The sequence below is a fragment of the Vigna umbellata genome, chromosome 1, assembly GCF_029865625.1.
Source record: "Vigna umbellata cultivar VRB3 chromosome 1, Vumbellata_1.0, whole genome shotgun sequence".
In the NCBI taxonomy this organism is placed as follows: domain Eukaryota; kingdom Viridiplantae; phylum Streptophyta; class Magnoliopsida; order Fabales; family Fabaceae; genus Vigna; species Vigna umbellata.
In genome coordinates this window covers 34,695,970-34,836,851 of record NC_142165.1, presented here as the reverse complement: position 1 = coordinate 34,836,851, position 140,882 = coordinate 34,695,970, and the positions used below count along the sequence as shown (strand labels likewise).

General features: G+C 34.7%; 4 protein-coding genes and 2 pseudogenes across 6 annotated transcripts; 3 read left to right on the top strand and 3 right to left on the bottom strand.

Moving 5' to 3' along the window:
• Positions 1-19,683: 19,683 nt before the first annotated feature.
• On the bottom strand, positions 19,684-27,148 carry LOC124828641 (zinc finger CCCH domain protein). Its single transcript, XM_047301997.2, has 2 exons — positions 26,974-27,148; positions 19,684-20,052 (listed from the first exon to the last, which is right to left on the bottom strand). The coding sequence occupies exons 1-2, from the start codon at positions 27,067-27,069 to the stop codon at positions 19,918-19,920; spliced, it is 231 nt and encodes a 76-aa protein (XP_047157953.1). The 5' UTR covers positions 27,070-27,148; the 3' UTR covers positions 19,684-19,917.
• A 791-nt stretch (positions 27,149-27,939) lies between these two features.
• Positions 27,940-29,105, top strand: LOC124828644 (3-ketoacyl-CoA synthase 4 pseudogene; annotated as a pseudogene).
• A 3,187-nt stretch (positions 29,106-32,292) lies between these two features.
• Positions 32,293-36,639, bottom strand: LOC124828640 (low affinity sulfate transporter 3-like). The gene is made up of 12 exons (XM_047301996.2): positions 35,971-36,639; positions 35,805-35,853; positions 35,440-35,647; positions 34,942-35,134; positions 34,718-34,783; positions 34,393-34,623; positions 34,184-34,310; positions 33,809-34,095; positions 33,296-33,489; positions 33,133-33,218; positions 32,948-33,024; positions 32,293-32,728 (listed from the first exon to the last, which is right to left on the bottom strand). The coding sequence occupies exons 1-12, from the start codon at positions 36,271-36,273 to the stop codon at positions 32,585-32,587; spliced, it is 1,965 nt and encodes a 654-aa protein (XP_047157952.2). The 5' UTR covers positions 36,274-36,639; the 3' UTR covers positions 32,293-32,584.
• Positions 36,640-59,292: 22,653 nt separating this feature from the next.
• On the bottom strand, positions 59,293-60,321 carry LOC148205228 (Ulp1 protease family protein). The gene has a single exon (XM_088103912.1). The coding sequence runs from the start codon at positions 60,319-60,321 to the stop codon at positions 59,293-59,295; it is 1,029 nt and encodes a 342-aa protein (XP_087960038.1).
• Positions 60,322-97,704: 37,383 nt separating this feature from the next.
• LOC124827106 (WEB family protein At2g38370-like) lies at positions 97,705-99,420 on the top strand (annotated as a pseudogene).
• Positions 99,421-116,502: 17,082 nt separating this feature from the next.
• SULTR1;3 (sulfate transporter 1;3) lies at positions 116,503-124,095 on the top strand. Of its 3 annotated transcripts, XM_047300089.2 has the most exons (16): positions 116,503-116,829; positions 116,934-116,989; positions 118,298-118,428; positions 118,708-119,067; positions 119,204-119,252; positions 119,352-119,559; positions 119,671-119,845; positions 119,954-120,019; positions 120,115-120,228; positions 120,419-120,535; positions 120,623-120,749; positions 122,039-122,325; positions 122,410-122,600; positions 122,978-123,063; positions 123,162-123,238; positions 123,326-124,095. In XM_047300089.2, exons 4-16 carry the CDS (start codon positions 118,732-118,734, stop codon positions 123,467-123,469), a joined length of 1,977 nt encoding a protein of 658 aa, XP_047156045.1. In that variant the 5' UTR covers positions 116,503-116,829; positions 116,934-116,989; positions 118,298-118,428; positions 118,708-118,731; the 3' UTR covers positions 123,470-124,095. The 3 variants fall into 3 exon arrangements, with proteins under 3 accessions (XP_047156045.1, XP_047156046.1, XP_087959033.1); XM_047300090.2 differs by lacking the exons at positions 116,503-116,829; positions 116,934-116,989 and adding an exon at positions 118,062-118,183; XM_088102907.1 differs by lacking the exons at positions 116,503-116,829; positions 116,934-116,989 and having other exon boundaries at positions 118,201-118,428.
• Positions 124,096-140,882: the final 16,787 nt, after the last annotated feature.

Genomic DNA, 140,882 nt, shown 5'->3' with positions numbered 1-140,882 from the left:
GAACAGGTGTCCTGTTTTGGTGAACATGTTTTATATGATAGAGTACAAAAAGACAATGTGTGTCTTCTGGATTTATTTGGTTGTGGTGTACTTAATTGAATATGTCATGTTAACAATATTATTTTGTTAACTAATAATTGATGTGTTGATGTTTTATTAGATGATGAATATGGTAGCTTACCCTTATTGTTTGTGTGTGAATGCGATGATCGTATAACTCATGTTGTTATACGGGAGCAGATGTTAATACAGATGTTCCAGTTGATGATTAGAGCGGAAAGAAGTCGGGAATGTGTCGCAACCAGATTCGCGACGGGACGACGATCCAAAAAGAAAACAGGTTTTGAAAAGAGATTTGGAGTCGCCACCATAGTTTATTATGGAAAACTACGGAAAAACCTCAAAACGATAAAGCACGGTCCACGAAAACCAAAGATTGGGTTCGGGAGTCGGTTACGCGTGGGGAAGGTGTTAGCACCCCACAACGCCTGCCCTAAGGCAGTACCTTTAACTAAATGCACGAATATGATGTGGTTTTCAAAATGTTTAATTATCCCCTAAAATAAAATTCTAAATAAACAAAACATATTTTTTTAGTTTTTTGGGCCCGACAAGGATTGACCTTGCTCCTACGTATTCTCATTCAAAATGAGAAATCAGGGTTACGTAGTTCTAGTTGAAAGACTGTTTGTTTGTTTGAAAATGTTGATGTTTTTAATTTTTGAAGATTTTATGTTTTTTATATTTTTGATAAAAAAAAGAAGGTAATGAGTACTAGGCCGACGCGGACGGTCGCACGAGTACTCATACCTTTAACATGATATTTAAATATTTTTAATCATCTTTTTTTTGTTAAAAGAGAAATAACGATATTAAGCACTAGGACGATGTGAACGATCACACGAGTACTCATACCGTTATCTACTTATTTAGGAAGACTTGAGAGTATTGAGTGCTAGGCTGATGCGGACGATCGCACGAGCACACATACCCTCGTTTAATATTACGTAAATAAGAGAGAAAAGTATTGAACACTAGGACGATGCGAACGATCACACGAGTATTCAACCTTTAAACGTATTTTTTGAAATTTTATTTAAGAAAAGAAAAGGTTTTTAGCACAAGGACGACGCGAGCGGTCACACGTGTGCTTAACCTTCAAAACGTATTTCTTTTGTAAATTTATTCAAAGAAGAAGAAAAGGTTTTTAGCACAAGGAAGACGCGAGCGGTCACACGTGCGCTTAAACCTTTAAATATTTTTGTAATAATTTTTATAAGAAAGAAGAAAAGGTTTTTAACACAAGGACGACGCGAGCGGTCACACGTGTGCTTAACCTTTAAAACAAATTTTTATAATTTTCTATTTTATATGTGTATATAAGTAAAATTATTATATATATATATTTTGAAATAAGTGGATATTTAAAAGAAATAAATAAAATAAAGTAATAAAATAAAAAATGAAATGAAATAAGATAAATAAAAAGGCAAATGAATAATTAAATAATAATAAAAAATGGGGGTACCAAAATAAAAATAAAATAATGTCGAACGGTCAGTCGAAAAGCTTGGATAACGAACGGTCCGTGGTAAAGGCCGAACGTATGTTGGGAAAGGATTCAGAGTCACGAGCGCTCGTTGGGGAGAATTTGACGAACGTACGTTGAGGAAAAAAAGACTGAGTGACGAGCGTTCGTTGGGTGATATGACGAACGTACGTTGAGTACAGGAAGGTAGATGACGAGCGTTCATTGGATGATGTGACGAACGGACGCTGAGAAGAGGAGGCTAGTCGACGAGCGCTCGTTCGGGACGAGCGTTCGTTGGGTAGATGAGGTGGGATGACGAACGCTCGTTATGGAAGAGCGTTCGTTAGGAAGATGTGGGAAGTGGAGGCCGAATGACGAGCGCTCGTTTGGGACGAGCGTTCGTTGGGAAGATGAGGCTGGATGACGAACGCTCGTTATGGACGAGCATTCGTTGGGAAGATGTGGCTGGTGGAGACCGAATGACGAGCGCTCGTTTGGGACGAGCGTTCGTTGGGAAGATGAGGCTGGATGACGAACGCTCATTGAAGAAATGACGAAGGGACGCTTGGAACGAACGCTGAATAACGAGCGCTCATTAAGGAAAGATGGCGAACGGACGCTAAATGACGAGCGTTCGTTGTGGGGAGATGGCTAACGGACGCTAAATAACGAGCGTTCGTTGTGGGGAGATGGCTAGCAGTCGCTAAATAACGAGCGTTCCAAAAGAGGCCAAAGATTCCCGGACGTACGCTCATTTCTGGGCCTGGCCCAGTTGAATGGTTTCTAACCTAGAATTTCCTAGGGGTTCAGGAGGTTCATCCTCATTCTCCACTCCCCAGCCCACGCCTTCTCTAGAGACCCAAGGTCTCTTGCTTGGCACCACAAACTCACTGCCGCCTCTGCCATAGCCGGCCACCGTCGCTTCAAATAGAATGCGCCTTGGCCTCGCCGGCGACACCTCGCGCCACCAGAACCACCGTCAGCCAAGACATCATCGTCTTCACTCTTCTCTCTTCGAAAACCAGCAATTCTCAGGGAGGGTTTTCCTCCACCTTCATCTCCGATCCGTTCGTGTCATCATCAACCATTAACATCAACTTTTACCATCCATGACGAACACAAACACTGCCACCATAAAGCTCCCCGTGCCTATCCTCGTCCTCCTCCTCGGCCACCTCCACGGCCACCTACACGGTCACCATCACACAGCGGACTATCACTTCCAAACCGCCAACCACAAAGCAACCAGCCACTCCTTTCCTCTCAAGCCTACCCAAAGTAGAGGCATTAAGCCATCGCCTCCAGCGTCCCATTCATCCTCACCGAAAGAGCGAATCCAGTGGAGGAGATTTCGAATTTCAGAGGGTCCATTTGAGTCTCGGGACGTAAGGGTTTCACGAAAAATGGTGCAATGAGTAAAGTGGATATTACTGGGTTAGCGTTTTTTGGCAGTGATTTTTACTGAGTTTCCAACGAGAGTATGATGTATGTATATGGTAACTATGGAATCAAGCTGACCGATGATGATAGCAAGCGGTCATGGAGAAGGATGATGACCACACACCATAGTGTTTTTGAACAGATTATAGGTAATCCTCGTATGCGTTATCATTCTAATTTTATCATACTTCATGAGAAAGAGAATAAAGGATAAGCTGCATACCTGAGAATGCCTCTGGTATTCGTCACTTCAGATCTCCTTTGCCTCCCTCCGATGATCTCCTCTCGTCACCCTCTAAAACCTTTCTTTTCCCCTCTGATCCCTCTCTCCGCTCTCTCCTTCCCCCTCTGGCCTTTGTCTTTCCTTTCCGGTGCCAATGGTGGATACCCTTCTGTGACTGGATGATCGCTCCAGATGAACGTCCCTCGTGTGCCTCCCTTTTCCTTTTTTTTCTCTCTCTGATCCAACCTCCTTTCTCTGCCCAAAATCCTGGAAAAAATCCCCTCTGTAACCACCTTGTCCCCTCCTTCCAGACACATCCCACATACCCCTTTCCCACGTTTCCTTTTTTTTTTTATTTCCCCTTTTTTTAATTTTTATTTTATTTTTTTAATTATTTTCAGTTTTAATTTTATTTTTCAATTTTTTAATTATTTTGATTAATTAACTCTATTAAAACAAATTGAAGATAAGAAAAATAGAAATTGAATTAAAAGCAAAAATCTAAATACATAAAAATAGAGTAAAACAAAAAGGTAAAATAATAAAAAGGAAAATAATAAATAACCAAAAAAAATAGAATTTTTTTACAAGCCGGACAAAATTGAGTGTTGACAGAATGGAACGGGGAAAGATTTCTTTTGGTTTTCGAACATTTTTAGTTAATTTGATTTATGTTATTTTATTTTAAGTTGACTTGGAAATTACAAGTTTGTAATAAATGTCCTTTTAATTTGTTTTTAATGGATTATTGTTATTTCCTCAGTCTAAGCTTTATATGAATGTTTTCTTTTGTTTTCACTTAAAAAAAAAATTCTTTTGTAATAATCTGAAATGGGCACAAATAGTGTGGGTCATCCAATACATTACATAGTATTTTCACTCATATGACCCACTATATATGTTACACTAATATATCATCACAGTTGTAAATAGTTAGTGAGAATCATTAAAACAAAACAACTATAAGAAAATATGACTTTAGCATATGTCAAACCTTGAGAGCAACTCATGCAAGCTTTCTACCATTAGCAGTTGATCTGCCAACCAACATCATATGTGCTGCAATGGAACTATAAAAAAAAGAGGCTTTAACATTCATTTATATAACAAAGAAACCATGCAGCATAGCTCTCCAGTACAGTAACAATAAGTAGCTGCCAATGGTGCCTGAAAGTGATAATAACTTAATTTTTATATATTAAAATCACATATGGAACTTTGAAAAGCTGTTGGTGAGATATGTTGTGGTGTCATTGATGCACAAATTTATGATCACCAAAATATGATGTCACAAACTTGATTAACAATCGGCAAGTATGACCGAGTCGTTTCAAGTAATAAACTCGGTAAGACCAAGTATCGTTCTCCCAAAGGACTCACGGCCTAGTTTAGTTATGTGATTTGTTGATTAGCTAAGACTTAAGAACAAAATAAGTGGAGTTTAATATGTAAAAGACGAAAATAAACATGTATGCATGAGGTTGATCAATGGCTAAAACAAAAGACAAGCACTTTCAATGAAATATATTGATGAATATGTTGTTGGGGGTCAATTTCATCTTATCCACTCTCATATATTTTAGGAATTCAACATTCAAGTCATCATTGTTAATGTCACTCTCTAAATTACCTTTCAAGAAGGCTTCTCCCTAATTACGAGTTCATACGATTCCTAGCATTCCTGATAATTAGTTTTTTTAGCACAGGAGCTTAAGGCAACCAATATACTATTGGGAGAAATTCCCCAGATCTAGACTTCCCCGTACGTTCCCGTTTCGACAAAACCAATAATCATGCATTGAATGAGTTAAACAAAGCAAGCATTGAGCAAAGAGGAAAAACCCTAACTAATGATGAAAGAAAGCATAAGTCTTAGATTAAGATGCAAGCACAAATTCCATATATGAGAGCTTCAAAAGATTACATTGATTTCCCAACAAACATACAAGGTTTAGTTCACCATATTCATGGTGAACCTAGATGAACAATAATGAAAGAATGAAAGATAAAACCCTAGAAAGGTGAAGAGGTAGCCTGAGCATCCAAGATCCTCCTTCAAAGGGGTGGAAGAGAGAGTGTTTGCTTCGTTTCTGCCAAAGATCAAACCCTAGGACGTCCTAAAGCTTATATACTATTCTAAAATTACAAAAAATCTAGGTCCAAGCCCATAAGTGTGCCGCTCAGCGGTAAAGTACCGCTCAGCGGTAAAGTACCGCTCAGCGGTAAGTGCGTGAGTAGTTTCTTCCCCTCAGCGGCCATTTTGCCCCTCAGCGGTTCCAACGTGAACTCCTGAGTGCCGCTCAGCGGCAGTTTACCGCTGAGCGGCAGTTGCGTCTTCTCCTTTTGCACTTTTTGATGTCTTTTCTGATTTCATCTCTCTCCTTCTTCACTTCTTTCACCAAATTCACCTTAAAACCTGCACAAAAACACTGAAATCAAGCATAAACCTGTCCATCTCTCTTATTTCTGAAAATATGAATAAAAGCATGATTTCAAGCTAGTTTCTAAGTGTTAAAGGTTGCTTTTAGTATCAATTTAAGCATGAAAATAACAATTTTTCAACTGTTATCAGTCATCAAAATTATTTCTTTCGTGAGTGAGTTGGGGATCAATGAACCCATAGACATCATTGTACCCCAAGTTGTTACTTACACCAAACATATACCTGAAATCAAAAATTACATTTGATATAAGTATACTTGATATATAAATCAATTTTATATAAATAATTGCTCATAGACTTACATCATCCATAGCTGAATTAATGTAATATTCAACTCTTCTCTTCCTGACGCAAGCACCCTGACATCTTGGCTATGCAAGTATAATTGGGACCTTAGATCCTCTCCCAAATACATTAGCATCATATTCAACCTTCATAGGCTCATTTGCAATTATGTCACAAAGTTGTTGGAATGCACCAAGAGGATCGTCCTCAGATAAATGAATCTTCTCCTATCCATGCATCTGTTGTTACATGGAAAACTAGGATAAGTTTCAACATCAATAACATGTAAACTTTAAAATTGAGAAGTATAAAGTAGAAGTCCATACCGAGGGGTCAGAAACCGAACCAACCAAGTGTTTAAGCCAAGCAATAAAAGACTGGAATGCCTGTGCCATAGTGAAAATCTCATCTGTGGGTAGAGGAACTAAGGCATCTGGTATGATAATGTCGTCTACTGAGACCTTCACCTCATCCTCTGATAGCTCCACACCATGAACAACAATCACTGCTTGAAACACTTTTGCACGAGCTACCAGCATCTTCTCAGTACCATCTAAAACGTATAGCATACATGAACTAGCATCGTCCATGTCATCCCTTGGGACGCATGGTGTTGAACAACTTCCTTTCCCACTTTGCCCTATCAGAGTAAATGTTAGATTATACAAATAATAAATTATTCAACCTAAATGTTTATTAGTTTTACCTGTGGGAGGCACAATAGGTTCTTGTACTAGAGATGGATGTGGACGCATCCCATAACTCTCAAATTGTTGTTGGAACTGGTGCATAACTTTGTCAGTCACTTCTGTAGTGACTTCATCATACAATTCTGCCCTAATCTCCTCCCTAAGCTTTGTCCTAAGCTCCGCCTTGAGCTTTTTTGAGATCTCTTGTGTCAGCCTTTGTTCTTGTTCTTCGTTGTATGCATATGAAGTCTGACGCGAAGAACTCCAAAATAATCTCTAATGCCTACTCCAGTATCAGCAACATGTACTCGTCCAGGGTGCTCAGGACGTCCAATTTTGTGGTAAGAACATCATGGCGACCCTCTAGAGTGAATTGACCTTGGGAGCTCTGCTCAACCAAGGAGTCCTGTAACATAAAAAAGTTCAATGTAGTATGTATAATGAAACTATTATTATTTTGGGAATAGGATAACTTACAATTCTTTCAGTATTTCTCATGCAGTCTCAGAAGAGTAGTCCCCCGATGATCTTAAATGAGTCAACTTCAACTTCTCATGCTGAGAAGGTGGAGAAGGAGGCTAAAGGTTATTACCCTTAGATGAGGGTCTACATTTTGTCTTTTGCTTGAGGATTTTCTCCTCATGCTTCCTATACCCACCACGATTGTTGTTGCCTGTCACATATAAATTTGTTAATGAGGAATTGAATAATATCAACTATATTAACCTGTCATTCCTCTTATGTCCAACTCTCTACAAATTGGCGCTAAGTCTCCTCATCAATGGTCTTATATTTTGCACATGGAGACTCATTTTTTTGGCTCCAAATACATATCTCGAGGTCAACTTAGTCTTAAAACCCTGAAATCTTTTAGCAATAGATGATAAACACTTATTTCTAAGTGTTGCGACATTTGGAATGTCAAATGTCATCTGCAATAATCATAATAAAGTTGTATCAATATAAAATTATCAATATAAACAAAGTGTAATTCAAATGATATTAATTAACTTACCAATAGATTGTTCCATATAATGTTTCGATCAACCTCGAACACATTGTCAAAAGATGGAGTAAGAATATCAATCCTATCACGTGCCAGTACTCCAAGGTATGATCTGAAGACATATGCATTTGGGCCAGATGTCACACTAGTGATCATATTAAAATCCACAGGTGTTCTTTCACCACTATTTCTTCTGACCATCAGTTGTCTCAACCTGGTGGCTCCTTTAGTAGGTCTAGATGAGGGAGCCTCATCCCCTGATGAATGTGGGTGGTCAGCCATAAATCTATCAAAATAAATAACATGAAATATTAATAAAAGACATCTGTAATATCATATAATTTAACAAAACATGTAATAACAGTCACATGAAAATTAATAAAAAGACTTATGTAATATTAATAAAAAACTTATACATAAATTTGAAATTCATACATAAATAAATGGATTGGTCATATGTATATTCCCTCATCATGATCTGACCGAATTTCATGTACATCGTCAAGTAGAGGGTGATCATCTTAATTTTGTCATTGTTTTCAATGAATGGTTGTCAACAATATGAATATTAATTAGATTGTCTTCGTTAACTTCAATTTGTTTTTTGCCTTGAAGAGCGACATACCAATGATCAAACACAAGATCTTTGACATAAAAAACCTGAGATGTTTGATGTACCATAATAAACGGTTTATCTCAATAACCCACCTTTCTAAAATCAACTAGTGTCTACCATTCCAATTATGTTACTTAACATTTTATAATTATGATGATATCTTGTAGTATAATAGACAAACCGAGTCACATGAGTGTGGTTACTATATCATGTATTGGATGATGACCACTATTCGTGCACACGTTACCAATGGATGGAAAACGGTAAAATTTTGGTTTGAATTTTATTTTCTCTATAGTTTATATTTCATATACACCAATTGAAATCATTGTGTTTTATGTAGAGATTCAATTCTACTACTTCAATTTCAGAGAAGTCACTTAAACTCATAAGGAAAGCACTGACTAAGTATATAATTCAATTGTATAATAGTATGTAGATAATAGGATATAGTAAGTTCTAAGTTTATGTTTCTAAGTTGATTTATGCTTTGTACATTATTATTAGTTTAACTTTGTACATTGGATTGATTTATGCTTCTAAGTTAATTTATGATTACATTGAATGAATTTATGTTTTAATATAATTTTTATTGAAAACATATGCTTTTGGATTGTTCTGGACTGTTTTGAGTTGTTTGTATAAATGCAGGTCTGTTTTTGTAGTTGGGAATGTTGCAAAAACAGATATGTTCTTAAAAAAATAGGGGAATACGTCTCGGTTGTGACCATAACCGAGGCAGAAAGCCCTCTATGGCATTTGTTCAGGTCACAACCGAGACAGAAAGGTTGGTGAAAAAGCAAAAAATAGAAGTAAAAAGCACTTTACTACCTCGGTTGAAGTCCCAACAGAGGTAGTACAGTCTGAGATACTACCTTGGTTCAGAAGGAACCGAGGCGAAAAGTCCTTCGACAAAAAGAAATTAAAAAAGGAAAAACCTTATTGCTTCGTTACCTGTGAACCGAGGCCAATCCTACCCATTTTTGCCTCGATTCACAACCGAAGCAAAAAGGGGTAAACCTTTTGCCTTGCCTGTATATGCCTCGGTTCATTAATCGCTGCCTATGGGCGAAAATAACCGATGTCGTTTCCCTTGACTACGCTAATGTCATTTCCTTCTCTTGAATTTCTCTCTCTCAATTCCTTCTCTTGAATTTTTTCTTCCTCAATTATTTTTCATTAATTTCTCTCTCTCAACTCCTTTTCTTTAGTTTCTCTATCTCTTATCTCATTTTTCTCTAATTTTTTCTCTCTCAACTACTTTTCTTTAATTTATTTCTTTGTTCTTCTTCATCTCTCTCTTCCATCATAATTTGAGCATACTTTTGCAATATCCATCAAACATTTTTTATTTATCTATATACCTCTTTCTTTGTTTTCCTTTTTCTCTTCTCAAAATTTTCTTTTAATTATCTATTCATATCTAAAACAAACTCATCAACAAACAATTTGTGATAAACATCAAGTTGAATGACACTTTTATCACAAGTAAATAAATTGTAAGTATATATATATATATATATATATATATATATATATATATATATATATATATATATAATCTAATTGAATATCAAGAATCAAAGTTATGGTATCAACTGAGAAACCATAGGGGGCAATGATATTCAGTTTCCTTTTCAGGAAGGATATTGACGTTACACAAAAAAAAGATGAGAAAGTAAGTGATAAGTCATGGGATTGCTCGCTACAAGTTATCTTGATAAGATAAAAATTGAGGTTCTTATAAAGTAGAACTCCAAAAAACTCTCACATAGAGAAAACTCAAAAGACTCTCCAAGATCATATAAGTAGATGTTAAAGGAGTGTTCATTGTAATTTAAGTTAAGACATGATTTTGAGTAGTAAATAAATACCTAAGAACAACCTTTTCATGCTGTAATTGGTGTTTGTGTCTAAGCATGTGTTTAGAATTATTGTCCTCATAGTAAAGAAGTTAAGCCTCTTTTGAAGAGAAAAGAAACACATGTTGAAGATCATTTTAGGTTTGGGAATATATGATAACTTTATTGCATAATACTAACATATGGTCTTTGGCTATGAATTTTGCAGGTATAAAAATCTACAACAATAATAATAGAAGGTCAGACTATTTCAAAACACTCTCTTTTGACACCATGAAAGCTAAAGGATTTTGATATGACTAACTCTTATATGTATGAATTAGTGGAGGAGGAAATTTGGTTTTGGAACTTTGAAGATGCCACCACTCACTACTACAAAAAATAGGTTTGACGTATGTTATTTTTAACATTCGAAAAAACACCGACGTCATATTAGGAGACATTAATTGATGTGAGAAAGTAAAAAAGACTTTAATTGACGTTGTAAAACAAACAATTTGACGTCATATAGCATTGTGCCACACACCCTTCCCGCTTAGCGAAGATCTCTTGGGTATTCACTTAATGTAATCAACTCAACTTATGACAATTAGGTGTTTTTAGAAGTAAAATAAAAGTATTCACTTAATGTTATTTATTTTTGTTATGTCATCGAAAGTATACCATATCCATTACCAACATGTACAAAGAATATATTGACAAATTTGAATGTAAGTTTTATATTAGAAAATGAATTATTAAATAAGTAGCAAGTAAATTTATTGTTTTAAGATTTTGAATGGAAAGCGGTGTTTTTGTTATATTTCTTTGTTGTCTCCCAATAAAATTATATATAGATAAACACAATAGGATAATGATGTGGTGAAAGGATAAAGGTTGACAAAGTTTGCTTAATTTGGTAAGTGAGCCCAATCCAATGTTGCTTAAGCTTAGCGGAGGTCAATTGGTGTTATATGTATTGGTAAAAGGGGGTATTTGACATCGGAAGGGTGCATTCTGATTTCCTTTTCACTAGGCCACACCCTTCCCGCTTAGCGAAGGTTTGTCTCTAGAGTGACAATGTAAGGTTTTTAGCGTCTAAAAGTGCACTTTTCAGTGTCAATTGACGTCGAAAAGTGCACTTTCCAACATCCCTTTTGTGGCTTTTTTATAAAAGCTTCATTTTTATAGTTTTACCAAACTTGAAAAGTAGAAAACCAGTTTTGGCATTTCATAAATCCAAAAATCATATGAACAAAGTTTGTACTAATCACAATTCAAAATATAAACTAAAGTTATGACAATTCAAACTAAAAACTAAAGTTATGAAAACAAAAAGAATTGAAAGTAAACTATTGTATGCCTAACTCCATCTCTCCAAAAGATATATTGTCTATTCCTATTGTATCTTCATCATTGTGGCCTCTGTTATTGGGAATGGATTGTTGAACCACTAAAAAAACATGACAACTTTACTATATTTCCATTCTAATGTTAAAAGTTGAATGTGATTTGTAAGATGTGAAAGATATATTATTACCTCAGTCTAATCATCTCTAATTCCTGCTCAGATAATGGTCTTGATCCAAGACATGATGTAGTACCCACATGTCCATGAGTTTGACTGCTTGTTACACTAAACATGGCAAAGAAAATAGTCAAATATGATGGTTTAAATTTCACATACGAAAATTAATAAGTTAAAGATCAATGAAGCCTAACCTTTGGATAGATTATTTGAATTTGTTGTGCTCGTCCGACCTACAACTCCAATTAAATTTTGAAACATAGGTTAATATATTAATATCATAATGAATTGATATGAATGTAATACTTATGTTTGTAACAAGGATTTCAAGTCAAGTTCCATCTTCTTATGCGGGGAACAAAACCATACAACTTGGCATTCTCTTGGTATATAACTAACTAAATTTAACCAACTTTGTTAAATATATTTTAAAACAAATTAATTAACAAGAATGGGAAATAAAGTTGGCTAATAGTACGAATCTATATACACTAAGTATGAACAAAAAGCAGGAAAAATTATATAAGGGGTGAGTTTGATTATTTATTATATCATTTCATATGTTTTCATTTATTTTTTAACTATTTAATTCTTAAGATTTCACATTTTGTCCGGACGCTGAGTGTGACACTTGCTGACATGACACTCTTGACTTATTTAAAGGCTTTTACGTGATAAGGAGGATATCTTTTAATGGCTGAAGCACAGAAACCCTAATTTCGACCTCTTTGAGCAATATTGGGCGCGTGGGAGCTCTCCCTTTCTCTTCCTTGGGTTTCCATCTCTTTCACATTCTTCCATTGTAAGCCAAGGTTCTCCATGACATTGGAGATCTAAATTCATTTGTTGTTGGGGAAAGATGTAACCTCTGAACTTCATGTAGTTGAACATGTTTTGAATATATTAAGCTTCTTTCATTGAATGTTAGTGATTTTCTCCTGTTCTTAATGCTTGTTATGTTTTTGGCCATTCATAACTTGATGTTTGGATTTATTTGTTATTAGGATATAGCTTATGAACCGTGATTTGGAGTAATCTACCTAAAGGAAATATTATCTAGAAATAGAGATAGTACCTTTAGTTTTCATAAACTTCTTTTCCTAATGCAAAATTGATTATTAAGATTTTTCAAGAGATTGATGTCTAATAATCAAGTCTAGGCTTTTTACATCAAGGAATTAGGTTTGAAGTAATCTAGAAAGTTGGCATTAGCATTTTAATGAAGAAGATGGGTTCTAATATGCATGAAAGTGAAGTAGGTGAAATCTAACCCCAACATCACCATCTCATATCATATTAATTTCATTCATTCACTCTTGCTTTAGCTACAAAAGATCAATTTACATTTAAAGTATCATGTTTAATTTCATTGCATTTAAATTTCATTCAATGGGATCATTCTTTAATCTTAATTAGTTAAGTCATTATATGATTGTTTAGTGTTACTCGAGTCTCTTGGGAAACGATACTTGGTCTTACCATTTTATATTACCTAAACGATTTGGTATACTTGCCAATGTCTATTACCTCGGTTGTTTAAAGAACTGAGGCATAAACGAGCTGAAATTTTTATTTTTTATTTTTTTGAGAGGGTTTAGGCATCGGTTCTTTATAGAACCAAGGCCATAGACCCTTATTGCCTCGGTTAAAACAATAACCGAGATAATAACATGTGTTTAGGGTTAAATTTCACGAACAGAGACAGAAGTTGCGCCGCTCCTCTCTTTTCTCCCATTTTCTTTCGTTGGCGAGAGGGAGGCTTCCTTCCTCTTCTCTGTCCCGATGGAGGCGCGGCGGAGGGATCATCAATGGCGCGACGGAGACGCGACGGACACGTGGCAGGAGCGCAAGGGCGCGGTAGTCGTTCTCGTTCTTCTTCTTCTTCTCTCCGTTCTGATTCGCAGTGAAGGAGGAAGCTTCCTTCCATCCCCTTTTTCTGATTTTGATTGGGTTGTTTTATGTTTGATTGATTCTCTACAGGAGTGGGGGTGTTTGATTGATTTTTTGCAGGTGGTGGTGGGAGCGCGCCGTTCTCGTTCTTTGTTCTTCATAGTTGGAAATCTTTGATAATGGTGGTGTGAGATGGAGCGGTGGGCATTGATGGATTGCGGCCAAGGGCTAACAACTCACCTAACGAATGGTGAAAACAAAAAAAAATAAAAAATAAAAATAAAAAACCCCTCTATTGCCTCTGTTGGATTTGAACCGAGGCAAAAGCACACACCTTTTTGTCTCAGTTCAGAAACGAGGCAAAAAGTCTATCCTTTTTGCCTCGCCTGTATATGTCTCGGTTGCAGAACCACTGCGTATAAGCTAAAATAACCGTTGTCGTATCCCTTTACTGTACTAGTGTTAACTTGTTTTTTTTATATATTTATTTTTATTAGTATCGTTATATTTTTATTTTTAACAATAATAAATATATCTTGTTGACATTTGATAAGGTTTTCAGAAAAAGAAAACGTGAAAGAAAAATATATCTAAGAATTGAAAGAAAAAAAAAAGTATTTTTTTAGTTACCTTAAAGATGTTTAAAACGATGCCACACAATCTAGATGTCATGCGTAGTAAAAACAAATATATGTGACTACATAATAGGAATATTGATGGAATTTGAGAAAAAAAAAAAAAGGATAATATAAACTTCATATTTGATTTAGTCCGTATTGGTATACGTTCATAGCAAGAAAAATACACATTTTTGTATTTACGTTATTACTATGTCATCTTAGAAAAAAATATGTTTTGTCAAATTTCAATTAATTTAAAAGTTTCAGCCCGCTATTCATTTAATATTTCTTGATGTGTAAATATCTAAAGGAAAAAATATATGAAATAAAATGTTATGATTGTTATGTATTTTTTATCGTTTTTTTCTCTCTTTCAATTCATGGTGTTCTTTAGGAAGTTTGTAGAACCCCTAATTCAACTAATTGCTTTCGGAAAGTTATGTTATAAAACAATAAGTTTAGGCACTTCACACTTGCTAGAAAAAAACCATAATTTTAACATACAGAAAATATTTTCTTCTTTTTTTCTTGACATAATGATCCATCTGCCCAGTCATTTAGTCGATAGAAAAAATATTGCTAGTCTAGCGTAATATCATTGGGTGTATCTTATTGAAAGGTACCTTTGTAGGCTTAAATGATATGTAAGAAAGAAGGATCATTCATAAAGATATATATAATTGAAGCTTATATTGGACAAGAGTGTGCACCTTTGTCTGAGATATTTAGATAATATTAAATAGATATGGAAGAAATTACAAAAATGATCTAGATGAGCTAAATAAATCAAATTTAAAAATTTTCTACAAGTTGAAAATTCATTGCATACCAAAGGTTGTGTTCATCTAAATTTATATCTAATTTTTTTAGACTAACTGAGGCCTATAAAAATATTAAATAGAAGTATACAGAAAACTACAATAAATTAGAAATACTTAAAATTAAGTGTACATAGTCTAATCTAACTTTATGTGAAAAGAAGAAACTTATTACTAAAACAAACTCTTTAAAATCGATAAATAAATATCTAACATATAATCTTAAGATAATCTTAATAAGCGAAGTTTTGAATATGAAAAACTTATAAAAGAAATAAATGACTGTTAAGATGTCGGCAAGTATACCGAATCATATCAAGTAATAATAAATGATAAGATCAAGTATTGTTTTCCAAGAGACTCACAACACTAAACAGTCATGTGATTACTCAACTAATTAAGACTTTTGAAGAACAATTTAAGATTTTGAATGCCAAAACAAGAAAATAAATATGAATGCACTTTTCATCAATTGAAGAAAAACACAAAGGTTAATGAATGATATTGAAATTAGGAGATGAGTATGTTGTTGGGGTTTAGATTTCACCTAGTTTACTCTGATGTATATAAGAATTCATCTTCTTCATTCAATTGTTAACATCACTTTCTAAATTACTTAAAACTCGATTCCTCGACGAAGAAAGCCTAACCTTAATTAATAGACCACAATCCCTTGTATCCCTAATAATTAATTATACATTACGATTAGAAGCTTAAGATGACCGAAACTCATACCCCCATCCCTGAGCAATACTGCTTTTGGGAGAAATTCTCCAGATCGTGATTTTTAGGTATTTCCCAATAACAAAAAAGACCATAAAGTCATGCCATGAGTGATCAAAACATAACAAGCATAGACCAAAGGAGAAAATCCCTAACAATTGATGAAAGAAGCATAAATAAAGTGGAATCAATTCAAATACATGAGAGTTCACGAGGTTACATCATCCCCCAACAATAAATTGAATTTAGTTCCCCCTTGTCATAGAGAACTAGATGAAAAATGGAATGAGAATGAAAGATAAACCCTAAACACTGAAGAGAAGAGCTTCTGCATCCACTTCTGCCTCTAGAGAGTTGGAGAAAATATGAGTTTGTGTCAATTCTGTCAAGATACCCTCTCTAGGTCGAGCAAATCCTTAAATAGGGCTTAATTGGGTCATGTGCCAACGTTGACACCACTCAACGCCCCTACTTAGGGCGCCCAAGCGAGCTTGCGAGAGGATGGCGCTCAACGCCCCAGGAAGGACGCTCAGGCATGAGATGTTACAGGAAGATTGGCGCTCAGCACCCCAAAAAGGGCGCCTAGGCGTGAATGCGAAGTTCCAACGTTGAGGGTCCAGAAAAGGGCGCCCAAGCGTGAGTGCGACCTTTTGCAGCCTTTTCTTTTGGTGCTCTTTCTGTCCTTTATGAGTTCCAACTTCTTGACAACTTAGCCCCTCTTCCAATTCAGCTCAATTCCTACAAAATCAAGGGAATTTAGTGATAAAATCTTCAAGTATAACCTCAACTATCTTATTTACCAAAACAAGCTAAAACCATGAGAACAAGCAAGTTTCTAAGTCAAAAAGAGTTCATTTGTTATCAAAATTTACTCTCAAATAACGGTGACTAAGAAATTAAGGATAATAGAAATATAAACGATTTAATTGTTGAGAATAACACATTAAGGAAACTTTTGTCATGACCTAATAATACACATTAAGAATTCTACGAACTCTTATGATAAAATTGGAATTAGATTTGAAAAGAAAAATGTCTCAAGAACAGAATTAACACACTATATACCATTTAGTTATCTCGTCTAATCACAAGAAAAGAGTACTCCAAAATACAAAATTGTATTCAATGCACACATACTAATGCAATGAAATGTCATGCACTACACATCAAGAGGTGTTTTTTTTCTTTCACATGATACGCTGATGAAAATGTGATGTAATTTTAACATCCGGTATAAATCATCATATATATTTATAACACATGGAATATAATAGTTTCACAACTTATTTAATCAAGCAAAGAACATTGATCAACATCATCAAAAACACTTATACAGTTATTATCAAACCATTTTGAGTTACTTGGTTTGAAGGGTTCCCCTTTCAACATCCACCACATCATCTCTCACTCTCTTTTTCAGTTTTTCTTTCATTCATCGTGTATAACACCTCATTCATTGAGTGTTAAGCTTCTTTGATTGATTCCAGTGTAATTTCCTAATGGATAATGAGGTTAGAATAAAATAATTTCTTTGTTCTTTTTACTATTGTTCTAATTGTTATTTATCTTTCTTTTGTCTCTAAATTAAGTAAAAAGTAATGATTTCTACATCTAATTAAGGTGTTTTAATCTATATGCATATTAATCATAAGTCTAATTAAAGTTAAGAGTTTTCATGTGATTGAACGAGTTTTTACCAATAATTGAAAATGTATTTTAATTAAAGTTAAAAACTTTAACAAGAGTTGATTAAGAATATACTTTAGTTAATTAACTTTTTACTTAAAAAGGAGACAAAAGAACATACAGATTAAGCATAGCATAATTTAATTAAAAATGTACTTTAATTAAATTTAGGCTTAATTACCTACTTAGTCCCCATGTTCGGAGGTAATTTGCTGTTTAGTACCCGGTTTTAAAAATGTAGGCATTTGATACCTATGTTTTGAAATTTGTATCAATTGAATCCTACCCACTTAACGCCGTTATAAATCTAACGTTTTTCTGACATCAACTTTGAATTGTGGACGAGCGGTTGTGGACGATCGTCCAAACAGAGGAGGACGCTCGTCCAACACTGGAGGACGCTCGTCCAAACAGAGGAGGACGCTCGTCCAAAAGTGGAGGACGCTCGCCAAACAGAGGAGGACGCTCGTCCAACAGTGGAGGACGCTCGTCCAACAGTGGAGGACGCTCGTCCAAACAGAGGAGGACGCTCGTCCAAACAGAGGAGGACGCTCATCCAACAGTGGAGGACGCTCGTCCAACAGTGGAGGACGCTCGTCCAAACAGAGGAGGACGCTCGTCCAACAGAAGAGGACGCTCGTCCAACGATGCTCGGACGCTCGTCCACTACCGCTCGTCCACAATTCAAAGTTGATGTCAGAAAAACGTTAGATTTATAACGGCGTTAAGTGGGTAGGATTCAATTGATACAAATTTCAAAACATAGGTATCAAATGCCTACATTTTTAAAACCGGGTACTAAACAGCAATTTACCTCCGAACATGGGGACTAAGTAGGTAATTAAGCCTTAAATTTACTATGAATTATCTAAAAAGGTTTTACTTTTAATTAAGAATCTACTTAACGTCAACAAATTAATTAAAAATTACTTCAATTAATTTGAAATAAAAACAATAATCATCTATATATAAGTTATAATGTAAAAACAATGGAATCAATTTGTTTTACTTGTTTAAAAGTATTTTATTAATTTGTTGTTTCATTTATTATTATGAAATTTGTTTTTATTTTTTTACATATCATTCTTAATTATTAATTTTAATTCCATTAGATTAGATTTTTATTTTTATCTTTTAATATTTGCATTGTGTTTTATGAAAAATGATTTTGTATTCATTGAAAATATTGAAAAATTGATTTAACGACTTAGTATTAACTTTACTCATCTAAATTGTTAAATACTGAGAATAATGAAGTTTCTATAGTTAAGTAAGGTTAATTTTATCACATACAAACACCAAAAGGTAAAAAACAAAAAACAAAAAACAAAAAACAAAAATAATTTTATTTTTAAATTTTTTATTTTTATACTTTTAATATTTTTTATTATTTTCTAGAAAAATGTGTATATATGAAATGTTGGATGTCAAGTAGTAAAAGAAAAGGTGGTAAGAATAGTGAAATAGGTGTTACAACAAAGGACTAAAAATAAAAAGTGGTGGGTAAATAAGAAATGATGTGTGTAAAGAGACAACAGTCCAACCCAAAAATGAAAAAAGTAGTTGTGCAAGTTAGTAAAGTGATGGCTTCAAATAGAAAATAAGCAGTTGAACCCAATGATTAAGGTGGTGGTTTGCATGGTATGTAAAAACAGGGTGTACAAAACAAAATTAAAACAGACCAACAAGAAATAAAAGCAAACAAGTGGTATGGAGTTAGTAAACACGAGGGTGCATGAAGTAGCAACCTAGAAATTAAACAAAATAAGCACAAGGGTGTTGAGAAGTAAAACAGGTGTTCATCCCCTTCTTCATGAGTTCATGCAAGGGGGAAGCACGGCAGTAGTCCGTGGTGTGTGCAGGCTTATGAATCTCTTTATTAAATCTCAAAAGTATAATATACAATTGAGATTACCTTGTAAGAAATATCTCTATCACACAAAAGTAGTTTTAAACTTGATGCATAGAGATGCATGTCTACTCTATCTCGCCCTGAAACTTAGTCATGGAAATTCTGAAACATGCCAAGGACCAATTAGCCAAAAGTCTCATGTTATAAGGTGGAAGTTCATGATGAATGTCTTTACTACATCTGTGTCAGATTCTACTTGCAAAACCAACCAAGAAATCAGCAAGTATAAAAATATCTGATGTTTGGTTAGATGCAGTGCAATTAAAGAGTTGTAATATTAATATCAGAAAAAGATATCTAAATTCTAAAATGCCCGCCTACTTTGAAATGCTATATCAGAGATGAAATTCAGATGAACAATAAATTTTAATGTTCCGGGGCTGCTTATAATTCATAAAGTATTTAATGTGAAATAAATCTAACATTCCCACGTATATAAATATCTTTTCATTCTCTCCTTAGCCAAAGGCACAAACTTCATATTTCCAAAATATATCGCTACAGAAAAAGATTTTGACCCTTACCAATAGAATACTTATATAAAAAGAAAATGAAATGTAATTGATGAGCCCCACCCATCCCAGAAAAAGCATAAATAAAAATACTTCACAAAAAAAGTCTTCAGAGCATGACCACAGATCTTATGAGCTAAATGAAAAAGAAAACTCAATATCGTGAGTTGTCAAACACCCATGGCTCATGTGCAAACAACTCCCGGCCATTCATTTGCACTGTTCCTGCTGCAATATCTTCTGCACGTTTCCTGGATACTTCAGCCCTGCTGGCTGATACAGCAGCATCCTGAAACAGTACACAATCAATTTTGAGACTACAACAGATTATAATGGTAATTCTCTACATTAGAATAAAGTCTCTCACAAAACTAGCTTGAAAGAACTTCCAATCTATTCAACTAAAACCTTCAGCAGGGCAGTTCAATATATTGCTTGAACATTATCCCAAGTGATAAATGACTAGACCTTCGATTAATCAAATTGAAGAAATATTTGCACTTCGTCAACAAAATTGTACATAAATATATATCCAGTCCCTTTTCCCGGTCTCGTGATAAAAAGTCAGAAAAATAAAATACCCAATCCCAATCTGTAGATTCAGAAAAGCATAAGTTGGAAAAGGTCAACCTTTTGTTTATCTATCGTGATTTGCATTCCAAGGATCTTCTTCATTGGTCCCAAATCTTTCATGTCAAATTCTTTTGATAACTGCTTCTTCAAGTTTTTGATCTCGATCATATCTGAACCTCCCACTAACATATCATCGACATAAAGTAGCAAATGATATAACTGGAGTTGTACCTCTTGAAGAAACAAGAATGGTCAGCATTGCACTTCTTAAACCCTTCCTTGTGCATGAAGCTCTCAAAATTCCTATACCACTGTATTGGAGCTTGTTTCAGGCCATACAAGCTCTTCTTTAATCTGCACACCATATTTTCCTTCCCCTTCTCTAAGAAACCTTTAAGTTGATGCATGTAGATCTCTTCATCCAAATCTCCGTGAAGAAACATCGTCTTCACATCCAATTGCTCTAGGTACAGCTCTTCACTGGCAACAAGACTTAACACAAACTTGATAGTATTCAGCTTCACTACTGGAGCAAATATCTCAGTGTAATCTACTCCTTCCTTTTGTTGGAATCCTTAAACAACTAGTCGGGCTTAAAGCCATTATGTTCCTCCTTCACGCGATACATCCATGTTTAATTGGAGATCAAAGACTTCATTTCATCTTTCATGGCAAGTTCCCACTTGCTCACATCTGCGGTTTGACATGCTTCTAAGTAGTCTTTAGGCTCTCCTTCATCTGTTAACAACATGAAGGAACTCGAGAAGACCTTCTCAATTCAAGAGTTAGTGTAAGTTGCTCTATTCTATCAAGTTGTTGCCCTCTGCCTGGTTCAATTAATTCCTCTGACTGACAACTCTCGACTACAGGACTTTCTAGAGCATCATCCACCTCTACATAAAATGGCCCAATCGGTTTTGAGTTGTTGGCACTTGTACTATGCTTGTCCTTATACATCACTCATTCATTGAAGATCACGTCTCTACTGCAAATCATCCTTTTTTTTTCATCATCCCAAAGACGGTAGTCAAACTCATCTTCACCATAACTAATGAAGGTGCACCTTTTTGATTTGGAGTCAAGTTTGTGCCTTCCTTGATCACTAATGTGCACATGAGTTGTACAACGCTGTCTCATTTTCTACCATGGCTTTCCACATCTTGAAAGCTTCAAATACTTCATACTTATGTTTTAGAAATTATACCCATACATTTCTGGAGTGATCTTCAATAAAATTCACAAAGCATTGCTTCCGACTAATAGATGAGACGGTTGTTGGTCCCTAAACATCAAAGTGAACAAGCTTGAGTCTCTCCTTCTTTGGGGTTCTTCCACTTTTCTGAAAGCTGACTCTCTTTTGCTTTCCAATATACAGTCTTCACACATGTCAATTTCTACCGACTAAAGACCTGGAAGTTTGCCCTTCGAGTGCATGAACTTCATCCCTTTCTCACTCATATGACCAAGTCTTTGGTCATAGATTGGGAATTTCATTTACTGCAACAACTATCAAATGGCATGCTCCTACTTCTTTTTGCCGCGAGCTATTGTCATTGCATCCTTTGAAATTTTCCACTAATCTCCAAGAAAGATTGTTGTTTAGCCATCACTGGCCAACTGAGATTAAGTTTTTTGTTAGGTCAGGAGTGTGTCTGACATTCTTCAATTCCCAAACAGATCTGTTCAATTTGATCTTCACTACACATTTTCCCACAATGTCACAAGATTGTTCATTACCAAGGTAAACTTTACCAAGATTTACTGGGACATATTCTCAAAGAGTTCTTTTTGTGAGGTTGCATGAAGGATGCTCTAGAGTCTAACACCCAAAACTCTTCCTTGTTTTCCAAAAGAACATATCAACGCATCACCTCCTCTTGAGGTCAAAGCAAGTTTGCCTCATTTTCACCTTTTGTTTCTTCGAGGAACTCTTGCATTGATTTTTGTAGTGACTGGTCTTCCCACAATTCCAGCATTCGATAGTGTTTTATTTGTTAGAACTATGATGATTTCTAGATTCGGAAAATCTGACCTTTGATTTACCACGTTCGCTTCCTCTGGTTGAACTCCTACCTCTTGACTCTGTATGCAATACTAAAGAGATTGATGATTAACCCATCTCTCTCCAGCAGATTTCTTCTCTAAGGACCAAGTCACGAACATCGTCAAATTTTAACTTGTTTTCTTGATAAACTACTCAGAGTTGTGATAATAGCATTCCAACTTTCTGGTAAGGGAGAAAGAAGTATTAAAGTTCGTACTCCTTCATCGAAATCGATTCCAACTGAACTCAACTGGATTGTAACTCTGTTGAGTTCGTTTAGATGTTGCGTTGTTGATGGGCCTTCTGTCATCCGTAAGTTGAACAACTACCTCATCAAATGAACTTTGTTTGAGGCCGATGGCTTTTCATACATGCTGGAAAGAGTTGTCATAAGACTAGTCGTAGTCTTTTCTTTTGTAATGTTGAAAGCAACATTACAAGATAGCGTCAATCGGATGACTCCAAGAGCTTTTCTATTTGGAAGACTCCACTCATCTTCCTTCATAGTCTCTAGTTTCTTGCCTATGAGAGGTTGTTGCATGCCTTAAAGCTACAAATAATCCTCTATTTGCCTCTTCCAGAATCTGAAGTCATTGCCATCGAACTTCTCAATCTTCACCTTTCCTTCTTCCAATACCATTGCTCCTTCTGCTTTGAAAAAAGCTCTCACTGCTTCTCTAAACTGAGATTCCCAAGAACAAGAGAAACATATTTTCTAATGTGGAAGATCAGACAAAGCTACAACCATAGAGAATACTAAGAAATTGACTCTGACCAAATCTTTTCTGGTGTGGAAGATCATACAAAGCTGCAACCACAGAACATACTAAGAAATTGGCTCTTGATACCAATTGTTAGGAACAAGACAATAAAGAGGAAGAGAGAAATAAACAACACAAGAGTTTGACGTAGTTCGACATATAGTGTGTATGCCTACGTCCACACTACATTAGGAAGTATGTTTATTTTGGAGCATTTGTAAACCTTACATAAGGTTTGCTTATATCGCAAAATGGAGAGCTCAATCTCACAATATTAAGCAATGTGAGACTAAATCAAACTACAAAAATAGTAACAATTCTCCTACTTAGAGTTTGATTTACATTATCACCTAGTATAGTTGCCTTAATCATCAATTATACTTGAAGGCCAATTGGACAATACAAAGCCTCAACTTATCTGTTGTAACACCCTTTGTCAATATATTTGTTGGGTTCTTACTTCCTAGAATCTTCTTCAACGTTAGTACCTCATCCTCAAGTAGAGATATAATGAAGTGATAACAGAGATCAATGTGCTTCGTTCTAGAGTGAAATTTTGAATTCTTAGCCAGATGTATTGCACTCTAACTATCATTGTGCAAACATGATAGGATCTAAGGTAAGAGGATAAAAGACGGGAAAATGAGAGAGCGGTTAGGAAAGGCGGGATGGGAGATCTTATATAAATATAGTTCTATTCATTGTTAGAAGGCAGCTAGCTAGTCATTTTCTTTCGTATAGACAGGTCTTGGACATTGTGAGGGAGGTTAGGCTTCCGTAAGATGAAGGGAGGTTATGCTCCCAGATACTGATTGTACGCTACTTCTGTTGATGAGAATACAGATAATTCATTCTTTTCCAATCGTTTTCTTGCTAAGATTGTGTGAGTGAGTTGTCATCGTTAGGTTTCATACGCAGAAACCTAACAAATTGGTCCGACCTGCCGGATCCGCTTGAGAGGGGATTGTCGGATCTTCATCGGAGGAGCGAACAGAGCGCGTGTGAAGAAGAAGAATGGAGGGAAGAAATGAGGGATGCCTGAACGTGGTAGAAAGCCGGCTAGACGCGGTGGAGGTTGCAATAGACGGATTGAAGGTCGAAATTGCGGTATTGAGACAAGATTCGGCGGCCATCCACCAAGATCTTCAAGAAGTGATCCGATTATTGGGGGGACGGCACCGTACTCAAGGGAAACAGTCCAACGACAGTCCGACGCCTGTAAACGCCAATAGGAGTACGAGACGCGAGGACGAAATTGGGGGCGAAGAAGGTGAGCGGTTCAATTGGAGGAAGAGGGTGGAGTTGCCTATGTTCGAAGGATTAGATTCATTGAATTGGACCAATTGGGCGGAGCGATTCTTCGAATTATATGGAGCAGCGAAAGAGGAAAAGGTACGATTGGCGTATGTGAGCATGGAAGGGAGCGCTAGCTACTGGGTCAGAGCTTGGAAGGAGAAAGCCAAGAATCGTTCATGGGATGGTTTGAAGGAAGCCCTGGTGATAAGGTTTGGAACCATTGTTGAGTGGTTGGAGACATTGAGACAGGCGACGACAGTGGACGAGTATGTACAATACTTCAAGATATTGGCGGGTCAAACGAAGAGTGTTGGACGAGCAACTGTTAAGATATTTTCTTGCGGGATTGAAAGAGGATATCCGGAATCAAGTCCGACAGCATGACCCGCAGGAATGGATGGTGGCGATGCGGATCGCAAGGGATGTTGAGGAGTTCCAGAGAGTCGTCGAACTATCCGAGGACAAGTGCTATAGCCCATGCCGATCGGGAGTGGCCGAGTGGTCCAAGGCCAATCAGCTAGGCCGATCGGTAACCGCCAAGAGTGAAGAATTCCAAGGAAGCAAAAAGGAGAGGACGGTCGGATCCGAACAGGAGAGGACTGTTGGACCCGAACGGGAGAGAACCGCCGAATCCGAACGGGAGAGAACCGCCGAATCCAAACGGGAGATGACGGTCGGAACCAAACGGTCTTACTGTTACAGTTATATTCCGCACAGTCTTACAGTCAAAACGGTCACCCAGTCATTGGCCGAGCAGTCCGAAGCCATAGAAGACCAGTCGTCTGGGGGACGAACGAGCAGTGAGGAGACAAGGTCTGAGGCTAAACGCTATAACCCAGGCCGATCGATTGTTGCCGAGCGATCCGAGGCCTTGTGCAACAGCCCAGGCCGATCGGGAGTTTCCGAGTGGTCCGAGGCTAATTACCCAGGCCGATCGGGAACCACCAAGAGTGTGGGGTCAATACGGAAGATGCACGGTGTGATAAGGGACCGAACAGTATTGGCCATTAAAGGACGAACGGTAGCAGAACGAAGAGGAGAAGTAACTCTAGACTGGGAAGATCTGGCAGCAACTCTGTTCAGGGTTGTTAACGCGAGTCGAACGGTTGAATGCAGGGGGAGGAGCCGAACGGCATAAAGATAGGGAGAAGAGATCCGAACGGCATAACGAAAGGGAGAAGAGAGCCGAACGGTATAAAGATAAGGAGAAGAGAGCCGAACGGTAGAGGAAGTTATTTTACAAGAAAAGATAAGAAGCTCCTCGCCTTCAAGGAAATAATACAGAGACGAAAATGGACCCCTAATTTTTATCTCTCAATTCGACCACCACCTAAGCCTCCAGACCAGAAGTTGCAGGTAGTAGCCAGCGGGTTCTCTTCCTGTGATAAGACCATATCAAAATGCCATGGGCTCAAACTTCATTGTTCCAACCTTGAGGACAAGGTTGTTTTCCAGCAGGGTGTAATGATAGGATCTAAGGTAAGAGGATAGAAGGCGGGAAAATGAGAGAGCGGTTAGGAAAGGCGGGATGGGAGATCTTATATAAATATAGTTCTATTCATTGTTAGAAGGCAGCTAGTCATTTCCTTTCGTATAGACAGGTCTTGGACCTTGTGAGGGAGGTTAGGCTTCCGTAAGATGGAGGGAGGTTATGCTCCCAGATACTGATTGTACGCTACTTCTGTTGATAAGAGTACAGATAATTCATTCTTTTCCATGTTTTCTTGCTGAGATTGTGAGTGAGTTGTCATCGTTAGGTTTCATACGTAGAAACCTAACAAAAAAACTCTTTTGTTAACAATTCTTGAAGTCATATCAATTCTATGCTAACTTCTGTTATAGTTACATACTTAGCCTCTATAGTAGATAGAGCAACGATCTTTTGTATCCGGGACATCCAACTAACAGTTGTAGTTTCAACCGTAAATATCTAGCAGTGGTACTTCTTCGATGATCAATTTATCCTCCAAAGTTTGCATCTATGTAGTCAAGTACTTTTAATTCACATTTAGTAAAGCAAAAAAACTTCTCCTTATAGGCTTGTAGATATCTCAAAATCCATTTCACAGCTTCCCAATGAGGTTTTCCTAGATTTGACATAAACATGCTTACAACACATGGCCTTGTGCAAACCATCACATACATCAAACTTCCAATGGCCGAAGGAGAAGAGCCTCCCTAAACTTGGTTCCTCCGTCTTTATATTTCTTCTAAGGCACTTTTTCAAATGCAACCATTTAGTTTAAAAACACTGTGTGCAACCTTCTACATTTGTACTCTTAAGGGATACAGGAACTACTCTACTAAAATAATCACATGTAATCAAGGAATCCATTAGGAACACAACATGGTCAATCATCCAATCAAGGAATCCACTACAGGATTAAATTATTGGATAGAAATTATAAAATACCCTAATTTCGAATTTCCTCGTGAAGTTTAAATAATTTTAAAATAAAATAACGGACACAATAATGAGAGAGAGAGAAAGAAAAACCCTAATTACGAAATTGGGAAAAGTGAAAAATGAAGAGACCTTTTGGCGTTTCCATGAAAGGAACTGTTCCTGTGTGAGAATAGTCTTTGGCCTCTCTTGTGTGAGTTTCTCCTGCGATTCAGTTTCAGCTCCCATCGTTGTTTTGCTGTTAAAGACCTTCAGATTCTTTTTTCAGAAAACTACGACAAGGTGCATCCCTTAACTAGTTGCTACAATTATAATAAATATATTACAAATTTACAATTTTCTTCTTCAAACTTTCATTTACTATTTCGGTTTTTAATATTAAAAAACTCATATTTTTAATTTAGTTTTCTTTCATTTTGTTGCATTCAATCGATAAATCTAACATATTCACTTTTTTAGAAAATATATTCACTTAAAATGTTTTTAAAATTTAATTTAATTAATTAAACTGAAAAATAAATATTTTTTTAAACTTAATCTAAATTGTTAACCTTTTAATAAACGCATATTAAATCACATAGAAAAATATTAAAACTGTAATTTAACTTAAAATATAGTATAAAAATATGTTTGACTTAATGTTTAGGGATATAAATTATGGTTATGATGATAATGGATAGGTAGGATAATGTACTATTAGTATCTTTTAAAAGAGACAAAACACTTTGGCATACTTAAAATATTTATATTCATTTTATACTCTTTTTTATTTTTTACTTTTTCTTTCTCGAAAAAATATAAAAATTTACTTCTCATATGACTATTTTATTTTTGTATTATGTCAAATAAATTTAAAAGTGTGTAATTTAATCATTATTTATTTTAGCGTTAAATATGTCTTTAGTCCCTAAACTATCCAGCGATTTTATTTTTATTCTCTCTTTGAAACGTTGGTACACTTTGATCTTTCTCCTGAAACCATAAATTTTCGTCCTCCAAAACCAACGGCGTTAAAAAGAAGTTAAGGTGGCTAACGTCTGACCACGTGTGATGACATCTTTCCTTTGTAACGTTTGCCACATGTGATGACACCTCTACATCATGACCCGCCCCACCTCCATCTACCTCCTCGACTTCTTCTGCTACCGTCCTTCAAATCACCTTACCGTCCACTTCCAAAAGTTCATCCATCACTCCACCCTCACCGGCAACTTCCTCTCATCCTCCCTCGATTTCCAGCGCAAGATTCTCCTCTGCTCTAGCCTTGGCGAGGAAACCTACCGTCAGGGAAGAGGCCGAGCAGGTCATGTTCGGCGCCCTCGACAACCGCTTCGCCAACACCCGTATAAAACCCAAGGACATCGGAATCCTCGTCGTCAACCCCACGCCCTTTCCGCCATGATCGTCAACAAGTACAAGCTTCATGGTAATGTCAAAAGCTTCAACCTTGGCGGCATGGGCTACAACGCCAGCGTCATCGCCATCGATCTCACCAAAGACATGCTTCAGGTTCACCGCAATACTTATGCCGTCGTCGTCAGCACCAAGAACATCACTCAGAATTGGTACTTTGGGAACAACAAGGCCATGTTGATACCCAATTGCCTCTTTCACGTCGGTGGGGCTTCCATTCTCCTCTCCAACAAAAGCTCTGATAAAAGGTGAGCCAAATACAAGCTTTTGCACGTGGTGAGGACTCATAAAGGGGCGGATGACAAGGACTTTCGGTTCACGTACTAGGAACAAGACGATGCTGGAAAAACCGACGTGTCTTTGTCGAAGGATCTCATGGCAATTGCTGGTGGGGCTCTTAAGACTAACATAATCACTCTAGGTCCCCTCGTGTTGCCTATAAGTGAGCAACTTCTTTTATTTCTCACACTCGTTGTGAAAAAGCTTTTCAATGCGAAGATGAAGCCTTACATCCCTGATTTCAAGCTCGCGTTTGACCATTTATGCATTCACATTGGTGGGAGGGTCGTTATCGATGAGTTGGAGAAGAATATGAAGCTTCTGCCTCTGTATATGGAGGCTTCGAGGATCTGCACAGGTTCGGGAACACCTCATCGAGTTCGATTTGGTATGAGTTGGCTTACACGGAGGCGAAGGGGCGGATGAGAAAGGGGAACAGAGTGTGGCAAATTGCGTTTGGGAGTGGATTCAAGTGTAACAGTGTGTTTGTGGCTAATCACACGTGGCAAACGCCACAAAGGAAAGATGTCATCACACGTGACCAGACGTTAGCCACCTCAGCTTCTTTTTAACGCCGTTGGTTTTGGAGGACGAAAATTTATGGTTTCCTTAAGGAGAAGGATCAAAGTGTACCAAAGTTTGAAAGAGTGACTAAAAACAAAATCGCTTGATAGTTTAGAGACTAAAAACATATTTAACCATTTTTTTTAAAAATGTTCTTAACGTTATATGCTCCATAAATGTTTATATATTTTAATTTTTAAAAGATGAAAATAATTTTTTTAAAAAATAAATCTTTAAAATTTAAACTTAGATAATAGAATTATTTCTTTAGTACAATTTAAATTAAATTTCTCAATAAAATATTAATGTAAATAAAATTAGTCTTTTTAAAAAGTAAATTCAAATAAGATGTGTTAAAATGTAAATTTAAAACAATTAATCACTTTTAAAAAATACTTAATATATATATATATATATATATATATATATATATATATATATATATATATATATATATATATATATATATATATATATATATACACACACACACGAAGTCATATTATAAACTATTTTCTCATAATTTATATATTGTTCACTAATAATTTTATATTGATTATTTGAATTTTAAAAAAATATTCAAATAAAAATCTCTAATAATTATCACCATGCGATAGGTATGGATGAGTCGAATATCATGATACTCATATCCCCATTAACAAATGAGTATTTAAATACTATAGATGACAATGTGGGACGAGATAAGCGGACTGCCTCACAAGTTTGCACGAAAAAAGTGCGGGAAATGACCCAATAGAGGTTGACATGCATAACTTGCATTAACTTAAATTTCTAAAATCTAGCGACACCAACATAACATGTATTTTAAGCAACTTGCTCATTGTTGTTTCTTCTTTAGTTCATCCAAAATTAGTTTTCTTGTTTATGTCTAGTCCATCCAAAAGTAATTGTCTCATTTAGGTTTCTTTCTTTCTTTCAGTTCAAAGTCTTTTCTATTGTCAATATACTTATACTTCAAAGTTATAAATTATATAATTATGAATATTACTTACTTTAATAAATTCTCTTATAGAAATTATTATTTCTATTATTTTAATTAAATATAAATAAAGTTATTAAAATCTTCTTGTGGATCGAGCTATAAACTCGCAAACCAAACCTTATGGGGTGTTGCTCCCTCCACCACCATCGTATACTTCCTCCACCTCCCCACATTATTTTAAATACAATTATAACAATTATATCCTTAAGCTAAAAAGTTTTTTACTTTTACCCTATTTTAAATAATTTGAAACCCTAATTTTACTTTTCTAGCACCCACCCACGAAACTCTCTTCCCCTTTCCCATTTCCGTTTCATCTCCCCACCTCCCGCACTTCCATTCCTTTTTCTTCAGTTTTACGAAATTATTACGTTTAAAAACTAATTATATATCACATCCAAAATTTAAAATTTAAATATACACTAATATAAATATACATTATTAAAATACATTAAAAATATATTCAAAAATAATAAATCAAAACATTTAAATTAAATTATTAAAATATCTAATAAACTAATAAAACAAACCCTAAAAAAACGAAACCTTTAAACGGATGTGACATCCTTCAACGGATGTCAACATCCGTTTAAGTTAAAACGGATGTCACCTCCGTTTAAAGGTTTCATTTTTTATTTTAGGGTTTTATGTCATGGTTTATTCGAGTACATACCTGGAGGAAGCACCACACACGCACTGCACCACTCCACGCACTGTACCACGAGAGCGACACTACACCACCACGAGAGGGAGACTGTTTGATAATTCTTTCCACCACCACCAACCTTTGCAACTTGTAGTATCTCACAACAGACCAAAGAAAGAGAGGAACAAGTATAATGTTAAAATGAAAGAAAAATATTTTACTCATACACGGTACTACAATAGGTTATTAGTGAAATATGTTATGAAGGGGTAAAATTAAAAAATAATAATCCTAAAAATAAAATTTTACTGAGGGGCAAAATAGTAAAGGAAAGGTGGAGGGAGAAAGGTGTGGTGGTGGAGGGAGCAACACCCAATGTGGAGAGTACCAAAGCAATTAGTTTGCATTTCTTTTGTAGGACGGGCTAACTTAATTTGCTTTTTGCAAACCAAAATAGGATGAACCACCCCGCATTGTCATTCTTGTAAAATACTCATAGTCATTACCCATGAGTATTATATCTATTTAGTATTCCTAACAAATATTGGTAGGTAGGAATTATTTTATAATTCTTATATGGAATTTAAATGAAGGAACATAGAATTGTTTTTTTTTTTTCATTTAAATGAGTAAGGTTAACTGATTTTTAATAAGGTTAATTATCTTTAAAGTCTCTAAACTTATATACAAAATTAGAATTTATCCTTATCTCAAACTTTTTAATACATTTTGATTTTCAAACTTTATAAATGGATAAATATAATCCTTTTAACATAATAAAGTTAACTCTTTTTTTAACGTTTTAAATGATCTTCCAACTATTTGACATATTCCAACTTTACTGTGTAGAACACTATTTAACACATAGTTGTGTTAAAATGTATAAGTTTAAGGAGTAGAAAGATGCTGGACCCTTTTCAATATAAGTCTTACAGTAAGAATTTTTTTTTATTCTAAATCCTATCAACTAATTATTTTTAAGAGAGTTTATTAACGAGTACGATAAAATTAAAATTTTTACAACATTTTATTTATAACTTTCTGCAGCTTAAAATTAAATTATTTTGTTTTGTTAGGACTCGATTTTTTTTTAGAATTCTTTTCATTTCACATTAGCATGTTCTAATAGAAATATGTTTATAAAACTAAAAATTTTAATTTAAGAACGAATAACTATCAGGCCACATTGATGACGCTTCTGGTTTACCATAACATTACTTTATATGAACATGAATAATTTGTAATGTATGGTGACAACTCAATGAAGTTAAACAGCCATTTCTCGATTTGAACAGTCTTTTCTGTCTTGCACACCAAGTGTTTCAAAAAATTCCTCAAGTAATTTCTTTTAAATCTTTTATTCTCTATAATTGTGTTTACTTTCCCTTTTCATAGCATACATAATTTCCTGTGATTATTCAATTAAGGTATGATAGAGACTATACTTACTCATTATTCTGTTATTTGAACAAGTTGGTAATCTTATCAAAATCCCAACATGGAACTCAAATAGCAAAACGATTGGTCACAGCAAATAAAAGTAGGATGCACTTTAATTACATCTATATCTTTATTTGAATTATATTTGAGTGGTCATTCAAAAGAAACATCATTCCCTGTCCAAAATTGAGATGTTATAACAAGGTGGTTTAGAAACCCCATCCAGTATAGGATGGCATGATCCCTTTTTCGGTATAGATGTTCAGTTTGTGTTATACAAAATATATCACCCAAATTTATGTGCATTGATATCGAATTATGCACTAACATTTTAAACAAAAACCAAACCCTGTGCAATAGATGAAATTCAGAATGGGTGCACAGACACATGATAAGAATCAAGCTCTTGCAATTTTGGCAGAAAGGCATGCATCTACGGCTTCTCCGACAGTAAGGAAAACCCATTCTTTTCCAATCTTGTCTACAAAGTGTGCCAGCTTAAGCTTGTGGATTACTAGCCACCTTGGATTCACCATAGCTAACTGTAAAAACAACATAACACCAAGTGTTAGAACATAAAGGTTTGGCCAACCCTGTGTGCAAAAATATTAACATTACAATGTAATACAATACCATGTCACTTCAACACTTTTACTAAATATTGGATGAGTAAAACTATACAATAAAAATGGTGAAATCAAGCTAGAATAAAATGGAGACACTAAATTCAAAGAATGTAATTAAATCCTTGGTGGCCTCACTTCTACTCCACGGGAAAGCAATCTCTTGTGCAGTTCCTCAAGTGCTAGAATTCCAGAAGTGTCAACATTCATCAGGTCTGTTAAACAGAATATCAAAGGGTCAATGGCGTAATATCATCAAATTTTGTTGTGCATTTTCTGTCACTGAAGTTCTTTAGATCTGAAAAATGTTTACAGAAACTCACTAGTCATGTCCAGAATTACTGCTTGGACTCGACCCTTGGTGGCTTCTTTAGGGTCATCTTCATCTTGCGAAACCCACTTGAGTATTCTGGAACAAGTGAAAAAATTCATACATGGTTCTAATTTGGGCTAAAGCCCTCTGAAAATCATTTGTAAATTGCTTGCCTTTCTCTGACAAAATTAGCATTTGCAAAGCAGAGTGAGCCAGAACTTATGCGAATCACTGTGATGCCTGGAGTGCTTATGGCCATGGGATATTGAGTAACATCACAGAAGGCTTCTGTTCTTGGAACTCTACCCAGAACTTCTATTCCTGGTCGAATTGATTGAATCAGTATCTTTGCAAACGAAATTATCACCTGCACAGTAACAGGAAATTGTCACATAATTAGAATACATTGTGTAAAGTTTATTGCATTTGAAAATCATCATCTTTGGTAACAACAACTACTTTAAAAGTCACATTTTCATTTTTTTTTTGTTTCTCTCTACAATAACAATGAAGTCTTTTCTGACTGAGGTCTATTTTATGTCTCTAATCAAAGAAATAACAGCACATAAAGTACAATAAAATAAGGGAGAGAAAATTTATTTTATTTTTCAGCAGGATCATGAATGGAGAGTGGTGATTTCCATTGGTGCAGCAATTGAAAGAAGTTTAAATGGTCAATGACTTACTGCAACAAGAAGGCCAATCTCTACTGTTGCAAACAAGACCCCAAGAAATGCACCAATACAGGCAAGAAAGTCCAATTTGTCAACCTTCCAAATATAGCAAGCCTCACTTAGGTCAATTAATCCAGGAAGAGCAGAGAGAATGATAGAGGCAAGGATAGCCACAGGGGTGTAGTATAAGAGCCTTGTAAACAATTCCAGGGACAAAAACACTGTAACAGCCATCACAATATTTGACACTGCTGTTTGACATCCAGCACTAAAATTCACTGCAGTTCTTGAGAAAGAACCTGAAATTGTTCACCAAGAAACTATAAACAACTTGGTGCACCAGAAACATAAGTGGAGCTTTACAAATTAATTGGCAAAAGAAATCACCCGTTGCTACATAGCATGAAGTCAAAGATCCTGCAATGTTCATGAAGCCCATTGATAACATTTCCTTGTTTCCATCAAGATGGTATCCCTTAATGGAAGCAAAAGATCGACCAACCGCTATAGCTTCCTGAATCAGAACATGAAGTTACTCAACTGGGGAAAAAGTAATAATAAAAATTTGGAGAAAAGAAGAAAATGAATTGACTTACAGTCAGTGCTATAACTGCACAAATCAAACCAATTTTAGCTGCTTGTCCAACATGTGGACCATGGAGTTGCAACTGGTGCAGTGAACTTGGATTCAGACCTCCTTTAACATGCTTTATTATATTAACACCATGTTTATCAGCTCTAGACATATATACGATCAAAGTTGATAGTATAACTGATAGAAGGGGAGCAACGGCAGGCAACCAGAAAAACTTTCTGTTTCTTCTGCCCTGATATCAGCAGTTACATCACATACATCAATAAAACTTAAAATTTATCAAAAAGGTAGTGAGGTGGGTAAATAGCAGAAATTTAAGTACTTACAATAAAACGGGTAATTAGAATGAAAATCAAGAATGAACATCCGAGGACAAAATTCAGAGGATTCCACTGTGAAATAAATAAAGAATGATGTCAGATATTAGCTAGAAGTTCAGCTAAATATAAGTTACAAGGATTCAAGTTTATGGATAAGAAACTTCGTAACTTTTATATGATTGTAAGTGAAATTTATCAGAACATGAAAAGCGAAAGTAAATCCAACTCACTTTTTCTCCCGAGGCAATTTGATGATGTAGTGACTTATAAACAGATGCCAAAACTGATACTACATCTGTTTTGGAGGTAAAGTGACTAATCCCCAGCAAACCTTTGAGCTGCTGAAGACCTATAATGACGGCAGCGCCTGCCATGAATCCAACTAAGGCAGCATGCGAAAGAAAATCCACAAGAAAACCCAACCTGCAAGTGTTGAAACATAATGAAAAGTGAGAACTACTAACTAGGGGAATGCTTGATTTCTTTCTCATGTTTTTACTTTAAAAAACTGTTTTATAACACAATTCCATGTTATTCATAAATGATTTGTTATTCAAAATCTATTATGTTTTGAGAATTGTTTCATAAATGATGTTTTCTCGTTTTCTTCTGTTTTGTGGTCTTAGCTCAAGGGTGAGTTATCTGGTGTTACATGCCGTAAGTCATGGACTTTGGTGTGATAATAGTTTCTGGAAACAAAAACTTTCATAAACTGATGAGGAAACCACCTGAAAACACCAAATGCAGTTTGGAAAATTCCAGTGAAGAAAGTCACAGTAAAGACAAGATTTCTGTAGGCATGAGCATTGGCAACAGGATCTTCCACTTTTGGAACCAGAGAAGATAACAGCATTGACACCACAGCCACAGGTCCAATTGCAATTTCTCTTGAGCTCCCCATCACAGCATAAATAAGAGGAGGAATAACACTAGTATCTGAATGGAACAAAACAAAACAAAACCAACAATGAAATTTAAGAAAGTAGATGTTAATCCAAAAAACAAAAGCACATTTTTCTTTTTTTCTATTCTGGTTATGCCAGCTTCTGATGTGATATATCAGTAACAGAGTAGACTTAACCCAGGTACTTACACAGGCCATATTCAGGAGCAACTTTTGCTAACGTAGCATACCCTATGCTCTGCAATATTCAAATGAGAAATTAAAGAATGAAGGGAGAATATGTAGGGGAATGTATTCAATTTCCATTGCATGCATTGCACTGAGAAAAGGGAAATAACATCGGTGAACTAAGTACCTGAGGTATGCTGAGGCTGGCAAGAGTTAAACCAGCCAAGAGATCATCTTTGAACTCAGAGGCTTTGTAATCTCTTAACCAAGTAATGATAGGGAACAGATTCTGAAAGCATGAGAAAGCACGTCCACGGGAAGTTTTCCTCTTGGATGAGAAGCAGAATTTGTTCCCATGAGGCAGAATGGTTTCTTTGACAGAAGTAAATATTTTTTCCCAAAGAGGGGGTGGATTGGGAGAATCAAGCACCCATTGGGACCTCTCTGTCTGACCATGTTCCTCAAGATGAAAGACTGCTTGTTCTCTCATATTGGAACTTGGAAGCTTCAATGCATGGTTGGTTGAAGTGTTTGGGTGAACTTTGGTCAGCTGTACTTATTGTACAATCTTGTCAGTTAAATACAGCCAACACCACTCCTTCTTTTGACATACGGGGGTCAATTTACTTTGATGATTGCATGAAAGGGGTAGCAGAGAGGTGATAGAAGGCTATGCTGGAAGAGGCATTGTTGTGACACCACCTTCATTGGTTTGTGTCAAAAGTTGTGACTGGTTGGCTCGTAGTATATAGAGTATATAGAGTATATAGAGACCCCTTTAATGTGAATCCATCACAGAGCATCTATTCCTACTTATGGGTAAAATTTTCTCTCAGGATCTAGCTAAATTTCATTTCTAGCATCATTTCATTTTGCATGTAATGGAAGGGGAATATAGACAATTATATGTGGTTGGTACCTCAAGCTCTAGGATAATAAAGCTAATAGTTATCATTGTATGGACTGCAATAATTCAAATAAGAATTTCATGTGAATATCAACAAGTGGTCGATTTTAGTGTATGGATTTGGATTCTTTAATTAAATGGTTAGAACTTTGAATCCTAATTTATGCATCACCCAGATGATTATTTTTATGATATGTTTGATTAAGACGAAAGAAAATGCATAGAAAAGAAAATTCAGACGATTTTGTTTTTTTAGTTGAAAAAAATAAAAGGAAGAGAAAATTTAACTTGTAACTACTGCTTCAAGTTTCATAATTTTCTTCCTTTCTTCTCTTTCTTGCTGTTATTCCAATTATTAGCCAAGTGTCTTCATATTTGTAGGAAGAGATTAAAATGAAGAATGAAAAGAAAAATACCCCATAATGCGTAGAAATACAAAGGATTTCATGAGAACTGGAAAAGGAATAAAAATCGTGGCAGCCATTGTTGTCAGCAGTGAAAGAATCAGAATTTTCGATGTATTTTCAGATAAAAAATCAATGCCAGGTCGACAAGTATTCACAATCATTGCATCATATATTCATTGTAGTATTTGAAATTTTACAGTGGAACAGAATTTGTAATTTTAAGAACTTTTAAATATATTTAATTTAAATTTGTAACATCCCAAAAATACAGTACAAAACTATATAATAGAATAATCACATTAATTAATAATTCAGATCAGTCTTTACACTAAAATAAAACCGAACGTACGTTTACGGCCGAACGTCCTTACAAAAAAGTGATTGCAAACTATATAAGATAAGCAAACTTGACCAAACGGTTTACAAAATCTATACCGAATGGTCAAAATAACTCAAAAGGGGAAAGGTGATCGAACGACCACCTTACAATAAACTACACTAATAACCGAACGTCCTACTCTTCAGTCTTCACTTCTAACTCGACAAAATTTTCTTCTTCCAGCGCCTCTTCCAGCAGCTCATCTCCTTCTGCTCACATCCACACGGATGATCATTGCAATGACAAAGACGGACGTACCAAACAAGATAGGACAGGAAAACACAGGGTAAGCTTATATAATTTAATTCAAGTATAAACATATATTTCTCACATTCAAACACATAATATATTTTTCATCATACGTTTCAAGCAAGGCCTAATACTAGACTGACTGTCCGAACTGTATGAAATTTGTGTAGCTACGACGTTCGTGCACCCGGGTGATGTAGTAACTAAAATACCCTCATCAGCTGCCACCCGAGGTTAGTCCTATCTATCCAAAGTAACCCTAAGGACTAGGACCTCCTGCCGTTCCCACACATGACCTACTCCCCTCTACGTGAGGACGAGTACTCACGGAACATCAGGATGAATCGCCAGCTTAGCATAACCACATTCATACTTTACAATTTCAATATTCATTCATGAGTCGTTCCTCCCTGGAACGCTCATTCATAATCCACAACATTTCATCCATCTCATATTTTCTTCATCTTTCATTATCAATCGTTTAAATTCCATCTTTGTTCAAGGATTATCAAGGACATCAAATACCGTACGTTCCACCCTCACTCAGAACTAGGACGACACTTGGAACGAGTCAGAGAAGTCTCCCGTTCCAGAATAGAATAAGACCGAGAGGGTTACTGTCAGGTTGAGGAAGAAACCGAGCACCTCTATATGTCACAAGAACGAACGTTACTTATACCATGAGTCAGTTAAATGAACTGACTCTCGTGAGCTCAAACCAACACTTCAAAGAACATGTCAAGTACTAAAGCTCTAGACTAGAACCAATGAATGTAGACACGTCAAGACATTTAAAGAACCATACTTAGAATAATTCACATATAGAAACCTAATGCCAGTCAATTACCGAACAATGTAGAGGGAAATTCTATTGAAGTTGGACGAACGCTATTTTCCTCAAGATAGATTATAAAGAAACGAGCCCGAATGATTGGTGTAAGACCGAGCACTACTAACTTATAATAGAAAGCTTGATAAATATAATAAGATTTTATCATAATAGTGTTTAAAAATAACTAAAATATACAAATACATATATTTATAACATTTAAGTTTATCACAGAATACTCAGATGCAACTACGCTTGGCCGAATGCTCAAGCATAGTATTACCACACTAAGACGCTCGTCCTCAACTAGGATTCTTTCCAAATGAAAGAATCCAATTTCAACCTAGTTTACTAGAAACACCGAACGGTCAAGGACCGTTCAGTACCGAACGTACACTTTCATAGTGGAAATTCATACCAGAATCATTTATCTTCAGCTCATTTCTTAATACAAAACTTCGTAACTTTATAAATTCATATCATAATCAATTTTCATACTTCGTACAATCCATATCATACTAATTAATCATATTCCATATAAACAAGCATATCAGCATTCATACGTTATATACATTCAACCACTTAGCAACATGCATTCATTATCAACGAACGTGTAAACGAACATACAATTAAATTAGATAAGCTTCCCTTACCTCTGAGCGTGAACGATCGTCCTAGTGACAGAATACGGTTCGTCTGACTACAGATCCTTCTACCCTTACGTTCCACAACTCTTCAAACTAACCAAACAGCAAAAAAAAAAAAAAAACCAATAATGGTTCAGACAAGATAACAGCATGCAACCGGTACTTGGTTTGCATGTACCAGAGAACGAACGGCTAAGGAAAAGAAAAACTTACCAGTTCAGAACTCGAAACTGTTCAGTTCAAACTGAAGCTCTGGACGCTGGGAGTGTTTCTACGGTGCCTGAATGGAGATCGGAGTAGAGAAAGGGTGAGTTTTGGTAGAGAGAAGGGAGAGCTTTTTAGAGAGAAGGAGGAGAAATGAAAGATCAGAGTTTTGGAGAAGAAGGTGCATGCAGAGAGAGTGTGACGTAAACTTTCAAAAACTCAGTTTTGCCTAAAACGAACGTCCGCTCATCTGCTGACACCTGCATTCCACTATCTGATTTTCGGATCCTCGTTGCTTGACACCTGGCGTCCGTTCAGAGGGGTTTTGGGTGCGTTTTTAATGAGGTCTGACAAAATTATTTTTATTTTAAGTTATTTAATTTTTTAAATGTTCAGTTTTGATAAGATAATTTAAATATATTAAATTTTAATTTTTTTATTTGAAAAGAATATTTTGATTACCATTAAGCACAAAAATATCAAATATAAAAAATAATATTTCAACACTGCATACCACAATAAAAAAAATAAACATTATATACTTTAATCTAACATAACATAGTTGACGTTCATTAAACATTGTCCATTTTGTTTTCTTTTATAGTATACTTCGGTTAGAGAATTTAAACGCATTTATACATAGTATACATGATGGATTAGGTTTTGATTAACTGATGTGAACCACAGGGAGGATCTTTAGTGTTAGAAGTTTGAGAAAAAAATTTCAAAATTTAGTAAAAGAAATGGAGACAAAGATATAGTCAAGAAACGGTGTGCTTATAAAATGGTGTAAAACATCACGTTCTAAATTATAAATTAGGCTAAAAAACAATTAATTAGGATATCTAGAACGAAAGTTATGAATAAAAGATAAAACTAGACAAAAATTGAGATTCTATAAATCGAGAAAAAGAAAGAAAAACAAAGAGACAAATATAAACAGAAGGAAAAAATCACTCTTCTACAGGAGACAACACACAAGGATGGAAAGTCCTTTGATACAGTCAAAGATTCTTGAATCACTCAAGAACTTAGAAGAATCACTCTTACTAAGATAGAAGGGATAAATCCTAATTTATTTGCATAAAAACTTACTTGTCCGTTTGATGAAAATAGTTAAGCTTATAAGGACTGATGTCTAAGTTTCCAAATTGGACCCTTATTAAAACTTGAAAATAAAGGTAGCAAGAACAAAATATATATATTTGGTGTTTGAAACCTTTTTCACCTACTCAAGTGTTTACACTCAACAGATTGGCTTTTACTCTAATGAAACTCTCTTGCCTTTCACCACTCAAATTCTCCTTGGGTTCTTAGGAAATTCAAGAGATTATGGCCACACAAAAAAAACCACCAATATGTGCATGATAAGGCTAGGTCGACAAAGAAGAAGACAAGGCTAACATAACAATAAAGGACTAAACGAAAATTGGTAAACAAGAGAATTAACAACAATCCTTCAAGAACACCAATATATTACCTTATGACAAATTGCTCTCAAACATGAATCATTCAACCTAATATTTTTTTAAATGCTATAATACTTTTTTTTACAAGGGCCTAACTTCTACCATGATTCAGCATAAGCACAAATAATATGAAAATGAGGTAATGAATTGGTAAAAAGAGAGAGAATTGTTGATAAGGGAGCAATGTAAACCCAATCCCTGTGTTTTTTGTTTTTGATGATGATAACAACAAAAATGTTTTTATATGATTCTTGCACAACTTTGAAACGTTTTTTATATGCATAACTGCATTTATATGTTTGTGTGTGCTTTAACTGGTTGATTTGCATACTTACTATGGTTATACATGTGTTTACATCTATTGTATGCATACTCATGTTTTATATGACAAAAACCACTTGCACAAACCATATCTGTACGAAGTAATCAATTACAGTGTTTATGTAATCAATTAGTCTAATCAGATATCAGCAAAATGCTTGACTGTAGCAAACTGCAAGTTTTAATCATTACATTATATGCATAATCGATTAAAGCTCGTGCCTTTGCTAACATCTGTTTGCTGAGTGTTGTGATGAGTTTTGAGAAGAAAAAGTTTTCAAAATTTGCTTAAGTGCAATACTTAACCGATTACACAATTTACTTAATCGGTTAAATTTGGTACATATTGAAAATTGTTTGCAAATTAAGTCTTAACTATAATAACGGTCATATTTTCAAATGTTTTGACTTATCATAAATGTATTATCGATTACATTATATGCTTAATCAATTAAATCTATTTTAATATAAATTTGACATAGCACTGTTAAATACTTAACCGATTACATCAATTTCGTAATCGATTAAAATGCGTCAATATTGTGAAAATCTTTTAAATACATATCTTGTGCACTATTTCAAAATGAATATGAGAAAATACAATTTCATAATTGACTTTTGATTGAGTTTTGATTGCAAAAAGCGCCCAAGCTTCATCTTGAAGAATCAAGGATTAAATATGGGTTGATACATCAAGATTCTGTCAAGAAGTGTGCGCAAAGGTTTTTGATCATATATGCACTACTAGAGTGTCGATTGTGAAGATCAGGTTTATCTTTTTCAATCTATAAATTGAGTTTTTGTGCATTTTGTGCTAGAGGAGAGGATTGTATTTGTTCTCATTGAGAGTTGGGATTGCTCTCAAGGTTTCTTAGAGTTGGGATTGCTCTAAGGTTATAGGAAGTTGGTATTGCTTTCTGGGTTGTAAGAGTGTGAGGGTGTTCACCTCTTGTATGCTGTAATCGATTTTGAGTGGGAAAAGAGAGTGCATTGAGAGGTAATCTCTGTATTCTTGCTTGTAAACTCAATCATTATAGTGGTATCCTTCAACTAAGGTTGTTGAAGAAGATTGGATGTAGGCTTGGCCAAACCAGTATAAAAATTTGTGTTGGTTTTTCTATCCCTTAAACTCTTTCACTGCATTATTGTTTTATTGTCTTATGTGTTAAAGATCATTCTAAAGATTTCCAGAAAGATATTAAAGGAAAGTATTTTCATTAAAAACCAATTCATCCCCCCTCTTGGTAAGAGAAATAGGCCTAACATTTCTTACAAGAAGGATAAGATATTACCAATTTGACGTTTAAACCCTTAAACTGAAGCTCTGAATACCACATAATGTGAACCACATTTACAAAAGGATTGATTGATGATCTTTAGGGTTAGAACCTTGAAAAGAAATTTCAAAATTTAGTAAAAAAATGGGGAATAAAATTTTCAAAATGTCAATATATTGAGCTATAGAACTCCAACTGGGTGTTTCCAAAATGGGGTGAAAGATCACATTCTGAAATACAAATTAGGCTCAAGAAACACTCAATTTGGATGTATAGAACGAAAGTTGTGAATAAAATATAAAATTGACAAAAATTGAGATTTTATAAATCGAGAAGAAGAAAGAAGAACAAATAGACAAAGATAAACAGAAGGAAAAAATCACTCTTCTAGAGGAGGCAACACACAAAGGATAGAAAGTCCTTTGATACAACCAAGGATTCTTGAACCACTCAAGAACTTAAGAGAATCACTCTCACTGTGATAGAAGGGATAAAACCCTAATTTATCTGCATAAAAACCTGACTTATCCATTTGAGGTAAATAGTTAAGCTTATATGGGCTAATGTTTAAGTTTTCAAATTAAGCCCTTATTACAACTTAAAAATAAAGTCAAACTAAAGCCTGCTAATTGAATGACCCAAAGACATAATTTGGTCAACTAATTTAAAAAAAAAAAACTTATAAAACAAAACAGTAGCAAACAATTGATGGACAACACTTGTTTAAGAGTTTCCTTTGCTTTCTTTGCTCTGGCCCTTGTCATAGGTCTTTCAAGTCCTTTAAATGGATCATTTCCCTTACTCTTGGTCACGTCCTCATCATTTAAGGTTTAAAATGGGAGAGCTTAGGTTTTGATTCTTTACCAAAGTCTACACTTCATGAATAGGCTTTGGTTGTTAAGTCTACCGAAATTCAAAATAATCTAAAAATATTTTAAATCAGAAAATAAAGAAATGCTCACCAGTTATAGGATATAACGAAGGCTACACTTCAAGATTAAGTTTCAATTCTTTGTATAATCAAAACCTATTGTGACTATGTTTCAGTTTCCTAAATAACCAAAGCTTTTTGTTGTTTATTATTCAAAATAATTAAAAAGTATTTCAAATAAAAAAGCAAAGGAATAGACTTCAATTCTTCGTATAACTGAAGCCTATTGTGATTACATGCTTCGATTCTTTAAATAATCGAAACCTATTAACCATTAAACACAATAATTAAAAAATATTTAAAATTAGAAGGCAAGAGAATAAGCTTCAGTTCCTCGTATAACCAAAGCCTATTGTGACTATATGCTTCGATTAATGGAAGCTTATTCTTTACCATATGTTTCAATTTGTATTATAACTTAAGCCTATTATTATTATTTTAAAATAATTTAATGTTTTGGCTTCTATGTACAAAATAACAAATCTAGACAAAAACAAAAAAAAACACACCAAAAAGAATTTTAAAGAAAAAAATGTAAATATAAAAATGTGTAACAGAAAAAAAATTAAATTGTATTTCTTAGATAAAATTTAAAATTTCATAATTTGAATAATTAAATCACTTTAATAAATTTTGAATTTTTTAAAATTATAGTCGGTGTACATCCAACAATCAAATAAAGAAAAAAAAAGGAATATACTATGAGTTGTCGTTGGAACGAAAACATACTTTATGGTGATTCTTAACTCAAGGGTTTAACTCTATGGATATCTTTTTCTAATCTTTATTTTTCCAATATGATTCCGATTCCACTTTTTTTCTTTTTTTTTATGTAATATTAATCATTTAAGAAAAAAATGTTACATCTATAGAAAGTTTGTGAACTGGTTACAAGATATGATAATGCTTGTATAAAGATAAATCTAAAAGATATATTAGTTTCTTAAATGTATTTTAGTATATAAAAATTAAGATTAATTATAAAAGATAAATATCTAGATAATAAAGCAGTTGTTGATGGAGCGTGAATCATTATGGTGATAAAAGAAAAGAAAATAAATAGGTAAAGAATAGAAAATAATATGATATAAGTTGTTTGATTGAAAAAATGAAAGTAAAGTTATCTCTATTCTTTTCTTGGTTTAAAAATAGTGAACTAATGAATTATAAACATAATTGATTAAAAAGATAAACCAATAAAGAATAAAAATATATTTTTTTTACAAGAAAGAACGCCTTTCACCGATATGAATGTTGTTTATGTTTATGTTCTAAGAACCTAAAAAATTAAAGTATAGAGTGTTAAAGTTGACAGATGTTTTAAAACAATGAGATAAAATATTTTAAAGTTAAAATAATTCAATAATATTAATAGAATTTCATAAACTCGTCTCATTATCTAAAACACTAACTATCTCTCTATAACTCTTTGTCTGAGTTTCATTTTCCTTCTTTCTCTAAGATTTTTAACTCATTGATCATTTGTTTGACAATCAGGAAGTGCTTAGGAGATCACTGCAGTGTAATCTCCACTTTCCTTCGATCAGATTTCCTTCTAAATCAAGTAAGTTTCGATCAGATTTCCTTCTAAATCGTAAGACCATGCTTAGAAATTTCTTTGCATTTGTCATTTTTGTTCTTTTCCTGGTTCTTTGATAATCTGAGGTCCTAAGGGCTTACTTTGATCACAATTTGGTGATTTGTAGGCATTTCTAGAGTTCCTTATGCTTGAAACAACTAGTGTGCATGTTTAGAGCTTGGTAGCGTGTTTGTTTAAGGTAAGGGGAGCTAATGACCCTCTTGATGCTCTTTTAATTTGAGATTTCATTTGGAATATGTTGAATTTGGTTAAAATGTGAAAAGTTTGATTGCTTTAGTAGAAATTGTGATTTGAATTATTTTCTTTGTTAATTGGTGCTTGGTATTGATATGAATGTATTGATCCGTGATGAATCTGTTTATAATTAATCTTGATTGGTGAATTGGTTGTGATTGTGAAGTTAGTAATAATATGCGGTTGAGGTATTGGGAAAGAAAAACAAATTAAGCTAGGTTATGAGTTAATTTTGGTCTAAAATGGAGTTTTAATAGTTCAATTTAAGAAATGAGGGTCAAAATGAAGATATGGTGATTTAGGATCTGTTAGGTAGTTAATTGAAACTTGGTGGGGTGGTGAATTTACAAAAAATTGATCTATGAGTGTAAAGTAGACCATAGGTGGTGTCTTGAAATGAATTTGAAACATTTTAGGGGTTTTGGAGAGTGAGATTTTGATTTGAAAGGTTGTAGGTAAGTTTGAGTGTTTAAGGTCGGTCTTTGAGTCAATTGTGACTTCTTCATACCCCTAAGTGGCTTAGTTATAAGCCAAAACTAGTATAATTGACTTATGGTCTATAGAGTAGAGTTTTAGTTGTTTGTGAATTGAAAATTCTTGATATGATGAGTTAAACTTGGTTGTTGTTGAGGTACAAACTCATGGATAGGTCAATGAGGATTTAGAACATCAAATGGAAGTGATAGAAATTAGTAGGATGGATTAAAATAGATCATGATAGCTTGGAAGGAGGCACATTCTACAAAATTGGTGTTCTATAGAGGGTTCACTAAGCAAGTTTTAGAGGGTTTTGGTAGTGAGTTTCATAAGTTAGGCGAACCAACTTGTTGGGCTTGTAGAGCTCACTGCTTTTGCTCTTGCTGGACGAGTGGTTAAGCTTGCTGGGTGAGTCTTAGAGGTTTTGGGCAGTGAATTTCAAGGGCTGGGCGAGCTCCCTCGCTAGGCTTAAGAAACCCTCTGTTTGGGCTTTGCTGGGCGAGTGGTTTGTGCTCCCTAGGCGAGTGGGCTTGAGTTGCTTAGGTTGTTTTGTTTTTTGTTCCTCTTCTATGCTTGGATTTAAATAGTGGAATGTTTTGTTTAATGCTCAATGATGTGATTTTGAATGAATGATGGTATGGAAATTGTGATTGAACTCATGAATGGTTTGGAAAGAATTTCTGGTGAAATTCATAGTGATGGTTTCAAGTAAGTGATATATTGATGTAGTGACTTAGTCTTGGAAGTTATTTTGACGCTTCAATAGTTATACCATCTCAACTAGAAAAGGGGATTATGTGGTGAGGAGTAGCAAGAGATCCTAGTCTATGGTCTGGTGTTCTTTGTCTATAGGTGGTAAACGGATTAACCTTATGTGGTAGCTGCTTGGTGGGTGGTGACGGGGTAGTTGTTTCACCACTACAAGTGCAAAACTTGCCATAGTCTAACATCAATACATCTATCCGGATGGGTTTACTGTTAAGACTCCGGCAAGTGTACCGAATAATATCAAGTAATAAACATGGTAAGACCAAGTATTGTTTCCCTAGTGACTCATGGCCTATACAGTTATGTGATTTCTTGGTTAAATAAGACTTGAAAACAAACTCTTTTAGGTTTAGAATGTAAATACTAAAAAGTAAATATGCATGCAATTTGATCAATTGGACAAAAATGCAAAGATGAACGGGTTTGATATTATGGAATGAATATGTTGTTGGGGTTAGATTTCACCTAGTTTACTCTCATGTATATACGAATTCTACTACTTCATTAATGTCAATGTCACTATCTAGAATACTTAAAACTCGATTCCTCGACGAAGAAAGCCTATTCGTAATTATTAGTTCATACGATTCCTAACATTCCTAATAATTAATTATGAAGATCAGAATATTCATACCCCCATTCTTGAGCAATACTTCTTCTACAAATAATTCTCTAGAACATGAATTGTAAGATACCTTCCGGTACTCATGCAAATCATAAATCATGCTAATGAATGAGTTAAACAAAGCAAGTAGTACGAAAAGAAGAATTACCCTAACAATTAATGAAAGAAGCATATATAATCAAGAATCAATTCAATACATGAGAGTTTACAAAGGTTACATCATACCCCAACAACAAATAGAGTTTAGTTCACCATTGACATGGTGAAACTAGATGAATAATGGAAAAAGAATGAAAGATAAAACCCTAGAAATTGAAGATAGGAGCTTCTGCATCCAAATCCGCCTCCGAGGGATGAAAGAGTGTGTTTTTGTGCCTATTCTGTCCAAAGATGTGAACCCTAGGACATCCAAGTCCTTAAATAGAACATAAAAATAATAGAAAACGGGTCCAAGCCCATTAGAGTGGCGCTCAGCACCCCACTTAGGGCGCCCAAGCGGTGTACGGGTAAGAACTGGCGCTCAAGGTCAGCTCGGAAGGCAAGCAGACGTGATGCGACTCGAGGAAGTGGCGCTCAGCGCCTCTGAAAAGGGAGCCCAGGCGCGAGCCAGGGGTATCCTGCGCTAAGGGCTTTAGAAAAAGGGCAGCCAAGCGTGAGACAATGTACTCTGGCGCTGAGGGCCCCTAAAGTGGCGCTCAGCGCAGCTGCGATCCTCTTTTCTGATGCTTTTCCATCTATTCTTGAGTTCCAACTCCTTACTACTTCAACTCTTCTTCCAAATAATCTCAACTCCTATTGAAAACAAGGAAATCTAGCATAAAACCATTAAAATCACCTTCAACTCTCTTATTCATCAAAACTATGATTCCAAGCTAGTTTCTAAGTAAAAAAGGGTGTTTTTAGTATCAAAATTAAGTATTAAATAATGGTAAACTCAACCGTTATCATTTATTTAGGTCAATAACATAATTAGGATGATTGGTTTGACTTAATTGAAATGGAATGTGTAATGGAAATCTAAATGTGCAATAATTGTGTATTCTTTTTTATTATTAGTTCACCCTTCTTTTGTTTACTTTGTTATTTGTTTGTATATGTTGATTTTCTGTGGCGATGATCATCTGGTGGGTATGAGCAGAGGGAGATGATATCTCAGTAGAGCAGGCACTCAGTGGAGATAATGTAGACATGTAGATATTCTCTTGTATGTTTTTCTTTTAGTTGTTTTAGAGAACTAGATATGTATGTAGTTTTGAGTTAGTGGTTTGTATATAAAGTTTAATTGTAGTTATGTTTATATAACTCTTATAAGACTTTGTATTTCCTGTTTAATTAACTGTTATATCGTATTGAACTTGTGATGATTCTTGAATAGTATTTTAGACTATTTAATTTTTATGGATGTTATATATTTAGTTGGATTTTTTAATAAAAAATTATTGGTTATGATTTTCTAGTATGTCATGTACATTAATTTAAAAAAATAGAAAAGTTAGTTTTTTTTTTCTTATAAGCAATTTTTGGAATTATTTTTAAAAAAAATGCGATACAAGAAAGAAAATTCCAAAAAAAAAAACACAAATGTCTTTTTGAATTTTTGTTGCACAAAATTACTCTTGAGTAAAGTAGTATTTCACCGTATTTACTTAATCTCCTTCTATGTAAAAATTTTTGTTTTCAAATATCCTAAAATAGAAATTCCTCTTGTACCCACTCTAAAAATAACTCTTTCTTTTCTACGCTAGTTCTCTCAAACTTCTCCTTTGTTCATCTCATCTCACTCCTTTCTCTCTTTCTTTTGACTTTGGTTTGTAGTTCAAGGTAAGTGCTTTCTCTTCACTATCGTTACGTCGATTCATTCTCCCATTCTAAACATTCGATCTCTAATTCTTATTTTATTTCAATTTTGTAGAGCTTTTTTGGTTCTTTGACTTTTAGAGAGAGTAAAAATTTGTTCAACATTCCTAATGTGAAAGAAGTTAAGTTTTCTTATGAAATGTATGTTGATTTTTTGCCAAATTTTTAATTGGATGTGAAATTTGTGGGTTAGTATCACTACTGCAAAACAAAGCTTTTGAAATTGTTTAAAATGCTTTGATTTTAAGAAAAACGAAGTCACTAGTACAAAAATCGCATACAACGTCGAATATTTTGGGCTTTTAACGATGAATTCGCGGACGACGTCATATTAGAAGATGTCAGACCTCATTAAAAACGCACCCAAAACCCCTCTGAACGGACGCCAGGTGTCAAGCAACAAGGATCCAAAAATCAGATAGTGGAATGCAGGTGTCAGCAGATGAGCGGACGTTCGTTTTAGGCAAAACTGAGTTTTTGAAAGTTTACGTCACACTCTCTCTGCATGCACCTTTTTCTCCAAAACTTTGATCTTTCATTTCTCCTCCTTCTCTCTAAAAAGCTCTCCCTTCTCTCTACCAAAACTCACCCTTTCTCTACTCTGATCTCCATTCAGGCACCATAGAAACACTCCCGGCGTCCAGAGCTTCAGTTTGAACCGAACAGTTTCGAGTTCTGAACTGGTAAGTTTTTCTTTTCCTTAGTCGTTCGTTCTCTGGTACATGCAAACCAAGTACCGGTTGCATGCTGTTATCTTGTCTGAACCATTATTGGTTTTTTTTTGCTGTTTGGTTAGTTTGAAGAGTTGTGGAACGTAAGGGTAGAAGGATCTGTAGTCAGACGAACTGTATTTTGTCACTAGGATGATCGTTCACGCTTAGAGGTAAGGGAAGCTTATATAATTTAATTGTATGTTCGTTTGCACGTTCGTTGATAATGAATGCATGTTGCTGAGTGGTTGAATGTATATAACGTATGAATGCTGATATGCTTGTTTATATGGAATATGATTAATTAGTATGATATGGATTGTACGAAGTATGAAAATTGATTATGATATGAATTTATAAAGTTACAAAGTTTTGTATTAAGAAATGAGCTGAAGATAAATGATTTTGGTATGAATTTCCACTATGAAAGTGTACGTTCGGTACTGAACGGTCCTTGACCGTTCGATGTTTCTAGTAAACTTGGTTGAAATTTGATTCTTTCATTTGGAAAGAATCCTAGTTGAGGACGAGCGTCTTAGTGTGGTAATACTATGCTTGAGCGTTCGGCCAAGCGTAGTTGCATCTGAGTATTCTGTGATAAACTTAAATGTTATAAATATATGTATTTGTATATTTTAGTTATTCTTAAACACTATTCCGATAAAATCTTATTATATTTATCAAGCTTTCTATTATAGGTCAGTAGTGCTCGGTCTTACACCAATCGTTCGGGCTCGTTTCTTTATAATCTATCTTGAGGAAAATAGCGTTCGTCCAACTTCAGTAGAATTTCCCTCTATCGTGTTCGGTCATTGACTTGCATTAGGTTTCTATATGTGAATTATTCTAAGTATGGTTCTTTAAACGTCTTGACGTGTGTACATTCATTGGTTCTAGTCTAGAGCTTTAGTACTTGACATGTTCTTTGAAGTGTTGGTTTGAGCTTACGAGAGTCAGTTCATTTAACTGACTCATGGTATAAGTAACGTTCGTTCTTGTGACATATAGAGGTGCTCGGTTTCTTCCTCAACCTGACAGTAACCCTCTCGGTCTTATTCTATTATGGAACGGGAGACTTCTCTGACTCGTTCCAAGTGTCGTCCTAGTTTTGAGTGAGGATGGAATGTACGATATTTGATGTCCTTGATAATCCTTGAACAAAGATGGAATTTAAACGATTGATAATGAAAGATGAAGAAAATATGAGATGGATGAAATGTTTTGGATTATGAATGAGCTTTCCAGGGAGGAACGACTCAAAAAATGAATATTGAAATTGTAAAGTATGAATGTGGTTATGCTAAGCTGGCGGTTCATTCTGATGTTCCGTGAGTACTCGTCCTCACATAGAGGGGAGTAGGTCATGTGTGGGAATGGCAGGAGGTCCTAGTCCTTAGGGTTACTTTGGACAGATAGGACTAACCTCGGGTGGCAGCTAATGAGGGTATTCCAGTTACTAAATCACCCGGGTGCACGAACGTCGTAGCTACACAGATTTCATACAGTCCGGACAGTCAGTCTAGTATTAGGCCTTGCTTGAAACGTATGATGAAAAATATATTATGTGTTTGAATGTGAGAAATGTATGTTTATACTTGAATTAAATTATATAAGCTTACCCTGTGTTTTCCTGTCCTGTCTTGTTTGGTACGTCCGTCTTTGTCATTGCAATGATCATCTGTGTGGATGTGAGCATAAGGAGACGAGCTGTTGGAAGAGGCGCTGGAAGAAGAAAATTTGGTCGTGGTAGAAGTGAAGACTGAAGAGTAGGACGTTCGGTTATTAGTGTAGTTTATTGTAAGGTGGTCGTTCGATCACCTTTCCCCTTTTGAGTTATTTTGACCATTCGGTATAGATTTTGTAAACCGTTCAGTCAAGTTTGCTTATCTTATATAGTTTGCAATCACTCTTTTGTAAGGACGTTCGGCCGTAAACGTACGTTCGGTTTTATTTTAGTGTAAAGACGGATCTGAATTATTAATTAATTTTATTATTCTATTATATAGTTTTGGACTGTATTTTTGGGATGTTACAGAAGACGTTAAATTTACGTCGAATTTAAAAACTTCGAAGTTAAATTTACGTCGAATTTAAAAAATTTGACGTTAAATTTACGTCGAATTTTGTTAAGATATTACGTTAACTTAATGTCGAATTTTGTCAATATTCGACGTTAATCAATTTTTTTATTTTTTAAATTAATTGTGATCCTTTTTTACAACTCAAAGAGACCTGAAAAGCAAAAAAAACAACAAATTTCAGTTTTTGGTATGTTATAAAGCATGAACTATAAACATGTAGTCTAGTATCAACAACAAACAATTATAACCAAACAACAAACAAGTTCAATCAAACAACAACAACAAACAAGTTCAACAAAAAAAACAACAAACAAGTTCAACAAATAAGTTCTTCAAAACGAAAATGAAAACGAAAACTAACCTTCAAAAGGGTGATTCGTGTTGGGTACAAACAAAGTCCCACATCGGATAAAATAAGAAATAGACATGGGTTTATATACACATAAGATACCTCCCTTGGTAAGAAGCCTTTTGGAGTGGTACCAAAAGCAAATTCGTGAGGGCTTAGCCGAAAGCGGACAATATCTTACTAGTCTGGAGATCTATGGATATGTGTGTATATTGAACCTATACAACATATGGTATCAGAGCCAATGGTTCAGGTTTGGTGACCGGGAAAAAAAAACTTCCTCTATATGGGAGGTAGAAGAACCATAATCCTTTGTTTGAGGGGAGGATGTTGGGTACAAACAAAGTCTCACATCGGATAAAATAAGAAATAAACATGAGTTTATATACACATAAGATACCTCCCTTGGTAAAAGGCCTTTTGGAGTGGTACCAAAAGCAAATTCGTGAGGGCTTAGCCCAAAGCGGACAATATCTTACTAGTCTGGAGATCTATGGATATGTGTGTATATTGAACTTACACAACATATGGTATCAGAGCCAATGGTTCAGGTCTGGTGATCGGGAAAAAAAACCTTTCCCTATAGGGGAGGTAGATGAACCATAATCCTTTGTTTGAGGGGAGGATGTTGGGTACAAACAAAGTCCTACATCGGATAAAATAAGAAATAGACATGGGTTTATATACACATAAGATACCTCCCTTGGTAAGAGGCCTTTTGGAGTGGTACCAAAAGCAAATCCATGAGGGCTTAGTCCAAAGCAAACAATATCTTACCAGTGTGGAGATCTATGGATATGTGTGTATATTGAACCTACACAACAGTTCGTCAGAATAAAGTTTCGTCACAGTGAGAGAGAAAGCAGAATGCACGTATGAAGGATAAGAGCACGAAAATAATCGGTTAAAACAAACAAAAATCATACATAAAGTAATTAATTAACATGCATTTGTATCAAATGAAAGAAAGATTACATGTGATGCTCGTCAAACTTCGTTCGAGAAAAGTTTGAGAAGAGAAGAGGGTATCGCGCGCTAAGATAAAGTGAATGAATTTTCAATCTCCCGCTCAAATTTTTATTGAATTCACAACCTTTTGACATCGAATTTAAAAGTTATTCGACATTTTATATCCTTTTACGTAAAATTACAATTCTAAACGACATTTAATAATTGCATTTATTCAAAAAAATGCCACCACTCACTTTTAACGTTGGTTATTCAATGGTTGGACATTGAATGCGTGACGTTATATGCTGTTTTTGTACTAGTGAGTCTTTCAAAATACAGTGGCATTTTAAAAAAATTTGTACAACTATACTGGTATATGCTTCAGCTCTTTAAAGAATCGAGACATAAACCTTTTCAAATAATTTCAAAAATGCCACTGATGACATTTTTATAAATATTTGCATAACTATAGGTTTCGGTTCTTTACAGAACCGAGACCTATAGTTTTTGGCCCCAACACACATGGGCTATGGCCAAGTCCTATGAGATGTTCTAATTTGACAGGTATATTTGTCAATACTTAATAAGCTCAAAACATTCTTCAAATTCATAAATTGTTTTTCTCATTTTATTTTTTATTGAAACTTGAGTCATGAAAAGTATGTTATAACTAATGTGTTTTGAAGATACAAAAACTGTCGAATTCAAACTTTTGGAACATTCAATCAACTCAAGTTGTCTAATCTTAATTACTAACACTTGTATCCCCTTTGGCTTTGAATATATGCAATAATGTTTCCTTTCCTAATATGGTACTTCAATTAAAATTCATAGTGTTTCTTCAAAACTATATTGATCTTCTCTAAAAGAAATTGTACATCCTTTATTACTTAATCTATTATAATCTAGATTGTATTACGTGCTCCCAGTGGAAAAATAAGCCAATTACATAAGAATACAACCTCATTTCTACTTAGCCATGTCCAATTATTGTAACATTTTCCATAGTCTCAAATACTCGACTTTGACCTTTAACATTCTCCATGGCCTCAATGAGTTATTGACTTTTGCCTCCACTTCTTCTCAAGAACTAGAGCAACAATAAATTTTTTTTCTAGCTATTGACCTTACATGGACTTTATAATGATTATTCACATGTTCATGATCAGATTTTGGGTCCCCCGGTTGTACCTACCTTTACTTCTACTTGTTTCACCCCATTGCATGTGTCGATTAAGTCAATTGTTGAAATACCTTCTTTAGTCACTTTTGATGACTCTTAACCATTGGTATCTCATGTTGAAGTAGATAAGCCCTTCATGATAATAGAGTTTTGATGATAACAAAACACTTATACTACAAAATGAGGGAGTCTCTAGTTAGATGAGAAACTATTGATAAGGGAAGCCTTGTGAGTGTGTTAAGACTCCGACAACTATACCGAATCGTATCAAGTAATAAACATGGTAAGACCAAGTATCGTTTCCCTAGAAACAGTTATGTGATTTCTTGATTAAATAAGACTTGAAAATAAAATCTTTTGGTTTAAAATGCAAATACAGAAAAGTAAATATGCATGCAACTTGATCAATTAGACAAAAGTGCAAAGATGAACAAATGAATTTGATCTTATGGGATGCATATGTATTTGGGGGTTAGATTTCACCTAGTCTGCTCTCATGTATATACGAATTCTACTTCTTCATTAATGTCAATGTCACTTTCTAAATTACTTAAAACCTGATTCCTCAGTGAAGAAAGCCTATCCTTAATTATAGATCATAATGTCTTTCATCATCCCTAATAATTAATTCTTACGATAAGAAGCTTAAGACAACCAAAACTCATATCCCTATTCCTTGGCAATACTACTTTTGGGAATAATTCTCTAGAACCTGAATTGTAAGATACCTTCCGTTACTCATGCAAATAATACATCATGCTAATGAATGAGTTAAACAAAGAAAGCATTGAGCGAAGAAGAATTATCCTAACAATTAATGAAAGAAGCATATATAATTAAGAATCAATTCAATACATGAGAGTTTACAAAGGTTTACATCATTCCCCAACAAGAAATAGAGTTTAGTTCATCATTGGCATGGTGAAACTAGATGAATAATGGAAAAGAATGAAAGATAAAACCCTAGAAGTTGAAGATAAGATCTTCCACACCCAAATCCACCTTCGAGGGGTCAAAGGGTGTGTTTCTGCGCCTCTTCCGTCCAAAGATACAATCCCTAGGACGTCCAAGTCTTAAATAGAACATAAAAATAACAGAAAATAGGTCCAAGCCCACGAAACTGGCGCTCAACGCTCCACTTAGGGCGCCCGGACGGCGTGCCGAATCATATAACGCTCAGGGTCAGCTCAAAAGGCAAGTAGGCATGGTGTGACTCGAGGAAGTGGCGCTCAGCGCCCCAAAAAAGGCGCCCAGATGCGAGCCAGGGACTTCCTGCGCTGACAGCTTCAGAAAAAGGGTAGCCAAGCGTGAGACAGTGTACTCCGGTGCTGAGGGCCACTAAAATGGCGCTCAACGTTGCTGCGATTCTCCTTCTGATTCTTTTCCAGCTCTTCCTGAGTTCCAACTCCTTACTACTTCAACTCTTCTTCCAAATCATCTCAATTCCTATTGAAAATAAGGAAATCTAGCATAAAATCATTAAATTCACCTTTAACTGTCTTATTCACACAAAACTATGATTTCAAGCTAGTTTCTAAGTGAAAAATGGTGTTTTTAGTATCAAAATTAAGTATCAAATAACGGTAAGTTCAACCGTTATGAAAGTGCTAAACCTAAATCTTGTGTTTGTTTTTGATGATGACAACACATTGATTGTAACAACACAGATTGACACAACGAAAATGTGAATATATAAATGCTTATTGCTAATTAATGCATATGTTGAACATATTGTTGTTTCTGTATACTACTGTGATTATGATGTGAATATATCTCTGTATGCATACCGTATGTTTCTAAGTAATGAAAACCACAAGCACAAAAGCTTAAGTTTTGAACTGTGGCAAAAGCAACAAGTTAGAATCGATTTCGTTAATTGGTGAATCGATTAAAGCTCGTGTCTTTGCATATATCATTTTCAAATGTGTTGTGATGAGTTTTTCAAGAGAAAAAGTTTTCAAAATTTGTTGAAGTGTTAAGCTTAATCGATTACACATGTTATGTAATCAATTAAGTCTGCTATCTTTTGAAAACTATTTTTTCAGCTGAGTCAAATTGCTCTAACAGTCATATTTTTTAAATATGTTTTGACTTGCATTAAATGAGAATCGATTACATTTGTTTTGCATTCAATTAAGAGATGAGTTAGTTGTGATTCTGTCACATCTATTTTTTTATTATGTAACTGATTACATTACTAACATAATCGATTACTTTGCGTCTATTATGACAAAAACTATAAATTGATGCATTGCTTGTATTTCTGTAGACCACTTGATCATTTTACATTTTCATATCTGGCAGTTTTGATCTGAGAAAGTTTTACAAATTGCATTGATGCTCCAAGAATCAAGAAGAAAAGATCTTGAAGAAACTTGAAGGATTCTTGAGAGGAAATTTGAGATCTTGACTGATTGATTGTATCCGCACTGCTGAAGTGTATTTGCTGTGATCATAAAAGGATTCTACACTTGTTGATTGTGTTGTATCCCTGTTCGTGTGCAATAGGAAGAAGAGCGAGGAGCTCTTGGAGATCAAAAGCATATAACATGTAAATATGGAACATGTAACACATAATATACATGTGTTATCAATTATGTGTTGTCATCATCAAAAACTCAGATATTACTGAGATTGTGGGTTAAGCTAAACCTTTGTTCCCCTTATCAATAATCTCAATAATCTCCCCCTTTTATGATGCAGAACAATGATTAATAAACAACCATGTTGCACAAATCAATACAAATTATCAACCAAAGGGGGAGAATTATGATGATTGGTAATTAATTACCAATCATCATAATTCTCCCCCTTTGGGCATTAGCAAAAAAGGTAAGCAAACAATGATTGATATATAGATAATCAGTAACATAGAGATGCATCAGATATATCAAAAAGAGATTATGATGCTCCCCCTGACAATACTACTCACATGATTTAGGATTTTCTCCCGCTGAAATGAATACATGTGAAATAGATCAATGATATGTAATGCCCCCCTGTCATTATGCATGTTACAATCTGAAAACACATATGCACAATGCAATAATCAGATTATATTTCAGAGCATGTGAAAACATGTTTCAACATTGTATCAGAGTAAATGTAAAACAGTAATAACATATCATATTTGATACAATTTCAATCATTAAACACAATTTATTCTCTTATCATCTCAGAGCAAAGATACAACGAATAAACATTAAGATATAAGCTAAATAAACATTCACGGAATATAAAGCAAGGTTTAAAGATAACAGATATTCCAAAGTTTGGAATCTTTAACCCCTGTTGGTATTCAATCATTTCGATCTTAGTCGTAATCGACTTCTTGCTTTCTGTAAGTTGGTTTTCCATATCGCCTCTGTCAGCAATTGATTTGCGTGCAAAACCTTTCATGGTCTTTCTAGATCAAGCCCTTTAGAATCAATATAGTGCAGGAATTATCACAGATAATATATGAGTATGCAAATGTATGAATGTAACAGTAAGTAATACTTCATTTGCATACAATCATTGTGGAATCGATTTAAGTACTATTTGTTTTACTCAATCACAAGTATAAGTTTTCATTCACAAATTGAGCTAACCATAAACTCTAATTTCATTGATATTTAATCGGGAAGTACAATGAGATCAAACCAAAACAAAATTGGCATATAAAGCCAACAATACAAAAAAAAAAAACAGGAAACACTACAATAAGAACACAAAAAACTAAATGACTTAAAACATAAACACAAGACTCAAGATGTGTAATCTCAAAGCCCTATTTTGAATCAGACGAGTTCATAGAGTGTTTGTCAAAAGATACATCTTCTCTCTGATGTTGAGCATTGTCAAGTTTTCTCTCATGGTTTGTCACCCTTTCATTTAGATTTCTGAACTAGTCAGCTACAAACCTCTCAAAAATAGTTTCAGGAAGAAAATTGGTTCTGTCTTCATTTACAGTAGGTGTGCTACCTGAACTATAGACCATGTCTTCTTCCCCTTTGAAGCACCACCTTCTCATTGTCTTTGCTAACCCAAGAGACGCAATAGTGTTTCGGTTAATATAATTTTACAGTTACATGAGCATTTCTGTTCTCCATCAACATTTACACCTTGAAGAATTAATATTCTGCTGACCAGAACTGCATATGGCAGATAGTGTGATTGACTTAGGGCAGCTTCAGTCATGTGATCTTTTAAAACCTCAACCCAGTTGGTGGGAACATCATTCTTGATCGCATATAACAAATAAACATCTTCTGTGGTCATTCTATCCTGCAACAATCTTTCAGGTAGAATCACCCATGCAAGAAGATATGCTGTTATCTTTTCTTCCATGTTTAAACCTTCATGCACAAAGAGTCTTTCAATAGTGTATTTTTCCAGAAATTTCAGCCAGCTTCTGTCAAGATCTTTTTTCTTTAGCCAACGACTTGTTTATAAGTTTGGTAAATGAGATAGTATTCCTTCATCTCTTAGTCAACCAACTTGTTGCCATACATTATTATCAATGCATATACTCACACCCTTCACCTTTGACCGAATATCACCATTCAAAATTTCCAAATTGTGATAGAACACCCTAACTAGATCAGGGTACCAGTCACCCTTCATTTGAATCAATGTAGAGAGTTCTTGAGTTTCCAGCCATCCCAGAAATAGAAAGTTGTCCCTTTCGAACAAACTTAAGTTTAGATACTTGGGAGGAACAACAATCTTGTTTCTTCCATCCAGAAATCTTATTCTTGTCTCATCATCATTGATCCAGTCTGAGGGATCAAGATTTATTGTAATTGCCACTGCTTTTCCTCTCCTTTCTCCTGAGCGACGATTTGAGGATGCCATATGATATTGAACTCTTGAACACTCTTCTTCTATTCTAGGGTAGTGAAGATTACACAAATTGAACACACTAAATACTAACACAGTTTTACAAACTTCCAGTGTATGAGGGCGCGAACAACAAACACATTCAATCAAGCCCGCTTAAGTTTTTCAAAATAGAAAAGCCCAAAAATAGAGATTATTAATCAGTTTCATTAAAGACAACGTCGACTCGAGTATTACAGAGTGTTACCAAAATAGAGAAACACATTCACAGAGTATGCAGATCCTGCCATGAAACATAAATTTGACTCCTCTTCAACGCTACAATCATCATCTCTTGAATAATCTCCATCACTATTTTCCCAAGCAATATATGCTTTCCTTTGCTTTCTGTTCTTGTCCTGAGGATAGTTGGTGAATTCTTTCTGCTTGTTCTCCAAGTTTGGACAGTCAGGCTTGATATGACCATCCTTTCCACATTCATAACATTGTACAACATTGCTTCTTGAACTCTTCTTTCCTCCTCTTAAAAAGCCTGCATTGTTAGTTGTATAATTTTTATTCTTAATGAATCTGTTAAATTTTCTCACAATCATATTCATGATTTCTTTTTCTAGTACTTCTACATCTGATTCAACTTCAAATTCAGCCTTCTTGGAGGATTTCTTGGTTGTGGCTTTTAGAGAAATTGATTTCTTTTCTTCAATTTCTTCTTCCTCTTTCAGCCTTCTAAGTTCCAGTTCATGCTCCCTGAGCTTGCCAAACAAAGTAGTCATATTCATGTTAGTCAAATCTCTTGATTCAGATATGGATGTTACCTTTGGCTGGCAGCTCCTGTTGAGACTTTTCATAATCTTTATGTTTATCTCCCCTTTATCAAACACTTTGCCGAGAGCCATGAGATGATTTACTATGTGTGTGAATCTTTTATGTACTTCATAAATCATCTCACCAGCCTTCATTCTGAATAATTCATACTCTTGTACAAGGGAGGTTTTCCTGGCATGTTTTACTTCATTTGTGCCTTCATGCGTCACCTCAAGAACGTCCCACATTTTCTTTGCAATCTTGCATTGTGATATCCTAAAAAATTCATCCATTGTTAGCGTAGAAGCAATTACATTTCTAGCTTTAACATCATATTGTGCTCTACGGTTCTCATCCTGAGTCCACTCAGAAAAGTTTTTCAAAACAGTTTTTCCATTCACAATTTGAGTGGGTTCATATGGACCGTTTAGAGTTGCATCCCAAACTCCTTTATCCATGGATTCAAGAAAGATTTGCATCCTTATTTTCCAAAAAGCATAGTTTTCTCGAGCAAATAGTGGTGGTCTATTTGTGTATGCACCTTCACCAAAGGTCTGAGAATTGAAAGTCATTTTCCAGGATCAATCGATTAAACAGAAATAGTAATCGATTAGTTTTTCAAATATTTTATGAAAATAAGCTCTGGTGCCAATTGTTAAAATAGAATGGCTCAATTTCTCACACCAAGAGGGGGGGAGGGGGGTGAATTGTTGAAATGTAAAAAAATAAAATCTTTTAAAATCTTTTTCACAAAAATGATGCTTTAATATTTTTCTTGAATTGCAAGGTAAAAGATTTTTAATGCAGCGAAAATTTTATTGAATGAGTGCAGAACGTAATCGATTGAATAAAGAGAGTAGGGATGAGAAAATTCTAACACTATGTCTTTATACTGGTTCGGCCAAGCCTACATCTAGTGTCCTTCCAACCACAGGAATTCAATGCACCATAATGATCAAGGGTTTTACAAAAAGGCTTTTATAACGACCTCACGTCAAAAATATGAAACACCTCTCTAACCCTCTAATCAAAATATATAGGCAATACACAACAAGACCAGCAGCAAGAATCCCCTCTTATGCTGTCTAAACCCTTTGAGACACTCTCAAAGTCAAGAACGCCAACAGGGAACTTCAAACCAATCTTCAAAAGATTGTAGAATCTGATCTCTCAATGACGCCCAAATGTGCAAGTTGATCAGCCTTTGAAAAACACAGCAATCTTGCTCTTCAAGAAATCGCAAGTAGATGATCACCATGGTCACTCTTGTTTCTTGGAGCTTTTCTTCACTTTATGTAAGATCAACACTTTCTACAAAAGATATGAAAATGTTAGAATCACGCATGCAATCGATTATGCAACAATGTTAAGCATAGTTTTGAAAAACTTTCTCTTTGAAAATTCTCACAACACACTTGAAAAACGTTTGTGCAAAGACACGAGTTTTAATCGATTCACCCTACAATGAAGTCGACTTTAAACTGTTGTTTTGCCACACATTTAAAGTTCAACATAACTGCTTGTGAGTTTTCTTTTCGACATCATATGTCATGCATTCACACATAAAAACACATATGTAACATAGTGAAATGCAATGAACAACACAAACTTGCTCTCATATATGCTTAAACAGATTTAACACAATGATCAAAAGCATATAACATGTAAATATGGAACATGTAACACAGAATATACATGTGTTATTAATTATGTGTTGTCATCATCAAAAACTCAGATATTACTGAGATTGTGGGTTAAGCTAAACCTTTGCTCCCTGTCGCAACCGGAATCGCGACGGGACGACGATCCAAAAAAAGGAAACGGGTTTTGAAAAAGAGATTTGGAGTCGCCACCATAGTTTATTCTGGGAAACTACGGAAAAACCATAAAAAGGATAAGGCATGGTCTACCAGAACCAGATTCTGGGTTCGGGAGTCGGTTACGTGTAGGGAAGGTGTTAGCACCCTACAACGCCTGCCCTAAGGCAGTACCTTTAACTAAATGCACCAATGTGATGTGGTTTTCAAAATGTTTAACTATCCCCTAAAACAAAATATATTTTTTTAGTTTTTTGGGCCCGACAAGGATTGACCTTGCTCCTACGTTTTCTCATTCAAAATGAGAAATCAGGGTTACGTAGTTCTTTTTGAAAATGCTTGAGAGATTTGTTTGAGAAATTGATTGAAAGATTTGTTTGAGAAATTGATTGAAAGATTTGTTTGAGAAATTGATTGAAAATTCGTTTTGAAATGATTTTGGGATTTTTGGGAAGTGAACCTGACAAGGACTAGCCTTGCTCCTACGTATCTCCAATCTTGATGGAGAATCAAGGATCACGTAGTTCTGGGTAGCAATTTGTTTGTTGTTTGAAAATGTGAATGTTTTATATTTTGGTATTTCTTTTATGTGAGAAGGAGAAAAGTTTTTGGCACAAGGACGATGCGAACGATCACCCATGAAACCTTTTAAAATATTTTTGTTATTATTTGAGAAAAGAAGAAGAAAAGGTTTTAGCACAAGGACGATGCGTGCGATCGCACATGTGCCTAAACCTTTAGAATTTTTATTATTATATGAGAAAAGAAGAAGAAAAGGTTTTAGCACAAGGACGATGCGTGCGATCACACATGTGCCTAAACCTTTTAATGTATTTTTGTTATTATTTGAGAAAAGAAGAAGAAAAGGTTTTAGCACAAGGACGATGCGTGCGATCACACATGTGCCTAAACCTTTTAATGTATTTTTGTTATTATTTGAGAAAAGAAGAAGAAAAGGTTTTAGCACAAGGACGATGCGTGCGATCACACATGTGCCTAAACCTTTTAAAATATTTTTATTATTATTTGAGAAAAGAAGAAGAAAAGGTTTTAGCACAAGGACGATGCGTGCGATCACACATGTGCCTAAACCTTTAAATGTACTTCTGTAAATTCTTTTATTTAGGCTATAAATATTGTATTATTAAACATATATTTTAGGATATGTAGATATCTAGAATAAATAGATAAAAAAAATAAAAATAAAATAAAATAAGACAAAAAAATACAATGAAAATAAAATAAATAAATTAAAAATAAAATAAAACAAAAAAACAAATGAAATAAGATAAAGAAAATAAATGAAATAAAAAGAGAAATAAAAAAAACAAATAAGTAAATAAAGCAAATAATGGGGGCCCAAATGAGAAAGGGAGTGCCGAACGGCCCGACGAACGGACGTTGGTAAAGGATTCAGAATGACGAGCGTTCGTTGGGTGAGGTGACGAACGTACGATGAGAATGAGGCGGAATAACGAGCGTTCATTGGGGGAGATAACGAACGTTCAAAAATGTGGCTGAAAGACGAGCGCTCGTTGGGGAGATTATGAACGGACGTTAAAAAATGTTGCTGAATGACGAGCGCTCGTTGGGTGAGATGACGTACGGACGTTGAGAAATGGAGGCTGAATGACGAACGCTTGTTTGGGAGATGACGAGCGGACACTGGGAAAGAAAGCTGAATGACGAGCGCTCGTTGGGGAGATGACGAGCGGACACTGGGAAAGAAGGCTGAATGACGAGCGTTCGTTTGGGAGGTGACGAGCGGACACTCAAAAGTGTTGCTGAATGACGAGCGCTCGTTGGGTGAGATGACGTACGGACGTTGAGAAATGGAGGCTGAGTGACGAGCGCTCGTTGGGGAGATGACGAGCGGACACTGGAAAAGAAGGCTGAATGACGAGCGTTCATTGTTGGAGCTGGTCACCAAACGGTCCGTCCAAGAAGTGGCCGGACGGACGTTTGGAGAGGAGGCCGGTGACGAACATTCAAAAAAGGCTTAATAACATGCGTTTATTTCTGGGCTTGGCCCACCCGGGTGGTTTCTAACCTAGAATCCCCTAGGGGTTTGGCATCTTCCCTTCCATTCCTCACCCACTCAGATCCAACACTCTCCCGTAAGCTCGCTCCCTCAACTCACACACTCTCCAGAGACCCAAGGTCTCTTACTCTCTCCGCAGGCTCACTGCTGCCTATGCCAGCGCCGGCGACCGTCGCCTCAACCAGAACGCGCCTTGGCCTCGCCGGCGACAACTCGCGCCACCAGACCCACTGCCGACCGCGGCGTCACTACCTTCTCTCCCTCGCTTCTCTCGCACCAGCCTAGGGTTGAGGCTTTTCCACCTTGGGCACCGCCTGCCGCCGCCTCTGCCAGAGCCGGCCACCGTCGCCTCTAGCTGGAGCGCGCTTCTTCACCGGCGCCACCAGCGTCACTCTCCTCCCTCTCCCTTCGAAGATTTTCTCACCTGCTAATCGTCCCCGCAACACCACCTTTCCCTCTCTTCTTCCCTTAATTTTTATCGTTTTTTATTGATTTACTGATTAATTTGGCATTGATTGATTTGACGTTTTACCGGGATTGAAAATTACGAGTGTGTTGTATACATCTGAATGTGAGGGGTGAATGCTGGATTTGTTCTGCCTTGTGTGTTGATTGGGTTATGCTTGTTGGAGGTGGTTACGGGTGTGAACACGATGACCAGAGGAGTAGAGGATCAAAGGGGTTGACGGAGGCTTGCGAGGGAGGGAGACAAAGGTTGGAGTCGGGAAATGGGTAAAGATGGTTAAGGGTAGGATGAGGCTGGAATGGAATCTGTTTTAGTGCTCTCTGTTCGTGACCTTGGGTGCTTCAGGGGCTGAAATATGATAATGATGATGGTGGTTGTTTGCTAGCGATGCAGATGCGAAGTGGAAGCTGGAGCAAGAGCCCTACGTGAATGACAGCTTATTCGGTCTAGCAACCGAAGGAAGACAGTATAATGGGGATCACAACTCGGATTAAGGTGATGCGAGCATGAATATTGAATGTAAATGAATGGAATAGTGGACGAAACAGCAGGATAATCGAAAATTCATACCAGTATGACTATGAACGAATGCGGATAACATAAATTAGGGATACTTACCTTCAATGAAACGATTAGCCCTCTCCTTCCTCTACTGTGGACTCGCTTTCGCTTTTCCTCTGCTCTTCCCACCCCTTGCACACTCCTCTCTTTGCTCTCCCATCTCCAGCAATGGATCTCTTTTCCTCTTTTCCAGGCCCCCGAAACTCTCCCCCATATCCCCTTTCTCTATGCTTTTCTGTGCTTTTTCTGCCACTCTGCAATTCCGTATACCAAATCGTGTATGTGCCAATTCTGTAGACTCCAAAACGTCTCTGCCACACCCGCGCACTCTGCAGAAACGGTTTCCTGCCCCCCTTCCCGCACACACACTGTTTCCCTTTTCTTTTTTCACTAAAGACAAAAACGCCCCCTTTTCTTAATTCTTTTCTTTTCTTTTTTTAATAAACTAAAAAGGTAAAAACTAAAAAAACAAAAACTAAAGACACAAAAAAACTAATAAGAAAATAAATAAATAAATAAATAGAAATAAAAAAATGAAAATAATAAAATAAAAATAAAAATAAAAATAAAAATAAAAATAAAAATAAAAAAAAGGGTAAATAATAAAACAAAGGAGAACAGTCTACGGTAAAGCTAAAAAACCAATCCGGACGAAATTCGATATTGACACTCCCCTATCAACAATCTCAACAGGGTTGATATGAGGGGAAGACACAATCTAAGCATGGAGAAACTACCAAGAACCTCGAGAGAGGGCTTGCATCTTCTCTTTTGGTTTCCATTTCTTCCTTATCTCTTTAATTTGTAGAACCTTAAATTCTCAACCATGGTGAGCCATCCCTACTTGTAAAACATGGAACTCTTGTGTTGTTAATAACATATGCTTTTCTAATGCATGTTAGTATTCAATTTCCATGCTTAATGCTTGATGTGTATTGGTCATGCTTTATTTCTAGTTTTTGATCTATTGGGAAATATGACTTGAACATAGAACTGAATTTGAATACCTAATGAAGCTTGTATCTAGGGATAAAACATGATTCATTAGTTATCTTAAGTCTCTTGGATTTAATGCATTATTGCTTGTTGAGGATTCAAGAGATTAGAACTTTGATAACAATTGATTTTACCGTTATTTGTGATTCAACTTTGATACTAAATGAGCCCTTTTTGACTTAGAAACTTGCTTGAACTCTTGTTTTTAGTTAAGTTGTGAATAAAGAGAGTTGAAGTTAGAACTTATGATTTTTATCACTAAATTCCTTTGATTGTGTAGGAAATTGGAATGATTTGGAAGAGGAGTTAAAGTACCAAGGATTTGGAATCCAGAAAAGACAGAAAAAGCACCAGAAAAGAAGGCTACAAAAGGTCGCAGGACGCCTGGTTGCCCCTTTCTAGGGCCCTCAGCGCAGGATGTGTCGTATGGGCGTTTGGTTGCCCTTTTTTGGAGCCCTCAACGCAGGATGTCTCATAGAGCGCCATCCTCCTTGTATCGTACACCGCCTGGTTTCCTTTTTCAGGGCCCTTAGCGCCACTCCTCTTGTTACAGCGCTTGACTGCCCTAATTAGGCGCGCTAAGCGCTAGCATGTGGGCTTGGACTCTGTTTTCTACTCTATTTAAGGATTTTTTTCATCTTGGGGTTTGTATCTTTGGGCAGTAGAAATGTAAAAATACGCTTTTTCACTCTCTAAGGCATAATTGGATGCGGGAGCTCTCCTCTTCAGTTTCTAGGGTTTTTCTATCACTTTCATTCCATTGTACATCTAGTTTTTCCATGATTATGGAGAACTAAACTCATTTGTTGTTGGGGAAGATGTAACATCTAAACTCTCATGTATTTGAATTTGTTTTGAATTATTATATTCTTCTTTCATTAATTGTTAGGGATTTTCTCCTTTGCTCTATGTGTCTTATGTTTTGATCATTCATGGCATGATTTTATGGTCTTCTTTGTTATTGGAAAATACCTAAAAACCACAATATGGAGAATTTTTCCTAAATGCAATATTGCCCAGGGATGGGGATAGGAGGTTTGGTTGTCTTAAGCTTTTGTTTGTAATGCAAAATTAATTATTAGGGATGCAAGGGATTGTGGTCTAATAATTAAGGATAGACTTTCTTCACCGAGGGATTGAGTTTTAAGTAATTTGGATAGTGACGTTAACAATAAAATGAAGAAGATGAATTCTTATATGCATGAGAGTAAAGATGGTGAAGACTAAACCCCAACAACATACTCATCTTATATTATTAAAATCATCCATTCACTTTTGTGTTTTGCCCCAATTGATCAAATTGCATTCATATTTACTTATTCTGCATTTTGCATTCTAAACAATTGAAATTGTTCTTAAGTCTTAATTAGTTAAGGTATTACATGACTGTTTAGTGTCGTGAGTCTTCTAGGATACGGTACTTAGTCTTACCATTTTATATTACTTGATACGATTCGGTATACTTGTCGCTGTGTTAACAAACTTGATGAGTTATCGTAGGCTCAAAGCAATTAGGAATAGGATTTTAGTATATTGGTGAGTTGATTTTGATATGAATATGGAATTGGGGTGTTTGTTAGTGCATGAGAATGAAGTGGACTAACTCTAGTCTTAACAAATTTTAAATACTCTATGTTACATTTCCCTAAATACCAACTGTTTGATAAAAATACAAAAATAGTTTCTTGTATTTTTGTTATTTTTATGTCTAGTTTAGTTGTGAATTATGAGAGTTGTCAAATGTTGCACAAGTCCCTTAGGGGAGAATGACATTTATCATTTGCTACATTACGATCGGTGCATCTGTCGTTGGTTTTGCAGCCATCATATACAATTTAATTCAACACACTTTTTAAGATAATTAAGTGATTTAGAAATATAGCATGACTTTGATTCTATCTTATAATATATAAAAAAGAAGTATAGTGTAAACTTAATATAATCATATTAAGTTGATTTGTAAAATGAGGTTTGTATCAATTATAATTATAATGTAATATTATTTTTAGTAGACGTATAATATCTGATATAGTATAGAAAGAAATTATTAAAAAATATAATTCAACTTTAATAATTTTGTATAGTAAAAGAAAAACAAAAAACAAAATTACCAATGGACAAAATTCATTAGTAATCTCAAAAATTTGTCAATAAATCAAATATCGATGAATTATTCTTTGATAAAATGCTCATCGATAAATTTAACCAATGGATAAGAAAAATTTGTTGCTAAATCGAGGACTAAAATTTATCAGTAAAAAATTACTAGTAGTTAGCCATCATTGTCTCCTCCGCTACCATCACCACTACCACCTTTGGCTCCTTTTTTTTCCTTCTTCTCCTACTTCTTCTTGTTCTCCTCCGTCACTACCACTACCATTGTTGTCGTTGTTATCGCTATTGCTTTCAACTCCTTTTCCTCTTCCTTCTTCCCCTTTTCTTCTTCTTATATATCTCGAATTAATTTATGACCAATTTTTATTGTCAAATTTGGTGACCATTTTACTAACAAATTTAGCAATGAATTTTGAAAAAATCAATGACCAACAAATTTTAAAAAAGTTCAATTATCAACAAATTTATCAACAAACTTTTAAAAATTCAATTACTAACAAATTTACTCACACCTTTTTAAAAATCCATTAATAACAAATTTATTAATGAATATTAAAATAAATTAATTATCGATGAAGTTTTCAAAAAATGTCATGAAGTCCAAAGCGAAAACTTTGACATCCATTTTATTGATAAAAATATTTGTTGGTAATAAAATTTCTAAATTATTAATATATAGATCCACGGTCGAAAAATACTTTTGTTGATAATAAAAATTCTAATTTACTAACAAATTTTACCGATAAATTCATTACTTATTATAGATATTTTTGTCAATAGTTAAAATTCTAAAATTTGTTGATAAAGTTTTAATAACTAGTTTTTATATTGATACTTTAATAATGTTTTATAATGCTATATATGGGAAGATTAATCTTAGTGTTGTTGTGCGTAAGTATCGTATTGTTTATGATTAAATGTAAAGAATAATTTAAATATTTTTTTTCCATAATTCTCTAATATGAGAAATAAAATCATGATATAGTTTTGATATCGAAAACATACAATATTTTAGATATGATGATTAATTCTAATAATGTTATTTGAGTATTTTTTCCGTGAATATAATTTTACGTCGTTTAAAAGTTGACATGACAGACAATTTAAATACGTTTTTTTTCTTATATTTTCTCATTACTATCTTATTTGGAAATCAAGACACTCATTATTTTTATTTTAACTAATACAAATACAATTAAACCGGATACGCAATGACAGACCGTAGTTATGATTTAGGAAAACTTGACTTTCCCAATAAATATATATATATATATATATATATATATATATTTGAAAATAATTTTTTTAGAGTTAATATATTTTATATATTTGACACTAACTAATTTTTTTTCTTATAAATTATTGAAAATACACTGATAATGTACTAAGTTTTTGACTTCATAGAAATGACAATTTTGGAGTTTGGAAGGCTATACGTGGATGCCCCCAAATTTCAAAGATGCGCTTCTTTATGTATGATTATAGCTTTAGTGGAAGTCACCTTCTTACTCATCAATTTGGTTGTGTTATATTCTCCTTTTGCTGAAAAACATTCGTAACTAGTCAACTGAAGTGGGCATTGATTCTGGACGCAATACGGAGCACATTCAATTATAGGGATAAGTGAAAAAGTGTACCAAATTATCAATTTTTTTCTTTAAAGCATTGCACCTCTTTCTTAAAAAGGACAAAGCTTATCCACATGTTTTTAGTAGACAATAGACTCCATTTCTTTTAAGTAAATTTTGAATTTCAATATTGTAATTAAGAAAAGGTTACCATTAAAATAAAACAATTACTAAAAATGTAAGTTTTTCTACGATTAAAATTTAAAAAAGTGGTTATAAAAAAATAAAAAGCTTTCAAGTGTCAAAATATGTTCCTAAAGAAAAGAAAACTCCTTTAACTTTAACACGATTATTTTATCTTTGGAACGTGTATTTCAAAAAGCAACTCAGGTTTTATTTTATAATAACAGTGATTTCAAGTAAAATTTTAACGTGGGAATGCTATTTAAAGGAAAATTGTATTATATAAACCATTTGAACCTTCCTCATTTGTTATTATTATTTTTGGACCAAGTGTATGAATATTTGTGAAATAACAATATATAACTTGCAAAATAATAATATATAATTATATATGTAAATAAATAACGAAAATTTTAATTGAGATTCTTGTAATTTATTTACATTGTAGATACTCGTATTTCTTTATTTTATTTAAGCAAGTAAAATTTTAGAAATTATAAAATAACCCACCTTAACATAATTTCAAGAAAAAAATTTAAGAAATTTAAAAATAGAATATTAAGTTTTAGTTTATAGTTTTAGTGTTGCGCTACCTAGCTTGTATTGTGTATAAAAGATTATAATATATAAAACAAATTTTTGAAGAAAAGTCATTCAATTCAAAAAGTTAAATCTTCCACCCATCTTTTTTTATTGGATTAATTTCAAAATTAAAAAAAAAAATCAAGATCTACTACTCAATCACTATACAAAGTAATTTTATTTTTTAAAAGAATAAAATAAAAAATAAAAAATAAAAAATAAATTACATATAATTAAAAAAATTAATTTAAATTTTATAAGCAAAGATAATTTTCTTATTTACGTACATTAATTCTCATATAAATCATTTTAAATCGTTTTACATCTTCCTTTATAAAAATAAAAAGCATCGAATGTAGAAATATGATTATACTGTTTTTAAAAAGATAAATTAATAAAACAATTCATTAGTTGGTGATTCTACAGTATTGTCTTTTCAATTCCACGTATTTATTTTTTCAAATTGATAACTCAATGTAAAAAAATTATTTTTTATTAAATTAAAATGGTTGGAATTACATTAACTTTAATTAAATTCAAATAAAATAAATTAAGTATTTTATATATGATTTCTTTTGGTTAAATGTGTTTTTAGTCTTTAAACTACCAAGCGAATTTGTTTTTAGTTCCTCTTTCAATCTTTCAAAGTAAGCTATATTTTGATCTTCTCCTTAAGGAAACCATAATTTTTCGTCCTCCAAAACCAACAACGTTAAAAAGAAGCTGAGCTGGCTAACAGTAGAGTGTCACATCAATTTTTTTTTTCTATCACTCCTACCATGTCAACATCTCCTTCAACCCTTCTCCACAAAACCCTAATTTCCCTCAGAAACCCTAGTCGCCGTAATGCCGCAAGCCGCTGTCAATGCCACACTGCCAACACAATGTCGCATCGGCCAGCCACCATGCCACTGTGAAGTCGTCGCTGCAGAAATCCTAGTCGTAGCCGCCATCCTTAAATTCAAGATCGTACAGTACTGCGATGAATCAGAAGTGGGAGAATAAAACTGAGAAGATATCATTACTCAAAACAACTAGGTCTAGAGGGACTACTGATTCGGTGGCATCAGAGAGCATGTGGACGAATCCCGTGGCCAGAATCACCCCGGCGGCAAAGGCCTTGGCACCCATAAGGGCTATTGTCGCGAAGGAGAAACGGGCTGGAATTTCTTCCCTGTAGTAGCACGTTGGAGGTTTTGATTTAGGGTCTGCTTACACGTTTGATGGCGTCGCAAACGGAGGTGGTGAAGCACTGTGGGGGTTGCGCGAGCTCATGGCATGCGTTAGGTTTCTGTTTTGGGTTTGATTTGTGGTTTTTCGGGCTGCTGCATTTTCTGGGTTTTGTCTTGCAGGTTAGGAGGAGAAAGTCGCGATGAGCTTCGTCGCTTGGATGTTCGACAGCATTGCTTGCGGCGTAGAGAAAAGTCTCACAATGCAGGTTTCCTAGAGAATTGAGGGGTTTTGTGATTCTGATGGTTACGACTGTGGAGGCTCACGACGACGACGAATGGTTGCTCATGGTGGTGGTCCGATGCGAGCTTGGAGGATGACAAGGTTTTGATGGCGGCCTCGCGATGATGAAGGGAAAGTGGTGGCGCGATGAGGTTGTTCGCGTCTGAGAGTTGATGGTGGAGGGCGTGATGGAGGATGGCGGAAGCTAGGGTTTCTGCGGCTGCGGCTTCACGGCGACATGGTGGCTAGTCGACGCGACATTGTGTTGGCAGTGCAACATTGACGGCGGCTTGCGGCATTATGGCGAATAGGTGTTTCTAAGGGAAATTAGGGTTCTGTGGAGAAGGGTTGAAGGAGATGCTGACACAGTAAGAGTGACAGAAAAAAATTGACGTGACACTCCACTGTTAGCCAGCTCAGCTTCTTTTTAACATCGTTGGTTTTGGAAGACAAAAATTATGGTTTCCTAAGGAGAAGGATCAAAATGTAGCTTACTTTGAAAAAGGGACTAAAAATAAATTCGCTTGATAGTTTAAGGACTAAAAACATATTTAACCCTTTTTTTTCAAACATTAAATCAATTTAACCTTTGCAAAGGCCAAAATTAACTTTATATTATGTGTGTTGTTAAAAAAACAACTAAACACAAACAAAAAGGTGGATTGGTCTTAAAACAAAATAATATTTCAAAAGCATATTTTGAAAGTTTTTATGAATCTTTTGACAATTGAATTGAGATGTCATACTATACCCTAGTGACCGATCGACGAAGGAGAGATCTGTAGCCAAAATAGTCAACCGACCGACTGTCTGACAAGCGCAAACCAGGAAAGGTAGATATCATTAATGACCAATTAATACGTTTAATGGCCATATTAAGAACGAATATACGGTATTTATGAGTGATTGACAGATTATATTGTCCTAAAATATATTGCACTAATGATTAATCAATGGACTTGGTATCCAAGTACAAATATTTTTTACTATCCCAATAAAATAGTGACCTCTTTATGAAACATATCTGACTTGAGCGTCGAGTGTCTTCTACAGGTCAACAACCCATCGGAGTGGATTGCATTCTCGGAGAGGATTGGATGATCGAAAGAGAGCAGAGCAAGAAAGGACGACTGACCCTCGGACAATTTCAACCGAAACAAAAGACAATAAAAGTACAAGATACTCAAGATTTTTAGACTGGTACGACTTTTTTACATGACTTTATATCCACTTATCCAACAACTTGAGCTTTAAAGAACGAATAGAGTTAGATTAGAAGAATTATTATAACTTATACTTTAAATGTAAAATCTGAGAAAAAATAGAGTTTATAAATAAGACTTGAGTATGTTTTATTAGAATTTGCATGAGTTTAAAAGGTGTTGTGTAACTCAGTTGGTGTGCAAGTCTTGAGTAAAACATAAAGTTTTATATTATTTATTTATTTTGTTGATATAAGTATAACACATGTTATTGTATGACTTTTAAACTTGTGATGTCTTCTATTTTTAATGTGATGTGTTAGTTTATTGGTAGAGATGGTTGTTTATGATTGAATGAATTTTAGTTCAAATCCTAAAGAAAGGTTTATGTGAAACCTTTGTCTGGTTTTATTTATATTTTTATAGGGAACACTACTTAGATGGTTTCTTTTAGTTATAATATAATTATTTTTAAAGATAAAAGAAGATTTATTACAGAAAAATAGAAATAGAAAAAAGAAAAAAGGGGAGCGTTATCCTTGAAGTTTTAAAGCTTTATAATTGATTAAGGTATGAGAAGCTTACCTTTATTTTATTGTTGTACTGAATGATGAATTTGGGGATATATTTGATTTTCTTTTTTTAGTATGGGAAGCTAAACTTATTTTTGGTATTTTATGTGAAACTATTTATTTGCTTGTTCGGAATGTTGCGAGTTTATAGTGTTGTAATTGGATAAGCCTTGTTGCTATGAAGAGAATATGATAAAATAAGGATCTTGGTGAATATACTTCTGAATATGAAGAAAATGGTTGATTCTAAGTATCTGTTTTGTTTCTGGATTGGTGAATGAAAGTATTGGATAAATCTGAATAGGACCACAAGGTTAAGATGCGAGTCTGGATATTACTAAAGTTTTATGTGTTTTATTTTTTTGTTGAGTGTCGATGGTTACTATGAAAATAATTGTTATAAAGGGGAAACATGAATATTTTTTTTCATGAAGTAATTGGAGATATGCTTGCACAAAATGGTACGGTATCAATATGTCAAAATTTGAGTTTGTATTGGAGGTGATATTGGAGTGGATTAATTGTTTGAAATATATTAGTATATGTATTTCCTTGGTTTTCACATTCTCGTGGTTTAGTAAATTATGAACAGGACATGTATTGGTAACGGAGTACGTTTTGTTAAGTTCTATTAGGCTGAATTAGATGTAAAATGTTATATATGTTTTCTAGATTTCTAGTTCCTCGGGGATAAGTGATAATGAGGATTTTAATGTATGTTTTATTTGAATGAGATTGGGGAAATATGTGTGAGTGGATGATATTTATGTTATGGGTATATTTTATATTAAATAAAAGATAATGGGATAAAGGTTAGTTTACGTGCTTTTAATAACCATCTGAACAGTCATGGGTGTAACCAGTGGTTGTATGTTAACCAGATATTTGATATCTCATCCTGTTAAAAGGTTAACAGAATATGATATATTAAGACTGAAGCTGAATATAGCATACTAATTATTAGAATTCAGTTTTAATGAATAGATAGTGTGATTGACTACATGTTTAAAAGTGTTGCAATATGAATGGTGAGACTCTATTTTTGCAGTGTTAATTATGAGTTGAATAGAATGGCTTTGAATTGATAATTTCTTGAAACTAGGGAGATATAATTTAGGAATGGCGTAATTGTAAATCTGTTACAATCTGAAATACTCATATGAAGTAATTAGTTTTAATATTAAAAGACGTCAATTCTATTTAATAGGATAAATATTCAATATGTTAATGTTTAATATCTAATTCACATTTTTGTGTATTAATGATTATCACTGTTTATTAATAGGACAAATAGTTATAGATAGTTAGTATGGATTTATGATAAATTGTGTATGAAATATGTTTCAGTATTCTGGGTCCGAGACCGCGGTTCCTCCTATTTCTTGGTTCTGCTGATAAAATCTTCCACTTTTCAAAGTTTCTTTCACGTTACCGGTCGGTTGTTCCTTGCAAGAAAATACTCTGACGCTCAATTCAGAATAGTTTTTCAGGAGATCAAGGTAAGATTATTCAAGAAAAATGTGTCTTTACCTGGACTTAAATTGATCAAGGTAAGATTATTCAAGAAAAATGTGTCTTTACCTGGACTTAAATCTTTTACTTATAGTCCTGAGTCATCGTAACGACCATTAGCCGCTAATTAATACTATATCAATGCCATATATTCTCTTTCTTACTGCTCATTATTTGGTCATTAAAGTCATACGTTCCGTTTCTGGTAACATTAATTGATCTCTAACCTCTAACAATGATCACCCAGCCGCATCTTTTTGGGCCCCTCCATCTTAGCCGATCGTCCCACATCTTCGTGAGCTCCTCCGCCTTAGCCGACCATCCAACCTTATTTCCTCTAGGATTTATCATACCGAGGTATACTACAAAATATAATTGAATATATATAAGGTCGAGGTGTGATGGTCATATATGGCTAAACGTGAATATTCATGGAAATCATATTGAGCATGTAACTTGAGTTTTTCCTGTTAATTTTACAATTTATAACAATTTACCTACTGATAGTAGAGGAATATTTCTTATGATGTTATCTAATATATCCATAGGTGGAGTAAGATGTTTAAATATTTGCCCGAACATATTCTTCCCGAGGCATATGCTTCAGATCTACAGATTTAAATTGAGCTGCCAATTGTTTGGCTTTGTGAAAGTATTGCAACAACTGATCGTCCTTGACCTCTTTAAAGGCCTCCTCACATTGACCACTCCAACTTCCCTTGGCATCCTTCTTCATTATCCTCAATATAGGTCGTATGCGTTCGGCTAGTCTAGGAATAAACCGAGATAAAGAGGTTAGACGTCCCACTAACCTTTGGACTTCTTTGATATTTCTTGGGCTTCTCATTTCCAGCACTGCCCGACACTTATCAGGATTAGCCTCGATTCCCCGAGCGGTCAACATAAAACCTAGAAACTTTCCCATCGGCACACCAAACGTACACTTTGTCGAATTTAACCGCATTCCAAACTTGCATACCTGCTTAAATACTTCTTCCAAATCCTTCACATGTTCTTCCATCGATTGACTTCTCACCACCATGTCATCTACATATACCTTCATGCATTTCCCGATCTTCTGTTGGAACACCTTATCCATAAGCCGTTGATATGTGGCTCCCGCATTCTTCAAACCGAAGGGCATCACATCATAACAATAATTAGACCGCTCGGTTATGAATGTCGTTTTTCGCGGTCCGGGTGGTACATGGGAATTTGGTTATATCCCAAATACGCGTCCAAAAAACTGAGCACCTGATACCCCGAAGCTCCATCGACCAAGCCATCAATACTAGGAAGAGGATATGAATCCTTTGGGCATGCCTTGTTCAAATCAATAAAATTCGTGCACATCCACCACTGTCCGTTGGATTTCTTTACCATCACTACATTTGCCAACCAAGTCGTATACTTCACTTCATGAATGAACCCTACCTCCCTCAACTTTCGGACCTTTTCCTCCACCGCCTTCCTTTTTTCCGCTCCCAACCTCCTCTTCTTCAACGCAACCGGGCAGACATTCTTAAACAATGACAACCTGTGGGAAATTATGCTAGGATGAATCCCTGGCATGTCAGCTGCCGTTCACGCAAACAGATCCTTATTCGTGATCAGAATTCGACCCACCGCTCGGCTCTGGAACTCTGTAAGGCTTCGGCCAATGGTAGTTTTATGCTCTTCTGTTGTCCCTAGTACGAAAGGTTGTACCTCCCCCAACGACTCCATTCGATCTTCTGTATTAGCTCTAGGATCAAGTTCTGCCATGGCCACTTCTGAACGCTTAACCTTCTTATCTGAAATCCAGGGTTTTATCCATAATCCCGCGACATATCACTCCCTAGACACCTTCTGATATGCTCGAACAACACAGATTTTTCCACTGTCAAATGGATATTTCAACGTCAGATGGGGAGTGGAAACAATAGCCCCGAAAGCATTCAAACACGGACGACCAAGCAAAACATTGTATGAGGTATTGGCTTCCACCAATAGAAACCTGATCTTCAACTCCTTAGCATCCTTCTTCGTCCCTAAGCACATTCTTAGGTCGACATAACCCCTCGTGTCCACTCTCTCCCCCGCAAATCCTAAAATTTGTTCGTGAAACGAGATGATCATGTCCCCCGACATATCCATCTGTTGAAAAGTTTTCCAATATAAAATATTGGTCGAACTTCCCTGGTCAACTAGTACCTTTCCTACACTGTACCGAGCAATTACCGCCGTTATGACCATAGGGTCGTCTTGGCTAGGGTCAGGAGCATGAAAATCTTCATTTGAAAACGTAATGCTCGGCATTGACCTTTTCACCATCTCTACACGATTAACGCTGTGTAGACTTCTCAGATGTCATTTTCGTGCTAACACCGAAGGTCCGCCACCAGCAAATCCTCCTAAAATAGTGTTGATAACACCTCTCAAGGGTTGTTCTCTGCTCCTACTCCGACTCCTCCAATCCTTCTTTTCTCGGTCGTCTCTCTTGAAATGATTACTTCTTTTGGATGGACGCCCGACACTTCCTGTAGGGCTCAACCTCTTACCCTGCACATACCCTCGTAGATGTCCTACCTGTATTAAACTTTCCAACTTATCTTTCAAAGTTATACAATCCTCCGTAGTGTGTCCCAAGTTCTGATGTTGACAATGCTTCCGTCCATCAGCTCCCTTGGGAGTAGGCGATTGAGTTAAAGTTAACAAATCGGCTCTTATTGCTTCTTCCATCACCCTTGCTCTAGGTGCATTCAAAGGTGTATAATGGACGTATTGAGGCGTCCTAGGAAGATCTCTATGCCTCTGGTCATTCATTCCTTCATTTCTTCTAAGCATTTTTCCTCCATCCTTTCGTCCTCGGTTTGGCCTGCCGGACGGAGCCACTTCCTCTCTATGTTTCTTGGAAAGCGCATCCCTCTTTAATCCGAATAAACCTCGTTGCCTTGGCCAACGTTTGAGGCTCCTCCGCATATAGAAAATCAACAAAGGGCCCTGAGCTTAGGGCTGTCGTCAGGGCACCTATTATCAACTTCTGATCTACGTTCCTCACCTAACGCGCGATTTGATTAAAACGATCCATAAACGTCTTAAGAGTCTCCTCCCTTCCTTGCCTCATCCGAACTAGAGCAAGATACGTCAACCCCTGCATTCTGTTTGATGCATACTGTTGACTAAACAAATACCTTAACGTTGCAAATCTGTCCACAGTCTCAAGCTGTGGCGAATGAAACAAATCCAACGCCTCGTCTTTCAAGGATAGCGAAAACACTCTACACCAGACTAAGTCATCCGAAGAGTAAATGGCCATGGCATCCACAAAGGACCTAAGATGCTTCTCAGGATCTGTTAATCCCCCATATTTCTCCATTATTGGGAGCACTTTATTCTCTGGCATAGGTGCCCTCATCACCCCTACGGTAAAGGGATGAAGCCCCTCGGCTTGATCAGGGTGTTCCACAAGTACCAGGAGGTTTTCCCAAACCACATTATCAATCGGGGCCTGATTTTCCCCACTATGACCAACCCTCGGCTTGATTTTCTGCGTTTCGCCCTCCACCCTGATTATTACGCCTTGACACATTAGTTAGCTCCCCACGATGGGCGCCAAATGTTTCAGTATTCTGGGTCCGAGACTGCGGTTCCTCCTACTTCCTAGCTTTGCTGATCAAATCTTCCACTTCTCAAAGCTCCTTTCAGGCTACCGGTCGGTTGTCCCCTGCAAGAAAACACTCTGACGCTCAAGTTAGAATAGTTTTTCAGGAGATCAAGGTAAGATTATTCAAGAAAAAATGTCTTTACCTGGACTTAAATCTTTTACTTATAGTCCTGAGTCATCGTAACGACCATTAACCGCTAATTAATACTATATCAATGCCATATATTCTCTTTCTTACTACTCATTATTTGGTCATTAAAGCCATACGTTCTGTTTCTGGTAACATTAATTGATCTCTAACGTCTAACAATGATCACCCAACTGCATCTTTCTGGGCCCCTCCCGTCTTAGCCGACCGTCCCACATCTTCGTGAGCTCCTCCGCCTTAGCCGACCGTCCAACCTTATTTCCTCTAGGATTTATCATACCGAGGTATACTACAAAATATAATTGAATATATGTAAGGTCGAGGTGTTATGGTCATATATGGTTGAACGTGAATATTCATGGAAATCATATTGAGCATGTAACTTGAGTTTTTCCTGTTAATTTTAAAATTTACCTACTGATAGTAGAGGAATATTTCTTATGATGCTATCTAATATATCCATAGGTGGAGTAAGATGTTTAAATGTTATGTGTCTCTATCTGTTTAGTGGGTAGGTATTTGTTGTACAGCCAAATTGTTTTAGTGGTGGGTAATATGCCTGAAATTTTGACAGTATGTGTTTTGAATATGGGTATTGAAATTATAATGTTTGTAATAAAATTTTAATTGGTATATATAAGAACTACTCCTGTTAAGTAATAAATTTGAGAAGGTGTTCTTAATGATCTAGTGTAATGTTATGTCGATTGAATGTTAGTATCATGGAGTATTATGAATTAAAGTGTTTATTTTTGTTGTTGTTCTTGTATTTGATGTAACATAATTAAAGATAATAGGATATTAGTTGGAATGTATTTTGGTGTAGTCATGATATAGCTAATGAGGATATTAATGATGATAATGGTATATAAATGATTCAGTTAGTAGAATAACGTTGTAGATAGTTGATTTATTATTAAGTTGTGTTATGGTAGCTTATCCATATTTGTTGTGTTTGTGGTTGTGTATGTCTTGTGATGATTGTATAACTTTTGATTATACGGGAGCATATGTTGTAGATGCTCTAGATGCATGATAGAGACACGAGAGTGAGAAAAAGATTTTTTTTTTTTTTATTTAAAGTTGTTTTTTGTGTTATAAATGTTAGAGACAATGTAACTGATTTTCTTTATTTCGTTTTATTTTACCAATTTTGGTATTATATAATTGAATTTCTACAATGACATGACATTATGACTTTAAAAATTTTAAATTTTACTCGGGACATTCCAAACAAAATCGGGATATTAAATTAAATACAACCAAAACTTAAAGGAAACTCTAAATCTCACCACATAGGTTAATTGCAATAAAATATACAAATTTACAATTTTTACGTATCTTTAGAATATCAAAAAGTTATTTTCAAACGAGACGATACAAGATTTAAAGAATTTTACCATTAACCGATTAACTTAAAATCTTAATTGATTAATCTGTTCTTCGCAATGCCCAAAAGCTAAAGGAATCATATATTAATCGGTTATTATTAGTTCTTAATTAATTAGATGTGAAATCAATTTGGTCACTTATATATTGATCGATTAAATGGGAAATGCATGTTTTTATTAGTTTGCAGAAATAATCAATTATATTAGTACTTAACTGATTAAATGCTAAGTGAATAATCTTTCATTTACCTTAACCTTAATTAACTATGCAGATTAAATTGATAGCTTTTACAGTGAACATTTGAATTTGATTAAAAACATTAAGACTAATCAATTATTATATTAATTAAGATTGATTAAAATAAGGCACATGATTTGTAACGTGTGTAATAAAAAAGAGAGAGAAAATGTTAATACAAGAATAAAATAAGAATATAATAAAATAACTTTATAATTTTTAAAAGAGGAAAATGAAAAATAGAAATGTAAAAAGATGGGATGCACTTATGTTTTTCTTTCTTACAAATTCTCACCAAAATCCTCATTCTTCAATCTTCTTTTCTTAATTTCTTTCTCCATGATGTTTCATTTCAAAATTTGATAGCACATATACTTAGACGAAGGTTTAAGGATCATTTAGAACTAGGATGACAACGGGTCGGGTTGGGCCCAAGTAGTGCCTACTCACAACTCAACCCGCCAGATAAAATTATACCTGCTATCCGTTTAAAAAATATCCGCGAGTATTTTAAAACCAGCGGATACCTACAAAACAAAAATATTTAATATATTTTTAAAATAAAATTTAAATAAAATTACAATATATATATATATATAATATAAATTAAAATTTAATTTTAATTAAATTTAACCTAATAAAATATAATTTTATTTTATTTTTAATTAAATCAAATTAAAAAATGTATAAATTATTTTTTTTTAATTTTTTGCTGGTAACGGGTACCCGTGGGGCGGGTAGTATACTACCCGTGCCTTACCCGTTTAGAAGCGAATATTAAAATACCCGCTACCCGTTACCCGCGGGTAGTAAATATGTGCGGATAGTTACTACCCACCGTAGATTTTACCCGCAGATATCCGTGCCCGTGGGTAAAATTGTCATTCCTATTTAGGACTGATTGGTAATAGAATAAAATATATTAAATTTTTATTTTTTTTCTTTAAAGTAATTTGTTTCCTCTTTTTGCATGTGACCTTTTCGACTATACGTGGTTTTTCTACACTTTAGACATATTTTTATATGTTAGTGATCATAAAATCATGCTTTGATCGTTGACTATACTCTTCTTTGTGTATAATAGAGCTATTTTAGGCTTCAAAGTTGTGTAATGGAAGAGAAATATTAGGAATCTATATAAATTATTTGTTTTAAACATTGAATGTAGTAAACTGTTCTATAAAAGTATGGTTAATAAGAAATATAAAATTTGTGGATGTGAGTAGTTAAAGTAGAAGGAATGTGGAGTTTATTGAGGGTCTTATTATTGAGAAGTTGAGTAGTTAAAGTAGAAGGAACGTGGAGTTTATTGAGGGTCCTATTATTGAGAAGTTTATGATTTTACTTGACATCGTTTCAATTTGCATTTTTTGATTAGAACATGAAAAATGATTTCTATTTGATGTAGAGATATGATTGAATTAATAAATCTTTGGGGTTATATGAATAAAGTTGGGATAATCGATTTGATAGTGTAGTATGGAATTTGACGTAATGCTACCATTTTTTTATTGTAGTATGTAGTTGTTCTAAAGTATATATTATAAGTAGAAGCTAATTTTCTTTTTATATTGTATGTTTTACCGTTGAAGTATGTGATATTGGTATAATTAATTTTGATTGAATGTTGCTGAAGTTTGAGAAATTTTCTATAAAAAGTGAAAATCTAATGAATAGTTTTTAAACTTGTGAGTATTTTATTTTATATGGAGAAAGTTACGACATTTGGGGAGAAAAAGAAATTGGTATGTGATGTGAAATTAACAAGGGTGTGTAAAATTGAAGGATAAATTAAGTTGGGATTGACATTGTTCTATGGAATTGGTATAAAAGAGGTGATAGAAGAGTTATATGGTAGAAAATTTGAGGAATGAGTGTGATTCTTTGAATTGTACGACTAATTGATTCTTTTGTGTTGGTTTGATTGAGTGTCTATAATATAATAAGATGATTTTTCTCATAACTCTAACAATATATGAAGCTTAATGTTTAAAGAGATTTGGTGCATTGAAAAATCTAATTAAACAGTTACTAATATTTAAATTTCTTTTGATTGATGGGAAATGTAGAATGTGACTTGGGCTAATAGTGATTGATTGTTAGATGGGAATGATACTTAGCCAATGAGATGAAAATACCTAAAACTGCACTAAAAATAATTTTTGTTGCATTATCGTTGGGTGACAATTAATCACCGCTAAGCGCCACCACACAATTTTGGTAAAAAGGATGTTCTAGGGGCCTCACCGATGGGTGACACTAAGCTACTATAGGATACTGGTGAGACAGTGAGCCCTTGACTTTGTGGCACTATGTGGTACTATGAGACATTTCTTTTCTACTAGAATTGGTTTATATTGTACTAAATAGTTACTTTTGCATGGCCTTATTATATTTATGATTGTAGTGAGTATGTTTGATAATGTAGGATCATTTAATGAAATTGTAGAGTGTTATCCTTGTCCAATTAGTTATTTCCAAGAGGAAATGCTAATCTAGGGTGAGTCCAAATGTATTGAAAGAGACTTTGGGAGCGAGACTATCATGACTCAACTAGTATCTCACTCACATAGTGTCAAATATCTAGGTGGTGTGAGTCGAAGGATACTCCACATGATAGATGATATGATATGAAAGAGGATAATATAGAAGCTAGTAGGGTTAACCATATCATGGCTTGATTATGAAGATTGATCTTGAGTATTGGAACATCATAAAAAGGATTTGAAATCAAGCATGACAAGTGCATAGTTTCAACAATCCATTCAATACACTAGTCTTTTGGGAGTAGTGTCAATATGTATTTCTTTGTTTGAACTTTTTTTGGATTAATGCACTTGAGGCTTTGGATAAAGCTGTGTGGACTGGTGTTGGATAGTTATTTTTTATGAATGTGAACTATTTTGTGATTTTAAATTGATTTTTATTGAGAATGTTCATTGAATGAAATAACTTGAGATTTTGTTAAAGCCTTAAGGGTTATAATGTGGTTGAATTGAAAGAATAATATAGTCAGACTGGTTTTGATAAGGATTGTATGCTCTACATGTATAGTAGTTGTAGTAAAGGAAAACTGAGAAAGACTAACCTAAGAACTTATTTTGTTTTAGAAATATGATTTGATAATTATTATAATAAGTTATTATTTCTTTTATATTGAGTTTTTTTTAAATGCATTAGTTTATCCTTATTTTTTCCTTTTTGTATTTATTTATTTTCTTGTAAACATGTGGATTATGGTAGAGTCTCTTGCAAAGAAGAGAAAATCATGTCATGTTCTCAAAGTCTAGCTAGCAGAATTGGGTATCTAATTAGGGGTATTAAGAATAGAAAACGTCTTGGTAAGAGTAGTGAGGGTGCACACTCATGACTTGATATCAGAGATGATTTTCCTTTCATAATTCTGAAGATTTTGAGAAAGAAAAATTTTATGAATTTAGTGTTGTTGTCATGTTCTTGTCTTTGTGGAAGTGGTTTATAGTCCATAGTGGTAGATGAATATATGAGAAAGGAATATTCGCACTTGGTTGAGTAGATGCACAATTTTCGAGGGCAAAAATTTTTGGAGTTGGGGAGAATGTAAGACTTGTATAAAATGAAAATAAATTTTATTTTTATTTTACTATTTTTAATAATAAATATTTATTTATGGTATGTTGTTGGGTGATAAAAGTGTTTAGGATTGTATGAAAATTAATTTATATTTGTTTTATTTTAAATTTTGAAAATGCATGAAGTAAATGTTTATATATTATTGTTTATGTTTCCTTGTGCTTGTTTTTGGGTTGACTCGTTGGTGGGTCCCGCACTGGACACGTGACACGAGAAAGAGAGGGAAGAGGACGTTGATTGTGTAGATTTAATGAGGCTAGCAAAGAGACTTAATGCTCTCTCCTTTTATTCATTTTTGGATCCCGATATGTTAACAACAAATTGTTAACAACATTTTGACAACCGAGAGGTGTCAAAATGCTATTGGGTCATTTAAAATAATATTTTTTTGAAAAATTTGGCATGCAAGAGTGCTGGAAATTGGTTTCCAAAAATACCCCTCTCATTTTCATTTTCATCCTCTCTCTACTCTCCACTTTCATTTTCATTTTGTGCGTGCTCTCTCTCACAACGTGTGGTTCCTCTCCTTTCTTTTTCATGAAGAAAGCATAAAAGGTCATCTTCTCAAGCGAGACAATCCGGTGAGACTCCGCTAAAGCAATGGAAAACTGCGGTAAGAAGTATTCCCATGTCCCCTTTCCCCTCTCCCCTTTCCCCTTTTCACTTACTCCATTTTGATGTACCCTTTAGCATTTTCAATATACCTATTTCCATTTTACCCTTTGGTCATTGATTTATTTTTCATGCAGTTGAATGTGCATCATTCTTTCAAAACAAAGTATGTTGATGATTTGAATGGAAGATTGGCCCCCACCAGAGGAAGTTAATTGCAAAGACACCATTTAGTTGATTTTTACAATTGTTTGACAATGTTAAGCAAGATAGAAATCCGTTGAATGAGTTATTAGTTAGATAGGTAGACTCTAGTGGTGAGTTTTTTTTTCTGGAGAAAAATTTTGTAGAATTCAAGGAAATGGATGTGCTTAATAAAGATAATTGTATTATTTTTTAGGATGACTGTCTTATTTTTTATGATTAATGTATAACGGTATCATTGTAATGAACATGGTCAGGTTAATAGTAATGGAATACAATGAACCTATGTGGTCATCATTGAATGTTAAAATATTTTACCATCCTTGCACTTAAAAAACAACCATTCACATTCAACTCACTCACTCAACTAAAAAAAATGAGCAAAAACAGAGCAAAACCCTTCATGGGGGAGTGTTGTTCATCCAATTGGGGAGTATAGTTGAAAATTTTGTACAAATGGCCCTCTAGCCTATAGTAATTGATTATAATACCCTTATAATCGATTACCAAGGAAAAAAATGGCCACCAATACTCATGGACCTAATCTAACTTACATGAAAGATCATAAATGACCTTTTTTTCTCAACAATTCGATGACTTAACATTTGCATTGGTGCACTAAACACAACCCATGACCATTAAACTCACTCACCCATATAAAATAAGAAACATGAAAGAATAACTTAAAAGTACACTCATTTAGGAAACTTAGAAAAATGTTGTTTTTGGGAGATTAACTGCATTTATTACAGTGGTCTAAATATTATGGGTAGGTAGTCATTTGAAAGCTCTTTGAGTCTAGATTCCAACAAAACAAGAATCAACTCATTTGGACTTCAGTGGAGAAAGTTAAGAACAAAATAACCAGCAAAGGTCAGAGTTGGCAAGAATATATATAATCGATTACACGAACAAAAATCTAGTTTTGTACAAAAACTTGTGTTGTAGGACCTAGTTGTGGGCACATAAGTAGCCAAAGACATTTTACGTAATTTTTTCATATTTCTTAAATGGATGAGAGTTCTTTTTAATGTTTAAGTGTGAGTAGAGCCCGAAAACTAGGTTTTCGGCAGTCCTTGATGGAGGAAAGACCTAATGTTGGTGTCATGACCAAGTTAGGTGAAGTCCTGAAACAAGTGTAGGCCATTTTGTCTCTTGTAATCGATTACAAGGGCCTTGTAAACGATTACACGAACAAAAATATGGTTTTGTACAAAAAAACTTGTGTTGTAGGACGCAACTATGGGCACATAAGTAGCCAAAGATATTTTACGTAATTTTTTCATATTTCTTGAATGGAAGAGAGTTATTTTTAATGTTTAAGTATGAGTAGAGCCTAAAAACTGGGTTTTGGGCAATTCTTGTTGGAGGAAAGACCCAATGTTGGTGTCATGACCAAGTTAGGTGAAGTCCTGAAACAACTGTAGGTCATTTTGTCTCTTGTAATCAATTACAAGGGCCTTGTAAATAATTACACGAACAAAAATCTGGTTTTGTACAAAAACTTGTGTTGTAGGACCCGACTATGGGCGTATAAGTAGCCAAAGACATTTTACGTAATTTTTTCATATTTCTTGAATGGATGAGAGTTCTTTTTAATGTTTAAGTGTGAGTAGAGCCTGAAAACTAGGTTTTCGACAGTCCTTGGTGGAGGAAAGACCCAATGTTGGTGTCATGACCAAGTTAGGTGAAGTGTAGGCCATTTTGTCTCTTGTAATCGATTACAAGGGGCTTGTAAACAATTACACGAACAAAAATCTGGTTTTGTACAAAAACTTGTGCTGTAGGATCCAACTGTGGGTACATAAGTAGCCAAAGACATTTTACGTAATTTTTCCATATTTCTTGAATGGATGAGAGTTCTTTTTAATGTTTAAGTGTGAGTAGAGCTTGAAAACTAGGTTTTGGGCGGTCCTTGGTGGAGGAAAGACCGAATATTGGTGTCATGACCAAGTTAGGTGAAGGCCTAAAACAAGTGTAGGCCATTTTCTACGTTGTAATCGATTACAAAAACTTGTGCTGCAGGAACCAGCTGTGGGCACATAAGTAGCCAAAGGCAATTTGAGTGAGATAACATGTTGTCAACTTTGACCTTTGCTGGCTATTTTAATGGTAACTTTTTCCACCGACCTCCAAATGATGTGATTTTTTTTATTAGAAACTATACTAAAAAATCTTTCCAATGACTACTAATTTGTAATTTTTGGACATTTGAGTAGGTACATTTTATTCCTTAAAGTTAATTTTTTATGTATTGCTACCAACTCTAACCTTTGCTGATTGTTTTGCTCTTAACTTTCTCCACCGAACTCCAAATGAGTTGATTCTTGTTTTGTTCGAATCTAGACTCAAAGAGCTTTCAAATGACTACCAACCCATAATTTTTAGACCATTTTACTAGATGCAGTTAATTTCCTAAAAATATTTTCTTTCTAAGCTGCCTAAATGAGTTTACTTTCAAGTTATTGTTTCATGCTTCTTATTTTAGATGGGAAAATTACAAATTAGTAGTCATTCGAAAACGTTTTGAGTCTATTTTCTAATAAAAAAGAATCAACTCATTTGGAGTTCGGTGGAGAAAGTTAAAAGCAAAACAATTAGCAAAGGTCAGAGGTGGTAGGAATATATAAAATGTTAACTTTAAGGAATTAACTGTACCTACTCAGATGTACAAAAATTACAAATTAGTAGTCATTGAAAAGCTTTTTGAGTCTATGTTCTAATAAAAAAAGAATCACAACATTTGGAGGTCTCTGCAAAAAGTTATGATTAAAATAATCAGCAAAGGTTAAAGCCCATATATGTTTTTGAACCAAGGTAGGTGAAGTCTATGACCATTTTTGTCCAAGTTATGCCTTGGTCATCAATTACAGGGTCTTGTAATCGATCACTAGGGGCTAATTGCTGGTTTTTAAAAAAAGTAATATGTGACTTGCTAGTTGGAAGAACTTGACTCCCCAAGATCATTTTTTATGTCTTTTTGGATGATTTTGGTTGTGTTTTTACGAGATTTATTCTATTTTTAGATGGATGATTGGTTTTATTTGTCGATATTGCAAAAAACTCCTTTTCTCACTGAGCAAAGCCCAAACCTTAGAGAAAGGAGATATTTTTTCTCGTTGATGGAGAGCGCGAGAGAGGTAGAGAGGCATAATGCTACAATGCTGGTGGAGCAACGTTGGGAGAGGTCACTTTCAATGTCTCAATGGATGAGGAAACAAGAGCAAATCGCGAGAGGAAGACAACACAAAAATGCGAAAACAAAATGAGACAACAGAGAGATGAAGAGGGATTTCAGTGGATGTCACTGTGGTTGGTGAGAACAATGTGCAACCAAGAGACAACAGTGAGAAAAAGACTTGAGATAGAGAGATTTCAAGTTGCTGAGAGGAAGAAGATGAACCCATTTTCTTGTTCCCAAAACACCCTCTGCATAAGATTTCATTTCTGAAAATATTATTTGAAATGGACCAATCAAATGCCAGCCACTTGGCGTGGTTAAAAAGTTCACAAAAATGAGTTGTTAAAGAAACTCTTTCCTTCTTTTTTTTTTTACGTTGAGCAGGGAGCTTTTCGAGTAGGGAATTTAACTTTCCCTTCATTTTGATTGGCTTTATAGGGGTTTAGAATAGAGAAACCACTAGTAAAAAATCAGGTTTTTACAGCGCACATTATGCCACGGTTCAACGAAAACCGCAGCATAATGGTGCGCGGTGGCAGTTTTGTAAATAAAACGAACATATATGCCGCGGTTCTACTGGGAACCGCGGCATATACCCCAGTCAACCATTGCCTTTGACGCCACGTATGAATAAAAAATTAAATAACAGAGTATATGCCGCGGTTCTCTGCACAACCGCGGCATATACCCAGCCAATTTATTGCAGGTGCTGACTGGGTCAGAGAATTTCAGAAGTTACAGGGGGTATATGCCGCGGTTCCCCAGAGAACCGCGGCATATACCCCTGTAACGTCTCAACTTCTCTGCCAGTCAGAGAATTTCAGAAGTTACAGGGGGTATATGCCGCGGTTCTCTGGGGAACCGCGGCATATACCCCCTGTAACTTTTCAAATTCTGTGAAAGGCAGTTGGGGAGACAGTTGTGTTGAACACGTTTCAGGGGTATATGCCGCGGTTCTCTGGGGAACCGCGGCATATTCTCCTATATGAAATTAATTTAATGTTTATTTGAAATATTTCGAGGTTTATGCCGCGGTTGCCCGCTGAACCGCGGCATATAGTTTGAAAATAATTTCAAAAATGCCATTTAGGATTATTTATTTAATTAGTATATGCCGCGGTTGGGCGTGAAACCGCGGCATATACCTATATTATACCGCGGTTAAGTAGTGAACCGCGGTAGATTCCCCCGTTCAGAGTTAAAAATTAAAACTTTGAACAGTGATCGTCTTCTTCCCGAAAGCCTCTGTTCTTCGCGTTTCCTTCTTCTCCCAACCACCAATCATCTCAGATATTGCGTTTTTCACCGTTTAAACTCAGAATTGTTCGGTCATTATTGATTTTTGACGATAAAAACGAGTTTTAGCCGATCAAAAACGTGATTTCGTTGCGTTTTTCACCCTCTCCGCCGCCGTTCCTCTTCCAGGTATTTATGTCCTTTTGCATTCTTAACGTGATTTCTTCATTAGTTTTTCAATAATGCTATAGTTTTGGTAATGTATGTAGTTTCTATGGTTTTGGTAATGTATGGTATAATTTTTGCTTTAATTTTGATAATGCATGAAATTGTTATAGTTTTGGTAATGTATGGTATGGTTTTTGCTATAGTTGTGGTAATGTGTGTTGTAGTTCTTGTATTATTTATAAACCTTAAAATATTATTTATGTAATATTTAGGAATATGGATCGAAATTGGATTAATTTACCACGTATTAGTGCTGAGTACGAGAGAGGTGTAGAGGAATTTATACAATTTGCGCAACGTAATGAGGGGAGAACTGATGATGAAGTGAAGTTTAGATGTCCTTGTGTGAACTGTTTGAATGGGAGAAAGTTGAACGCAACTCAAATTAGAGAACATCTTATATGTGATGGTTTTCTAAGATGCTATACAACATGGATCTGGCACGGCGAAGAAATGGATTTTCCCACTGACTCTCAAAGTGTAAATGTTACTGATTCCACCATGGAAGAAGATCGACCGGATGAAGACAAATTGGAGGACATGATCCGCGATGTTGGAGCAGAAAATTTTGCCAAAGCTCATGTGTATGAGACGATGTCGACTGATGCGGAAACACCTTTGTATGTCGGTTCAACTAAGTTCACACGTTTATCAGCGGTGTTAAGGCTCATGAATTTGAAGGCGAGCAATGGATGGACTGATAAGAGTTTTACAGAACTGTTGACGTTGTTGAATGAAATGTTGCCAGATGGAAATACACTGCCCACTCGTAATTATGATGCGAAGAAAATTCTTTGTCCAATGGGTATGGAGTATAAAAGGATACATGCTTGTCCCAATGACTGCATTTTGTATAGGAAAGAGTTTGAATTTTTGACAAAGTGTCCAAAATGTGGCTTATCACGATACAAGTCAAAAAACAATAGTGAAGATAATGGTCAGATAGAAAAAAATGGATCTGCTTTGAAAGTAGTTTGGTACCTTCCAATAGTGCCCAGACTTAAGCGTTTGTTTGCGAATCCCAAAGATGCTAAAAATCTTAGATGGCATGCAGATGAGAGAAAAATTGACGGGCTGCTTCGTCATCCAGCTGATTCAAAGCAATGGAAAAATATTGATCGACAATTCCCCGAATTTGGTAAAGAGTGTAGAAATCTTAGGCTTGGTTTAGCCACTGATGGAATGAACCCATTTGGTAATCTGAGTACCAATCACAGTTGTTGGCCAGTTATATTGATAATTTACAACTTATCTCCTGCATTGTGCATGAAGAGGAAGTACATGATGTTATCTATGATGATATCTGGTCCAAAGCAGCCTGGAAATGACATAGATGTTTATCTAAGCCCACTAGTTGAAGACTTGAAGGTTTTGTGGGTTGACGGGGTTGAAATATTTGATGCATTCGCTTCAGAGACTTTTATGATGCGTGCAATGTTATTTTGCACCATTAATGACTTTCCTGCTTATGGTAATTTGTCAGGATACAGTGTCAAGGGTCATAAAGCGTGTCCTATATGTGAAGAAAACACTGCAGCTCATCAATTGAAACATGGAAGAAAGACGGTGTATCTGCGTCATCGGAGATTTCTAAAACGTAATCATCCATATCGAAGGTTAAAAAAAGCATTCAATGGAGATCAAGAGAGGGACGAAGCACCAAATCCACTTACTGGCCTTGAAGTTCTTCAAAAAGTTAATAAAATACATCATGTATTTGGGAAAACATCGAAGAAGTCATCTGTAACGACCCCTTGGAAGAAGAAATCAATATTCTTTGATCTTCCATATTGGTCAAAGTTAGATGTTCGACATTGCATAGATGTGATGCATGTAGAAAAGAATGTGTGTGATAGCTTGATTGGTACATTACTCAACATTCAGGGAAAGACAAAAGATGGAGTGAATGCTCGTTTGGATTTGGTTGACATGAATATCCGAGAAGAGTTGGCACCGAAGGAGATTGGTAAACGTACTTATTTGCCCCCTGCATGTTACACAATGTCTAGACAAGAGAAGATAAGTTTTTGTGTATGTTTAAAGAGTATCAAAGTACCACAAGGATACTCTTCAAATATGAAGAGTTTAGTGTCAATGCAGGACTTAAAGCTTGTTGGCATGAAGTCTCACGATTGTCACGTCTTAATGCAACAGTTGTTACCGGTGGCTATTCGTGGAATTTTGCCCAAAAATGTTAGGCACACCATAAACAGGTTGTGTTCATTTTTCTCGTCAATATGTAGTAAAGCCATCCATCCTACAAAGTTAGATGAACTTCAAGGCGAGATTGTTATCATCTTGTGTCAACTAGAGATGTTTTTCCCTCCATCTTTTTTTGACATCATGGTACATTTACTTGTTCATTTGGTTAGAGAAATCAAGTTGTGCGGACCGGTATACTTAAGATGGATGTATCCTATTGAGCGTTATATGAAGATTTTGAAAGGGTACGTTAAAAATCCATATCATCCTGAAGGTTCGATGATTGAAAGGTATATTGCTGAAGAAAGTATCGAGTTTTGTTCAGATTACATGACATCAACGAATCCAATAGGAGTTCCTCGCACAGCATGGTTGAATAAATTTTCTACAAGTAAAAGCATCCGAGGTGTCAATGTGGTGACAAAAGATCGCGAAGAATTGTTGCAAGCGCATCTTTATATATTGAACAACACAGATGAGGTGATCCCTTTTTTGGAAGCACACAAAGCCATTGTTAAGAATAAAAATCCAAGACAATCAGAGAAATGGCAATTGATGGAGCATAACAAAACATTTATGTCTTGGTTCAAATCTGAAATTGACAAAGAGCCACATTCTTCTGAAACTTTATTGTGGCTTGCAAATGGTTTGAAGTTTGATGTCGTGTGTTGTACAGGTTATGAAGTCAATAATTGCACATTCTATACGAAGACTTTGGATGATAAAAGCACAGTACAAAATAGTGGAGTCAGTTTAGAAGCTGAGTCACTTCAATTTTCCACATCAAAAGATCAATCTCCTGTACTTGGATCAATGAGATATTATGGTATAATAGAAGAGATATGGGAGGTTGATTACACCAAGTTTTCCGTTCCATTGTTCAAGTGTAAGTGGTTTGACAATAAGAGTGGTGTGAAAATAGATGACTCGGGTATGACACTGGTTGATTTTCGCAAGGTGGGTTATCGAGACGAACCGTTTATCATGGTACATCAACCATCTCAAGTTTTTTATGTCAAAGATCCTTCGTCTGACCATTGGTATGTTGCTCTTCAAGGCAAAAAACAAATTGAAGTTAACGAAGACAATCTAATTAATATTGATATTGCTGACAACCATTCATTTCAAACTACAACAAAGTTGGATGACCAATCTGTAGTTGACGATGATGTACATGCAATTCGGTCAGATCATGATGAGGGAATATACATATGATGAATCCATATCTTTATGTATGAATTTTCAATTTGGATACTATTACATGTTTTGTTAATTTATATGATATTACATAAGTCTTGAAAGAAAATTTAATGTTGTTATTTATTTTGACAGATATATGGCTGATCATCCACATTCTTCAGGGGATGAGGCTCCCCCACCCAGATCCACTAGAGGACCCACTAGGATGAAACAACTATTAATCAGGAAAAATAGTGGTGAAAGAACTCCGGTGAATGTGAATGTCACCACGGGTGTGGCAACTGGCCCCTATGCAGATGACTTCCGATCATACCTTGGAGTAGTGGCACGTGATAAGATTAGCATTCTCATTCCATCTTTTGATCATGTGTCCGAGGGTGATCGGAACATTATTTGGCAAGATATATTGGTAAGTTAGTTAATAGCATTTGAATTATAATTTGTTTATATTGATAATTTTGTACTAATACAACTTTATTATGTTTTTTTCAGATGACATTTGACATTCCAAATGTCCCAACACTTAGAAATAAGTGTTTGTCAACTGTTGCAGAAAATTTCAGAAACTTTAAAAGCAAGTTGACATCAAGGTACATCTTTGGACACCTTAAACATAAAACTCCATGTAATGCATATAAGTCCATTGATGAGGAGACTTGGCGGGTTTTTAAAGAGAGTCGGATGTCAGAGGAATGGCAGGTTAGTGTAGTTCATATTATTCAATTCCTCATTAACAAATATATATCATATGAACTCATTAATTAATGTGTATGTGACAGGCAATTAGAAGCAAAGCACAAGGAACAAGTGCTAAGAACAAAAACCCCCACCTATTATCTCGTGGTGGGTATAGGAAGCTTGAGGAGAAAATCCTCAAGCAAAAGGCAGATGCTATACCACCATCTCAGAGTGGTAGCCCTCCTCAGCCTCCTTCTCCACCGTCTAGACATGAGAAATGGAAGTTGGCCCGTATGCGACCATCGGGCACCTACTCTTCCGACACTGCACGAGAGATTTCTGAAAAAATTGTAAGTTATCACTGTTCCTAAAATAATAAATATTTTCATTATACATACTACATTAAACTATTTAAAGAATAATGGTGTTTTGTAATGTTACAGGACGCCTTGGTTGAGCAGAGCTCCCAAGGCCAATTCACTCCAGAGGGTCGCCAGGATATTCTTGCTGCTGCAATTGGACGACCTGAGCACCCTGGACGTGTACGTGCTGCAGGTCCTGGAGTAGGCATTACGGATTATTTTGGGAGCTCTTCTCGTCAGCCTTCATATTCGTACAGCGATACACAAAGGATGACAGAAGAGATCACAAAAAAGGTCCGACAAGACCTTATGCAGGAGATCAGGGCCGAGGTGAGGGCTGAATTCCAGATGCTCTACCAGGAGCAGTTTCAGAGCATGCGCCCGATGCAGTCTCCTATAGAGGAACATGTGGTCCCTCCCCCTCCCACAGGTAAACTTAATAAACATTTATGTGCAATTATTTCTATCTCTTGTATAATCTAACATTTACTCTGACAGGGAGAAGCGGCAAAGGAAGTTGTTCCGCATCAGCCATCCCAGAGGATGACATGGACGATGGTAGTCCATGTCTGCTATACATTTTAGAAGAAGATGAGATGGTGCTGGTAGCTCGTGGAACAGAGTTTAGGTCAGCGACTGTATGTCATGGTATGCAACTATTAGAGGATGAGGTGAAGGTCTCAGTGGATGAAATGATCATGCCAGATGCCTCGGTTCCACTGTCCACGGAAGAGATTTTCACTGTGGAACAAGCATATAAGTCGTTTATCACTTGGCCTAAATTTTTGGTTAAACCAGTTTCTGACCCCTCGGTATGAAATTCTTCTTTACACTTCTCAATTTTAAAGGTTTTTGATGTCAAAACTTATCTTATCTTTTCATGTAACAACAGACGCAGGAACAACAGAAGATTCCTCTATCTGAGGATGACCCTCTTTCTTCATTGCATCTACTTGCTGACATCCTTGATGATAAGCCTTTGGAGGTTCAGTATGATGCTAATGTATTTGGGCATGGCTCTGAGGTCCCAATATACCTTAATAGCCAAGATGTCCGTGAGCTTGCGTCGGGAACACAAGAGTTGAATATTTCAATTATTCAACTATGGACGATGTAAGTCTATGACCAATTATTTATATATAAAATTGATTTATATATCAAGTATCCTTATATCAAAGTTAATTTTTGATTTCAGGTATATGTTTGGGGTCGCTAATAAGTTGGGGCGTTCTGATGATTATGGATTCATTGATCCCCAAGAAATTCATGAATCAAATGATTTTGACCATATCAACATGAGTCTGATAAGAAGTTTTGGAAGGGGCAAGAAAATATACTTTTTGCCTTATATATCCGGGTAAGTGAACTTTGTTAACATAATAATGTTCCATATGTGATTTTAATATTTAATAGTTACGTTATTATGAATTTCAGGCGCCATTGGCAACTTCTTGTTATGTCTGTGCAAGACAACTATGCTTTGTGGTTCTGCTCATTGCACAGGCCTCCTCCCACACAACTCAGACAAGCAATTGATTGGTAAGAACCTCAATGTTTGGACTTTCTTTGTTATATAACTGAATGCTAAAACATTTTTTTATATACAGTTCTATTCCAGCAAGTATGATGATGGACGGGAGATCAATTGCTAAGAGTAGAAAGATTGCTTGGATTTCTCTCAAGGTTTGACATATGCTAAAGTCTGACTTTGTTATAATTGTTTTATAACAAATGTTATTCACTAACTATTATCAACTGTGATGATATATTGTAGTGTAACAGACAAAATGGGTCATATGAGTGTGGATACTATGTAATGTATTGGATGACCCATATTGTTCGTTCTCACATCACAAGAAGCTGGGAAACGGTAATATTTAACTTTAACAAATTTTGATTTTTTAACAAATGTTGAATTCATATACACTAATTAAAATGAATTGTCTTTTGCAGAGATTCAAGACTACTACACCAGTTCCTGAGAAGTCACTACTATTCATTAGGAACGCTGCTGCGAAATATATAGTTAGATTATACAATAGCTCTTAGATTTAGATTTAAACAATGCATTTGATTAGATAGAATTTTCTTAGACTCTCTACTTTATTTGATGTTGAAATACATTTGAACATGTGTTTGTTATGTTGAAATTGAATTTCTGTAAATGTTTTTATATGCAGGTCTGTTTTTGTGGTAATGGATATCACAAAAACAGACCTGCAATTTTAAAAAACTGCAGGGGAATATGTCGCGGTTCTAACCACAACCGCGGCATATAGTGCTTCGTTTTTTTCACAAACGAGACATATGGCCGCGGTTATGACACTAACCGCGGCATATTCGTCGGCCTATATGCCGCGGTTGAACCGCGGCATATAGTGCATTTTTTAATTTTTTTTTAAAATTTTTTTAGGGTTTAGGCAGCGGTTCCCTAGACAACCGCGGCATATTCCGCAGCCTATATACCGCGGTTCGAACCGCGGTATAAAGTGTCTGACTTACTACCGCGGCTGAATATGCCGCGGTTCAAGAACCGCGACGTATAGTGAAAATGAACCGCGGTAAAAGCCCTTCGCTGCACTAGTGAACCCATCTTTTTGTTACAATGCATGGTTCATGCGTCAGTGGAGAAGGAAAAACTTTGTATTATACCATTCACTGTTTTTGGTTTCGTGAAGTATAAGAGAGTAGCTAGACTATGTTAGTCCTTATATATGGTTTAGGTGTTGTTCAAGGGAAAGCTTTAGAGTTTTTTTTCTTCTTTTTCCATACATTGCCTTTGACGTGGTTTGGGGAGAGTGGGTTCCAGGGAGTGGTTGCTTTGAGCAAATAATGCCTCGAGAAAGAGGGAGACAAAGATTAGGGTGGAGAGAGTAGAGAGAAATTGGAAGTGAAAGTTGGGTAAAAGCTTTCGCGAGGAGAGAATTGGAGAAAATGAAAAAGAAAAATCCAAAATTTTGATTTAAGTGTATGCCTATATTAACGTGCAAAAGCTTTCGGTAATTATGTTGTCTATTACCAACGGACACAGACCTATGTAATCACCATCTCACATGATCGTAGTAAAGCCTTTAGTATATTAACTTTACCGGAGTCCAAAGGTCTTCGCTGATAATCCTTTAGTAATTAGCGCATTTCCTATAGTAAAGAGTTGGGTTGTTTTTCCTCGCATGCGTATAACACATGAAGAAGAGCTTTCTTTTGCATGGCTTAGGAAAATACAACTATATACATTAAACTCACCGTTTTACATCTCTAGACATTAGTGTTATTTTAGGAAAATGTTTTAAATTAGAGAGGGAGTTGGGCCGGATTTGAATGTATAATAGTCTAGGGCTTTAGGGAGTATTTAGTTTATACGTTTAGGTTAAGACTAGAAAACAAAACACACTAAGCAGCCGAGTGAGTTGGAGAGAAAACCCTAGCTCTATCTTTTTCAAACTGTGAGAGAGGGTTTGAGGGGTTGAGGGAGAGAAAGCCTCGCTCCTTGGATCTGGTGGCAGTCCAATGAGCGTGTGGTGATTCCTAGAGGGAGTGAGCATCCTAGGAATGATTTTGGGCATTCAAAGAACCGTAAAGAACCGTAAAGAACTCTCTAAACACCCAGGTAAGGGGAGTAGCTACGGTGTATGATTTGTAATGGGCTTGGGTGGTGCTTTTGATATTACTTTCGCTGTTACAGTTAGATGGTTGTTTGTGAATGAGTGCGTTATGTAAATATGTTGAACGATTTCTAATGTTTGAAAACCCTTCTTGTATGGCGGGTGTATTATGGTTAGGGCTGTTTACTCTCTAAACTAAACTGGGTTAGGGTTTAAAAGTCTCAGGTTGAGGGAATGGAGAACCCTGTAACGTATTGGGTGGTATTGGGTATTGGGGGATAAGAGTAAGAAAGCTATGGTTACGGGTTGGAAATCATGGGTGTTGTGTAGAAATACATGAGGAGATAAAGGAGTGGAGTAAAGGAAGGGAAGTAGACTCACTGTAAAGGTTTTGAGAGGGAGTGTGTGAATGGAATGAAGGGTGTAAGCGGGCGGTGTGTGAATGTGTGTGTGAAGTTAAAGTAAGAGAGTTTCGGGTTATTGTGCGTAGGAGGAGGAATAAGAAAGAAGTAGTGGTGCGTGTTGGTAAAATGGATAAATTAGGGAGTGTAAAATGACGAGAAAGAGAGGAGACTTTGCATGGAGCCTTGGTTACGTGAATAGGGAGTGACGTGAGAGAGAGATTGTGAGTGAATGTGCAAGAGGAAGAAGCTATAGAAAGTGTTATGATAGGTTAGGGTTTTATGAGTAAGGAGGGAAGTTGGGTTCATTAGTGCAATGAAGGGAAACGACATCGGTTGTTTTTGACAATACGTTTCGGTTGTGGAACCGAGACATATACGGACGAGATAAAAAGATAGGAGACTTTTGGTCTCGGTTCCAACCGAGGTAATATCTCAAAGGATACTGCCTCGGTTCTTCAACAATCGAAGTAGTAAGGAAGAAAAAAAAGGGGGAGGGTGGAGCTATGGCACCGGTTCTAGGTTGAACCGCTGCCAAAGCCCCTTTGTCTTTTAAAAAAAATCAGTATTGGAGAAAGAACTGATCTTGAAAGAAAGGGAAACTCTTGATGTGTTGAAAGAATTGGAAAGTATCAAAAAGCTTGTTGAAGAATTGAAATCAAAGATACAGAAGGAACAGTTTGAAGTGAACTTGAATCTTCAGCTTGGCGAATGTGATAGAAAATCAGTTGTTGAAGAGAATGAAGAAAAGGAAAACCAGATGAGTCAATTGAATGTTCTTCAACATTTCAGACAAGGTTTTTCTTCCCATCTTCCATCTGTGTCGGGTTTAATATTACAGGAATTGAAGCATGCCAAGTTGAATTTAACCAGAACTACTGTTGATCTCGCTGATGTCCAAACTTCTGTCGAATCTCTAAATAAGAAGTTAGAGAAGGAAAGAATCTCACTTGAGAAAACGCGTGAGAGGTTAGCTCAAAATACTTCAAAAATATCTTCTCCTAAGGAAGAGCTAAACCATACCAGATTAAGGCTGCTAATAGCAAAAGGGGTTGAAATTAAAGATGCTTCAGATGATCCTTCGGTTATTACTAGAGAGCTCCAGCGATTGAGTTTTGAGGCCGAGAATTTCAAAATAATGGGAGAATCTGCAAAAGCAGAAGTTCTGAGAACAATGTCTGAGATTGAACAGACAAAAACCATGATAAGAACGGCTAAAATCAGATTGGTTGCTGCCAGGAAAATGAAAGAAGTTGCAGAAGCTTTTGCCCTTGTAGAAATTAACGCATTATCTAATAATGAAAATGAGAGTTTACCTGAAAATCATATTATTCTTTCATTTAAAGAGTATATCGTTCTGACATGCAAAGCCCATGATGCAGAGGAACAATCTAGGAAGAGAGTTACAAATGCAATGCTTGAAGTTGATGAAACAAATTTGTCAAACGTGAACATTTTGAAAAGGGTAGAAGAAGCTAAAGAGGAAGTTAAAACCAGCAAGAAGGCCCTTTTGCAATGACTTAAGCAACATAACAAGCAAACTTGTTGACCTAACACAGAAATGCAGATTCAAGAACAAACAAAAAAATTGAATATCATTCAGACCTTTAACAAACAGTTCATAAGCAAAAACTGAACTATTGAAACCAGCCAAGCAATGCTCCACCAGTGGCGCACCAACATGTTCAAAAATATCCAGCTGAAAAATCAGATCCGAAAGTGCATCAAACACCGAGGAATATTCAGTTGAAAAGAAAGAGATTACTAAAGTGTAATTAGAGGAAATTTCTGGACTTCTATGTAATTTTGAATAAAATAAAAAGGGTTGAAATGTAATTTTGGGCCAGTTTAAATATGCTAGATATTTTAAAAGATAATTTAGAGAAAATATATCTTAAGATATTTTATTTGATATTGTTAAATAATTACCTTATTTAACTATATCAATAAGAATCAAAAGATCATATTTGTCAAATCTTTTCGAATCTAGAAAAGATATTATCAAATATTCTCAAAAACTAACTAAATTTGTTGAATATTTGAAAGATATTAGATATAAGATAGAAGATCTTATCAACAGAAAATTCAGAGTCCAAGCCTAATCAAGCCTATATAAAGAGACCTAAGGGAGAAAGAAATTATAACTCATTCATTCTCATACTCCTCTACTGGAAGCATTCATCCACCACTCCTCTCACTTTTATTTTGCCATGTATTCTACTCCATCCATGGAGGGCTAAGCTTCTAGGGCTATTCCATTGTAATTTCATTATGGATTTTGAGGTTAAGTTGAATTAATGCAATTGTTTGTTTTGATTATTGATTTGAGTTGCTCTCTTTCTATGTCTTTCATCTCTCAATCATATTAAAAGCAATGATTTTTGCATCATAAGGTGTTTGAATCTACATGCATATTAATCATATGAGTCCAAGGGTTTCCATGTTTGATTGAGAATCTACTTTGATTAAATTTAGAAACTTTCATATGATTAAACGGGTTTTTGCTATCAATTGATAATGTACTTTGATTAGTGGCAATAATTTCAACTATAATTAATTGACAATTTACTTTGATTAATTAACTTTTAATTTGGTTAGGAGATTTAAGAATAGACATGATTAAACACAATAGAATTTGATTGAGAATGTACTTTGTTTGAATTCATTGTGAATAATAGAAAGATCTTGCATTTCATTGAGAATCTACTTTGGTTAACTACATTATCGCCCTCAAATTAATTAAGAATTTACTTTAATTAATTTGAAACTTGAACAATAATCAATTGAACAATTATTTGTGGATAACCGATGATGAATCTATCTTGGAAAAGGAGTGGAATTAGCCTATTTCATCATAATTGTTTCTAAATTTCCTTTTTCTTCTTCAAACATTAATTCCATTAGCACAGTTTCTCACTTTCATTCTTGATCATTGCATAGCATTCATAAGATCCAAATATTGAAAAGCAATTTCGTATTCGTTGGGAGACGACTCAAGGTTACTTTAACTCTATCTACTTTCTTGACTACTAACTTAGCAATACTGAAGTTACCTTGAAAAGTAGTATTAATTTGATAGTTTCAACAATAGCATATCAAATTTGGCGCCGTTGCTGGGGAATACGGTTAGTATTTTGAATATTTTGATTCTTATTTTGATTCTTTTTTTTATCTTTATTTGTTTTTTTATTTAACGCAAATACATTTAAGTTAGTTTGAGTTATTTTATAGCCTTTAGTTATTCTTATTGTTAGATAAATCTTTGTGCTTGTTTTAATTAAGAATTTCTCTTAGAAATACTTGAGGTCAGTTTGAATATACTCTGTCTAGGAAAGACTTGGTACTTAAGTTGTCCATTGAGATACACCTCTCTTTCTTGGGAGTGAACCCAAACAAAGTCTCTCTTATCTTTTATTTGAAATCTTTCTCTAAAGCAAGAATAAAAGAAAAAAAAAAGAGAAGTCAAGAACAGAAAAACAACTTCAAGCAGACTACGCAGTGCATGACTTGAGCTAACTCGGGAGAATTTTATCAAATTAACCCGGAAGTTGAAAGAAATTTGTGTAAGTTGCGAAAAAGTTTGAAATTTGGGTGTTCTACTAAGGGAACACTTCCTACATCTGAAGTCATTCCACCTTCATTATCTCCAGTCACAAATATACCATATAATCCTTTACCTGGTCCTAACCCAAACAAAATGGCACAAAGAACAATCAGACAACTAGCCACCTCCAACAATACAGTTATCCACAATAACATTGAATATCCTAATGAGGAGTGGGAGTCGAGACCTGACTTATTAAATGCGCAACCAAAATTCAGTGGGTTATCAAGGGAGAATCCACACAAACACCTTAGACAGTTCCACATGTTGTGTGAAAATTTTAGATCTCCCAAGATCATGATAGAAAATCTGAAGATGAGAGCTTTTCCCTTTAGTCTTCAAGGAGCAGCCCAGGATTGGTGGTATTATCTCTCTACACGGATTACTAATTGGGAGAATAGAAAGACCTTTTCTTGAAAAATATTTCCCAGCATCTCGAGTATCTGCCATCCGTAGAGAGATACAAGATATAAGGTAAAGAGATAGAGAAACGCTTAGCGAATATTGGGAGAGATTCAACAAATTTTGTGCTTTATGCCCTCAATTTCAAATAGAATATTTCATTTTAAGCTTTTATGAAGGCTTAAGTACAACTGATAGGTCATGGGCAGATGCTGCAAGTGGAGGATCCTTCTTAGACAGATCACCGAAAGACGTTATAGATCTAATAGAGCGAAAGACAGTAGATAGCCAGCAGTTTGAAATAAGAGCACATTTAGTGACCCTGTTAAAAGGAGTTTATGAGATGGAAACTAGTTCAGTAAAGATGATAAATGAAAGAACAGACGGACTAGAGAAAAAGCTCAACAAAATTGTGAGCTTGATTAAAACTTCAAATCCACAAGTTTCTAAGGTGTATGGAATTTTCTCTTCAACAAGACATTATACTGAGAAATGTCCTAGTCTAACAGAAACTACTATGGAGGAACCATCTCAAGCTTTTGTTGCAAACATGTTTGGAGGCAATAAACCATATTAGCAACACAAACAACCTTATGTTCCACCTCAGCAAAGGCAACAATTCCAACATGAAATGTCACTGCAAGATTCCATGAAGATATAGTTGAGCAAAATTCAGAAATTAAGAAATCAATTGTAGAATTGACTTAGAGGATGGATAAGTTAGAGGCTAAGGAGTCAAATAAATTGTCTGCACAAAAAATGATCAACCTGCGAAATGTAAATGCCATTACTTTAAGAACGAGGAAGCAAGTACAAGGCTCTGAGGGAGCCCAAGAGGATGAAGATAAGGAGAAAGAAGAAACCCAAATTGACGACAATGGAGTACCAAGTGAACCATCACCTAAGACTATCGCTAATAAATCCAGGTTAGTATCCTCTAACTCTTCTTCTAAATATTCTTCTTCATCTTATTCTCCACCTCCACTATATCCAAATCGGTTGAAGCCGAGAAACAAAAAAATGGAGGAATTAGACCAAGAGATCTTAAATACTTTCAAAAAGGTGGAGATCAACATTCCCTTTCTAGATTGTTAAGCAAATCTCTAAATATGCCAAGTTTTTGAAAGAACTTTGCACAAATAAAAGGCGTATTAGGGATAATGAGGTTGTGAATTTGGGACAAAACGTGTCTAGTTTAGTTAAGAAACATATTGAGATACCATACAAATGCAGGGATCCATGTATGTTTTTTGTTCCTTGTGTTATTGGAAGTTCAAGGTTTGACAATGCCATGTTAGATTTAGGAGCTTCTATAAATGTAATGCCTTTATCAGTGTTTATTTCTCTATCTCTAGGACCTCTTAAGACTACTGGTGTGGTCATTCAACTGGCCAACCGTAGCATAGTTAACCTTGCAGGTGTGCTTGAGGACATCCTTGTCCGAGTAGACAAGTTAATTTTTCCTGCAGATTTCTACATCTTGGATATGAAGGATGAGGAAGGACTCAAGTCATCAATTATTATCTTGGGAAGACCTTTCATGATGACAACACGAACCAAGATAGATGTGCATGCAGGAACATTGACCATGGAGATAGGAGACGAGAAGATGCATTTTAACGTATTGGAAGCCATGAAGCACCCAATGGAAGAGCATTCTCTGTTTTGTATTGATGTATTAAGTGATGTTGTAAACAATTTTTCTTTTAGTTTCTAGACGTTTTTTTAACTTTTTCTCCATCTTTGGATTTTTTTTTTCAAATATGTCGTACCTAACTATGGACGACGAAGAAAATTGCAAAGCATGTGATATTGAGGACACAATGTTAATAGATGATACCTCTGTGGCGTCCGAGTGTGATGTTGAGGTGACTGAGATTACCTTAGGCAGTAAAATGTTGCCATTTGTGGTACAACCACCCATTTTAGAGTTGAAACCTTTACCATCCCATTTAAAATATGCTTATCTTGAGAAGGATGGGAAACTCCCTATTATTATATTTTCACTACTTATTGATGAGTAGGAAAAACAACTGTTACAGTTTCTTAGAGATCACAAGAAAGCAATAGGCTAGACTTTGGCAGATATTCCTGGTATTAGCCCTTCTTTTTGTATGCACAAAATACTTTTGGAGGAGGATGTTAAACTAGTGAGACAACCTCAAAGAAGACTTAATCCTCAATTGGTGGAGGTTGTGAAGAAAGAGGTCACCAAGTTGCTACAAGCAGGTATTATATATCCCATTTCTGATAACACTTGGGTAAGCCCTATACATGTGGTTCCCAAGAAATTTGGAATCATAGTGGTAAAGAACGAGAAGGATGAGTTGATTCCTACTCGTATTCAGACTAGTTGGAGGGTTTGTATTGACTATAAGAGATTGAACCAAGTCACTCGAAAGGACCACTTTCCTTTGTCATTCATGAATCAGATGCTAGACCGTTTGGCAAGTAAGTCACATTATTGTTTTCTAGATAGATTCTCTGGGTATTTTCAAATCTGTATAGCCCTGGAGGACCAACATAAGACTACCTTCACTTTTCCTTTTGGTACATATGTTTATCGGAAGATGTCATTTTCCCTTTGCAATGCTCCTGGTACGTTTCAGCGATGTATGCTAAGTATTTTTACAGACTTATTGGAGCATTGTATTGAGGTTTTTATGGATGATTTCAGTGTGTATGGTTCATCTTTTGATAATTGTTTACCTAATCTTGTAAGAGTTTTGCAGAGATGTGAAGAAACTAACCTTGTTTTGAATTTTGAAAAGTATCATTTTAGGGTGGAACAAGGTATAGTTTTGGGTCACGTTGTTTTCCAAGAATGATATATCTATAGATCTTGCTAAAATTGATGTCATTTCACAATTACCTTACCCCTCTTTTGTACGAGAGGTTAGATCTTTTCTGGGACATGTAGGGTTTTATAGGAGGTTTATACAGGACTTTAGCAAGATAGTTAATCTTGTCTCTAACTTACCTCAGAAGGACATACCATTTGACTTTGGAGAGAGGTGCAAAGCCATTTTTGATTCCTTGAAAAGACTCCTATCATTCAACCACCTGATTTGACATTGGATACTGCACAGGCAAATTATACCACAATTGAGAAGGAATTACTAGCTGTTGTATTTGCCTTAGATAAATTTAGATTGTACATACTTGGATCCAAGGTAATTGTTTATACAGATCATGTTGCATTGAAATTCCTTCTAAAGAAAGCAGATTCCAAACCAAGGTTGATCAGATGGATGCTACTGCTCAGAGAGTTTGACATTGAGATTCAAGACAGAAGTGGAGCTCATAATCTAGTAGCAGACCATCTTAGTAGGATTGAAAAATAAGATGATGAAATTCCTATTCAGGATGATTTTCCTGATGAAATCCTACTAGCATTGACTATTGTAAAAGGTATGTATCATGAACGTTGGTTTGCTGACATTGTTAATTATTTGGCCGTTTCACCTATTCCTCCATCTTTCTCCAAATTTGAGAAGGCCAAATTGAAAAGTGAGGCGAAGTATTATGTATGTGATGAATCATTCTTATGGTGCATTGGTAGTGACCAAGTCATAAGGAGGTGTGTTCCTGACATAGAGATACCTTCTATGCTTGAATTTTGTCATTCATCACCTTTTGGAGGACATTATGACACACAAAGGACAGGAAGGAAGGTGTTGAATTGTGGATTATATTGGCCTACCATCTTTAGAGATGCATGGGGGATATATGAAAATTGTAAGCAATGTTAGAAGGCAGCCAGATCCATCACCAGAAGGGAAGAGATGCCTCAACAACCCATACTATATTGTGAGGTATTTGATATTTGGGGTATTGATTTCATGGGTCCTTTTCCTTCCTCTTCTGGATTTACTTATATTTTACTTGTTGTAGACTATGTTTCCAAGTGGGTGAAAGCCATAGCTACAAGGACTAATGATGCTTGAGTTGTTATGAGTTTTGTCAGGTCTAACATTTTCTGTAGGTTCGGAATACCACGAGCCATTATTAGTGATTAGGGGACCCACTTTTGCAATAAGCTGTTAGAGAATATGTTGAAAAAGTATGGGGTGACGCATCACATTGCTACACCATATCACCCCCAAACTAATGGATAAGCTAAGGTCTCTAATAGAGAGATCAAGAAGATATTGCTAAAGCTAGTGAAGCCAAATAGGAAGGATTGGGCTGCAAGATTGGATGATGCACTTTGGGCACATCGGATGACCTTCAAAGTACTAATAGGCATGTCACCTTTCAGGGTTGTTTTGGGAAAGGCTTGCCATCTACCTGTGGAGATTCAACATCGAGCCTATTGGGCTATGAAAGCTTGTAACTTGGACATGGATGGAGCAAGGAAAGAGCGAAAGCTCCAATTGCAAGAACTAAAGGAGATTAGGCTCACAACTTATGAAAACTCGAAGTTCTACAAAGAGAAAACCAAGAAATTCCATGACCAAAAGCTTGTGACCAAAAAGGATTTCAACATAGGTCAAAAGGTGTTATTGTACAAGTCTAGGGTAGGGCCTATGAGTGGTAAATTGCGCTCCAAATGGGAAGGCTCATTCATTGTAACCCAAGTATTTTCCTATGCAGCAGTGGAAATCAAGGAAGAATCTTCTGACAGAATCTTCAAAGTTAATGGCCATCGTGTGTGGACATTCAATGAAAATCAAGACATGCTGAACAAAACGATGGGTGGGATGAATTTGACCACTCCAACACTCATTTCACCATGAAGGAGGTAAGTACCTTTCTACTTTCCCTTTGCATTCTATATAAGGCATACATTGAGGACAATGCATAGTTTAAGTGTGAGGGTGTGGGAAACAATTTGATTTGTTCCCCCATTTTGTTTTTTTTTAATAAATATTTGCAATGAATTTGAGAGTTTGAATCAGTAATTGGGATGATAATGAAATTAAGGAAAAAAATGAGTCATGTTGATATGAGTCGGTTGCTTCTATGATTTGCTGATTGACACTAGTACAAAAACAACGTATAACGTCACACGTTCAACGTCCAACTACTGAATAACCAACGTTAAAAATGAGCGGTGACATTTTTGTAAATAAATGCAATTATTAAACATCATTTAGAATTGTAATTCGACGTAAAAGAATATAAAACGTCGAATGCCCTTTAAATTCGACGTTAAAAGGTTAGTGAATTCAATAAAAATTTGAGCGGAAGATTGAAAATTCATTCACTTTATCTTAGGGCGCGATACCCCTTCTCTTCTCAAATTTTTCTCGAACGAAGTTTGACGAGCATCACATGTAATGTTTTTTTCATTTGATACAAATGCATGTTAATTAACTACTTTATGTATGATTTTTTTTTTTAACCGATTATTTGCGTGCTCTTGTCCTTCATAGGCACACTCTACTTTCTCTCTCACTGGTGACGAAACTTTATTCCGATGAACCCACCTTTTGAAGAAGGTTAGTTTTCGTTTTTCGTTTTGAAGAACTTGCGTGTTGAACTTGTCTGTTGTTTTTTTGTTGAACTTGTTTGTTGTTGTTGTTTGGTTGAACTTATTTATTGTTGTTTGATTGAACTTTGTTGTTGATACTACACTACACGTTCATAGTTCATGCTTTATAAAATATCAAAAACTGAAATTTGTTGTTTTTCTGCTTTTCAGATTTCATAGAGTTGTAAACAAGGATCAATATTAATTAAAAAAATTGATTAACGTCGAATATTAACAAAATTCGACATTAACATTAACGTTAACGTCGTATATTGAAAAGATTCGACGTTAATTTACGTCGAATTTTTTAAATTCGACCTCAATTTAACTTCTCCTGATATGACATCGTTCGCGATTTTGCCGTTAAAAGCCCAAAATTTCAACGTTGTATGCGATTTTTGTACTAGTGTGAGTAGATTTGAGAATTTCTTGATTAAATTTTTTGTGAAAGAAATTTGAACTATCTGAATTTTGGGTTCAATGTTAAGGAGCTCAATAGAAATCATCATTAACAAAAATTATAATATTTTTCAAAATTCATTTAAATATACTTATGACAATATATATATATATATATATATATATATATATATATATATATATATATTTTGTTTTATTATTCTAGAGTAATGTTTTATATTTTAAATATTCTCTCGGAGTCCTAGTACTACGTGACAATAAAAATAATGGTTCTGTTGATGAAACTAACGATAATAATATTATAATACTATTAATAAAATAAAATAACAAGATTGTGTATATTACCTGCGTTTTCATGAATCAAAGTAGTTCTTTTGAAATATAATAAATTTTAACTATTTCTAATTTTTTTAATATTATTTTCCTAAAGTATTTGAACGTAATAAATCATTATCAGATATAGTTTTTATTTTGTCAATTTAATAACGAGGAAATTTCAAGAAAAATATTAGGTAATCACGAAAATTTAATATAATTAGTTGATCTATATGTGAATTCATTTTATATATATATATATATATATATATATATATATATATATATAAGTAGAAATACTGATAATTCTAAAATTAATAATAATAATTAATAATATTATTACATAATAATAAGATAATGAAAAAACCAAAATATACTTATATATTTAGTATTTTTATGGTAAGAGTTTAAAATATTGTGTTTTAGAACTAGTATGTTTGAAATAATGAGATTTAATTATTTTAATAATAAAAGTTTAAAGAGTAAATAGAATTTTTATAAATAATTTTCACTATCTTAAAATTATAATATTTTTAAATTTTTTTTTTTCTCTAGAGCTATCTAATTTCTATCTTGAGTTTCTAACTGTCAATTCATCTATTTGAATATAGAGGCTGTAGATTGATTATTGAGACAAACTCTCCACTTTTATTTATTTAGTTTTTCCAATAGAATAAGTTGGTTTATGTCATTTTCTTCGGTTTTTTTGTTCTTCGTTTGTATGTAGACCATCTTGATTTACATGTGGTGTTTGACTCTTTTATAAGATTTTCTACTGATTAGTGATCTTAATGGTGTGTCATTATTGTATTTGTGTTGTTCGTAGGAACAGATAAAGCTTCATGTGCGTCTAAAGGTGTTTTGAGGGTTTTTGACTTATTGATCTGTCCTTTAGGTAATGGAAGCTAATTGCATTAAAGTTATAGATGTTTTGAGATTTGTAATTTTCATTTTTAAGTTGTATAATAATGTTTGATTTGCTAATGTTGGTTTATTCTAAATGTTACTTTTTTGAATTTATTGGTTGAGTAGAGTTGACTTGGGAAATGAGGACCTGATCAATTGATATTGCCGTAACATTAAAATTTGTTTTTGACTCAAGTACTAAGGAGGAAATATCAATTTGACCATCTGAACAGGTTCCACTTTCATAAATCGCAAGATTTTCATTTGTTGATATATGATATAGCATTGAGCGGTGGCAAGCTACCTTGAGTGCCAGTTTATTGCATAGGTCTGAGAGCACTTTAGTTTTAGATTGTTGAGTGCTAGTCTTGTACCGTGAGCGTAGAAAAATGTGAATGTTTTGGTGTTAAGCGATAGTAGGGCACCATGACATTTTCCACTACAAGTCTAGAGAAATTTTAGTTCCAAGATGTTGAGCAGTAAAAAGGTACCGCTGAGCGCTAAGACTGTCGCTAAGTGCTAGGATTATCGCTAAGCGCTAGGATTATCGCTAAGCGCCAGGATTATCGCTAAGCGCCATCTTTTACGAAAGGTTTGGCATTGAGCGCCACCTCTAAGCGGCAATGTATATGTTAAAATTTTCTTATGCTTTGACTTGTTTGAGATTGATTTACCATGGTTTTTCTGTATGTTTAAGATGTATTATGATGTTCTTATGGATCGAAAACATTGTTGTGAATATGTCTGGTAAATGTTGTGGAAGAAATTTCAAGGAGAAGTTTCTTGTGGTGATTTCGGTAGTGTATGTATTGATATATGGATTTCGTATTAAGAGTTATCTTGTCACTAAACTAACCATAGAATCAAGTAGAGAAGGGTGGGGTATGTGGTGAGAGGAGCACGGGGTCCTAGTCTAGGGCCTTTACCATGGTCCAAGATGTTAATAGATTAACCTTCTGTGTGGTTGGATGAAACCCATTAATTGGCAATGGCTCTACAGAGCAGTAGAGGCTACCACAAGTGCATAACTTGCGAAATTATGATATCAATACATGTATCTGAATGGTCGAGTCTAGTATGAATAAGCATATGTGCAAGGATTGTTGATATCAATGATTTACTTGTGTGAATATCTCTATACCTATTATATGATTGCTCTTTTTGCACATTAGCTTACCCTTTCTTATGTGTTTGGTTGTCTATGTTCTATTTGTTTGCAGTGATCACCTTAATGGTGTGAGCACATGAGGAAGAAGTAGTGGATCTAGTGTAGGATAAAAGTATGTAGTGTAAGGATGATCTGGTCATGCTTATGTTTTTTTTTTTAGAAATTTATTATGATTTTGAATTAGTGTAATAATATATTTTAGTTGTATAGGTTCTTTGTGTATTGTTTCGGTTGAATTGGTCGAGGGTTGGTCGTCTTTCCTTGCTCTGCTCTCTTTCGATCGTCCAATCCTTTTCGAGAATGCAATCCACTCCGAAAGGTTGCTGACTTGTAGAAGACACTCTGACACTCAAGTCAGATATCTTTTTCAAAGAGGCTTTTATTTTATTACGATATATCAAGGTTATTTTGCATGGACATCAATCATATATTTATAGGACTTGTGGCAACCAAGCCCATTGATTAACCATTAATACCGTATATTCATATTTGATATGGCAATAATGTCGTATATTCATTTTTTATACGACAATCAAACCATTAATACATGTTAACCGCCCATAAATGATCGTTAACTCTGATCGATATATTTCATATAGTACATAAGTCCCTTAAGCCCAAGCAAGCTCTTTATTGAAAGAGATTCGCAGGGATTATTATGAGCTTTAAGAGAGGTTGCTCACGTTGTATTTAGAGAGTCTATTTTCGATGCGTTTTAAGTCTTCATTCCTCTCTGCACCGAATGACAGACTCTAGGAGTTCTCTTCGAAACGGTTCCCTAGATTAAGCAGGAAACGCTAGGATTTCTCTTTGGAACTATTTCCTAGGTTGAGTGTACGAGTTCTCTTTGGAACTTTATAATGAGACGCCATTAGAACCTGACAAGGTTGAACTTTGGTGGTCCAACTGACCAAGTGGTAAGGGATTGAACATTCATGTGCAGGATATTTTTACTCACAAAAATATGCGTTAAATAAAATATTCAATATTTTATTTTTATAATGAGAAGCTATTATAACCTGATAAGGTTGAATGTTGGTGGTCCAATCGACCAAGCGGTAAGGGATTAAACCTTCATGTGCAGGTTATTTTTACTCACCAAAATATGTGTTAAATAAATTATTCAATATTTTATTTTTATAATGAGAAGTCATTAGAACCTGATAAGATTGAACTATTTTTATAATGAAAAGTCATTAGAACCTAGGTTGAACTTTGGTGGTCCAACTGACCAAGTGGTAAGAGATTGAACCTTCCTGTGTAGGATATTTGTACTCATAAAAATATATATGGGTTAAACACAATATTTAATATTTTATAATCTTCTTTTATAATGAAGAGTCATTTTGGAACCTGACAAGGTTGAACGTTGGTGGTCCAACTGAGGACGCAGTAAGGGATTGAACCTTCCTGAAAGTTATAAAAACAAAAGACATGCCTTTAGAATTTATTATGAAATTTTTTTTCTTGTTGCAAAACCTGGTATTGCCCGAAGTAGCAATGACGAGACTGAGTGCACGTCTGGTTCTTCGTGGTTTAATGGAGATATCATTCGACCCATGGTGGACACCAAATATTTCGATTGAATTGATCGAAGATCGATCATCCTTCCTTGTCATATATTTTTTTAGTGGAAACATGTACATATATTTTTTTATTATAATTATATTTGATATTATTGTAATATATATATATATATATATATATATATATATATATATATATATATATATATATATATATATATATATGAGTTATATGTTAAATATTAGAGGTGTGATGTGTCTTTTTAATAGTTATATGATGTTATTTTTATTACATTAAAATAAAATAATTAAAACAATAATTTTATTAGAATGATTAAAAATTGTATATGGCGTTTATTTTTAAATACATAAATCATATAATTATGTTTGAGTAAAAAGGTTACTAGAGGTTGTACAGTATTTTAATAAATAAAAAATTACTTTTATTTTGCTAAAGAATAAAATTGTACAAGTACTTATATTTCATTAACTTATTAGTTATACAATTTTTTGCAACATGGTTAATTAGTTTTAAACTTTAACAAATAATTTAAAAGAAAAATTATAATTTAAAAAATTAATTTAACAACTTCAACTAATACCATTTAGTTATTATCTAGCTTTAGCAATGACTTAACTTATGCCCTGATCAGTGTACTGATAAAATACAAATATTTGTTTTGGATGTTGTACAAATATATTTAATGTCATGACATTTAATGCTCTCGGTCAAGAACCTTATACAAATGTATTTAATTTTATAGGATTTAAGTCTTTCGGTTGAAAATACTGTAACCCTTGCTGCTGCTACAGCTACATAATGTTCTTTCAATTGTTTCTGAACCTAAGGTCTGAGGCTGTTGCTTTGCAATTATATCCTGTATCTGAACCGATTGCAGGTATATCGCTACACTGAAGAGTCCAAAATCAAATTGTACAATTATTTCAATAGGGTTGTTGATAATTGCAAATTGCTGTTTCCAACGCGGTGCGAAATTATTGCTGCAAGTATGGGAATGACTCTTGCCTTCATAAATATTCGGCTATTTGATAATGAAAATATTTCCTCACAATATCACTTACCGCTCAATAAATACTGTATAAAATTAGAAATGTTTATTATATTTGTTGTTTACATTTTGATAAGAGGAGATAAAATTGGATTGGCGGAAATTGTGTGAATTCATAATAATATAAAATAATAAAATCTTCATAATCTTATCTTACAATAAAAATATTACTCTGAAATTAAATTGATAAAAATTGAGATATTCTTAATTATTCTTAAATAACCACATAACAAATCACTTGTATTTTGTAGTTTGAGATATTCTTAAATTTCAATCACTAATATTATCTCAATAAAGTAACTATAAAGTGAAAATAAATAAATAAACTGTTAGAATTTTTCAGTTTCATATATTATTTAAATATGTTATTTAAAATTAAAGTTAAATATGTATTTTATTCCTTAATTTATTATAATAAAAGTTTTAATTATCGGATAATAACTGTCAAATCCGTCGGTAAATGGTGATTATCGACAGAATTATCGACGATTTGTTATTTTATCGTTATTGACGAATATGGATCGTTGGTAAAGTCTTTGATGAAATGAGGACAAAATTATGATTTTTCCTCTCTCGATTTCATTTCGCACCAAACCCTTATTCTTTCTATCGTCCCCAATCTTACTACTATAGCACGAAACCCTTGCACAAAACCTTCTCCATTGTTGGTGTTTTCTCCTAATCTCATCACTTTCTCACGAAACCCTTATTCATTCATTGTCGATGTGGGTTTCGCCTGTCTCCATTCTTGTTCAATAGTAACATGGTGGGTAAGGAGGCTTCACTAAAGTTCAATCATAGAGGTACAACGATTTCGTGGGTCGTGGAGGCTTTGTGGTTCATGGATGTTGGCGTGAGGACATGACAGAGTCGTGAGGAAGGGCTCCTTGGTGCATTGAGTAAGGTGGGAGGTTGGTGCAACATTGGGCTTCAACGATTAAGTCATCTTCTTTTGTGTAAAGTATCATGTTAGTGTTAATTAGTTAACCATTTTGCAATGAAATTTGAATCCAATTTGTTTGTTAATTTTGTGATTGCTTCTGCTATTTGAATGTTGAATGTTGTCAATGTTATGGGACGCTGGTTATTTTAGTTCAGTTTATGTATTTAACAACATGATAGTTGTATATGAAGTGTTTTATGAAATGCCAACTCTATGGGAGGGCTCGTGTTGTGAACATGTTAAAAGAGTGCTAGTGTTCTTAGACTCTCATTTTGCATCCATTAGAGAAGGATTTTAGTGGATGATAGTGTATTAGTTTCTTTCTTTAGTTTGTTTAATGTGAATTGTGACTTTACTAAGTGGTGTGAGTATGCTATAATTTTGTAAAGTATGGTCCTAAGATTTGGAGTGCATGAATAATGGATAAAAATCTAAAACTTGGTCAAGAATCTAAATTAGTCACCCACCTTAAATTTAATTAAGGTTCTAACTGGTCAAATAATATGTACATTGGTGTGTTAGTATTTGATTTGTATATGCTTCCAATCTATAAAAAGAGAGAAGCATAGGGTATTTTGAATTTATTTCCCTTTTCTAGAGCTTCCTCTTTTGAATACCTCAAGCTTGTCTATGGTGAATGAGCCATTTGCTTCAAACGCCTCCTTGAAGTATTGCGTGTTTGTTGCATAAACTCGAATGTTAAAATTATCTCGTTTTTCTTAACTAACCAACCCCCGAAATCAAGAATTTAACTTACTAAATCAAGACTTCTGATAAAAATAACAAGTTCTCACATCAATAATGTGTATGTCTGGTTTCAATACTAGTTATGTTTAACAAATTATTTATGCTTGGTTCTAGATTGATAAAATCATTTTAGTCCTTGAATCCTCTTTTAGTTGAAACAATTTAGGTGTGTGATTGGATTATATTCAATCTCTTCTTAACTGATTCCAATTCCACATTGCAAATGAAAACCACACACAGTTTCCTAGACTATTTAGAAAATAAAAATTCGAATACAACAATCTAAATAAAAATGAAAGATGTTGTCAAAAAGTATAATGTGAAAATGTCCTTAATTATATCTTTAGTGCTAAATTGGTAAATGAGATTTGTCGTGTGATTTGTTTGAGTAAGTAGACATTGTTCGAAGTACTCAATACATCTTATCAAGTAGGTATGGTTATAATCTATAATTCATTGATTACATGGGACAAGATCATCCCAAGAATCCTAAAAGTGGGTCCCAAAAAGAAGGCCTACCCCACCTTGGTCTGTAGGGTCCAATGAAGTTCTGGCCAAGGAAACTAAGAACATGGGCCCTTTTTCTCTTCATCTCCATTGACCTTGCCAGGAGAAACCCTACCAAATCTATTTGGAATTGTTTCTTGTAAGCATTCGTTGTGCTCTCAAGAGCACCATGGATAAATACCCTTCCTTTGTTCAATGCACTTGGCCTTTTGTCCACAACACTTTGTGGCACCTGCACTCTCCCAACCAAACAAAACTTACTCAAACATGCACTTTTATGAATAATAAAACTCTTTCTCATACACCTAGGTAGGCCTAACACTACATTGAAACTTGTCCATTTACTCTCTTGGAGGCTTTGATCTCTCAACCCTTACACCTTGTTCTTCGAATCTTGTAGACCAAAATTGTGCTACGTACTACAACAAGTATTCTGTAACATCCAAAATTTCTTTAGGGTATTACAAGTAGTAAAACAAAATTTAAATTTAATATTTGATCTCCATAATAAAAAATTTATTTCGATTCAACAACGGTTTCAAACTTACAAACCTTAAACAACATACTCTTCACGACTTAACATAAGTTCGAATTTAAATTTACAAGTCTTAAACAACATAGTTTTCTTATACAAATTTATTTTTAACAAAACAATCCCGAATGTTTTTCTCAGCATGTCTCTCATTATCCCTATGCATTTTCAACTACATTTATAACATTATCTATTCATGTATAACACGAGTTATACAATCATAGCACAAACAAATAAGGATAAACTAACTATAACATATACAATCATTGAACATAGTCATCATATATAATTACAATTTCTATACGCAATTATCCATATATAATAAGTCAAGATAAATCAGACTAGTCCATTTTACCGTCCCTACTCAATTATAGATTTATTTTAATACACCTTAAAATTATATATTATTTAATAATCATATTTAAAGAATAATATATATATATATATATATATATATATTCTATTAATTCACCAAACTTTAAGATTAAATTTTGAACTATTAATGGTACTATCTTAATACAATCAAAGGTCTCAACATTTCATCTCGGAAAGTTGATAAGAATTATTGCAAAATTAATGCACGAGATCCCAATATAAGTCGATTCGAATCCTTGTTTATGACATTATATATGAGTTCATAAAGGCTATCCCTATATAGAAAGATATAAATAAAACCATTGTACTTTACTACTTTACGTAGAAAAAAAAGAGAAACAACTGGTATCTCCTTGCAAAGTGGAAGCACAACGAATGTGATCGTGAAAGCGGCTTCATTCAGCATTTTCCTATAGCGTTGCACGTGTAGGGCCACCCGCGAAACCCAAAGAAGCATCACCAAACGTACGCAAAACAAATGAAAAGTCTTTTGCACTTTTGACTTTTCAATAATGGTTACGCCCACAGCCTACAAACAAGTGTGTGCCTCTAACTCTGAACTCTACATCGGTTTCTACTTCACCTACGTTAGACATTAATAAACATTAAAACATCAAAAACGTTTTCAGATTTCCTCTGTTTTATGCATGAAAAGAACCAGCTATTCAAACCTCAATTTATTTTTCCTCTTAAAGACATGTCACATTTCGTTCACCCTTTTTCTCCTTTCGTTTTTTTAATTTTCGCAACCAAACACGGCCTGGCTGGAGAACAAAATGGAAAATCCTTTAACGAGATAATGTTCATAGAACCTGGACAGGAATTTGGCTACGCGGTTTCTTTAATTTGAGTGCCACTTTTCGTTGACGGTTTTCAAAGTTTCAAAAATAAAATCGAGTCTTTTGGTGAAGACACACGAGAACCATCGATTGTGGAGAATTGAAAACCAAGCTATAACTGTTTCCGGGTACTCTCTCTTTATGTGTAGAGATACATATAAATATATATCTTTTTCCCTTTTCGTCACTTTTCTGTTTTGTTTTACTTTGTGCTTCGACGAAATTGTGACAGGGTGAGATTGGGATCCTCCACTTTCAATGGCTTGCGTGAGAAGTTTAGAAAGAGAGGTTAGTTTTTGAGTTGGACTTTATTCTTCAAACTCGTTATGATTTTTGAATAGACACTTAGTGGCTCTTGAGGGTTTGAAAAAAGGTCATGTTTTGGTTCTGTCTTGTTCTCATTGAAGGAGGTGTCCAATTCCTCTCCATTGTGTGTATGTGCTTACACAAAGTGAAGACTAAAAGTTTAATGTTGTGGCGCCACGTTAAGGATTGTGTATCTTACTTCATATTATTATATTGGATGGTAGATTGTGCTGATTCTGTTGAACGGTCAAACATGATTCTGCTTGCCATCTTTTTATTTCCAATGGTGTTCTGGAACTTCATTAAGGTTTAAGAATTTGATTCCTTTTTATTCTCTCTCCAGAATGACATTTGAAAGCATAACCTTTATTACTTAACAGTAACAGAAGGCATTTGATAATCATGTGTCCATAGACAAAATATAAAATTTAATGTGTCTTTGGTTAACTTATTTTGTATGTACAGTGACCTTTTGGTTTTTTCTCATGGTAATTAGAGCTTAATCTTTTAGGGGTGGAATTTTGAGGTATCTCCTTCTTAGTTGAAGACAGGTTTATGTTTAACTCAACTTTATTTCACTTATATAATATAATATGATCTTAATGTGAAATTTCTGAAAGAGATTTACAGTAAAATTCCTTGCGTCTTTCAACTTAAGTCCTTCCCACTGACTCAGCTGGTGTTGTTAATTGAGTCACACGACTCATTTAGTTTTTGGTTGATAAAGGTTTTATATTTAAAAATAAGTTAAATTTGAAGATTCACAATCACACCTATCTCTCATGATAAATTTCACCATCAACTTCCTCAATTCCAAACTGATTTGTCAGATTCTTTTAGTTTATATCCCACATGCTGTTGTCCTAATATACCCCACGCTTTCGTTGTGATTAAATCAATATTAATGTTTGACATAGAAACCAACATAAAGGCTTCTATTCTATACCTAGTTGTTACGAACCACATTTCAACTTTCTATTTTTACTTTTTGGAATCGTTGGTTTTTAAGTAAGCACCAGCCATTGCAAGTTGTCATAATTTAATAATATTATACTAATTTGTAGTAGCTGCTAGTTATACCTTCTCATACTATATATTTCTTCTCCTCCATTCTTCTTACGAAACAAACTAGTGATTGTTACATGCGAAACTGAATTAACATTCATGGATTGTCTGGTTGGAATTTAATATTCTTCTGTTGTTGTTTATTTTCTTTTTCTTAATCATGCATAACACTGACGTGCATTTGATTCTGGTTCACACCTTATTGTGGTACGTTTTCTGTTTCAGCTTGACTTTAGCTTTTGACTTGAACAAATATAATCCGAACTAGCTTCACGGCAGTATTTCTGTTCAAGAAGTCTTTAACTATTCAACCAGTCAACTTCACCATTCTCTCTGCGTCCTCTCCCTTTAATCAGGTTGGTTAACATTTTATTTAGTTATTGCTCAGTTAGTGTGGCCACTTTATCATAAGTGTACATCTCAAATCCCAGAGGACCTCATGTGTCTTATATTCTTTTGGGTTGAACACTGGAGCTGCAAGCATCATGGTATGCTTCTGAAGCAAAATCTACTAGAATTGAAGGGTGTATCCTTGTAGGAGGCTGTCTTGAATTTAACATGAACATTATATGTTTGTTGTGATTCAATGCTGCAGTTAAACTGTTCCATTACTCAGATATAAAATTTTCTCCCAGTGTTACAGCTGAAAGTCATTGCTGATGTCCTCAATGGGTGGTTCAGCTGATGAAAATCTTGAAACTAAAGAGACACATGTGAGAAGTTTGTCATCTTCACATGGTCAGGAACCATATGTCCACAAGGTTGGAATTCCTCCGCGGCAAAACCTTTTCAGGGAATTCCAATCCACTGTAAAAGAAACATTTTTCGCAGATGATCCACTACGGTCCTTCAAGGATCAAACTAAGTCCCGGAAGCTGATCCTTGGCATTGAAGCCATATTCCCCATACTTAGTTGGGGGAGAACCTATAATCTCGCAAAATTTAGAGGGGATCTTATTGCTGGTCTAACTATTGCAAGTCTCTGCATTCCTCAGGTGAATTTTCCATAAAATGGTCATTCTTAGCGTTTAAAGTACAATAGAATTATATATCATAGTATAAAGCATTATAATTCCTACTTCTTAGTCTATTCTGAAGATTTTGGATTGTAATATTTTCTTTGAAAAACAGGACATTGGATATGCAAAGCTTGCAAATTTAGATCCAGAGTATGGATTATGTAAGACTCATCTCTCATTAACAGCTCAACTCCCCTATGTGTTTACCGTTCTTTGGATATTGGATTGTGATTTTGTTTCTTTTCTTATATCTCTTACAGACTCCAGCTTTGTTCCACCACTGATTTATGCTGTCATGGGTAGTTCTCGTGACATTGCAATAGGACCAGTGGCAGTGGTTTCTCTCTTGCTGGGGACATTACTTCAGAGTGAGATTGATCCTATTGCTAACCCAATAGACTATCGAAGACTTGCTTTTACTGCCACTTTCTTTGCGGGGATTACTCAAGCAACACTTGGGGTTTTAAGGTATGACACTTTCTTCCTAACATGATGTTTGTACATGTGCTAGTGCTACCATCATCCAAATGAAATGCTCTATTATTAATTCATCTTGGTGTTGGTGGATCTTTTGATCAGATTAGGATTTTTGATTGATTTCCTATCTCATGCTGCAATTGTTGGCTTTATGGGGGGAGCTGCCATCACAATTGCCCTTCAACAGCTTAAGGGCTTCCTTGGGATTCAGAAGTTCACAAAGAAAACTGATGTTATCTCTGTGATGTACTCAGTTCTGTCATCAGCCCATCATGGTGTATGCTTTCTCTTTTCCTCTCTAGACCTGCACACAAAAGTTAGTACTGAAGTTTTATTCTGAAGATGCATGTAACACTAAAACTGATCACTATCTATCATAATGCAGTGGAATTGGCAAACTATAGTAATTGGAGCTGTTTTTCTGGCTTTTCTTCTGTTTGCCAAGTATATTGTAAGCTCACTAATTCACCTGGTTATATATTCCCAAAACAGATTATGAAGATTGTAAATTATTTTCTCATTATTTTATGATGATACGTGGATCAGGGAAAGAAGAACACGAGATTCTTCTGGGTGCCAGCAATTGCACCGTTGATATCTGTTATTCTCTCTACTCTTTTTGTATACTTAACACGTGCAGACAAGCATGGTGTTGCAATTGTAAGTATATATATTTATTACCTTTCTCATGCCAAATATAGCAGATTGTAACTGTAGTCATATGATTAAATGAAAACTAAGATAATAATGCTTTTTTCTTCCCAAATGCTGATTGAAAACCGTACTAAGTTGGTAGGACTAACTAATTGCGATAGTGGTAAAGCTTTTTCTTTTCTATTGATGTGTGAAGGTAAAACACATAAAGAGTGGCATCAATCCTTCATCTGTGAAGGAAATTTATTTCACTGGTGATTACCTTGGGAAAGGTTTCAGAATTGGCATCGTGGCTGGCATGATAGCATTGACTGTAAGCAAAATTATCCTCATATGAAGAATATTTTTCCATTTACTTTTTATGTGTTGTTATGAACTCTTTCATTTTGGTTATCATCAGGAAGCTACAGCAATTGGAAGAACATTTGCTTCCATGAAGGACTATCAACTGGATGGAAACAAAGAAATGGTGGCATTAGGTGCTATGAATGTTGTTGGTTCATTCACTTCCTGTTATGTGGCAACCGGTTAGTTCAAATATATTCTTTGCTGTAAGAAACATACATGCGGTCACAGCTAATGAAAGAAATTATAATGCTTTTCTTTTAGCTGATATAAGCTATAATTCATAATAAAAATGATGAAAAAGGGAGAAGAGAAGTTATCATTATTTGGAAAATTACACTTTATGCCCATGTGTTTTACTTATTCCAAAATATCCCCATTGTTTCTTGCTATCGGTTAGCCCACTTCAAATTTGGTATAACTGGATAACTAGCTTTTCGGTTTACTTCAATGGTAGTTCAACACTTTTCTCATCCTAACCCCCTTTCAAAGGTTTAGTTTTTCAAGAGGCTGATGTGTAAAAAAGTAACAACTTTTTATGGGATAGGTTGAGAAGGTACTTGTATGAGAGAACTTTTCTTTTTTTGAAAGAATTTAATATGTTTTGTTGTGAAATATGTTGTTTGGACCAAAAAGTTTAAGAAAAATTTGAGGTTGTAGAAATTTATGAAAGTTTTGATTACTTAAAATTGTAAAATGTTAAATAATACCTTCAAATAAACAAAGTAAGAATTTGAAATACTCTCACCTTTTACTCTCTTTTCATTTCCCATAATATTTCTTTTCTCTTTTTTTTTTTCTCTGAATCAGTCCTCTCTTCCCCTATATTTTCTCTCTTTACTTCTTTCTTTTTCTTAGTACACATCAGTCTTCTTAATGTCCATCGAACTAAAAAGGGTCAAAATTTGTACTTTTAAATTATTAAACATTATAAATTTTAACTAGAAAAAAATTTAAAAATTGACTAATATTTATTTTCATAAAGTTTATTATTAAAATTTCAATCACTCAAGTATATATTTAAAATTAGTTTTTCATTTTGTAGAAATTAAATGTCATACAAACTAAGAATGTTAAATTTAATAAATTTAAATTGATTTATTCAACAAAATATATAAAAATTGAAGGAAATTTGAAGAAAAAGTAATTCAGATTTCAAACACTTAAAAAATCTCTGAAATTTCAAAATTCCTCGTTCGAATGCAGCCTAAAGAAGTTGTGTAACATGAACTGCTGTGTTAATGTTAAAAGTTATCTGAAAAATTAATTATTTTCATTATAAAACAAGGTTGTAAGGGTTAAGTAACTACACCCAAGAGAAAAGGATGGTAGGGTTATTTGAAGAAAGGAGAAAGTCCAGGGAATAAAGTGATATTTACTCTAAAAATTTTATGGTAGTATGTTTCATAATCAATCATGAATTCTGTGCTAATTTTTCATAGGTTGAAAACTAATCTCTTGCTATCTACAGGTTCTTTCTCTCGGTCAGCAGTAAACTACATGGCTGGCTGCGAAACTGCAGTATCTAATATCGTCATGTCTGTTGTTGTGTTCTTAACCTTGGAATTCCTCACACCTCTTTTCGAATACACTCCAAATGCCATTCTTGCTACAATAATTATTTCTGCTGTCATCAACCTTGTGGACTATAAAGCAGCGATTTTGATATGGAAGATTGATAAATTTGACTTTGTTGCTTGCATGGGAGCATTTTTTGGGGTTGTTTTTGCCTCAGTTGAGATAGGACTTTTAATTGCAGTAAGTACTAAGACAGTTATCCCATGCTGCATAATGTTGATGTGTTTCTGGTAGGTAATATTAATTTAGATGTTGTTGTGGTAGGTCTCTATATCCTTTGCAAAGATCCTATTACAAGTTACTAGGCCACGAACTGCAATTCTGGGGAAGATCCCTAGGACTACGGTCTATAGAAACATCCAACAATACCCTGAAGCCACAAGGGTTCCTGGTGTACTCATCATCAGAGTTGATTCTGCAATATATTTTTCCAACTCCAACTATGTTAAAGAAAGGTAAAATTGTTCCTTCTTTGTACTTTCCAAGCTATAACTGTCTACATCTGTTATCCATGCATTTATATCCATCAGATACAGTTTTTCACTACTGAATTTTTGTCTCAATAATCTAAAGTGATCACAGAATTGTTATATTGTTCTGAAAATATCAGGGATACTAGATATGCTACATGTTGTATGAAGTTTCAATGATGTACCAGGAAAATAACACAATCAATATCAAATATCGAACTATTCTACTGAACTAAATTGTTTCTCTCTTCCCATTTACAATATTACTCTAAAATGATAACTTCACTCACAACCTATTTCCTTGTTTTGGTAATTTTGAAACGTATTTCTTATGCCAATCATTGACTAATTATCTCATGCAGGATATTAAGATGGCTGATGGATGAGGAAGAACAAGTGAAAGTAGACTACCAAACAAGAATCCAATTTTTGATAGTTGAGATGTCACGTGAGTGTCAATTTTTTTTTTTCCCTTTCTTCTTGTCCCATTTTCCTATAGTAAGCACAAAATTTCATATCGTTGTTCTTAAAGTGTGTCCATTGCAGCTGTCACTGACATAGACACAAGCGGCATCCATGCACTTGAAGAATTATTTAGAAGTCTTCAGAAAAGAGATGTTCAGGTATTAATCATCAAACCAAATACTGTAAGAATTCTAAATGATATCATGTGGCAAATATCTTACCAAAGAAAGCACCACTTTGAGCAGCTTGTTCTGGCAAACCCTGGGCCAATAGTAATAGACAAGCTCCACACATCAAACTTTGCTGCTTTGCTTGGTGAAGACAAAATCTTCCTCACTGTTGCAGAGGCTGTTGCATACTGTTCTCCAAAGTTGGCTGAGGACCCTTGAAGAACACTTTGAAAATGTGGTTTTGCCATCGTTAGGGAAATGAGGCGAAGAAATGAAGTGGGGGATGGTAGAGATCAACCTCTGGCTTTCAGCCGAGTTAGCTTTTCAAGAGATGGTCACTACAAAAAGTCGTTACAAATTGCCCGTAAATTTGTGCTAGTTAGTGCTTTTGGGGTCCCTATAGGGAAAGAAAAATTATTCATGTTCACCAGAAAGCTACATCAACACTTAATATACTTACAGAAAGAACAAAAATGATAAGTTTATAAAATGTGTATAATTTGTGTAAACAAAATCAAGATGTATGTTTATCATTGCTCTAAGTGAAAATAAGAAAGATTCGTATAAAGGTGCGCTTGTTTTGCACTACAACCAGCATTAACTCAGCACTGGATTTTCACTGGAATCTATATAAAGTTTCTTTTATTGTATTATAAGCTCCAGTGTGATACCTTGGAAATGCTCTTATTTTCCATTACATGTGCTGAATGACAATTACACCTTCACAAGGGAAACTTGCCATTGCCTCTTCCAAATTTGCTCTTTTTCTTCCATTTTGTGATTGTAATTCTTGTAGCAGTGAGGTTTGGATTGACAAGATTAATGAAGCAGGTACATTACTTTTCTTTTCTTTTTTCAGTGACAGGTAGATTCGATGTGATGATTTTATCTTTTCTATGTCGAACAAGGTCGCAAAATGAGCCACATTCATAATGCAAACATACTTTTTAGGATGTGAACATTAATATATCTGTTAAAAAGCTTCATGACACGCACCAAAAAGAGTTAAGAATTTTTGTTAGGGTTAAATAGGTTTTTTCTTTTCAAACTATCATGAAAAGTTATTTTTATAAATTAAATTATAAATTATTTTATTTTTAAACTTATGAAAATTATGTAAAATATCATTTTTAACAAAACAATATCAAAGTTATATTTTTAACATATGAAACTTTATTTGTTAATTGAAAAATATTTTATATATTATTTGTTGGAGAAGAACAATTTCTTACAATAATTTAAAAACAAAAATTATGTTTAATTCATTTTTTTAAAATGGACTTCAAGAACCTATAAATTATATAAAGTAAATTGCGCTAAACTACACTTCAACATTTTTCAGATTAGACTCATGCTAATTTTGTTACAAACTTTAAAATATTACACCAACTTCCATTTTAATATTACATGTAAATTTAAATTTTTTTAAAAATGATCCTATAAATTGAATCCATAGTCTTTTCCACCTTTTTCAACTTTACCATAGCTAATCTTATAACTCCGAGAAATTCTCCGAGTTTGTAATATCCAACTATATTAAAAGAAAGGGTTAAATATGTTTTTATCCCTTAAGTTTTAGTGAAATTTGAAATTAGTCTCTCTTCAAAACTTTGGCCTAATTTAGTTCCCAAACTTTAAAAATGTGTGAATTTAGTCCTTTGAACTAAATTTTGTTAGGTTTATTTGATATTTCAAGTGCGTTTCATGATAGCATTTGAGTTGTTTATACCATTTGACACATTTTTGCTTCAATGTTAATTGAGAAATGCGTTTGAAACATCAAATAAAGTTAACAAAATTTGGTTAAAAGGACTAAATTCACACATTTTTAAAGTTTGGGGACTAAATTAGTCCAAAGTTTTGAAGAGGGACTAATTCCAATTTTCACTAAAAGTTAAGGGATCAAAAACATATTTAACCCTTTAAAGAATTTAAATTCTAACCTATTTAATCAAATATACAAAATTAAATGGACATGAAAATACAACACCAAGATAAAATATACATATCAAAGAAAGGAGGCCCTTTTCAAGAGATACTCAATCACCATAGACGGATACAAGGGAGGTAAGCATGGGTTGTGACTAGAGTTGTCATTAAGGCCAGTCCTAGCCTCTTTTTAAAATTAGCCTACTTTTTTTTACACACATCTTAGGGGCTTCAAGCCCCTAGCCCCCAAAACCCCATGAAATGGGTTGGGATTGAATTAGAGCTGGGTTATCCCCTAGGCCCATTGTTCTACGACGTTGGAATATTTCCATTTTGGGTTACTCCCTCCACCACCACAACTTGCTTCCTCCACCACCCCATTCCCCTTTTACCCTTTTCTTTATTTTTTCATTCCTATTTTACCCTTATTAAAATTTTAGGGTTAATATTATTTAAAATCTCACGTGGACATTCATTCTCTTTATCATTCTTCCCTCTTTCTCTTTATTATTTTTCTCAGGTTGTCTCTTACGGTCCACTATCCTTGGGTTGTCTCTCATGTTCCACTTCTTCTTCTCTTTTATAGAATTATGACGTGAGAGTATGGTGGACTTTGTGTTTAGTAAGATTGAAAGTAGGGAAAACAATTCATCTTCAGCCGTGAGTGTGGTGGTGCTTCAAGGTGCTGGTTCAGAAGCGCGAGAGTTTCAGAGGCATGAAGGTGCGTAATAAAACCCTAAAATATAAACCGTATAATCTTTAAACGGATGTGAGCATCCGTCAACGGATGTCAACATCCGTTTAAAGATTACAGTTTATATTTGACAGTTTTTTTTATATTAATTTTGAAGATATTTAAATAATATAATTTATATTTTTTGATATATTATTTATATTTACACCGCCCCCACCGTCGAACCGCTGAAGGAGAAAGAAAACTGATATGGAGAAAAAATGGAAGATGAGAAACGAATATGATGGAGTTTGGGTGAGAATCTGAGAAGCTTGGGAGGTGGGTGAGAAGGGGTAGAAAGATAGATTTTAGGGTTAAAGTAAATAATTAGGATTAAAAATTATAAAGGTTATTTTTGTAATTGTAAAAGGTTAGTTTTGTAATTCAAAAAATATGTAATAGAATTGGGGAGGTGGAGGTGGAGGGAGAAAATGTGGTGGTGGAGGGAGTAACACCCTTCCATTTTCTTCTACCCTTTATAACTTTCAGAACTTGCAAGAACTACTGATAGGCTGTCGTTGAAGCTATCAAATTAATACTACTTTTCAAGGCAACTTCAGTATTGCCAAGTAGTATTCAAGAAAGTAGACAGGGTTGAAGTAACCCTGAGTCGTCTCCCAACGAACACGAAATTGCTTTTGAATATCTGTGACTCTTACGAATGCTATGCAATGCTTATGAATAAAAGTAATGGTTGAAGAGTGTTTAAAGAATAAATAAGAAACTTAAAAACAGTTACGATGAAATAGGCTAATTCCACTGCTTTTCCAAGATAGATTCATCATCGGTTATTCACGGATAATTGTTCAATTGATTATTGTTTAAGTTTCAAATTAATTAAAGTACATTCTTAATTAATTTGAGGGCGATCATGCATTTAACCAAAGTAAATTCTCAATCAAATGCAAAACCTTTCTAGATTATTCACAATAAATTCAACCAAAGTACATTCTCAATCAAATTCTATTGTGTTTAATCATGTCTATTCTTAAATCTCCTAACCAAATTAAAAGCTAACCAATCAAAGTAAATTCTCAATTGATTATAGTTGAAATTATTACTAATCAATCAAAGTACATTCTCAATTGATAGTAAAAACCATTTAATCATATGAAAGTAGATTCTCAATTAAACCTAGAAACCCTAGAACTCATATAATCAATATGCATGTAGATTCAAACACATTATGATGCAAAAATCTTTGCTTTTAATTTGATAGAGAGATGAAAGACATAGAGAGAACAACTTAAATCAATAATCAAAATAAACAATTGCATTAACTCAATCTAACCTCAGAATCCATAATGGAATTACAGTAGAATTAGCCCTAGATGCTTAGCTCTCCATGAATGGAGTTGAATACAAGATGAAAGAAAAGTGAGAGGAGTATGAGAGAATGAATGAATTAAGTGAAGTCCCTGGGTCTCTTTATATAGGCTTGATCGGGCTTGGACTCTGAGTATTCAGTTGATAGAATCTTTTATCTTATATCTTCCAAATAACTAAAAGATTTAAATAATTATAACATTATTTGGAAGATATTTTCAGTTGATATTCCCAAATTAAATTAATTCAACAACTGAATTTTATCTTTTAGCTTTTCTGAATTTCCAAAATTGCACAAATGCCCTGAAATTTCCTCTATCTGCACTTTAGCCCCTTCTGAGTTTCTGAAATTGCAAGAAAGCCCCTCAGTTGACCAGACTTTGACCAGAGGAGGATGCACCAATGGAAGCTCGCCACGTGGCTGCCCTCTTCCTTCCCCAATTAGGGTTTCAGATTGGGGAAAACGAGAAAGGTCTCCTCCTGCGCCGTGAAGTGATTTTTTTGCTGGTGTGCGAGAATGATGGTGGCTGCACGGCGACGACGCTGGTTGATGGAGAAGACGGCCATGCGAGGAGGTTCTCTTGATGGTGGTGTTTCGCGAATGAAGGAGGAGCTTGGTCTCACCGTTTGTTGATGGCGCGACGGGCATGGGGCTTCTGCGGCAGCGCGATTGGGTTTTCTGGTTTTTTTGGATTTGTAGGTCTGAGATGATGATTGGCCGTGGAAGAAGCTCGTGCGACGGCTACAAGATGGTTGTGACCATGGCAGCGGCGGTCCTGTAGTGGCAAACACCGAGTGGTGTGGACGCTGCGTGTTACGGTGGTTGCTGTGCGTTGAAGATTGGTGGCGGAGCGGCGTTGAAGGAAAGGATGGCGACGACGTGGAGAAGAAAGGTTGCGCGATGGTGGAGACGGTGGCGCGATTGCAGCGCGGCGACACATGGTGACCGGCGGCAGTTGTGGATGTGCGGCGGTGGTGACGGCGGCACGACAGTGGCGTTGGGGCTTGCGGCGTTGGCGGCATTAGCGGCTAGGGTTTCTGTGGAGAAGGTGGAAGATGATGCTCATGGTTTAGGGCTGAGGTGGCGCGTTCTGACTGGTTCACTAGTGAGTGCAAGGATCAGTGATGTGGCATCATCTGAGTGGTTCAATATGTTAGTGGTGGACTGCCACGTGGCATGATCTGGTGAAGTTTGGCTTAGGAGGGGTGTGTATAGGAAACTTAGGGAGGTGTAGTAGAAATGGCTTAGTGTTTGGGTTTGGTCTTTGGCCTGTTTCAGAAATAGGAGTGTATGTAGGGATTTTAGGGGGTGCAAGGGTAAAGTTTGCCTGTTTGGCCCATCTGTACATTATTTTCCAAATAAAACCTGATTTTGGGCCTTGAATTGCCATTTGGACCAATAGAACTTATAATTTCAGCTGCACAAATAAACGTAAGAACATCCAAGAATATTTTATGCGCTAAAACTCACGTTTTACGTCTCTTTAATTCCCAAACCCAACAATTCCAATCATCACAAATTCACTTAAAATCAATCATTTAAGCACAATTATTCTATCAAAAATTTGAATTTTAAAGCATAAATGTGGGCATAAATATCCATTCATCAACTACGAAACCCAATTCGACCCTTTTCTCTCAATTACCCTCTTGCTTGTTGATTTCACACTATCCATTTTGGAGGTACTCACTTCGTTCTCACCTATTTCATGCTTATTTGCCTCTCTAAGTTTAGGTTTTACTTATGAAATTATGGTTTGAAAAGAAAGAGAAATATTTTATACAAATGCCCCCAAATTATTGTTGACAAATGTGTTCCCAAATTTTAGATATTTATTCTCTGTAGTCTTAATCAAATTATAGAGGAGTGTAGCATGAAGATGATTTCGTTTCTTATGAGAACTTGTCTATAATCCATCCACTCAGAAGTTCACTTTTGACATGAATTAAACCCTTTAGAAGCTTTAGAAGACTTGGTGAAGGAATGCTCAATGTTGCACTGCAATTTGTGTGTTTAATAGTTTCTTGGTTTGTGAGGTATAATTTCTGCAATGACAACGTTTTGGAACGCTGAAGCTGCTTTGGGAGTAAAGTTCGAAGACATGCTTCATTTGGAGAAAAGCACTCCTTCGTGTTAGGGTTCGAGCAAGAGAGAAAGAGGAGGCTGAATCGGTAGAGGAAATGAAGAAGGAGGTTGAATCAGTAGAGGAAATGAAGAAGGTGATCAAAGGGACGAGACGCGAGCTCGTAAGCAAAGTAAAGAGGGTTGTCCGATTAAGAAGTGTAAACCGTCGAGAAGAAGTTTCTTTTTCCTATATACGTGGGTTTCCTTCTACAATGTATACACAACACAATTTTACATTCTACAGTTTTACATTCTTTAGTTTAGGTTTTTACGCTTTCGTAGAGATAAAGTTATTGGTCTTGGCGATTGGATTTCACTGAGAGGCTTGCAAGGGTTACAGACCGCAAGTGGATTGGTGAGTCCGGTAATGTGTAATTTCGTTTTCGTGTTAATAAATTTCAATTTCGTGTTCTTGTTCTAGTCTAGTTAACATTTTGATTTTGTTATTGAATTCAGTGTTATTTCTATGTTTTCTTGAATTTGGTTGTGAATTTTAGATTGATGAATAGGCTAATAGTAGTTTCTGCCAGTTGGTTTTAATTAGGAATTTAAATGTTTTATAGTAGATTGTATGTTTTAATTGCATTCAGATGAGGTTGTGCATCTGATATTGGTTAAAAATGAAAATTTGGGTTTGGATTCATTGTGGTTTTGGTAAACTGAGTGATGATCATTTATTCTTAAGTTCTAAAATGAACTTTAAGACCCTGAAATGGGCTTATTTTTACATGATGTCTTCTTAAAATATGATTAACTACTCTGTTCACCAATTTTATATGAATTTTACTCTAATTTTTGTTCTAACCAATACTTCTTGTTCTGATTCTTTGATCTTGGTTTTCCTGTGAATAAAGATTATGTTCAGTAGCTTAGATTTTGAAATTTCCATTCTTTTGGTTCTAATACATGTATATACTACTTCTTTTATGCATCCTTAGTTTTATTATTCAGTTTTAATTTTAGTTTCCTTGCATTGTTAATTTTTAGCATTCATAGGTTAGTTAGTAGTTACTACTGTTTGGACTTGTATGCTTAGTTAGATTCCATATCTTTCCATTTCTTCATCACTTTAGCTTAGGTTTTAGTTCTTTACATTTTATTTCCTTATTTTCCTTTTAAACAGATTTCATTTCTTTACTCTTTTCTTTTTAATTTCTTTCTTTTCATTTAATTTCTTTCCCCACCTTACATTAGTAATTAGGTAGTAAATAAATAATTACAAGAATTAACCAAACACTTTAAACTTAATTTTTTTGAATCCAAGGATTGATATTCTGGTCATTCCTATACTTCATTAGTAGGGAAACCAACTTTATTCTGTTTTAGGCCACTAAAAAGCAGTTTAACAAAGAGCATATATATTCTTTTCAAATGTGTGAGAAAAAAGTTTGGATTATATGAAGGAAAACATGTTGTAGCATTTACCCTTTACAATTGAAGCAGAAAAATCAACATATTTGATCATTTTATTCAAATTTTATACATGAAAGATTTGGTAAAAAAAAGGTTCATGGGCTAGCTCGACCCATAGGGCTTTGGGGGTGTTTATCCTTGTGGGCTTTTTATTAAAAGATTTTCTTTTGGCTCTATGGACTCTTTTGGCTCTAACCCACATGGACTAGGGTCAAATCCTATCACATGGACCAACTTGATAACTCTAGTTCTAGCTCATCTTATTTAAGAAAAATATAAATTCAAAACTTGTTTGAGAAGTCAAAAATAATTTCTTTGTCAAAAAGTAATTGTGTCTTTCGCACTTTTAATAAGTGATTTACAAGTTGCAACCTTTCGTCTTCCTATTCAACTTTCGCAAATACAAAGCCAAAGGACCTCGCACACAACTCAATTGTTCTTAGTTAATATACTACAACCTATAGGTAAAAATATTTCATTATTGTCTTATTAATATTCTCATTTAACCTTCAATTCATGAATGTCTTTTGATTCATTTTTATCAATGATATATAGGATGAGGACATTCATCATTATGGTAAACTCATCTATAATTGATGCATATTTTAAATGAAAAACTACTGAAACTTCTCAATCTAGCAACTCCTTAACCACTTGTTGGACTACTATAGAAGTGAGTCATGTTCATCAATTTTTCTCAAATTTAGCGTTGATTGTAAATGTTATGACTGTTTCTCCTAAGAGACATGATCACTTACAAACTACTCAAGAAACAATAATTGCAAATTTAATTTCTACTGATGATATTGAAATTTGTTGTGGACTCAATCAAATAGTCACTTTACAAAGATTTGCAGATACTCGAAGTTCTTCAAAAAGCTATAGAAGAAGGTAATTTTTCCCTCTATAGTGATTGAGAAACAAATTTTTAATCCCCGAAAACGGAGTCAAAAACTTGTTAAGAGCTCGGCAAGTGTACCGAATCGTATCAAGTAATAATAAATGGTAAGACCAAGTATCGTTTCCCAAAAGACTCACGACACTAAACATTTATGTGATTACTCAACTAATTAAGACTTTAAAGAACAAATTTTGGGGTTTTTGGATGCAAATGCAATAAAATAAATATGAATACAATTTGATCAATTGAGGCTAAACACAAGAATGAATGGATGAAGTTGATGATATTGTTGTTGGGTTTAGATTTCACCTAATTTACTCTCATGCATATATGAATTCATCTTCTTCATTAATGTTAATGTCACTTTCTAATCTCACCAAAAGACAGTGTTTCACTCAAGCACTCAAAAGTGTATAGTGAGGTGACTCTCTTACACTCTATCATCACAATGTCACATGAATCAACTTTGCCTTTCATTTAACCACATATCAAACACACTCACAAGCAAGTTATCATCATAAGGACTTTTTGTGGCTTGTATATTGAGGCCGGACTAAGAAGAAAATTGGTTTTTCTAAACAACAAAATCCTTGAGTTAAGAGAGTGCAAAATTTATTCTCATTAACAATCAACTCTCTTTCTTCTTTTATGTGAGAAACCAATCTTGAACTTATTCCCAACTTTACTTGCATTGAGCTTAACCTTTTCTTTTCTTTTCTTTTTCTCTTTTTTTTTTGCTTTTGCTCAATGTTCTTTAATGAATTTCACAAAGTTCTTTCTGGTTTCTCACAACCCCAAACTCGAACCATTCTCCATTACCACATAAAACATACTTTATTCAACTCAAGGTAAGGATTTCAGAAAGGGTTTTTCAACTTTCAATTTTTAGCTCAAGGTTCAAAGGGTAAAGAGAAACATTGTTCTATGTTCGGTTCAACTTCCAAAGTTCACAATTTCCCCAACTACAAAGGTGCTTTCAACTTCAAAAGGTCCTAGAAGCTTCCTTTGCCCAAGGGGAGTGAATAAGAGTCTTTCCATTCACCAATCTTCCAAGGGGGATGCATGGGAACCTCTCCCTTAAATTATCGGCTAAGGGGGATGTTCCTCCACTCTTCCAAGTCGAAATGACTCTTCCAAGGCCCAAAGTGGCATTAATCAAGCTCCAAGGCCCAAATGTGGTGCTAATCCTTCTAATACTTGCACTAAGCTACTTTGTAATGTAATCACTAGTGCAGAACGGGCTATAGACGTCCGTTCTGTGGGCCTTTTGACGTTCGACCTCCAACGGACGTCTATGCGGGTGACGTCTATGTAGACGTCCGTTGTGCCAGGCCGGACGTTTATACAAACGTCCGTTGTGTCAGGCCGGACGTCTATATAGACGTCCATATAGACGTCCGGCACCTCGACCCTTGACGTCTACTTGGCTGTATTGTTAGTGGTAGGGGCTGGGGGGTTGGACGTCCGTTTGTGCACTGCCGGAACGGCCTAAGAATGTAGCCCAGAAACAGTCAAAGGAGGGAAATCGAGGAGGGAACGACATAAAACGTAGCCCAAAAACAGTCAAAGAATCCGCCCAAGAACATGCAAGAGACTGCAAAAAAGTACCGAAAACAATTTTTAATCGGTTCAAATCAAAGGTATTTCATCACAGAGCAATGTAATCGGACTGAAAGTTAATTTAAACGGTCCAAAAAAGAGAAAACGCACCTGGAAAATCAATGGAGCAGACAGCGTTCGCGGGGAGAAGACGAGCGTAACTGCTCGCGGGTTCACGTTTACAATATTAATACTGTTATAGACGTCCGCCCCCTCCCAAGACGGACGTCTATAATATTATAAACGTTCGCGCCCTCCCAGGACGGACGTTCAAGTGGCTGACACATGGGGAGTTGAAACGTTCAGTGTTCAGCCTAGTGAACGTCCGCGCCCTCCTAGGACGGACGCCTATAATATTATAAACGTCCGCGCCCTCCCAGGATGGACGTTCAAGTGGCTGACACATGGGGAGTTGAAACGTTCAGTGTTCAGCCTAGTGAACGTCCGCGCCCTCCCAGGACGGACGTCTATAATATTATAAACGTCCGCGCCCTGCCAGGACGGACGTTCAAGTTGGCTGACACATTGGCAGTTGAAACGTTCAGTGTTCAGCCTAGTGAACGTCCGTCCTGGGAGGACGGACGTCTATAATATTATAAACGTCCGCGCCCTCCCAGGACGAACGTTCAAGTGGCTGACACATGGGGAGTTGAAACGTTCAGTGTTCAGCCTAGTGAACGTCCGCGCCCTCCCAGGACGGACGTCTATAATATTATAAACGTCCGCGCCCTCCCAGGACGGGCGTTCAAGTGGCTGACACATGGGGAGTTGAAACGTTCAGTGTTCAGCCTAGTGAACGTCCGCGCCCTCCCAGGACGGACGTCTATAATATTATAAACGTCCGTCTCGCCCCAGGACGGACGTTCTAACGACTGACCATGGGGACTGAAACGTTCACTTGTTCAGCCTACTAGACGTCCGTTACCCCCAAACGGACGTTCATAATATTATAAACGTCCGTCTTGCCTCAGGACGGACGTTTTAACGGCTAACCATGGGGACTGAAACGTTCACTTGTTCAGCCTACTAGACGTCCGTCCCCCCAGACGGACGTTAATAATATTATAAACGTCCGTCTTGCCTCAAGACGGACGTTCTAAGGGCTGACCAGGGGGATTGAAACGTTCACTTGTTCAGCCTACTAGACGTCCGTCCCCCTCCCACGGACGTCTATAATATTATAAACGTCTGGCTCGACTAAGGACGGACGTCTCGAGTTTTACTTATTTACGAATATGCCACCGGTCAATTATATACGTTGGGGCTTTTGTGGACAGACGTCTTTGGGGTGACGTTAAAAGCCAATTCTACACTAGTGAATCAACACTAAAACAAAGTTCTTGGCCCAAATACAAGGCCTAAAAGAAATATATGTACAAGTTTTACAAAAGTTTTAAGAAAAAAGAATAAATTAATAAGGAATCCTCTACATAAGTAGAATTCTTTAAGGTCCATCTCCCTTTTCCATCCTCTTTGTCGTTACTCTAGTGAGAGGTCCAATGTGTCATTTAGATGGTCCTCCATCAAGTTGTTGAATTAATTCATGATAATCATGACAATTTAACCGAAGTAATTTTTTATCTTTCATGGATACAACTCGTTTAAAATTAGAAAAGTAACCTAATGGAACTTTCACACCTTGTAAAAAATCACAAAAACATCTCTTCTCTTGTTTACACAATGTGCGACACGTTGGAGGAAAGTATGTTCGCTTAACATTTGATATTTGAGCTAATTGTTCTCTTATACCCATTTCAAGCAAGTCCAAACGAGTATTGAGTCCATCTTTCATCCTGCCTTGAATATTAAGGAGTGTTTTGATAATACTATCACAAGCATTTTTCTCTATATTCATATTATCTAAACAGTGTTTGACATCAAGCACCTTCCAATATGGGAGATTAAAGAAAGTTGACCTTTTCTTTCATATGTTGCTTGAAGTGCCTTTTTTTTCATCTTTCTAAGAATAACCCTAATGTCATTCACCTGCTCATATACTTGTGATCCACTTAAAGTTATTAGAAATAATTCGTTTTCTTTACACCTGCTAAATGCTTTCTTTAATTTACGATATGGATTATTTGTACTAAGAAACCTTCGATGTCCAAGGTATATTGTTTTCCTTTCATGCTATAGTTAACGTTGACATGTGTCTTTTTCACATATAAGACATGCTTTGTGACCCTTAGTGTTATAGCCACTTAAATTACCATAAGCTGGAAAGTCACTCATTGTATAAAGTAATATGACATGCAACTTGAAGGAATCACGGACGTACCCATCAAAGATATCAACACCTTCCTCCCATAATATCTTCAAATCTTCAACTAATGGGGCTAAATAAACATCAATGTTGCTTCTTGGTTGTCTTGGACCTGAGATCATCAAGGATAACATCACATATTTGTGTTTCATGCACAACCACGAAGGTAAATTGTAAATCACTAACATCACAAGCCATGAGCTATGTTTACTACTCAAGTTTCCATATGGATTCATTCCATCTGTAACAAGTCCAAACCTAATGTTTCTTGAATCATTAGACAAATTAGGAAACATAGAATCAATATTCTTCCATTGCAAACTATTTGTTGGATGCCTCAAATTCCCATTTTTTATACATTCATCTACATGTCATCTTATGAGTTTTGCATCATTTAGGTTACTGAATAAGTGTTTCAAATATGGAACAAGAGAAAGATACCACAATAATTTTGCAAGAGGACCTTTACTATCATATTTAGACTCACCATCTTTTTGTTTGTATCGTGATACCACATATTATGGACATTGATGTAACTTGGCAAACTCGCTCTTATACAAGACACAATCCTTTGAGCATGAATGAATATTTTTATACTTCATACCCATAGGACACAATATCTTATTCATATCATAATTGCATGTTAGCAATGTGTTACATTTTTAGGAAGCATGTCACTCAACTACTCAAGCAATTATGTGAAGCTTTTATTAGTCCATCAATTTCTTACCTTCTTAGTGAACAATTTTAATACCATTGACAATCGAGTATACTTAGTGCATTCTAGATACAAAGATTTTTCTACGTCATTGCACAAGTTATTATATACATGAGCACGTTGGAAGGAATCATGTCCAACATCACTTATCATGTCTTGTAACTAATCACCCATCTTCTACTTGAGACTGAGTTACACTTGGCATGTCTATTAATTAACCATGTCATGTCCACTTTGCGTAAATTTTTAGGAACCCATCATAAAGAACATGCTACCGAATAACTTTAGTTGGTAGTTTTCACTCATTCAAACAACTAACACATGAACAATAGAATTTTCGTTATTGTTTGGAACATTTATCTTTGCAAATTCAAGAAATTGTTTACTCCACTCTCACATTCATTTGTTGTGCATATAAAATTTATCCAGCTGATCCATTGTTATATGTAAAAACCAACGCCTGTGGTTTTAGGTGAAACTAAAAAGCAGTTAAACATTCAGTCCAATCTTTAAACTCAACCCACCACACCATAAGCGCGACCCAGCATACCACTACTGCACTAACAATGAAACCAAGAACGATTCAGCGCAAAAGGAAAGAGCGAATAAAGCAACGTCAATGCCACCACAACATGACCAAGCCTTTACAATGACGACAACCACCGAACATCGAAATCAACGATGACAATCAGCATGAAAAGGGCACCGCTAGAAAAGAGGAACAACTGAACACCACGAGCAAAGAGGAACAACACAGTGATGAACAAAATCAAGTGTAGAGAATATTAGTGAGAACAACGCAGTAGACGAAGTGAAGCATCGAAGGAAGAAGGAGACGAATATTAAATATTCAATATCAATTATAGTGACTAACCAGTATAGAAAATGTCATTTAATATTACAATTTTACTACCGCGACACTTTTTATACTAGTTCAAGGTCTAATATCTTTGTAATTTATTACAGTTATGCCATCACGCCACTTCCTATATCAATTTTGGATTCAACTAATATATAAAAGCTTTGTAATTTATTATAGTTTTGTCGTCGTGTCACTTTCTATATTGGTTTTAGGTGCAACCGATATAGAAAAGCTTTGTAATTTTTGCAATTTTATCATCATACTATACCAGTTCTGAGTTCAATCGGTATATAAAAAATTATCATATTTAGGATACTGTCATCATGTCACTTGCTATACCTGGTAGATTTCAACCAATATAAATATCATTACTAAAAGCCTATTTTAGACTAGTGAATTATCTATTTTCACTAACTATTAATGTTTGTGATCTCAAATCAATACAAAATGTCATTAAGATCAATCATCACATTCGAAATTTTAAAGCTTAATCTCTCTGTAATGATTTTACCCTTAAAATACTTCTAAATATATTACAAGAACAACATTTAAATAAAATAAAAAATCTTAATTAATGTAAAAACATGAATACAACTACCAATATTTATCTTTAATTTATATGTATGATTTTCCTAACATTTTATCGTTACTAATATTCTAATTAATTGAAAAAAATTATCAACTATCTCAAACTATCTAACCATTTTTCTTCTTGTGAGCACTTCATTTTTTAATTGTATTTTACCTATTTATTTATTTTTTATCTCAATTCAATTTTAATAATTTTAAAGAAAACTAGTAAGATTTAAGTTATTTTACTTTAGATACAAATTACAATTTATATATTCAATTATATTTATAAAATTTCAATAATAATAATATAGATTATATTAAAAAAATTTATTTTAGTTATATAAAATCATTTGGAATGCAAAAAAAAAGGAAAATACTGAGTGACACGTTCGCTTTTGAATTTTGAATATTATTAGTACAAAAGTATGTTTTTCACATTAAATAGTTTTGCTTCAATGTAAGTCAATTGTCTTTATCACATGTAATAATAGTTGATGAAGAACATAATTATGTTCCTTTAAATTATGATAACTAGTTATTTCATATATAAATATATTATGATATTATGATTTGAAACATGTGAGGAATTGAAAATATTGTTCAAGTACTCTCTTAAGCTGTGATTTTTTTTTAAGTTTTAACTAAATAACTAATAAATTTGTTAGTTATTAAAATATTTACCGACTCCTGTTACTAAAGAAATCATAATTTATTTAATATTATTTTTTCAGAATAGGTTTAATCTAGAATTTAATAATAACTTCTTAATTTAGTTATTTATCCTATATTTATTTGTTTTGTATTAATGGGATGATTTTTGTTCAATAATGTGCATGTTTTTTATAATTTCTTGTTCTCTTAAACTTCATCAAACTTATCATAAATTAAAAGTAACTAGTAAGTTTTTCTGTGCGAATAATTTGAAGGAAGAAAACACCAATTTGAATAGACTGAACATGAACAATTATATTATACGATAAAAAAATTCATCAAAACGGACAGAAACTGTGACTGTATTTTTGTTTGTGATAAAATTTATTATTATTTTTATTTTGTCGTGGCATGCGAATTTTGGATAGTATCGAATCAAATACAATACGTTACCATTCAATTTTCAAAATTATAACCTTTTATATTTTTTACATATAATATTAAATATTTTAATTGTGATGGATTATATGTAGAAAATTTTGATATTACATGATCAATTAACTTTGCATTGTGACTCTTTTGTCTATTTTCTATTTTATAAAAATGAAAAATATCATTAAGGATAAATCATAATACATATTTATTTGATTATATATGTTCATTATTATTTGATAAATTTAAAGTAATTTTAAAAATTTTTGTGAAAGTAAAGTTTAAATAAATAATAAATCAACCCCTAACCAAAATTAAATAATGATCATAATTGATATTATAATCCGACCAAAACTATATTATTTTTATGTTTGATTAAAAAAATCACTAAACCAAGTCACTTTACTAAGTAAATGTATTTCTTATTTGTTTTAGTTGACAATTTTTTATCTTAATTATTATTAGATAATTTTGGAGAGAATTGGTGTGATTGAACTCATTTCCATTGAATAGATGATAGTAAATATTTCAAAATTATAATTCAATCTAACAACGAACAAATTCCTTTAATTAAAAAAATTGAACTAGATTGAACTCACATTTTATATTGCTCTAAAATGACATTTTTCCTTTAGAACTTGTACTCCACCACAAATAAAACTGCATGCTACATTATGGATGACTCTTCTTACACCATAGGATAGTTAACATTTTTTTGTACTAGTATCCAACATTTTCATGATTTTAGGCATGACATTCTTTTTAATGCTTATTACTCTATTCTTAGCCTTGATAGCCTGCACAATATCCATAGTCAAGCCTCCTGTATTCCTCTTAGTCTCTTTCAAAATTATTTGTTTGAGTGAAATAATCCAACAAGACTTCTTGTCTTGGGAGATCTTCAACCAAATCATGAACTCAATTACATTCTTTGATTAAGTTTTCAAAAGTATAATGTAACCTATATGTTTTAGTTTGATCAACTTGATTAGGAATTTTAAATGGTTGTCGTAGTACTACTAATTCAAGATTGAAATCTTCTTTAAAGATCACTTTCTTGTAGGGAGTATATTACTTAGGTCTCCTTATAGAATATTGGCAAGGAGAAAAGAAACCATAAGTGTGACTAAGGCGTGGAATACACTTAGTGAATCTCAACCATTAATCTAGATCTAGGAACTTGAATTTGAATTTTAAATACCACTCTATTTTATCATTTGAATTTTGAACCAATTGACTAGAAATAGTTAATGTCTTTCTTTGTAAATCATTTCTAATTATATGAGAAATTGAGTTTTGATACATTTATTATTTATGAGAGTGATTATGTTTCTTTAAAACTTATCTTAATATCTTAGAATTCAAGCCACTCTCTTAAACACTTGTGTGAAGATGATTCTCAACTTATAGTGGTGTGTTTCAATTTTTTATTTTTCTTTGGTTACTATTCTTTATGTTATTGTTCTTGTTTTCTTCATTCTGACCTTCTTATGTTCTAGAATCTTTGATTTATAATCTCTAATAATTCATTTCATGATTCAAGATAAGAATAAGATTATCATGGTTTTATAATTTCTCGTTTTTAGGTTATTTAAGTTTTTAATGCCTACATATCATTCCTTTGTATGTTCTTGTATTTGATTTTTTTTTCTACATTTCATCAATATAACTTTGAAGTTTTTATGTATAAATCTTCCATCCATTTCATTTGTTGATGAGTTTAATTAATTTTGACTTCTCATCAAAACTATGTAATGGTTGAACCTTGGAAAATTATTCTACCATGACTAAATGTTCTTACAAAAAAATGATATTCTTATGATCAAACAATGTATAAAAGTTTATAAACATTTTGTGTCAGAGTTGAGATGTTGATTGAACTGAGCATTGAACACAACATTAAATGCTGGTAGATAAATATAAATTTGTACAATTTTGTATTACACTATTTCAAAATTACTTGTAAATATATATTTGTTTGATCTTTTCTCTTATTTTCAATTACTTTTTTTACTGTCTCTCTATCACATTACATATTACATTTATCATTTTATCACTACTTATTTTTCCATTTTTTTTTCTTTCCAACCTAATTCACCTCAAAAAT

Coding starts and splice junctions, on each gene's coding strand:
- LOC124828641 (XM_047301997.2), bottom strand. CDS start 27,069: ATGGGAGCTGAAACTGAATCGCAGGAGAAACTCACACAAGAGAGGCCA. Junction 20,053..26,973: donor TTTCATGGAAACGCCAAAAG/GTCTCTTCATTT, acceptor GTACTGTTTCAG/GATGCTGCTGTATCAGCCAG.
- LOC148205228 (XM_088103912.1), bottom strand. CDS start 60,321: ATGGATAAAGGAGTTTGGGATGCAACTCTAAACGGTCCATATGAACCC.
- LOC124828640 (XM_047301996.2), bottom strand. CDS start 36,273: ATGAGAGAACAAGCAGTCTTTCATCTTGAGGAACATGGTCAGACAGAG. Junction 34,784..34,941: donor AAATTGCCTCGGGAGAAAAA/GTGAGTTGGATT, acceptor TTTATTTCACAG/TGGAATCCTCTGAATTTTGT. Junction 33,025..33,132: donor AGTAATTCTGGACATGACTA/GTGAGTTTCTGT, acceptor TCTGTTTAACAG/ACCTGATGAATGTTGACACT.